The following is a 144,179-nucleotide window of genomic DNA, read 5'->3' on the forward strand; positions in this document are numbered from 1 at the left end:
TAACAGTATTTCATTGAAGTTCATTAAAATGTTTTACCTTTAACGAGGGTTATTATAGTGTTTTACTAGAGATTATCATACAGATTGTCATAGTGTTTGAGTGAGGGTTATCATAATGTTTTACTAAGGGTATATACAGTGTTTTACTGAGAGCTATCATAGAATTCAACTGAGAGTCAGTATAGCATTTTACTGGCAGTTATGATAGTGTTTACTGAGTGTCATTATAGTGTTTTACTGACGGCTTTTATAATGTTTTACTGAAAGTCTTCATAGTTTTGAACTGAGGGTCATTAAAGCGTTTTACTTAAAATCTGTGTTTGACAGTTAGTCATTACAGTGTTTTTCTGAGGGTAGTTATTGTGTTTAACGGAGGGCCGAGACAGTGTTTTACTAAGGGTCATCATAGTGTTTATGTGAGGGTCATCATTTTTGTTTTATTGTGGGCTATTTAAGTGGTTTCTTAGGGCCATTATAGTGTTTAACTAAGAACTAAGGATTATTTCAGTGTTTCTTCTGAGGGATATCATAGTGTTATACTGAGGGTAATTGTCATGATTTATTGAAAGTTATCATAGCGTTTACTGATCGTCATAATTGTGTTTTACTGAGGATTATTATTGTGTTTTAAAAGGGTTATTATATTGTTTACTGAGGGTAATTATTGTGTTTTACTGAGGGTTATATATTGTGCTTGATTGAGGATTATCATAGTCTTTTACTGTTAGTTTTTATAGTGTTTTAATTAGGGTCATTTAGTGTTTTGCTGACGGTTATAATAGTGTTTTATTGAGGGTTATCATTACGTTAAACTGAGATTTATAATGGTGTTTGACTTTCTATCTTATGCTATTTTATTGAAAGTCATTATAGTGTTTCACAAAGAGATTATTATAGTGATTATTGAGGGGAGCAATTGTGTTTTACTGAGGGTCATTATAGTGTTCTTTGAGGGCAATCATGCTGTTTTACTGAGGGTTATCTTAGTCTTTTTACTAAGGGATATTATAGTCTTTTACTGAGGGAGATTATAGTGTTTTACAAGTGATTATCATAGTATTTTACTGAAGGCTGTTATATTGTTCTACTGCGGGTTAATATAGTGTTTATTTAGGGTTATCTTAACGTTTTCCTGATGTTCATTACTGTTAGGGATTATCATAGTGTTCTACTTACGGGTGCTATTGTGTTTTACTGATGATTATTATAGTGTTTTACTACAGGTTATCATGGTGTTTTACTTAGGGTTATCTTGTTTTTCTGAGAGTTATCATAGAGTTTTACTGAGGGACATTACAGTGTTTTACTAGGGATTTTCATAGTCTTTTACTGAATACTATTAAAGTGTTTTACTGATGCTCATTATGGCATTTTACTGATGGATACCATACTATTTTACTGAAGGTGTTCATAGCGTTTTACTTGGGAACATTATAGTGTTTTTCTATGGGTTATCAGAGTGTTTATTGAGGGCTGTTATAGTGTTTTACTGAGGGTTATCATGATGATTTACTGAGGTTAATCTTAATGTTTTACGTGGTTTTTTAAGAGTTATAATAATGTTTTACTGAGGATTATTATAGATTTTCACTGAGGGTCATCATAGTGTTGTACTGAACGTTATCCAGGTGTTTTACTTAAGGTTTTTAGACTATTTACTGAAAGTCATTTTTGTGTTTTACGGAGGGTTGTTATAGTGTTTTTGCTGATGGTTATCATAGTGTTTCGCTGAGGGCTATTAAGGTGTTTTACTGAGGGTCATTATAGTGTTTCCTGAGGGCTGTCATTGTGTTTTACTGAGGGTCATTAAAGACTTTCACTAAGACTTTCTTAGAGCTGTTACAGTGCTATATTGAGGGCCATTACAGTGTTTTACTGAGGGTCTTATAGCATTTTACTGAGGATTATTATACGTTTTATGTATGGTCATTATAGTGTTTTACTGCATCTATGAACGTAAAGTTTAAAGCTCACAACTTGACATAAATGATTGCTAACCGGATGTATGTAGTTATGAATGAAAAGTATACTTGTGAAGTGATTCAAGTGAGTTTTCAATTGATAGATAATGTGACAAACGACAATAATTTACGCTTACTTGTAGAAGATATTTTACAGAGAAACTCACGTCTATCGAAAATTGTTTTCCATGGTATTGGATCTACATTTTAGTTCCGATATCTTAGTCCAGACTTTATCAAATTATTATAGTCCTAATATAGTCTTAATATATACAGCTTATTAAATTAAATGCTTGTTTAACCGGCTCAATAGCCCCGCTTCGGTTTCAGGAGTACGAGTGCAATATACCGAAACAAAGAAATATGGTACCAGCAGCTCCCTTGCTTGATGCTGAGCATTAAAAGGGAGACTGGCCTGTCTTCTCTTATATCCTCGTGGCGATGGATTTCATCAGAAATGAGGTTTCGATAGTGATTATTATTTGCTTCACAATCGACCTTAAGATATATTAGTATAGACTAAATGCAATTATCTCATGATATTAATAGAGATACATCCTGTTCGACGTAGACAAGATACCATCAATTAACAATTTAAACGCCTTTCATACAGTTTGTAATCGTTTTAAACTTCTCGCTCGATATATACGGAAATGACAATTAACAAATTTCTTGTTTATCTACTCACACTCAACAATTATTGTGGCAAGACGTACAAAGTGACCTTTATATAGATCAAATTGACCCTCATATGACCTTCACTCTCAAACTTAAAATCTAAATAAAAATATTTTTGGTTCTACAACCCATTTAAATGACACAGGTTTGTTCATACCTACACTCAGATGCATTAATTTATTTGTTTTACAAACCTTAAATAAAACATAGTAAAAATTTTAATTTAATTTGGGTTTTACAAGTTCGTCAATATAAAACGATATTGCGGCACATATTATATATCTTTTTAATTAATAGCCATATCGCTTTTTAATAAGTTTTTACCATGTGAACTGATCTGATACATTCTATAATATACATTCATCTAAGTGTGTCTAACCTTGCAGATAATAAAATGGAGAGGGCTGTAAAATAGGGGCCGTTGGGGATAAGGAAAGTAACACCACCAACATACAAGACAAACTACATGTCCGTTTCATAATTTAACTATATAGCGATTTGTCTCAATTTTTACGCCCCCGGGTATATATCGATTTAACTGTCCGTCTGTCCGTCAATACGAACCAAATGAACCGTATTAGTTTATACTCACACTCAACAATTCTTGTGGCAAGACCTACAAAGTGACCTATATATAGATGACATTGACCCTTATATGACCTTAACTTTCAAACTTAAATAAACAAGAACTTTGGTCCAACAGCTTATGTAGATGACACATTATAGTTAATACTCACAACCAACAATCCTTGTGTCAAGACCTACAAACTTACCTACATACAGATGACCTTGGCCCACATATGACCTTCATCTTGAAACATTAAACCTTTATAAACAATATCTTGGTCCTACAGTCCACAAAAAATGACACAATTAAGTTCATACTCCCGCTCGACAAATCTTGTGGCAAGACCTAAAAACTAACCTTTATATATTTGACATTGATCCTCATATGGCCTTCACTTTCAAACTGGTCCAGTTTGTTCATATACAAACTCAAAAAGCCTGATGACAAGACCTACAAACTGACTATATATAGATGACATTGGCCTAAATCCGTCCGTACGCCCAGATTGCATACAACCCACATTAATGAACGATTTAGCTCATGAACACTCCTTTTTTGCAAGACCTACAAACTGACATATATATAAAGAACATAGTGATCAAAATTTCTACTAGTTAGGATTAAAATTAAACTACCAAGATGATCATGACCTTCATCTGTCCGTACAAACTAACCTACATATAAATAACCTTGACATTCATATGATCTACACCTTAAACTTAAAACCTCTAAAGACATCATCTTTGGTCATACATCCAGTGGCATGATTTTGCGTTTTGAAAACGAAGCTCTCTTTCGACCAAGGGCAGAACTAGAGGTACATTTCAGTAATCTCAGTTATTTAGTGAGCAGTATTTTTATCATTTCAAGTTTGTCTGATTTGTGTTAGAATGTTGTCCCATTTTGTACCTGGAAAATTTGATTTTCTTGGTTAAATTTTTATTTAGGTCCATTATTTCCCCCCAAAAAAATCTTGAAATGCCACAGCTTTGAAACTTTGCACACTTGTTTATCATTATATGTAGAACAAGCACCAAATGTCTGATATGCATTTTGTCAGAATAATGGCCCTTTATGTACTTAGAATATTTGAATTACTTTTTATTAAGGTTCACTTATCTTGAATTTTATAGGACCTATAGCTTTGAAACTTTGTACACTTGTTTATTATCATTAGATTAGTAAGTATGTAAAGAATCCTAACCCTCTTTTGCATTTTGTTATGGCACTTTTTAACTTAGAAAATCGGCATATCTGTATTTGTTTGTTTAAGTTCACTTTTCCTGAATACTTACTATAGCTTTGAAACTTCATATATTTTTGTCATCAATTAAGATGAGTAAGAAAGCCAAGAACCATAACTCTTTTCGTGCATATTGCCAGCACTTACAAACGAGCGATGGCACACGCAGGCGGTGTTCATTTTAATTTTCAGTGTTGCTGATAAAGACAAACTATTCTCAGTCACTTTTAAACTGTTTGGCATCAACCTTTCTGTTGTCTGAATTATTTGTAAACTACAATTCTCAGTGTTAGGGTATCGCTTTAATGCGGTAGGTGGGGAGCAAGAAGGACGTAATTATAGATGATTTGATGGTCAGAATACTATAGAAGGATCAAACAAATGATCAAACTAGGCGTAAGAAACTACAAACAAAGCAGTTTAATGTAACAAACTTGAATAATACGAAAACGTATTCTATTTTTCATATTAATGTAAACCGTAATATAAACATTTTTATGACAAAAAAGTATTTTGATTAGCACCGAAAAGATTATAAACATATAAAGTTTCGTCTATTTACAGATACCAAATACAATTTTTAACGCTGCCTATTTTCATGGTCAACGTGTTATTATTTTATTACACACAAAACATAGTTTAATGAAGCAGAATAACTTTAAAATCAGTAATTATCGACTAAATTCTTATCAGTTAAAAGAAAGGGAAAATGGATGTTTAATCGAACTAAATCTTGCTGTATGACCATTGTGCGATCGATTATCTGACAATGAAACTCTAAGTATTGTCTTGCTTTGTTCATGGCAAAAGTAAAATTGCGTACTTTCCTAACCTGGCATAAATAGGAAATAGTGATAATTGCGCACGTAAGAAATAATCCCTATAATTTAACTAAATATGTTAGGAAAACATAAGAAACACTGATTCCATTAGCATTAATAGGATGTTTTCATCCACTTTTCCGCCTGTGTTTCCCTTTAAAAAGGCCAACTGAGTTCGATTCAGAGCTTGTAAAGTTTAGTTTTTGCCTTTCACACACACACACACACACACACACACACACACACGCGCGCATACACACACATGAATTAAAACATTTATACAAATTCTAATGATATCGAAAACATTAAATTGGTAAATATTTCTAAACAAAGTGTTGATTCCCTAAGTGAAACACAGGTACTTTATTTTGGGCATATTATCAGTGAAACGCAAATGTGAAATAATATGAGAAACTATTTTGTAGTATGTTTAGGAGCGAACATGTACATTACATATAATATGAATAGGACAAAAAACAAGTTGAAAATAGTGGCACCGCCTTGGAACGGTTAGTAACCTATATAAAGGAAATGTGGTTTAAACTCGTTTTGGGGGTTGCCAACCTTACACATACCCTAATCTCAACAAGTACGAGAAGACAGTGTAAATAAAATAACTCCTCGCTGATAAAGGACAGAACAGCTGCTTGTATAAAGTTAAAATATACATAGGGTCATTCTGGGATATCAGTATACCAAAGTAAACATCAACTTGCCTGAACTCAGAGTACCAAGAGCCTGACTGTTAAGGGCACGACTAAGCAAGTTGCAAGACAAAATTCCACTCTATCCGTCCGTTTTGTTTATGTAGGATTTAGGAGAAAAAGAATCACAGAGTCGTACACTTTATGAGTCATCACACCATCAAATAGGAAAGGGTAGCGACTAAATGAAGTGGGGCCGATTACCAAACATGCACTGCTCTGTACAAGTTTCGTATTTTATCCTTTTTTATTTATTTTTTTCTTATATCTTACAACTGTTTGATTAATAATAAGCAATATTTCCGTTGTTTATAAATTACGTACCCGTGGTTTAGTAGATGGATAGGATTGTTATTCTGCATATAAAGCTGTACACGAAGGATTTTGTTAGAATTCACTTGGTAAGAACAGGGCCCTTTTCTTGGTCAAAAATATGCATATTGGTTCTCAAGGTTTGTGTCAAGAATTTTACGTCATGAATGTGTTGAATAATAAGTTAGTTCTTTCCACCTCACACAATGATTAGCATTATTTTTTATCATACATTAATTGAAAATCCAGCAAATCGGGCAGTAATTCAAAACCGAAGACAATATAACAATGAACAGAGAAAAACAAACTGAACACTGCGTGTTGATCGTAAGGTAAAGTTTTTTTCATTATAAAATAATACACATATCTGATAGCAAAACGATAGTCGGGCACCTGTACTATCCTCAAATGATTGGTAAAGCCAGGTCATAAGATTCCATTTTCAATTACTGGACGTTCATTCACAATGGTATACCAATCCCAATTTTATCGGAAGAATTTTCGTGTGTTCCATGTTTTGGTATATCCCTTTAACAGGAAATTTAGAAGTAACATTTTATTGTATTTAATGAAATAAATTCAAATAGTTTGTAACGCATGGTTACTGTTTAACTCATAGCTAAATCTATAAAAGCAAAAAAGCATAAAAGTATTCATCAATTTAAGAAATTAGGTCTATTCTTTTCATCAATAAGTATACACACGTGACGCACGAAGAAGGCACAATGTAAGTTAAAACAAGTCAAAACGATGAATGTTGAATCTCATATTGCTACTTATTCTTTTAAACTGACGGCGAAGGCACAATTTTACCAAATTGAATACCATATATACAGACAGGGACATGTAAGAAAACAATGCAAAATGTATTTTCAATTGTTAAAATCAAGATGTCACCTGTAAGAGGTGATGGTTTGCCTTATAACTGTTCTATACATCAAGGTACAGATGCGAAGGAGTTGTTTAATGATTTTTTTCTCAACAGCGCCAATTAGCAAAGAAGCGGCAAAGATGCTGTATACTGTAATGTGCACACGTGTAAGTTAGTACTTTCGTAGGTGATAAGTTATAAATGGGTACGTAATAAGTATTACGTTTGCATGTATCAACTGATACTCACGCACATAATAACTATAATGTGCACACGTTACAAATGAGATGTGCGCAGGTAATATCTGATACAGAACAGAGGTTATATCTTTGCGTGCGCGCATAAGAGTTAATACGTGCGCACCCACTACAATATTAAGCTGCTAGACTTGTATGGCACTAATTTACTGATAACATGTTTGTCCAATTTCATCATTGAGACATTCAGGTTTTGTTAGGTCAGTATATTCATGGAGTAGTTTCAACAGTTCTGAAGTTAACTCGCATTCAACCTATTTTATAGATAGTGTCGATTATTGTCCTCTTCCAGACTTCACATTTTCCATTGTTACATGCATAGATCACACAGACATAGAATATATATTGAAATTTGGCGCCCAGTAGTTTATCTTAAGGACTGCTGCCCCTATATGTCATCTTGAACTCGTGTCATGTCAGTGTATTTGTTTTTTTTCCTCGAAGCTTTCCATAGACAGTAATGATAAATATGTAAAAGCTGGTAAATAGTTAGATGTCTTAAATTTCAGTAAGTTTCCTTTCGCTAGAGACATTAGAATGCTTCTCATTCTGGTTTTACAAAAATACTTTTGAAATGATATTGAATTCACAACCGCTGTACATGGGCGTAGGAGCGAGTGGGGGGGGGGTGCAAACCTTTTCGACCGGTGGTTTGTGGGGGTGGGGGGGCGGTGTGGGGGTAGCGGCAAGGTATCCTCGGTGCATTATTCGTGACAAAGCCTCAAAGCCTTGTACAGGGATTAATTGGGCCATAGGCCCCTCAAAGCTTTATGTTTTATCAATCATTGAGTTATTCTGAAGATACACATACGACTAGGCACTGAACAGTTTTAATCAGTCATATTATGTATTGTTCTAATTAAGTGTGCCATTTTATTACATTCTTCTGTTGAAGCCCTGGACATACAGTCAATTAGCATTGCATTTGTCCAATTGTGGTATAAAGTTGTGGAAATATCATTTCTCTTGAATGGACAATGAAAAAAAAAATACATAACGTTTACATGCGTAAACAGGCTTAATAGTTAGGCTTACATTGATTTTGCAGACGCTCAAACCGGAACTGTAGTGATTGCGCTCAATGATATATTATTTTTATAAAATGTAAACAATTCCTGGCGTGGCGCGTACAGATTTCAGTACTCACACTACGGAAAGAGACAATTCAGAATACAAGGGAAGGCCAATAGCAAATCAGAAATCAGGTTGAAAAGAATTATATGATGCTAAGTAAATGTTATATTAGACTGCAATTTATATCTCTTTTCCAAAATATTCGGCGGGCCAAACTATACTTTGCCCCCCCCCCCCTCCTAGCTTTGGAGAGGCCTGGCCCCCGCTGCCCCCCCCCCCCCCACTCCCCTGCTCCTAAGCCTATGCTGTAATGTTATAGTTATTTCAAATATTACATAAAACTTGAAAAACTATTTTAATATGCTGTATTGTATGCCTGCACATTTAAAGGCTTTCAACATGAAAAGTATAAATTATAAACATCCAAAAAGCACTTATAACAGTGAATGGATTGGAGTATCACTTCCTTCAAGTTTGAAGTGTCCTTATGCAGTAACGTACGTCATACATATTACATAAATTATGCATTGATTTTACTTAACAGACTAACGAACGCAACTTCTGTTTGTCTACGGAAATGACTTGTTTGTGTTGGAAATATTTTAATTTACAATGAATGCAAATTTTCTGTACTGAATCGATGCACTCAGGTATGTGCTTTGCTTCTTTATGATTATCAAATGAAACAATCGTTCAAAGAAAACACAATTAACGGTATATTACACAACTTATATTTTTCAACTGCGAATGTAAGCATTTTAAAAAGGTATACTAATTGTATGACAAAAAATCAGATAGAGTGCCAATATGATTTTTTCTATCATAAAATTAGTATACATTTTTACAGTGCGTCATAGTAATTAGGATAATGCAATTGATTTAGGTATGGATATCAATTTTTCTAAGGTTTTGCAGATTTTTCTAAGGTTTTTGCCTATAATGCCTAACTTCTAAATATAGCTATATTGGTAAATATATTACAATTTTCCGCATATCTTTGTGTCAGTTAGATTATAATGAACAGTTTGATTATATATTGAAATGCATAAATTATTATCTAAACAAACCAGATCAGCTTATAGTGAATTATATAACTCATTTTGGGTGTGACCGATACATTTCTGATCAAAACAAAAAGAACGATTTTATTCATGAATCGCATTAGGTAGAACCTGTTTTAAGCTATAATTTGGTATACATTTGTACATATGGTGCTGAAACACATTTATACAAAAGAATAAAATTTTATTAATTAAAGCTGTTACCTCATATTTCGAAGCGACACTTTTGGACGTACATTTATCAGTTGTGCATAGTAATGTAGAAACAGACATAAACAAATTATAAAAAGAGACGATTTCACGTGCATGCGTGCGTGCGTGCGTGCGTGCGTGCGTGCGTGTGTTGGTCTTCTACGCGTTCATGTTAACACTGCAGGGGTTTGCGGTCTAGGTAGAATGTGTTTTAGTATTCAGCTGTGCCTTTTACGTCTTGATATGACACCCCTATACCCATTTTCTGAATCTTGGATGTAATGAAAATGTACTTAACTATGTTTCATGTGCTCTCTACTTCACAAACGTACTGTAAAGGCACCAAACTGTTAGAATTATCTAGTATTTTTAAATTTTCTCATACCCTATTTCACGTCAGTTGCCAGAACTCTGTTTAATATTGTGATATTAATGAGCAAAGTACTTACATTGTTCTGGACAAACCTAGCGAGCTCTTTGATCTAACTTGCTGACAAATGCATTTATTTGATATCAAAACTTTATTAACCACAAACACATATATAGTTTCTGCTATTTACTCCTTTATTTTTTAAGGTTTCCATTTATACATTAGCATCCCTTAGGCTAGAGAATACTGTTTAGCAAAGACAGTGCAAGCCCTTTAATGCGAAATTAAATATGAAATAGCCGACACAGAGTTTTGCGAAAATGTATGAGAAATGTACACATGTAGTAAAATATCTAAATTAACCTGCAGTTGTACTTGTTTATTAAAAAAATTAGAATCAACATTACTTCATGAAATATGCGGGTGAAATGTTTCAATCTTAAAAGTGCTCAACTTTTCTATATTTGTGTCACATTTTTGTTTCAGATGTCGTAATGATGAGTGTGTTAATGAGGCTGGTGATCTTAGTTTGCTGTGCTTGGTCTGTAAAATACTTTCACAGTGAACTTGAGTCCTGGTCCCCTGATGATCACGACACATTACACAGTATGTTGCTGACCAGTTATGAACGGCGCTTGGTCATAACAGGACAGTATGATGTATATAATGTAAATGCTGTAAAGTTCAAACTTCTTTGGAAATATAGGTTGGGTAGGTTCTCAAGTATATTAATACGTGAAAGAACAGAAACGAGTGATTACGTAACCGTTTGCTCTGATCATGTATGCATTACTTTAGATCCCCTAGATAATTATGGAAAAGGCTCAGTCCAGTCTAGGCACCCAATAACAATTGATGGAGTGGCAGCATTTATGGCAACGAATACTAAATGGGCCGAAAGAAATAAAGATGAGATTTTTCTATTTGTTGGGTGTCCCCATGTTCAAGGTCAAGAAAAGCTTTTTGGTAGATGTACAGAACCTGGTATATCGTGGTACCTGAATAGTGGAGGAACTAAAAGTTATCCATGGTATGGGTTTAAATCGTACAAGGACACTCCAGTTCTGACGGACAAATACATTGATGCGTTTAGCGTGAACAAGTACAGAGTGTTTTTCAGTTTACAAAGAGTCGTAACAACGGGAACGAAAAGAAGTCGAATTGCTCAAGTGTGTCAAAACAACAATCAAAAAGATGGAAAGGATTCGACGCCATACACGTATGCTGATATGCCAATTCAATGTGGACAACTTAGGGAAATTCGGGCGGTAAAGAAAGTGGTATTTCAGACAGAAACGACTTTTGTGGCTGTGTTTTCTGAGTCTAGTAAATCTGCTGTTTGTGTTTTCACAATGAACAACATAACAGAAATGTAAGTACCAATGATAAATATTTACAACATAAAAGGTTTCGGTAATTTTCTGTTTCTCTGAGAGACTAAGTATAAAACAAGCGTTTAATTTCAGGTTAAATGTGTTAAGACGTGTTTTTCAGTGGATTATTAAAAATATTATTTAAAAGCCAGTTTAGGCCTCATATCAAATGTGGTCAAGTTAACAACAGTGAATAAAATACAATTGCCTATTTTCAATCGAAAACAAATCTTTTACAAATATTGTAGAAACGGGTTTAGCTTATACTAATTTGTTTTAGCTCGATTGTGATGAAAGCTTTAAGCTTATTGTACCCACACTCGAGTCTGCTTCCTGGAAAAACCAGTACTGGTGTCCTATGAGAAGTCATAGTCGTGACCCCAGTGGAAGGAGTGTTGGTTATATTGTGTTTTATTTTCTTCTTTTTTCATGGGGTGGGAGGATGTGTTGTTGTTTCAACCTTTCTAGACATAAACATAAAAGGTTTGAAAAGGCCTTCTCATAATTAACTTAAAACTAACTAGAACTTCTTTTAACATAGCACATTAATCCATAAAACATGAAGTTTTGATTAAAATCTATTACATTGACCAAACAACATTATTTGAGCCACGCCATGAGAAAACCAACATAGTGGGTTTGCGACCTGCATGGATCCAGACCAGCCTGCGCATCCGCGCAATCTGGTCAGGATCCATATTGTTCGCTGTTAAAGCCTATTGCAATTAGAGAAACCATTAGCGAACAACATGGATCCTGACCAGACTGCGCGGATGCTTAGTCTGGTCTGGATCCATGCTGGTCGCAAACCCACTATGTTGGTTTTCTCATGGTGCGGCTCATTTGTCTACAAGACTGAGCTGCTTGAATATCAGTTATGTTCATCAATGAACACGTGTTCAGGACTAAATTTATTGTAACCAGTGATTGTACTTCCCGATATGTACCGGCACTGTACATAGAACTGTACATAGAGCTCAAACTAATCAACCATGTACCCTGTATTAGAAACATATTTGAAACTGTCAGATAAATACAATCATGTTTATTATTTTATTGGCACAGCAGACAGTTCCAAGGAAACAGGTTTTTAAATGCGGAATTATTTTCAATACATAATAAACTTTACATTTCAAAAATGTATATATTATTACAATTTATTTATTTCGTTATATTTTGAATTGAAGTTATATTAAGATGAATAAAGTAGTACCATGTTCAGTCAGGCAAATTAAATTAATGATGGTGTGCAATGGTGCTAGAAAGAATTAGCGTCATTGGCATTTCCTACTTACTCGAAACAGAAACGGACTCAGATTTACACACTCATATAGGGGTTTTCACAATGTTTTTCCACTTTTTCTATTTTATTGATAAATACCATGATTAATATCATAAGTAAATCCAAGAGCGTATGTACATACATATATAAAGCACTGGTTTGTTTTATTTCATTCCGACAATACAATGATCTTTAATTAATTCATTCATTTTACAGAATAAGTTTTAATCATTTTTGTCTGTAAGCAAGCGCAGCACATGTATATTCAATCCATGGTGGCAACTGTCTTGGATGCCGCCATAACCTTTTTTTTTTTTAACTCGGCTTCTACACAAACTTTGTATTTTTGCATACGTTGGCTAAGTTTGACACATTTTCATGACGACATGACATCTCTCCCTCGCTAGCTATTTAGCCTTATATAGTGTTATCAGAGGAAAATCTGGCAAATCTATCGCATGAGCCTATTTTAATGTCTGCTGTAACTACATATGCGATACTTTATTGATATATTACAGGTTTGCTGAAAACATCAAAGACTGTTACAGGGGAATTCGAATACCTAAAAATGAGGATTATGCCGACTACCAGGACTCCGATATCCCATGTAGTCAAGCAATTGTAAGTTGGCTTTACATTGATTTTTTTTTACTTTCAGACATCGTTGGGGAAGATGAAAGAAATGATAATAAAATTGCCTCTTTCCAAATACTTAAATATGAAACATATACTGGTGGAAACCTTTATAGAAAACGTTTTGTCGCCTTATATCAGAACTACTACATTCGCATTATATCTAAAGACATTCACAAATTTGCTTTTTGCTTCACACAAATGGAAGGATCAGTCTCTATCTATGAATTATTTGTCGTTCAGCACACTTAATTTCATTTTTGTAAATTATTGAGTCAATAATTCCGCAACTTGAAAGGTACTAAGCTGCCTATATGTTACAATAAAAACAGGATAAGAGCAAAGAATAGATTACATAAAATGGGTTGAAGTTTTGAATAGAATAATGATATAATTGAAGAGAGTCAGTGGCACAGTGGTTAGCAGGTTGGACTACAAAGCCAGCGGTCCGGGTTCGATTCCCGGTCGCGACTGATATCCCGACTAGTGTTCAGTGTTGGGTGATTTACTTAAATTGGTACTGTTTCCAGCAGTATCGGCCTAGACTGGATACTGGGGAGGTAAATATGACGCCTGCCGTGGGCTCGGCTGGAAATAAGTTGTTCCATCCATTCCATCCTTTCGTCGACTACCCTCGTTAAACAAGAAACTTTACCTTTACCTTTTTATAAGTTATAGTATTACTAAGTCGATGCTTAATCTCTTACTCTATATAATGAATTTGTGAATAAAAACGAGTCAAGAACTATCATTTAAGTGATTTATACCCTCCACTTTTCCGCTGTCAGAGGAAACAATTCCTTCCATGCGTGGAATTTCTTTAACGATAACATACGTACGTTCAAATTAGTGGAAAAAGTTTCTCAGAAATATGGAGAAAAATAGTTTAACTCAAGTGACCACGACTTTAATTAATTTAATGAGTAAAGGCAGACGTATAAGTGCCCCGAACCTGTACGTTTCACTTCATGATAGATTATATCAAGGGGTACGACATGTAGAGTTCCTAACAGTGGTTCAAGCGAGAAGAATGTGTTTTTCGGTGCAAAATGGCGAAAATATGTTAATGTATTTCAAAGATACTTAACATTTCTTCAAAGTATATATCTTTTTATTTACCTATTGTATAAAATAAATATACCCATGTTGTGTCAAGATCAAATATGTAGTACCAATTTAAACCAGGGGTCAATGGTTGGTCAAGTTAAATAATTTATAAAGGGACAGTGGAGAAACACAACTATATGAGACTTTCTCATTTCACTTTTTGTTTGCTTTTCTTTATACAAATCATACAGCTTTGGTCTAAATTACGCTTTGGATCGTTGTCTTCATTCGATATGCTTAAAAAGAGTCCAAAAACACATTTCGACAGTTTATATTACGTGTAATGCAATATTGATGTGTGTCGGGTTCGTATCTATTCAGGTACGTCCTAAGGTACATAATTTGACAAACATATGGTCATTACATTAATAACTTGCCTCCAGTCAAAATGCTTAAACACAACAATCAAACTCTGAAAACAAGCTACCAGAAACAGTTCCTAATTCAATTTTAAATAGCAGTACTTTCATGCATCATAATAGTAATCCTCCATTTCTATTATGCATATTTATACAGATAAAAGCTTTTTATAGCCTACATGTAACGTAGAATGTCAGATGTTGTCCAGGCCAAACTTTTGACATGCTTAAAGGTATCTTATTTATATTTCGCATGAATGCTACCTTCCAGGAGATTGAGATTTGCGCGCAAACCCCAGGTGCCTATCTGAAATGTGAAGGTCAAAATTTGGGGTCAAATGTCATGTTATAGCTTGTCCGGACCATAACTTTGATACGTACAAGACCATCTCATTTTTTTCATTAATTTTCATCTCCATGAGATAAAGTATCGGGCGCAAACCCCAGGTGCCCATCTCAAAGGTCATGGTTCCATCTAGGGGTCAAAGGTCATTTTAGAGCTTGTCCGGGCCATAACTTTGCCATGCATAGAGCAATCTTTTTTTATTCGGCATAAATGTTTGCCTCTGTGAGACAGAGTGTTGCGCGCAACTTTCAGACCTCTACATCAAAGGTCAAGGTCACACGTAGGAGTCAATGGTCATTTTAAGAGTTTGCCCGTGTCATAAACTTAGACATGAATTGAAAATCTTATTTTTACTTCGCATAAATGTTTGCCTTAAGGTAATTCTGCACGTTTGATAAACCGGAAGTGATGGCGTTACGTCATTTATCCGGAAAACGTAGAATAAAGCCTGGATTCGGCGTACGGAAATGAAAATAATTTTATGAATTAATGGCAACCTGTGAGTAAATCTATTACAACGGCACTGTTACTACCTTTCTAATGTTAAAATATTATATTAAAACATCTGACACGTTAAACAATTCAAAATAATGTCTCAAAATTAGCGTGAAATGTGCGGTTCACTTTAATCATGGTGAAATATCTCAAAAATAAGCACACGGACCTATACATTTTATTCCACCAAATTATTGGCCATATGTGCATTTACAACTGTGAGAAGTATCATTTAAATCTACATTGTAAAAAAAAATCTATTCGCATAAATGTTATGAAGGTTATGATTTTCCCATAGACTTCCATTATGAAAAAATGAGGGAGGCCCAAATTTTTCAAATCAGTCTACCAAAAAACCAAGCACACGACCCTACCTTTTTTAATTACTGTATTTTCTAAATATATTGTGAAGTTTAAAAAAATCAGAGTTTAATCAAATTCTACATTGTAGAAAAAATTCCGATCCAAACGTGCAGAACTACCTTAATGAGATTGAGTGTCACGTTCGAATCCAAGTCCCCTATTCCAAAGGTCAACGCCACATTTAGGGGGTCAAAGGTCATATAAGATTTTAGGCCATAACTTTGAAATGCATTGATTGATCTTTGTTGTTACTATACAAGGTTTTATTGGCCGTAGGGAAAAACCGTAAAACATGGATTGATTATACTTCAAAGTTTTGGGTGTATTTTGACATATCTGTACCTGGTAAAGAATTTTTGAGGACTAAGAAATACTTTTTGTGGTCTCAGCGGTCAAAGTTCGCATAATATTTTAGGCCATAACTTTGACACGCATTGATCGATCTAATATTTTTTTTTCATTTAGCAGATCCCTTTTCTATTGACAAATATTTTTTTTCAATTTTGTAACTTTTTTTATTATTGGCCATACTGAAAAAAAAAACACAATTTTTCTGTGGTATAAAATGGATTTTACATCATTTTAGGCGTATTTTGACCTATCTTTGTCTAGTAAATATTTTGTTGTAGACTTAGAATTATTCATTTTGTGTTGATGATGGCCGTTTCTGTTAAATAAATTTAGTTTGGCTCAAGATATTGAGATAAAACTTGTATTAATTAGCTGGAATGTTTGAGTCGCCCAGACGGTATGACAGCACAATGGGCTCAACATTGTTGCCCTTTGGGCTTCAACAGACTAGTTATGTATATTTTTGACTAAGTCATAGGCTATAACTCTGGTATGATTATGTGAAATCCTATTTTAAACACCAGGTGTACATATTCTCATGCTGAATGACAATTCTGAGAGGTTTGATGACCCTCGGACATACGCTTTATGAGATATGCACGACACAAATTCAGACGAACGGACAGTATAGTAATGGTGAAAATATAAATGTAAAGACATTTGCATATATTCAGTGTTGTGTTGCGTTTAACTGCAATTCCTAAATTATGAGTCTTTGGTGTTCTTCTTTTTTTTCAAAGCCCCACCTTTTGTATATAATCTTGTCTTCCTGCCATTCTACACCAATGCTATAAATTGTAAAAAGACACATTTACAAGCATAAAAATGAAGTGGGAAACTTTCATCTTCGTGAGACTGTTTTAGTTATTTATTGGTTAAATATTATTTGTGTGTGTAAAATGGCGGGAAAGTGCGAATATATGTATAAATGGTGGAATTGTAAACATTGAGAAAAGAAGTCACATGATTCAGAAATTCCCGTGAAACGTTACAAGCTAGAACAAATAATTTTCCTAGGCAATTCGCTGCTTAAAAGATTGTTTGATAAAACCTAGTTATTTTCACATATCTTTATAGGTTACTAATAATTCTCATCAGAAATCGCCTGTCCATTCTTTATTTCACAAGATTGATTCTTGGGAGATTCGTTTCCAAATTTGTTACTTTTTTTCGAATCGACAAAAAAAAAATGTCGCTTAAACAACAATAACAAAACAACATCCTCTAAACACTCTGACTTCGGGACTGAAAACGTTGTCTGCTCAATAAGTAAGGAATGTTTGGGCCCATAATTATCTGTCTTGATAGGATGATTGCCTGTGTTCAGCAAAAAATCTCAATTTTTTTAAGATGCAGTAGGTAAAAGGTTAATGTCACTTTGGAATTGAGCCTGAAAACGGTTTCCGCCCAATAAATTAGTCGTTAGACATAATAAGATGCTTGCTTGTGTTCAGTAGATGACCTCTATTGTTTCGGGTCAGTAGGTCGAAGTCAAAGTGACCTCGAGATTGAGAACGATTTCCGCTCAGTTAGTAAGAACGCTTTTTCCTGGATTCGTCAAACATCATACTAGGCAGATTGTCTGAGATCTGTAGATGACCCCCAAAAGTAAACAAAGTTTTGGCCGCAGCTATCAATCTTTGTAGCATGATTGCCTATTTGGTTAATCGTTCAGTTTTTTATAGGTAAAGGTCACAATGGACTTGGGTGTGCGTTCAGTAGTCAAAATTGTAGAATGACTGTCTGTGGTCAGTAGATGGCCCTTCAAACGAAACAACTTAGAACGCTTTTAAATTTTATAAGATGATTGTCTGTGGCGAGTAGTTGACCTCTAATGTTTGGGGGTTCAGAAGGTCAAAAGTCACTGTGACCTCTAGACTGAAAACGGGTTTTGCTTGACAACTGAAGAACGTTTTCACTGTCAGTCATCATAGGGTCGCTTCTTGTTGTAAGTAGATAGCATCTTGTTTCCATGATCATTTAGTTAAAGATAACAGCATACAAAATAACATATCAACTTGCCTCCAGTAGGCCATAATGGGGCGGGCATATGTGTTTTAAAGTCATGTCTTATTTATAATTTGCACGATATCGTTTTAAAGACATATCGGACAGTTTTCTATATGTATATACTATATTAAGCAAAAATTTTCCTACGGACAAAATTTCTTTAAACCTTGTGTACTGACTAAAGTCAAGTTTAAAACGGAAATATTTATTACAAATCATACCTTTCCTCTATCATAATATTTAGACAAACTGCTGCGTTGTTTTTGTAACATTTTAATCAAAATCTAAGAAAATCTAAGCAAGCTTGTAAAGTCATTTCATACATACATATAAGGAGCATGCATATTTCACAACAAGTCCACTAACTCAAAAGCTGTTTTATATAAACTCCCATATTGTATCAGTACTTCGAACTGGCTAAGCATTTGCATATATAATCAAATCTCTTTTTATCATGTGTCACAAATCAGCGGTGAAATTTTAGATTTTTTTAACTCATTGGGATCGGAAGAGTTATCAATTTTATTCAACGAGTTTAATAAATTCAGTGTGGAAAGACGCACATGTAATATTCCTTTTATCGCATATAAGCTTTTTTCTGCTGAAAACTTTCGTCTTTTACTATTATAGACCAAGTCAATTCGACCAACGTCTCCTCTACTTAAAACGACGTCAACGTCGAACAACATTTATGGCTTTATTTCCCTCCCACAACGTCAAACATGTTATGCGCACGCTTATAGCATTCAAGTAGCAATTCAGTTATTTGATGTTAGTTTGTTATTCTTACATAGAAGTTCTTTACTATTTCAAACTATTTGTAATATTAAAAGATACCCGTGCGACTATTTTGTTCGGCCTTTAAGTCAAAATTAAGTATAAAACTGAGGAAAACTAAGAGCAGGTCTTACTTCTTTCATTTGTGCTCCCCAAAATCATATGTCATCAAAAAATTGTCTAATTAAAAAAAAAATCATAACCAGGAGATCTAATGAAGGAAAGTGGAAAACAAAACTTACATTGTTACAACGGAAGACATATTTTGTGTGCTTTAGTAATTGTAATTTATAACATTCAGGCCGACAATGACACCTTCGAAAAGTCAGACGATTACTTCTTGTGTAACGAGGGAAACCTTCCAGTATATCGCCAGGTTATTGGAAAAAATACCCTGTCCTCAAAGCCTGTCGTTGAATATGATGACGCTCAATTAACAGCTGTTGCAGTGTCAGTTATAGACTCCAAAATTATTGCAAGCTTCGGCACAGCAAACGGTGCAGTTTTACAGGTAAATTTCGTTAGAATCTATGACACAAATTTTATGAAAAGATGACACTTAAATCATATACATTGTATAAATCTGTACAATAATACATTAATTTCATAGTTCATATCTGACAAATCTACCGATTGCTGTTATATATACATGTTTTTTTCTTGTTTGTGTGTCTTGTTTCTGTTTACTGTTTAATTTAATATCATGAATGATATATTCACAAATGTTATTAAAAGAAAAATTTATACGAATGTTTTTCTGATTATGTTGCCAATGGAAATAATTATTTATGTTTTGTTTGATCAGTTTTCGTTCATAGCGATAAATCATCCAAGTCGAAAGCTAGGTGTAAGTTCTGACGAATTTATCAAAAAGAGTTAAGTGTTGAATTAAAAGATTTTCTCATTTTTTTTTATTCAACATAAATTCATTATTAAGGCGTATCGCAAAAAATGTGGTGTACGAATGCATAAAAGTTAGATAAAATAAATGTACGCGCAAATGGTAGGTTTAACATTAACTGTGTGCATGTATCTTACACTTTTGGGGTTATCTTTCGTGTTGAGCATATATTTGACTTAGAGGATTTCAAATGACTGAAAATTTATTGCTAGCAAAGTAAATTTATTTTGTGTCAGCTTCAGAGATTCTACGGATAACAATATCCTTTGTAATGGATATTCCATTTTTCTTAATTTTGACTTTACTGTATTTCTCATTTTATTTTTTTTATTTATTTTCAGTTTTTTACAAGAATTACCTAAACTAAAGCTGTTCATTTGAAAGGCCGACGTAAACAAAAATACTTCGAAAATTATCCACAAACAAATCAATTAAAGCAACCAAACGCCTGAGCTAAAACAATATCTTCTAAAGACAGTTCATCGTCTGTTTTAAATTCTCAATATATATATTTCGTATTGTATCTAGCGAATCAGTTTAATAGAATAATTCCTTCTAGCATTATTTTTCACTTTTTTTTCAACGAGTTTCATAGATTTAATGTAGAAAAACATAATGTAATTTTCTTCTTATCGCGTGTTAGCTATTTTGCTGAAACCTCAAAATTTCTGTTTTGTTATCCTCAGATAAAGCTAATTCGACCAACGCAATACATAAACATAATACACAAAACAGCGCAAACGTCAAAATAGTAATAATGGGGTAATATAAAAAATATACATTCTATACGTCAAACAGTAGATAAATATATCAATATAAGATACATATATTCAAAAGAATGTGACTAGTACAAACTAACACATGCTGATTTGTGTACTTGCAAACACATTGATAAGCATGGGACTAGTAGTGATGTAACGAACTGAGCATTTTAATGGCTACAGCCTGACACTAAATGAACGATAAAATGTTACATAAACTTACTTTATTACGTTTTCTAAATTCACAAATAAAGTTTTTTAAAACTCTATTGTTGCCAGAAGCATGATAATATATGCGCATAACAATCCAGTCAGACAGAAGTCTCGTACGAAATGTCGCCTTATTTTTGTAATAAGCTATTTCTTTTTTTCCCAATTTCGGGAAAGAACTCATAACATTGAATATTAGTTTTTACTGTCATAGACATTTAGAAAACTAAAACAATCAAGTGTTCGTAACAATATTTTGATATTTCCTATATTGAGTCGTCATGTTATGAACGAGATGTTTTAATTGATTTTGAGATTAAAGCTCAAAGATGAAAAACAAAATCACCTTTGTTCGCTTTAGATATAGTGCCTTCGCTAGAACTTGTTAGCACTTGCGTTTAGACATAACTTAAGTATAATGTTCAAACTAAACACTAGTAAATTCACTTTATGTTAAAACGAAAAGGAGTCGGCTCAGTATAAGTGATGAAACAAAAATTAAAAATTATTAATTCAAACATTATACCATATTAACACCTTGACATATAAAAATACCACAGTATTAGTTTCAGACATATCTGAGAAAGATGTGGAGATAACGCGAAACATGACTGAGTTTGTAACAGGGCTTGCAATCTTAAGTTCAAATACACCAAGACATAGCTCTGTCGGAGACAAATTCAGCAGTATGCATTCCAAAAATGTACGCGGCGTACTGATACTTATATGTAGCATTAAATAGCAAAACCTTTTACAGCGTCTCAGTATGAGAAAGCATTGTGACAGTCAAATATAAATTAAGTTTGCGAAGGCTATCGTAGTAAATGGAAACAAATACCAAATGTCCGCTTTACAGTATTCTTTATGTTGGATTACATCATGTTACATTATGTAACAAGACCGAATGATACATTCTTTACGTTGTGCCGTTATAAATTTTTGTGAGTCCACATGACAGACAGTAACGTCATTAAATTACCATTTCTAAAACACTTTTTGCTGGAACAAAATACGCATTCATCTGCGTTCTAAGGAGATAAGGATAGTTTTCTAATAAGTGTTTACGTCGCTTAAGTGATGATTCGTGATGTGTTTCAGTGATATCTTAAAGGCGACTATGGTATTATATGTCGTTGTCAGGCAGAATGATTATGACATCGAAATCAAGTGGTAGATGAGCGGAACAAATGATTTTTGTTGTTAAGTTTAAATTATGCTATTTTATTTTAGCTCAGTTATGGTAAAAACTTAAAAACACAATCAAGGAGAAAGAAACTTTCCACGTTACGTCGGAAAATAGCAATATTGATCTTGCTTTATCCGAAATGATGAAAGATATTAGTCAACTGTCAGGGAATATAAGTACTTCAAACGAAATTGCACCTACTGAAAATAACAACAAAGGAACCCTCATTGCCGAAGAAGAAGCTATTCGCATAAAAGCATAAAATCTATTTTATCACAAACATGGGAATCTAAGATTCAGAAACGCAAGAAAGCCTTTTGGGGTATATAAAAAACAATATATATACTCGTTGGATTAATGGAGAACCAATTGTGATACCCAAATATCTTCAAAAACGAAATTTCGAAATAAACATACAGATCAAATAACTGCTAGAGAAAATGCCCCATTGAATGATTTTAAAACAGAAATTCAACTACAAGAATTAAGAGCTCAACAATATGAGAACAGATTCAAAAAGCTGGATCATGAAATGGAAGAAATCATCAAATTAAAAAGTAATTGCTCAGTCCGTCGAATTCTTACAGAAAAGTGGAAAGATACAACTGCATACAATAGGAAGGTTTTTTTTAAAAAACAGATGAAAGACAAAAGAACGCTTGCTTAGTGGTACGAACAAAATTTTAAAGAAACTTACATAAGGATAACCTTATTTTAAACAAATGTTTAAACACAAGTCGTAAATTACAGCTAACATATGGCCAAGCTGCAAAGTCTTAATCTGTTAGAGAAAATTATAACAAATTTCAAAATATTCCAAGAAACAGAGGAAATAATAGAGCAGAGAACAGAGAAAATAACGTGGAATTCATCTTGAACGACATCAAAACAATTGTGAAAAATATCAATTTCTCATTTAATAGAACATTTTACAATCAAATCATGGGAACAGCTATGGGAACATAATTTGTACCTAAATATTCAACATTGGTATTAGGTTACCTGGAAGAAAAACTTTACACAATCTTAGAGCATGCAACAGACAAAGATAACTGGAAACAATTCCCAGATGATGTATACAATATATTACGCTTAAAAAAGCTTAAGTCATCGCTTCTTAACAGAAATTATCCTATATCTATCATCCAAATGGAATCAGCAAAGTACTTAATATTCTGAGAGAGACACTACTTAAATCACAAATCAAACCACATAAAGGCACAATACCTTACGTGTCTACATTCAACCCTAAAAACCCTGAACTGTATACAATTATTACAAATAATTTACCTGTAAAAATGTCAGACACTAAAATGAAAGAAGTAATTTATCAAAAGCAAACGGCAACCACCAACCCTTAAAAACTATTGAAAAAGCTAAATTTACAAATTTAAAGTCTGATAAAAACGTAAATTTTACCGTTACAAAATGCAAAAGACCAAACTGTAGTTTATGCAAAACATATAAAAGAAAACAATTGCTACAAGTTTAACGGCAAAACATTTTATGTAAATGAAACCATGTCCTGTGATGTAAAAAGGTTCTGTATGTAATCACCTGCAACGGATATGGAGAATATTACATTGGCCAAAATGGCGATAAATTAAGAAGAAGAAGAACAATTCACACACAACAAATAAGAGACCATTCAACTAGACAGTTTCCACTACGTAACCATATAAATATTTACAGTAATAAAGATCAAAAGTTCCAAATGATCCCATTTTTTTTTTCGGCGACGCCGTCTAAATTCGTTTTCGTTGCCTATGCCACGTGACTTTAGTTTGCAAATCAAACTACTTGATAACGCATTATAGATAATTTATCAAAATGGAAGATTTATGCAACACTCTGCCTGATTGTACGAGAGTGTCAATTTCTTTCACTCTGTTGATTGTGCTACGCTGAGTGAAATGTAGACAAAGCGTTTATCCTAAACGACGCTGTTCACAGTTTTAAAGCTAACTTTGGCTCAGTATATTTAGCAAGAATATTGGTATACCTCAAAATGATAAGTAAGTTTAATAAATATGATAAAAACCTGTTCAAATACCAACATATATCAAATTAAAGAAAGAGCTGAATACGGTCTGCGTATCACATGAATAAGGGTGTGATAAGAGTGTTTTATGTAGAGAAGTGCTTTTTAAAAGATTTTCCTTGTTACAATTGTCGTCTGTGTATGAAAATGTTTCTTGCTTTTGTGACTTATTCAGATTGCATATTAAAATGAGTACTTGTTTGCTTTGATATATTTGTTATAAGTTATTTAACTGATTTATTATATATGAATATTTTTCTTTAGTATGGTATGCAAATATTGAACTCAGTTGAAATCTGTTTTATTATATATATGCTATATAATGACTGAATCTCATTACACTGAAATGAAGGTACGCTGCATACAGTTTATCTATGTGATATGACTACGGTCAAACTTTGCTTATGAAACAGATATATTGAAATAATTACAATTGTAAGTTTTGCTTGACCTTCACTTTTTTATAGGTGTGACGTCATTGTCCAAAGATTCATGAATAGCGAATATGCTATTTGTTAAAGCGGGATCAGTTGGCCTATTTTAGAAATAAATAAAAATAATAAATAAAAAAATTCTTTGATTTTTTTCTCATGTATTCTAATCAAACTTGATTTGTAGCATCTTTATTAGGCGCGCAACTTTGTTCAGCTGGGACATTTGACCCCTTTTAGGGGCTGCTAGAGCTAAAACTAGAAATGCCTTTATACAGCGTCTCATGAACAGCTTGGTGGATCTTTGTCATACTTGGTCTGGAGCATCATTATAAGGTCCTCTTCCAAATTTATTTATATAGGCATTTGTGCCCTATTAGGGACCACTATAGCTAAAAGTAGAGATGCCTTTCTTCGCATTAACCACTAAAATGTAATGGATTTTTATCAAACTCGATGTGTAACAATATCGTATGGTCTCATGCTATTTTGTTACAAATGGGGATAGGGACCAATTTAGCTAAAAATATAAACACGTTTAATGACCTCTTCTCATGAACCGCTTCATGAATCTTCATCAAACTACTGCTGTAATTATTCGTCTAAGGATAAACGAAACAAAATTGCAAACCTACGAAACCATTGCGAAAAATTAAAAGAGAACCATTTTAATTATTAAAGTGCGGTGTTTAGTTTTGCAGTTTGAAAAATGTTAGATGAAAGATGAATGTTAGATGAAAAACTCATAAACTTCTTTCCTTATTACAATTCGCCGACTATCATTTTTAAAGATATTTCTTGTTTAAATTGAAATAAGATACTTCTTCAGCTAGGTTAGTGAAAGAATCTTTTTCATAAAAAGCTTTTAACCAAAACGTATTAGACTACAGTGACAGTTACATTCTAAATAATCAAATAACAATATTAACTACGCCCCTTTGAGACAAATAAGGTCAGAGTTACGTACCTTTATGTTGACGTCGCGCCGATAGGAGAAACTAGTTTGTATTTTTGTAATTATATACTGTTGAAAAGGCATGCGAAGTCATTTCATTTATTTTATTTATAGACTTCCATCTTGTGCCGAGTCTTTTCATTGTCAAGTATGTATATTTTTGATATATATGCTTGTTGAATTAACTTCTAATTTTCATCGTTATAGAGCTATATTCTTTAGAAAAGGTCGGCCGTTTATATCCTTAAATGTTTTATTGCACCTTTATATCTGTCTTCAAATGAATGTTATGTTCTTATATTCCTCCTATCTTTGCAGCAATTGAGGGATATTTACCTTTACACATCAAATCACATCTTTAAACATCTGTGACACTAAATCCTAAAGCTGGAAATAATGCACAAAAATGCAATAAAATGTATAGGGGTTTACTTCAAGCTATAAGTCTTGTTAAATGACTGATAGGGTATAAGACATTTTATCTAGATCCGTCGTCAGATTTGTTCTAAATGTTTGGACATTTAAAACTTCTTGACAAAAATATATAGGTTTATATATTTTCTGCATATTATACATTTTTTACCGTAGTACAAGTCTGTAAGATTTTATAATATAAGATGTCATAAAGCGTTATACACTACTTAAATGTTTAATTGTATTTACACAGGACTTTAAAGTTTTTTTTTTATAATATCGGTTGTTTTGGAATTTATGTTTAAAAATAACCGTTTTTAAATGATTTATGTTTACAGGCAGTTATATATCCAAATGCTTCAGCTGTTAAAATCTGGCAACCTAGTGTACATAATTTCGGCCGAGATATCCTACATGACATGTATTCTTCGGATGACATGCACTTATATGTGCTTACTAGGAAACAGGTATAAACGCACTATTTCTGGCTACAATCCTAATCAGTCTGATTTTTGTGTAATGTATCACGTTTTTTACTGCATGAAGATGTATTCTTTACGCCTAAATCTGTATCAGTCACTAAAAGATTTTACTGCAAATGATGCCTTTTAAAGCACCATCAAGCTTCTTTTCCACACACACGTTTCAGTATGTATCGTTTGTAATTTGACTTCAAATTTGTATAATTTACTTTGGAATCGAGTGGAATAAAGGTAATCTTTAATATGACCACAATATCTATATTCCTTCGAATTTTCTTTAAAATGATGTGTGAAACACATTGAGTGACAGAAACATATATGAGGCATTGGCTCTTGAGAAAGGCGAAAAAATGGGGTTATTTAATGCTATTTTACTGAGCACCTTCAATAGATTCAACAGATATTTCAATAGTTCATAAATTGTGACAAAAACGGCAGTGTGTTTTGCAGAACATAGAGCAAACCACCATTTTTAACTTGGGAGACTTGTATTTATAACACAGTTAAGTACTAAGCCTAAGCATTATGACAAGAAGAAAACTTCTCTAAAGCGGAAACCAAAAACAATATTCAATATATGTAAACCTTGATTTTTCATTAATGAGATATTAACATTTTTTACACCTCGAAACTTCTATTTATGTACAACGCAATCGTAAGTTGTTTTCCATAGAGAAAAAAAGCATGATTACGTTTGTAACATGTGTAGGAATAGTAACGTAGCAGAAAATGTTTGCAGCTGTGCATACTAACATATTTTTGGGATTTTTGTGACAATCATGTGTACAAATTCTTATGTGTATATGATAGAAACATGTTCATTGTACAAAACCTGTAAATAAAATTACGTTAAATGATTACGGATACATGTTTCGTATTTCATTAAATATTTCCTTGTCTACTTATTTTAATATTCATTTGAACGAGATGACAATAGAGGTACCTTATCTATTTGGCCATCGAAGCTCGGTATATAATAGAAGAGGTAGCTGCTTATGTTAAAGAATAATCAAAACTTTGATGGACGTGACCCTCCCGAATTTATGATACTTAAAACAATAGCATTTTAGACAACATTTACAGTATTCGAAATTTAAAGAATTTAAAACTGGGTCTTAATGTGACGGATTCTTTAAGATATTAGAAGTGCAAGAAACATGGGGCCTTTTTGCTCAGAAATTCATTATAATATGGCATAAACCAGGGCTTGCCTGCCCATACGCACATAACATTTTTATAGCAACGATTTTATTGCTAAATTTAATCCTAACGTATTGATATTCTATGATAGGTATATTTCTTCCTTTTTGTATGCCTGACTAATTCTAGAATTATACCTTTACGGTTTCTAACAATTGACTAATGTATAAAAGTGTGTACCTGGTAAATTTCGAAAAAAGTGATATAATGTAGATTTGATTCATTCATCGCTGAATTTTATACATACATGTAGCTGCATTAAATAATATGCATTAGATGTTTCTAACAGTCTCTTGTCGGGAATATTTAATACTAGTATTCTGATAACTAATAATTATGACCGGTTATTTCCGTTCTTCAAATTAAAGGATTTGGCATGAAGGAAAACAGTTCTAACAAAACATATCAGCATTTTTTGTTTTACTACATATACGAAGTCCGTGCAACAGCTATTTTAACATCGCATTTTTTTCTTAATTCACAACTTCTAACGATTGAAACAGCCTTTTTTATCGAACGCAATGAACATGGTGATACATTCAAAATCATCACTGTTAAAACAGCTAAATAAATGATCAGCTTATTAAATCACTTCACAAGTGATTTGTCCAAATCTGGTAAATGAGGCAAATTCAGAATATATCAACATCCGCAAGTAACTACTTATACATGGTATACAAGGGCTATTCATTATAAATGCATGTATACTCACTGTAAGTGTTCAAAAGTGTTGGCTGTAAGTGTTCAAAAGTGTTGGGTGATACATTCAAAATCATCATTACATAATAAATCAGCTTAACAAATGATCAGCTTAGTTAATTAAATCACTTGCATTAGTGATTTGTTCAAATCAGGTAAATGAGCACAATTGAGAATATATCAACATCCGGAAGTAACTACTTATATGGTATACAAGGGCTATTCATTATAAATACATGCATACTCACTGTTAAAAGTGTTCAAAAGTGTTTGGTGATACATTCAAAATCACCACTATTAACTCAGCTAAATAAATGATCAGCTAATAGTTGATTAAATCACTTGCACAAGTGATTTGTCCAAATCAGGTAAATGAGCCCAGTTGAGAATATTTCAACATCCGAAAGTAACGACTTATATGGTATACAAGGGCTATTCATGATAGATACATGTATACTCACTGTTAAAAGTGTTCAAAAGTGTTTGGTGATACATTCAAAATCATCAGTATTAAATCAGCTAAATTTTATTTGTTTGTTTTGGGTTTAACAGCATTTTTCAACAGCATTGCAGTTATGTTAGGCACAGCAGACAGTTAACCTAATCGGTGTTTCTGGAGTCTGTACCAGTACAAACCTGTTCACCGCAAGTAACTGCCAACTTCTCCACATGAATTAGAGGTGGAGGACGAATGATTTTAGACACAACAGGGTTCAAATTTAGACAAGCATACAAGCTAAATGCTAGTGGAATTTTAAAATAGCTAGTGGGTTTGAAATGTACTAGCTAATTTCAGCTAGTCAATAATATAACAAGCAAATGTCTTCAGAGCTGTAATAAAGTTTAATTGTTTTGAAGGTACACATTTCTCCTCATGAAAGGAATGTTATCATATATGTTTATGACATTTTATTGTTCAACAAAAATGGCACAAGCTATTTTATAAAAAATATTTTTGTTTGAGACTGGCTACTAACAGAGACCAATCAATAAGTTTTGGCCAGTAAAATATTAATAGAGTAATTAAATATTATTAACTTTAGCCGGTAGCTTTTCATTTTAGCTAGTGATCAAAAAGGGCACTAGCTAATTTCAGCTAGTACAAACTATTGTTAAATTTGACCCCTGCACAACATCATTTATCAAATCGTTACGGAAAACATACGCCTCGCACAGGGCTCGAACTCACGACCCCGAGATCCATTGATCTGTGCTCTCCCTACTGAGCTAAGCGGGCAGGCTAAATCAGCTAAATAAATGATCAGCTTATTAAATCACTTGCACAAGTGATTTGTCCAAATCTGTTAAATGAGCCAAGTTTAGAATATATCAACATCCGAAAGTAACGGCTTATATGGTATACAATGGCTATTCATTATAAATACATGTATACTCACTGTTAAAAGTGTTCAAAGGTGTTTGGTGATACATTCAAAATCATCATTATTTAATAAATCAGCTAAATAAATGATCAGCTTAGTTGATTACATCACTTGTGCAAAATCATCATTATTTAATAAATCAGCTAAATAAATGATCAGCTTAGTTGATTACATCACTTGCACAAGTGATTTGTCCACATCAGATAAATGAGACGAGTTGAGAATATTTCAACATCCGGAAATAATGCCTTATATGTCATACAACGGCATTCATGATAAAACACGACTTTGTGTACTCACTGTTAAAAGTGTTCAGTTAATACGCTGGAATTAATAAGCATCAACTGCAATCACATAAATTGGTGATTCATTTAAATTCATCACTATTAAATCAGCTAAATAAATGATCAGCTTAGTTGATTTAATCTCTTAAACACGTGATTTGTCCAAATCAGGTAAATGAGCCAAGTCGAGAATTTCTCAACATCTCAAAGAAATGGTCATTATTAAATCAGCTAAATAACTGTGATCAGCTTAGCTGATTAAAACACTTGCACAAGTGATTTGTCCAAATCAGATAAATGAGACGAGTTCAGAATATTTCAACATCAGAAAGTAACTACTAAAAAATACTATTATGGTAAAATTGGTCATTATCAATACATGTATACTCACTTTTAAAATTGTTCAGTTTATATGAAGGAATAAGTATCAACTGCAATCACTTAAATAGGTGATACATTCAAAATCATTATATTAAATCAGCTAAATAAATGATCAGCTTAGTTGATTTAATCACTTACACAAGTGATTTGTCCAAATCTGGTAAATGGGCCAAGTATTTCAATATCCTCAAATAACTTCTTATATAAAGTATACAACGGTTATTTATTAGAAATACGTGTATCCTTATTAAAAGTGCTCAGTTAATATATAAGAATAAGTATGAACTGTAATCACTTAAATAGATGATTTATTCGTTATCATCAAAATTAAATCAGCTAAATAGATGATCAACTTAGTTGACTTAATCAGTTAAATGAGTGATATAATGAGTTGGTGGCAATATGCTGAAAAGCTTTATATGAACTCTATATATTTTAGAAAAACAAGAGCTGTCAGTTGACAGCGCGCTAGACTATTCTCAGTGCTTGATAGTATAATATAAGCTATGAGTAAAACTTTAACATTACAATAAGCATATTTTACCTCGAAAAAGGAGCCATAATTCAGTCAAAATGCTTGATAGAGTTGTCTGTTCCTGTTTACAGACTGGGGTCATGATGGTTAACAAGTATGCAAAATATCAAAGCAATATCTCAATGGACTTTGAAAATATTTGGGGTGGTATTCAAACTTTAACATTTATTCTAAGTCGAAAAGGGGCCAAAATATAGTCAAAATGATTGATAGAGTTGCCTCCTCCTTTTTACAGACTTGGGTCATGATGGTAAACAAATATGCAAAATATGAAAGCAATATTTCAATGGACTTTGAAAATATTTGGAGTGGTACGCAAACTTTAACATTTATTCTAAGTCGAAAAGGGGCCATAATTCAGTCAAAATGCTTAATAGAGTTGCCTTCTCCTTTTTACAGACTGGGGTCATGATGGTAAACAAGTATGCAAAATATCAAAGCAATATCTCAATGGACTTTGAAAATATTTGGAGTGGTACGCAAACTTTAACATCTCGCCGGGGCGAGTAAGATAGCTCCCCTATTCTTCGAATAGTCGAGCTAAAAAACAACAGCAGTTATCATGGTTTATGTTATCTGTCCAACATTATTTTTTCTTGCCGAATACAAAATGCAAGAAAGAATTCTTACAACCTCTGCATTTGCACATTTAATGAATCTTTGTAGAGCAACACAACTTGCAAAATAACTAGTCACATATTTCATCAAGCTTAAATTACTAGTCAACTATTGTATCAAACTTATATAATTTACTTTATACATTTAACTGAAACACATTTCAATTCCACTCACATTTAATTTTTAGATGGCTGATTCTTTTTTTTTTTACTAACCAGTACCTACCAGCCATTACTTGCATTTTCTGCTTAAGGTTTGAGAAAATCCTCTTTGATTTCACCCCAACTGGGGCTTAAACTAATTTTCAGGACGCGATGTCCACTCAACAAGGATTACAGATTATAACAAACAATTGCAGATGAACTCGAAACCTCAGCTTAAAATGAAATATTTCAAAAATTGTATAGATAATTTGATTACTTTAATCTTTTCATATTTTCAAATAATTCAAAGTCATCAATATTCCGTATTGGCTGAAAATCAAAAACCAACTTCATCTGAGCATGCAATATATCACATAAATTTTTATGCATCAGTTTTAACTTAAATTGAAATTTCAACAGATTTAATTCATATACTGAAAATCTTTCAATTCATGATTTGTCTGTCTATTTACAGAATGCCCTGAAAATAAATTTTCTTTTATGTTCCACAACCATACTAGCTATAATACTGATCAAAGAGCTATAAAATATTATTTTATTTTTATAGCTCTTTGTAGATCTACTGAATAACTGATTGCACATTCGATAATGAAAACTTAATATTACACAAAATTTCTACTAAGTTTCAATGAGCAACAAAAGCTGAAGCCAACATCTTTATATTGAACTATATCACAATTTCATATTTAAAAAAAAATAATCAGGTAACTTATGCTTATGGGCAAAGTTCGATCACCCAAACCCTTCAACGGAGATGACAGCAAGCTATCTGTAGTCATCTCCCTTATATATTTTTTATTTTAAAATAAATCACTCACATGCGTTATCGAGATCAATTCTGACGATAAAATCACTCGAACACGTATTTTTTCCAAACTGACCCTAAGATTTTCAAGCCACTGCGCGTAAGGGTTTTTACCCCGCGCGCAGTGAATTTTCTTTCCAGTTTTGCAAAGTTAAAACATTGAACTTACTGGGAAAACCTCTACCAGCTGGCTCAAAACGTCAGAAGCATTTGAAAAATGTCAATGAGAATCGCTAAAAATACCGAAATATACTCACTTTTTGCTATGTTTTCCTTCGAGTTCTCCGACGTGCCACTTCTCTCCGCCATGTTCTTTCTATACGGTAACTCTCGTTAATTCTCACGATACTTTGATGACGCAAAATAGCGCGGAATTCAAAAATAGTCACGTTTGAAGAGCGAATTTGGGATGACTTGAGATATAGTTATCAGTCGCAAATAATCACTTGGTTAAGTGATTTTTGTGATCACTTGTTTAAGTAACTCCCCTGACTGATGAATACGAAGTTCGTTCGATAAAAAGTATCGTACGAAGTTCTGTGAAACAGGTCCCTGATCACAACTTCACAGTGTGTTTTTGATAAATTTACGGTTAAAAAATGTTCCTGTTTCTTTACATGCCGTATAATTACGTTTTGTCAAGTTTCGCAATTTGTTTCTCAATTAAAATCACCAGGTTTTTCTTTTATGGGATTATGTGGTAAATTAGTATAAAGAGTAGAAAAATCATATTAAGTACTTATAGTCAAACATCTGTAGTGTCTGTAGTGTATGTCTAGTAGCTTTTCAATTACCTCTTCAGAATTATTGATTGACCAAAACAATTTAACGCCCAAAGTCTCTTGAACCTTTGAGCAAGTTATCATTGACGTGGTCTTTTATTGCAGTTTGACAGGAAGTCAACAGAAGAAAATTTTCGTTTTTTAGTATATAAGGTCAATGGCGCTTTATATGGGGTTGTTTGTAGTTCAGTGGCCCAATAATAAAGGGTTCGGAGCATCATCTGACTGTCGTCAAGTTACATTATACCAAGTAAATCAATAAACTCTGTTCCTTTTAACTTATTAAGAAACATTATTTGAGAAGTTGTGTTCATGATTAGATTCAAATTTAAAAAAGATATAATATTTTGACGTGCTCTAACACAAGACAAATAAAAGAATGAACAAAGCTGACTAGATTAAAACAGGAAAAGAAATGAATCGATACATTAAGGTGAAAACAAGAAACAAGATCTGCTTGATTTTAAAGGGAGAAAAAATGTTCTCAATAATTAACCGATTTCAAAAACATCCAATAAAATCGCTTAAATTTCAGTTGCATCGGCAAGCTGAGAACCAGCTGTTGCCATAGACTACGGTGTTCCGATGCATTGACGCAAAAACACGATGTGATAAAGCGAAAACACGATGCGATAAAGCGAAAGCACGATACCAAATATATCGCGTTTTCGCACTATTAATATCGTGTTTTCGCCCTCGATCTCCTGACGTGCTCTAACACAAGACAAATAACAAAATGAACAAAGCTGACTAGATTAAAACAGGAATAAAAGAAATGAATCGATACATTAAGGCGAAAACAAGAAACGAGATCTGCTTGATTTTAAAGAGAGAAAAATTGTTCTCAATAATTAACCGATTTCAAAAACACCCAATAAAATCGCTTAAATTTCAGTTGCATCGGCAAGCTGAGAACCATCTGTTGCCATAGACTACGGTGTTCCGACGCATTGACGCAAAAACATGATGTGATAAAGCGAAAACACGATGCGATAAAGCGAAAACACGATACCAAATATATCGCGATTGCTCACTATTAATATCGTGTTTTCGCCCTCGATCTCCCATCGTATTTTCGTGTTTTCTCTTTGGCGGTTAGTAGGGCTAAAACGCGAAAACAACATCAATGGCGTGAAATCGCGATATTTTTGTATCGTGTTTTCACCCTACTGATCGCAAAGGCGAAAACACGAAAACACGACATTTTAATATTTGACGGTTGGACATGCGTAAACATTGAAGACGAATTAGACTCGCGTATCAGGGAGTATTTTTTCAGCCATTTTTTTCGTGTTCTGTTCAAGAGATCTTGAGATATTTTGCTTACCGATTTATATAAGGTGTAAAGACGTTTAAATGATGAAGTATTTGGAACATATAAAAAGTATATACATACATTAAAACACTGACGCACATGTATGGATTTAGCAGAACAATGATATTTTAATTAGGAAATTTTAGTTCATTAAATCTGCAAACCAGATCCTGTTTGTCTTCTGTCTAAGAATTTCACCTGATTAAGGGCAAGCATCAAGTATTCATCAAATATCAAGTATACTCCTATATTTGACTTGACTTAATTACAAGATGTGAGATCACGCGTTTAAAATGCACAGATACAAATACTGAAATACACAGAGGTAAAAGTCGAATTTTTGTTGCTGGGCCTTTTTCTTCTCTTTCAGACATGTCCCAGTCTGAAGCATTTTTATGCTGTTTCTGATTTCGGCTGAAACTTCCTACTTCGTTCAAACACTTCAAAAAATGAACATTATAGTTATCGCCCCTACATTATTTGAGGTGTCTGGAAGTTTAAGCTAAAAAGCGATGTATCTCAAGAAACAGTAAAAACAGTTCCATACTTCGATTTATCTCAGACTGAAAGAACAACCACCAATCAATAAATAAACAAGGGGAACAACTGGTCCTGCACTCACCTGAGTAAATGCAGCTTACTGCATTTAAACAATAAGAAGACAAGTTTTTCTAATATAAGCCTATGCAGCACTTAGTGACTCCTGGGATGGGGCCAATTTGACCCTGAGGTCATGAATTGAATATCGTTCGTAATTGTCTAGTAAACAATTATGCACACTCTCAAGTGAGCTTTAAAACTCGAGTTTTCAGCTTAGTGTATTTCGTATCAGTACATCTGTATCCATGTATGGTATCCAATTTTTGTCATTACATAATCACGTGATACCATACCCTAAATCATTCGCATATCAAGGGCTGAGTGGTGCAATGTGCCAAATGATATATATCAAGAGAAGGTATGTACCTTTTAACTATGGATTGACAATACGCGATTCCGATTATCATACTCAAGCATAAAATAAGACTTACACTATAGGTTGAAGACAATGAGCCATAATTCTTACTACCTACGATAAATCGGCAATCACTCTGCATAATTTAAAAGTTAATAGCAAAATGTTGTCTCTATCGTTTTCACAATCGAAAAATAGCCATTTTGGCCCTTGAAGGGGTCATAACTCTAGAATCCATGAAGGAATCTGGCCAGTTTTCGAAAAGAACCGAAATATGATGCAAATACAAGTTGTGCAGAAGTTTGATTAAAATTGATTGCAAAATGTGGTCTCTATCGTGTTCACAAGAAATTGTGGACGGACGGACGGACGAATGGCGATCACAAAAGCTCCCTCTGTCACTACGTGACAGGTGAGCTAAAAAGAAACAGAAGTTTAATGTCTTCATAAAGAAACCTTTAAAATGAATGAAGACTTTAATAAAGAAACTCCCTAAAACACAGATATCAAATTCACAGATTTTCAATCTAACGGACAGTGCATTCATGATTTAGAATGCAAATTTGATATAGAATAAACTTAACTTGGTAAATATAATACCATATCGTTTTTCTAAAAATAAAATGGCTTCATGTTGCCGGCATTGCAACGGTGTACTTGTAACTATTAACCAAAATGATGGATAATCTTCACATTTGGGTATTTGATAACTTACACTGTCTCATTGTGGCTCTCTCCGTAACTAACAACAGTTCTCGAAGCAAATATACTGACAATGATGAAAACTGAGGCCCCTTTCGGTAGCATGACTTTTTGTTCGATATTCAATATCTACAATACAAGAGAAAAGATGTAGTTCGTGTAATAAAATTTTATGTAAAACGGCAATTGGTAGAAAAAAATACTCAAAAAAATATTGATAAATCATACTTAAATTTGGTCAAAGTAAAATAAATACCTTACAAAATTAAACCATTGGAAACAAAAATACTGGAAAAAAGCCCTGTCAGATGTGGATTTAAATTTGATACAATTATGTATGGAAAAAAATGCAAATAGCAAATCAGAATAAAAGAATAAAGCAAACTCATATTTTATTTTATAAAGTTCATTTCCATTAAACAATAAGTAGAAAAATTAAATTGTTGTAAATAATATTCCTAGTCAAGGCGAAATTCGTTATATACACATACTGATCCAAAGAGCTAATCCACCTTTCTAACATTTGCATTTTTCTGGTCAAACATAAGACAAATTTTTGCATGTATCCCAAAAGATTAACTGTCCGTTTGATGAAATAATGTGTTATGGAGAAAGAACACTAAGTCTTATAATAACAACTATAGTACCAAATATGTATGTCCAAGGGGATCTTGCAAGCAGTGTAATACACATATTATTGAGAGCAAAGTAAATCTCATTTTTCACTGCCATATGTACGAAAACTTACCCTCTGTGATCTGTGATGCTCTCGTACATTGTTGCAAATACATCAAAACGAAGACATGACATAGCATTTTAGAAGTGGTGAGTTTTTATAGGCGCTGTACTGTCCAGAAGTGTGGCCCTTCATGCAGTCCCTTTCCGGAATTCAATACATGTATGAGTAAATTGACAATAGTCTTGTAGAATAATATCAATGTTTTATATGCTGTTAAATTTTTATGTCAAACAATACTTTCTTTCTATGATTTGATGATGTTCGAACGTTTTTTTCTCCGAAACATGGACCTAACTTTTAACAATTCATAAACATAGAAAAGCTTGTAAAAATAAAGACGAAAAGTAAAAAAAAATATTCAATATTGATAAATTCCATGTTAAGCTGTACCAAATTTAAGTTGTCACAAAATGATACTGGAATATTTTCAGAACTCTAAACTGAACTGAATTCCTTCGAAACATTTATTACCTAAAGGGCTGATCACATGCATTTTGCAAATTATATATATGAAGGTCAATTTTCATCAAAAATTATATATAAATAATTTAAAGGCACTGACCTCCAGATTTTGGCTACACATAATCATTCTTTGAAACTGAAATTTGTCTGAGTTTTTGTTCCTAAACTACCTTAAAAATGCCAAATCAAAAAATGAATAAATTTAAAAATAAAATTAAAAAAAGAACGCGTCGGGTATCGAACCCAAGCCACACCGGCAACAAACACTTTTCCGCTGCTTTTATCTATACTGCTACGGGGATTAAATACAAGACAGTTTACCTCGAGTGAAGCGTTACAAACGCTTTTCGATTTCAATTGTAAAATGAGTAAAACCAACTAGTTATCATTTGTTTCCATTTATATAGTCTTGCAGTAATTAAGTTTATTTTTTTTTAGAAATATAGCATTAATTTCATGAATCCTGTTTTTTTAAATTTCTTTTTTGTTTTGTTTTTGTCGAACGATCTGGAGGCCAGTGCTTTTACACAGATATCAAATATAAATATAATTCAGAAGACACAACATATTCGTAAATTGTAAATAAACCCAAAGTTTAACATGTTACATCCAATCTTGTACACAACAGTATCTTTTTTATATCACCTCATGTAGGAGAAACGTTAACTTATTTTTCTACCCTGAATTACTACGACATTATCCTCATATAGTTACTTATATGCTGTCATTAAGTACCCAATCTGTTTATTTTAGACGGATCGATTTTCGTTTCTGTTAAATTTCATAATTATAACAATAGCTTTTTATCAGCCACTTCCAATTCCTAAAAGCAAAATTAAATTAATTTATTAAAACATGGCAGATGAAGTGGAAGTAAAGTCCCTTGGATGCAGGTCAATTTTATTTGATCGCGTATCTTTAAGTCAGGTGTCTTTGCTTTTAAGATCGTAGTGATTAATTGGAAAGAAAAATAATTGCTTCATATATTTCCTTAATTGCAAATCATGTACATTATACAAATTAAACATGATACGACAAAAAACTTACACATGGATAACCAGATTTTCAGAGTTGATAAGGTTGCTGACATTGAATTGCTTGCCCCTAGCCGATGTATGTACATGTACAAAACCTTCCTTTCTTGAAGTGTAGAATGCTTCATATTTAGAAACCATCCAGGTGTCTCACTGAAGGTCGGTGGCCGACCGTGATACAATAATGACGAAGGGGGCTGGGGGCGCCGGGGGTATTTCTCGACCATTAAAAGATAGACACACCGTCAAATGACTTAAATTATGTCGTCGCCCCTCTAAATAAAACAGACAATAATCATAATATCACGTTTGAAACAGCTTTATCACCATGGTACGATTTAACGATGGTCATGGTTTTGAAATGCATGTGCATTACTTGTAAAAAGTAAAATATTGCATTTAGACTCAACGATTTAATCTCTGTGTTTCGCTAAGGAATGATAAAAGCACCTTCAGCGTCCAACATTTTTGTGCTAACGTAATACCGGGTAGTATTCAATCAGTGCATTTTCAAATTTCTTACTGTTATTTTGATAAAAGAATTCTGTGACGGGAGCCTAGCTCTGTATCGATTACATGTATCCGTATGTCATAATAACAATAAACATACTATATTTAGTAAAATATTGAACAAGTGGTTTTTGCTCCTAAATAAAATTTTAAGGAAGATTCCTTTGGAACAAAGAATGCGAACAAGGAAATAAAAGCAAATAAACCAAACTGATTCAGTCATATTATGAGAAAGAAATTAAATCGAAAAACACCGCCTTAAGAAATAGAAGTTTGTAATAAAACATTGCTTAAACTGCAAGTTCCCAATGTATCAGACTAAATACCAAATTAGTGTGCCACATCCATCACCCGCTTAAGCAGAACTCATTCAAAGTTACTGTAACAAACGGAGGCTGATGTTGTGATAGTTAAATAAATATAGCATAAGATCCTTTGCATACATAAAACATAAAATTCAGACTCGTTTTTTTAGATAGACAAATGAAACTACAATGCCCACATCCCTCCCCCATTAATAACGTCTTGGATTATTATATTCGCAACGAAAGTAGTTAATTATAATTCTCCATGAGACAAAATGGTGTTTGTGTGTGTATTTTTTAATGCAGGCAAGTACAGCTACATTTTCAATTAGACATGAGAACAGCCTTGTCGGATGTCTGTATACCTTCCTATATACCGATGGTCAATAAAAATGACTACTACATGACTCTTTATAAAAATTGCCGGTACATAGTTTGTGCTTAATTACTTACTGAAGGTCTTATCGGTCAATAGTCAGAACTAGTTTTGACTATTTGACTGGCATGCAATTCAATAACTGTATACTTGATATGATAATTCGAAACAATAAATCTTAATTAAAGAAAATGTGAGTTATAATATAAATACGTTTAAAACTGACAACAAGAGTGTTACATAAAACGGGAAAAACGTATTACATTTCTTTTATTTATTGCGTTCACTGTAACACCAAGATATTAACACAATATTGAATGAAAGAAGTAAAAGCATGCTTTATCTATTAAATGCCTTGCTTTACCTCAAAGTTCCAAAAGAACATTTCTCTACTTCTGTTGTTATCTAAATTGACACATTAACCTTAATAGTTTAGTCTAGTCATTTGTACTTATTGAGCAATCTAAATAAACATCTGGACTCACTGGAACTGGATATGATATCAACACCATTAGTGTAGAGCACAATCCACATGTCTTTTCTTTTGTCGGCTGTTCGCTAGTCTTTCATTTTTTCTCTAAAATTCATAGTTCTTCAGAGCAGTTATTAAGAATATGATATAAATGAAGTACCTTAGTTGTTTCGGTTCCGTGCAATATTATCTTTTCATTTGCGTATAGAAGTCATACAAACACAATGAACAACTTTCTAACGTAGCAATTACAATTAGACACTTCACTCTTCGTGTTAGTTTCAAATATCCAAAATTTAATTTCATTAAGCTTTCGGTTATTTACAAAGTTTTCAACAGTACATGTATAACCAGTCTCCGTTTCTTAGCATATTGATTTAGATAAGTATTGATCGCTTGTAAAAAGACATTTCAAAGCACGTTTCATATCTAATCTTTAAATCTTAATGCAAGTTGAACGAGACTTTTACATGCGTTTAGGTGTTCTTGGTAGGTCATTCGGTTTCTTATATTTATAAAAATATTTGTATGTATCTGCAAAATATTTACCTGGAAAATGACAATTAACACGCCCGTTATTGATTTAGACTTGCAATTAATTACGAAAGCCGCGTTAAATTAAACAATTAAATGTCCTGTTCCGCCGGCAGATCAATCAAATTGCCCATTAAATATTTACACATCCGTGCATATACTACGGTAATGTTTTGGGGTAAGGGTTCTGTGTTCCTACAATGTGGCTTGTCGTCAGGTCACTAAGGAAAATAAGCGATACTCTCTCTTTCAACAATTGATAGCGCGAGTGGCTTCCCTTCCCGTAACTACACTTCGAGTTCACATGATAGTTTTATGCCTTATCCTTCTTTATGACGCTCCTTATTGAATGGACGATACATGTAGGTAAAAAATTATACCTTGTCGATGCAATTGTCTAGATAATTACATTTTTGCATGTAATTATGTTAAAAAAGTAATGACACTGAAAGTGGTCACTTTTTACATAATTTGACCCAGAAAAATGAAATACAACTTTCTGCATCATCCCAATTTTTCAAAATGGTCTTGAAAGTTTTACAAAACTGAAATAAACTATACCCATGATACTGTTAAGAGGATTTTCCTAGTAAAATTGACCGTGTTTTGATTTTATTTAATTCAGATAGTTAAGGATGCATGTAAAGATATTAATTCGTGTATAATACTGAAATTTAATAAGTCAAAGTAAACCGTTTGGACGACGGCTAATGGGAGGCACTTTTAAGGTTTGTAAATATGTATATCCAGGATCATTTTGTTGATATTTGGTTTGTAAAAAGTATACCAAATTTGTTGCAACATAACTAAGACATTCACTTATTTTTTTACTTTTTGTCATAATTTTGTTTTGAAATGCTGTTTACAACCAATTTGATCTGGAATAATTCGTATGTAAATCTAATTGAACAGAAGTAGAATCGTTTATGTTACAATCGTAGGGTGTATCAGCCAATCATTCAAAGATAGGTTGTTTGCTATATCTTAATGCGAGTGGTGTTAGAATTAAATATAAAAATAATATTGTAAAAATATAATTGCGAAACAACAGTGAAAGAACCTACAGCAGGTTGTTTCAATATTGATATTTTTTATTGCCCCTGGATCCGAACATAGGTATGGTTTAGACATCAGATGAAAATATGCTATTTAAGAGGCTTTAAAATTTAACTATTAAATGTTTGCAGTATTTGTAAAGAAAATAACCATGCTGCCAGCGAGCCAGACTAGCGCTAATATGACATACCAATTCTCCATTTTGATTAACTTTAGTTATAACAGGTTGTGGTTCCTATATAAAAAGAGTTTGAGCAATTAAAGCATGATGATCTCCCTTCAATGAAACTATACTCAAACTTCAAAATCAGACCCTGTTTATATTTTTCTTCTCACATGGCCTGGATTGATAGTAGTTTCTACGAAAGCTCGTTGACAATAGACCTTTGGAAGAACCCAAGTAAAATTGTCTATCTTTTGATTTACCTATTTCTGTCTTTATGTAGTCACAGAATGTTTGCATTTGAATCTGCTGCCTTAACTGTTAAAGCCACAATAAAGGTCCCAAATGGTAATTTAATTCACTTAAAAAGTGTTGTAAACTTGTATAAGTGATGATTGTACATGCTATTTGTGCTTGTTAGTCGTGTAAGTTTTGTATTGAGGCCCGGGTGGTTTTTTTTTTCATAAAATAGGTAGATGTTTTTTTAAAGGCATTTATATATACAACTGGTTATATATTGGAGAGGTCTATTAAGACCTCTCCATAGTGTTGGCTTTCAAACTAGGAGGATTTAGACTAATCTACCAATTTTACGGCGTTAGATTTCACTTTCTAGCGCAAATTACGGTGAGCCAGTCTGAAATGGCCCAATGCGCTTGCGCACAAGTAAGTTTTGAAATCCTCTAAGACGAAAATAATTGTTCGTTTAAAATAAAGAAATATAGTGTAATACTATTGTTACAAGTGTTGAAAACGGTTCAGTTATTAACACAAAAAAATATATATATATAGATATATATTTGCTATTCTTTGTTCGCAATATTTAAAGATATGCATATAAATTGAATAACGTTAAAATGTATTTCGTTTGATTAAATGAATTTATTGTTTAACTGGCGGATTCGTTTGCCCCGTTCGGAAGATCTGCCGGAATAAGAAGAGTTCTTCCGAGCTTCGATAGTCGGAGATGTTAATCACGTGATCTAAACAAGGCGGCAATTCGACATATAAACCTTACAAACTGACTAATAAACTAGAACAAACAAAATGTTTAGAATTTCTTTTTCAAATAGCACATTAACAAAAAAAATCTCTAAAAAAATACATTTGAAAATAGAATGATATATTTTTTCACTTCCGGCAGACGTCCGTTCGATTGGGATTTTCTTCTAAGCTTTTCTAAAGCTTCTCGGAAGCTATTATCTTGGGCCCAAACGAACGGGGCAGTTGACAAACAAGCCTGTCAGGTGAGGTTCTCACAGAAATGGTAAGATGCTAATATGGCAGTTTCCACCAGGGCCAATTTCAATGTACAGTTATTGCCGTAGTAGCTTTTGAACATTTTTAAATGAAATTCAGTAACTAGGAAATGCTTGGGCATACAGTCCTCGGATTGCCGTAGGTTGATCATAACCTGAAGATGACTTATCGCTTTTGAGGTCATTAGGTCATGGTCACAGTGACTATAACCCCTAATAGGTCACAGTGACCTGTAACAGTGAAACTGTTTTTCGTCTATAGCACAACCTATCATTTAACCAGAGACATAGATAACAATTGTTATCTTTGTCTCCGATATAAATTTAAAAGGAGCAATGGACCTCTCCAATGTTTCTTTTTTAAAAGAAGCCTACTTGTCATGTTTATAGAACTAAGGAGTCCTGCAGACGAGTAATTGTAGTGAAAGATAAATAAATGCTTAAATCGATTTTCCTAGCTCAGTGTAGACGACCGGGTTTAAAATCTTACCTCAGATAAAGTAGGTCAGACGAAATAGATACGGGTCATCCATCCATCTAGATTCAGCTCAATAATTGTAATAATGGTAACTTTAATTAACTATGATAACATAGTTGGCCAAAGGCATTTTAACAACTGGTCGTTCAAAATATAATGCTCCGTCTGAAATATCTCCAATTTACGATATAAAGGATGTAAAATATATTCGTTTTTTTATCATTTTCTTTCATAATTTAACGTATCATCAGGAATGATATAAGGACAAGTTTGCATCATTTTGTGAAAATCCCCTGTTTGCCTATTTCATGGGGTCCTCGCCGTCCAAATATCACCAAGATTGACGGAATGCATAGCTGGTGGGCTAAATATGCGCTACGTGGGTTAAAACACTGTTTATGGTGATAGAAATTTAAAAAGTCGTGTGTGTGTGTATATTGACTTTCATGCCTTGATGTGTTCTCACCGTATATTTCTGAGCTCTACCGTCAGTTATAGCGTTTTAAGGCACCGAAAGTTTAAAATGCCAAACAAGAGGTTCTAAATTATGTAATACCACGCATGGTGAAGATTTTTTTTCGCAATTTAATTTTGACCGATTTCACAAATGGGGACAATGGACAGTAAATTTGAAAATTCAGACGAAATTGAAACTGTCATCCATTCATCTAGTTTCAGCTCCAATTTGCGGAAAAAGTAAACGATTATATGAGACACTTTCCTAACTACAATTAATTTCGTCTGGTCACATGCTATGAAAATATAAATATGTTTTAGGTCAGTCATTTGCAGATAATACGGTACATGTCGCGCAAGGTGTTCATTTTGGACCGTGTTTGCTCCAAAACTTAGTGTCCTGAATCCAGAGTTTTACTTTTTTATAATAGAAGCAACGGAATCGGCAAGCTGAAAATGTCACATGATGAATTGCTAAGTAATTCATCTGTGGCCGTATTCATAAAGCATCTTAAGTATAAGTTTTGACTTAAGTTGAAGATTTTACTTAAGTTTGTGGTGATTTCAGCTTAAGACTAAGTAAAAAAGTTAAGTCCTGTTCATAAAACAGCTTAAACTTAAGATACAGACGAAATGACTTAAGTCAGGAAACAAAATAGCGTCGTGAATACGATTAAAGTGTTGTTTTTCAGATAAAAGCACTTTAAACATAATTGTGCATGTTGTATCTGTCTGAAATTAATTATTTTTATTTTAATGTTTTCGTCCACAATACAAGCCAAGCATTACTTATTAAGTTCTTTTATGAATAACAAATATACTTAAGTAAAATAAATTTCTTACTTCAGTAATACTTGAGTAAATAATCAATTTCTTATACTTATACTTAAGATGCTTTATGAATACGGCCCCTGCTCTACATTTATCTTGCGTTTCACAATGTTTGACTTTTTATGATTTTTATTGTCGCACTGGTATCGACGCAAAATTGTGGAATTTTCAAATTTACTATCCCTTGCCCGCATAATATTACTGCAGAATGTGTACTATCGTGCTGTGGCATCACCGATATTTTGCGCTTCCAAGTTTTATCGAAGACAATCGGAAAACTTCCGTAAGGCGGGTCGTTCAAAACATTGTAAAGAAACACAACAAATTGACGGGTCGTGAAATCTTTGTTGTAGCAGCAAACTTCTCCTGGAAATTGTTAGAGTGTAAAAACACTTGTCATTGGCAATGTTCTGTATTATATATCAAGCATATGTTTTTATAGAATCAGTACAAAATAAAACACCTTTACTCATTGACAGCGGTGTTTTAACAATGCTTTTTTTATATCCGTCTTGTTTGATGTTTTGAGATAGAATTAGACAATCCATCTTGATTATATATTGTGCCAGATGGTATATCTTCTTCTCCAGACGGAACTGTGTAAGGGAAGTGAAGTGAGAAATTGACAATAGAAAGTATGTAACATTAGGGTTTTGAGAGATAGAAAATATTTCTAGGCCACTAGACATTTACAGTATCGACCAATTTACAACGCTGTTGGTTACCCTGATGTTTTACCGGATGTGCTCTTTACATGTGGAAAAAGATCGCTCAACAAGAAAATCATCATTATATTACGAATAGTTTTTCCACTATCAAAAAAAAAAAGAGAAACAGATTTTGATCACACGAGTTTTTGTACAGAATGCCTTGATTGAAAATAGATATGTTATAAATCATATCTTACCTGTGAAAAGAGCAAGCATTTGGAAGTCTAGGACCACACATAAAACAAACATAAAACTTGTTCCTTACATTCGAAAATAGTTTCCTTCATTTTGACTGTCAAAGGAGTTTTCTCTCTTCATATAGCTGTTATATTTTTCTCCAACTTGAAAAGATATTATAAATTTTGAAGGGAAACGACTCTTTGTCACGGAATTTGCTGTTTTAAGTAATATACGGGAAATCATAACGTAACTGTTATGCAACTAGCAGGATAAAGCGTAGGTTACTTGGTGATCAAGATCATAACATTGGACATGTTGCCTGTTCGTTATGAATCCCTTATTATCAGCTATAGTGCGCTTTGGTCGAAGAGCAAGGCAGTTGTTGATGTGAAAAGATTTACATATATTTTACTTTGTCATGCAGTGGTAATTAATTATAATACAGATTCATATTGACAAAACATATTGAATTGTGATATAACTTTATACCACAGTCACACATACGGCGCAAATAGCTACGTCTAGCTACGGATAGAAACGTAGTTACCCGTATCGATACGTACCTGAGCCGTAAGGATTGGTACGAATTGATACGGATTACTACTTTTAGGTACGTCTCAGGTACGTATCAATACGAATAGATACGGATTACTACGTTTTTATCCGTGGCTAGACGTAGCTTTCCGCGCCGTATGTGTGACTGGGGTATTAACGTTGTTTATATTGTGCGATCATATCTTTTTCGCATGACGTTGTGCGAAATTTTACTTCCATTGCTAAAGATCGCGATTAGTGTACAAATTCGTCTATAGTTTGCAGAAGGTGTGCTTAAAATAGGTTGTATGTTTCTTGCATGTCCCTATAAGTATGACACTCATTTAATTGTTTAATATCTTACTTGATAAGTCTTCATAATATGTGTATGCTATAACAACATGCTGAGTACGTTGTGAAGATTGCTTGTGAAAATTTTGTCAAAATACGGTCAAGATTGTAATAATTTGGCAGGTTTTTCGGTATATGGCGAGGGGTTCCGGTTTTGCTGAATGCCAATAGGGCATTTTCCAATTTGTATTAATCTATTTGGAGGTTCTGAGGGGAGAGAAGGGTAAAGGCTTCACCTTTTCTAACTTTTCTTCAGAACTTTCAGAACAGAAAAATGTAAGTAGGTTGTCCGTTTATTTTGGTCTTGTAAGATCAGGTGTTATTGAATTAATTATTGACATACGTTCTGAAACATGTAAACCCAATGCCGGCTATCTACATGTTTATCAGTTGTATTACTACTTTAATATTGACCTAAGGAAATGTGCACTGCACTCTTCGGTATAAAAATGAATTTTCCTGAAAATTGTAACTTTTAAAAAGGAAATGTCAAAAAAAAAATCTGCATGGAGCTGAAGAAAACAAGTTTTTAAGTCCATTCTCATAAACAATTCAGAGAAGAACAATATTAAAGCCCGACATAAATGCAGCCGTATTTATACATGCACGACAAACTGCAGATATTTCAGACGGAGCATTATATCTTGAAGGAACATATGTCAAAATGGCTTAAGCCATCTTTGTTTTCATCGTTAGATAAACGATAAAAAGTATTGGTAGATTTTCCGGAAGCACAGAGCATCCCAAACACAGCCATCATTATTAAAATTAATAGTATTATTGTAATAATTATCATAATCATCTTTTATAATTATTACATGTATTATTATTATCATTATTCTGCCATATTTATGCCAGTCGGTGAAATCTGGATTTATTGATGTTTTGTTCATTTGTATCATAACCGTATCTGTTAAAATATGAGCATTTAATCGGTTTCAGAACATTGCTGAAATAATCTTAATAAAGCTTCCAGTTTCTTGACCTTTGTGCTATAAAAAGCCTTTATTGGGAGTAGTTGAATGGTTTCGCTTTGGCAACTGAAATGTTTCCTTTGATGGCTCATGATTGGTATACCAGAATATGGTGGAGAGAGCTGAGTACGACTGGAGAATTTTTTATGGTAACTTTCAGTGTTTGAAAACAGAAGCCAGCAAAATTGGACTGTTCTACTTTCAACATCATGCAGCAATGTCTTGCTAAAATCAGTTAACTGTTGCAAAAGAGCTTGTGGAATTATATAAGGTATCCAAGCAAAATAGTAGCATTGGTTTTATTAATGCCTCTCATATTTAGATTTCTGTTCCTCTTAGACCAATTAGCTCCATATTAAGCGGAACTCTATAATCGAATTAAATTCGAGTGGACCCGAAGGACAATAAATATGTCATAGAAATAACTCAGTCATTTAAGAAAATGCTTATATACACGTAAGCAACGCAAATGTGAAGTATATAACAGAACTTTTTTTTTCAATAGGGAACTCAAGTTGGACGAGAAGATGTCATAATTTTTCTTGGGGTGGCCGCAGATGTGTATTATAAGGCTTTATTTTTGATATCTGGTAGAACAGGTGTAAAAGACAATGTTGTATGTGGTGAAAAAAAAACAGTTTTAGTATGAGTAGTAATACCAGGCCACAGCAGTTTAAATTTAATGTGATTTTGCATTAAGCAAATGTAACAGAAAAAAATCGCTCTTTTAATTACCATTTACTTTTCTCTTCTATTGTAGAAGAGCTTTCTGACTGGTACTGTTAATATATGTCATTTCTGATTGGTCTAAATTAGTCAATATTATTTCTTCATAACGTTAAAACCCAACTTACTCACTCACTATTAATACATCGAAAAATAATCCAACAATTCTGGCAGTTCAATCGAATTCCGAATTTGAAAGAAAATGATTCGTCTGAGCAGAACTACCATAAGCAGGGTATGGCTTAATTGTATGTCTGGTTACTTGTCACAAGTATGTTTTTCTTATCTGAAAATGATCCGTCTGAGCAGAACTACCATAAGCAGGGTATGGCTTAATTGTATGTCTGGTTACTTGTCACAAGTATGTTTTTCTTATATATATGTGTTTATTCTATAATGCAAGATACTTCATGTTTGTAAGTCTTAAATCCCTCTTAATCTACAGTTGTGACAATAATAAAAATAGGTCAGAATAATACCTGACAGAATTACATCTCTAAGGACATTCGAATTCGTTCAAATCGAGGAATTGTTAAGTTGCGAAATGTAGCTTAATGTATTAAAATAGAAAAAAGTGGAAACTCCACAGGTCACTCATCACGACAAAAACGAAAATGTTGCAGGCTCGGTTTGATTGAGCCTGTTCATGGACAGTAGTGGAACACTTCAATAGTCTGCTACAGTTTGTAAGGATTCAGCATTTGCGTAGATTATTGCTTGAAATATTAGAAAAGAACAAAAAACAATTATTACCGGCAATACCGGAGAGACGTGTCACTCATTTTTCTTTTTTAACCGAAAATAACGTTCAGTCTTTCAAAACAAAAGCCTTTTAAATATTACGTTTTGTAAATAGACACTTATCCCGGTTAATACAAATACAGCAGAACAGCTAATAAAACGCTCATTAAAGGCCGTATAAATGATATTATCTAGTCTGTGTTAGGACCCTATAACTACTGAGGCTATTCAAATTTTGTATAATAATGTCCATTTTTTCCTCAAAAACATAAGAAAGATCGATCGGAATATATAGATGAAATGAATCTTTAAAAAAAAAATAAAGAAAAATACATATCTATTCTGTAGCCAGACTGGGTATTACCGCAGAATTGATTTAGAAAATATTGTACGTTGTAAATTATTACGTAACATTAGTTTATTTATATATCACCAAAGGCAAGTTGTGTTGAAGTTCTTGTAAAACTGGAATAAAATAAGAAATCAGTTAATACATATCAATGATATATTCTAAAAGTCATAACTAGTTAACTAATGATTTTCAAAGTACATGTAATTCCTTTCTTTTGTAATAGCATTTAACACCAACCATTTCAGTGATGTGAAATCGCAAGAGCACAACAGAGTTTATCTCCCATAATTTGTATATGCAAGGTAATATTAATACGTACTTAAACGTTGTAAAACAATTAGAGTAACTATACATACATTTGATAAATATTGATTGGGGTAATACCTTTCAGTTACCGTTTTATTACAATTTACAAGGAGTCTAGACTGTCTAGAATATTTGTACTTAATGTGGAGTAGAATCATAATGGGCACAGGTGTGTTCAGAAGAGTTTTGACAAACGAACACAAAACTTCCACTGATTTAAACCTAGGTAAAGCATGTCATGTTTCCCTAGTTGAAGTTGTCACGTGATGACAAAATAACTACGTGGTAAGAACTTCGATTGGCGTCATTAGTTTCTTCCTAGAGAGTTAATGGACAAATCTTGCGGGTTGCCACTGGTGAGATTAAAAAATGGGGTTAATCCACCACTAAATGGATGCGACCAGCAGAAAATAAAAATAACGTCTGTCAGTAAAAAATATAGGAGCAAGGACTACATTTATATAGCAGTGCAACATTTTCATTCATGACAATTCTCTCGTATGACATGTTTACGCTATCTTTGAAAAAACAACCCAATCCTTAATTCAGAAACATTTTCCGTCTAACATTTCTAAAAATAGATTCCTCGGATTTAAGTAGCATCCTAAGCTCTCATCGTGTGTACTCATAAATGAATATCTGAAGCATTCATGCATTGTACTCTTACAAGTCTATTTGCATAATCTTTGACTTATATTGTAAAAGAACCTATTAGTTTAATTGACATTAAATGATAAAAAAGATGTCATACTGGCTTAACAATATCAGCGTCAGAGATGTTTACGGATCTCTGCGCTGAAACGAACCACGTATTGAAACTTTGCCGGATATCATGCGAGAAATCGGTCACCCTAAAATTTCATTATAATAATTTCAAACGGACATATTTTTTTTTATCTATGTTGCTTTTACTTTGACATGAATCAAGAAACATATTTCAAAGAATATATATTTACACAAATTTCAAATCATATGTTGCCCTCCATTGAAATTATCACGTGATCAAAAAATAACTACGAGTAACTATAAGTAACAGTAATAAATGTTTTGAGTTGAAATAGTCCTGATATTTTAACATGGCAGCTGCTGATTAATGGACGTACGGCTTTTCCCACGTTAGACCGCACGTCAGTGTCCGTTCGTGCGTTACAAAAGAAGAGCATTCTATAACATACATGAAGGGCAATATGGAAAGCATGTATGTCCTCTTATTTTTTTGTGAAATCAAAGAAATTAGTTTGGTATGTACAAGTCGTTGTAAAGTACCATAAAAAGTGATCATATGGTGATCTCGAAGGATTTAGTACATTTTTTCGTAAAACACACAGTCAGAAATAAAGTAAAAAGAATTCGTTTCTTTAGGGACATGAAGGGTTATCTGCTGGTAGACATGAATTAATCTTCCCAGTGTTCGTTGTTGTTACAATTTGTCACAAAGCTTAGACGCGAAGCTGTTGCTTTCCTCAGAAGAAATGAACTCTACACACACGATTCTGACTTATATAATGCAAAGGAGTCTTGTGTTCTTCATTTAGTACATTTCTGTCAAGATAGATTAATGTGTTTTCTATCATACATTTAAAAGATTTTCCCCTAATGTACTTACGTCTAATAATGCAGAAATGATAAACCGTTTTATATAAACATCACATGTTTGCACGAAACGACGTTGATGGCTTTGTGATTGGGGATATTTATGAGATTGGAAAGACACCATCCTATATTTCTCTGGCACATGAAGCTTTATTTGTATCTGTCGAAGTAGTTCAATAAAATGTATATCAAGACCCTTTGGAAGCGTAAATGGCGACCAAGCAAAATAATCAAATAATACCAGACCCGGTTATCTTGTGTCTATTAGTAAGTCTGGCTGTTACACATAGTTGTCTTTAAGTGTGCTGATCCTTTTTCTCCGTAGCAAGGTGAAGTTTGTTTAATTTTGAATTGATTACATCATATTTCCGAGCGTATATTTTTTTACAGATGCTGTGAAATGATTCTATATTAGCAAATTTAAGTGCGGCTGCAATCATATTTTTATTTGTCATTCAACTGACACGTTTGTACATTAGTGTGAAAAATGTGTAATGCGTATTAAACATTATGTATCGACAGTATCATTTCTGAGAATAGGTAAATTTGCAATTATTATTGCACAATCCAATGTCGAAAAGCGAAAATGAATTTATTATAATTGTGTTCTTAAAGTCAGTCTAATTTTCATTTTAGATTTACGCTATAATTTTAATTGTTTTAATTAATCTATGAAAAAAAATGAAATATTTTATAAAAGATCTGAAAGCTATTATTACAATATTTATTGTTAAACTTATCAAGGAAATCTCTGGCTAAAATTTCTTGACCAAACACAGGAAAGAAATGGCTATAGCTTAAAAGGGTCTCTAAATCGCCATATAATGGTACAAAACGACAATTGTGATGTGTCAACTGTGAAATAAAAACTGTGAAGCACTAAGTGTAAATTGTGATGTATGAAGTATGAGCTGTAACATATAAATTGTGAAGTGTGTAGTATGAACTGAGCAGTCATAATCGGGCGTTCGTAACATTGTCTTAACGCTACTAAATTTTGAGGTACGACTAAAGTTGACATTTTTACATTTTAATATATCACTACAAATCTATATTGATGGTATCTTTATTGGTCTAAACAGAACCAGATGATATGTGATAACTTTTCATCGACTTAAGGGCTGAGCCAAAAAACGTGACGACGTTACTTTGTAACAAACTGTTTTGCAACTGCTTGCAACCGTTTCCACAAGTTACCTTTGCTACTACTTATGTCCAGTTCGAAGCTGCTATATGAAACTATATGTAGGGTTCCGCTTTTTCCTTATTCAGAAGTTATTTATGGTTATAAATTCCTAGCGAGACAGGAAGTTCATTCACTAGCAACACGAACTTTTAATCAAACACTGTAATAAAACCAATATGAAAGCCTCTTATCGGCTCGACAATAATTAGCAACTGAACAAAACAGGAATTGGAGCAGCGTGCTATAAATGCCATTCCCTGGAAGAATTCGAACGGAATCAGTTATACAACTTTTAATTATTTCCTTAAGATGTTTTATAAATTCAATGCCGGAAAGTGGTGGAGGAAGCTCAATCCTATTGTGTATTTTCTTATTTATAAGCATTGAATGAGATTTCAATGTTTCAAAATAGATACCTTAAAATTACATAGTTCTGCTTCCAAAGCCGGGAAACAAAGTTTTACATGAGAATTAACAGATTTAAATTAAATTTAGACGAAGATCCTTGGGAACTCTAGAACGCCACGCACGGTTTGAACATAGGCGTAATAGGCAATAGCACGTGCAAAACTCATCGTGCACACAATTGCAGTCTTACAGTCAGTTCAAAATGCCTTGTTTATATTTTGTTTTTTGTTGCCATGGAAACAAAATGGCCGTCATTTTGATCAAATATTTAAATGCTCATAACTTTCTCAATTTTAAGCCGATTTTGAAAATTCTTTAAATTCTTTAAATTATCTAAGACATCCTAGCAGACGGGATTAAAATAAGAAAAACCTTGCCTTTCCTTTTAATAAATTGACGGTGGTATTTCCATTTTTTACGCAAAATATTTCTATATGGTCTATTCTGTTTTTGTTTGTGAATTGACTGCAATTAAATGTGTAAAATATATAAATTTGTATTTACTTATTAATGACTTTTGAAAATGTAAAAATTAATTTCTTTCAACGTTATGATTGGACTGTAAAAATGTGTAAAATATATAGCACATGCATTTACATATTAATGACTTTTGAAAATGTATGAATGAATGTGTTTAGACCAATAGAAATACCATAAATATAGGTTAAATTTCTTTCAACGTTGTGGTTTTGCTATTTCTTTAACACTGGGAAAATACATGTATTTTAGCGATAAAATTGACGTTACTTTAGATATTCAAAATTTAAAAAAGTTCATACTATCTCCTCGGATACCTTCAGAATCATAATATGAGCCGCGCCATGAGAAAAACCAACATAGTGGCTTTGCGACCAGCATGGATCCAGACCAGCCTGCGCATCCGCGCAGTCTGGTCAGGATCCATGCTGTTCGCTTTCAAAGCCTGTTGCAATTAGAGAAACCGTTAGCGACCAGCATAGATCCTGACCAGACTGCGCGGACGCGCAGGCTGGTCTGGATCCATGCTGATCGCAAAGCCACTATGTTGGTTTTCTCATGGCGCAGCTCACAAATGTCTGGATCTTGAAATAAAAACAGCAACACATCTCACGAACTAAACTGCTTATATGTATTGGGTAAATAAAACGTTAGGACTTAATCGTTAAGTTAAATGTAGTTTAAATTATTATCCTATATTCTGTGTGTTACTAGAACCACAGAACTATTTCACATTGATGATAATATTTGACATTCTAAACAAAACGAGACTGTATGACTATTCACCTATGTGTACTAAAGTTTGTAAATCATAACGGCCCTATTTTAAGCAAATTACAAAAGCTAAGCAAATACGCATCATTTGCATGCGTATACATGTGTATGGATCGCGATTTTTCGTTGTTACATATCAGTACTAATGGTAGAGTGTCCGCTTTGAGTGCGGGAGTCGTGGGTTCGATTCCCGGCCGCGTTTTACCAAAGACGTAAAAATGGTACTGGTACCTTCTTTCTTCGTTTGGCGCTCAGCATTAGGAGGATAGTGCTAGGACTGGTCAGCACGGTGTAATGAGATTGGGTGGGATATCATGCCACGTGTCTACAGCGTAATTTTCTAGTGAGGCAGCACTTTAAAGTTGGGCATTTTGCTCACAACTATAAGTAGACACTGTCGTTTATATGACTGAAAAAAATGTTGAAAAAGACGTTAAACCCGAACACACACGCACGCACACGCACAAACGCGCGCACGCACACACAGACATATATATAATATATAAGTTAGCAAGTTATTTCATTGCATATGGCAAAATCACCACAAAAGCCGATAATAAGTTTGGCAAGGTAAATCTGCTGTCGAGACTGTTCGCTAGGTTTCGGTCTACTCCGTATTTTAGGCCGATGTCTAGCCCTTCTTCGCCAATGTACCGTTACATTAATAGTTTTGATCATATGGATTTAAGGAATATTGTCAAGTCTAATTTACAGTGATTTACAAACATATATTAGAAAATTAATTGAAACTAATCAGAACGTAAATGGTATTTGTTGGATTAATCATAATACCTTTATAGCGGTAGTCTAAACATTATTATAAAACCGAACAATCACTTTGCAAAAATAATTTCTACTATCTTACAATCAGATGGAAGCTCGCTTTTATAATACTTTGTTTGATGATAATGATTATGAAATAAAGATTTTAAATAGTTTTTTGTCTGTAATCAAATAACTGCACGTTTATTATTATGTCGTGAGCGGTGTCCAACTAGCTTAGGATCTTATGCCAACCCGAAGATCGAAATTCAACTTCATAACTTGTCGAATTTTTATCCCAAGCTACCCCTGATGATCGGAAAACGTCAAATTTCAACATAGCTTTTAATTTCAGACCAGCGCAATGATTGAAATTCATAATATTCAAAAAGCCCAATTTGAATCTTGTAATGAATAAACAGCCTGTTCAAAGATTGATATTGATTTTTTTAAAGTCAAATATCGAGCAAGCAATTAGTGTCGAGCCAGCTCGAAAATCGTACTTCAAATTTTGAAAAGCTGAATTTCAATATAATACTGACACAACGATCTGCTCAAGATCATAATTCAAAGATTAAAAATCGTGCAAGATCGGATATATCGAAATTCAAGTTCTTTTTTAAAATCCCGGTATTATATTTCAAGCCTGTTTGAATTTTCAAAGCAATCGAATTAAAACTGGGATTGAATGTAAAACTAACTTTTGATACAGCTGAATTTCGGACATACATTAATTTCATTTGCGAGGTCGAGGAATCTACCACTGCATGTCGAACAAATTCGAAAATCAAAGCCAAATTTTCAATCTGAATATAGAGCAGGTATTGAATTAAAAGCCAGTTTTAAGATCGCATGTTTTTTTAAATGCCGATTAACTAGAAGTTCATGCTAGCTCAAAATATTTGAATTTCGATATTCTTGCTGGCTCTAATTTCAATTCTGCCTCGAAATTTGATGATTTCTTTTGATTTTAATTCCGATTTTCGAGTTTGTACGAAATTCAATGTAAGCGAAATTCAACGTCATCCTTTCGAAAATTTGACATTCGATCTTCTACTCCTAACTTGCCCAAAATATGCTGCCTCAGATTTCAACATTTTGAAGCTCGAAATCAGTTCCTTAAGATTTCCATTTTCGACAGACTCGATGTTCAATGCTGGCTCTAATGAAACACTGAACATTTCAGTTTCGAGCTTCGAGCAAGATCCAAAATCGATGCAAACTCGAAATTCTTCTTTTTGAAATTTTGAATTCTGATCCTCAAGCTGTTTAAAATTGACTATTGGCTGTAAACAAAATCATATCATGGAGCGTCCACTAATTTATAAATCCGTACATGTGTGCAGTTAAGCGGGTGAGAAGAAATCGGTCTTTACCGATAAGGAGCTTAAATTCCGTAAGAATTGACGGAAATATAAGAGAATATTCTAGTCTTTCTGGTAACGAAAAATAACCTAAACTCATCTTCAAAATGCTTAAAAAAAGACCATTTTCTTCTTCATTCAGAAAATTGAAGTTAATATGAAACAATAGCTAAATTAATACAGATTACAAGTCGTTTGCAATCGTCTTCAAGGGCAAATAAGAATCTATTTGTTCCTTGTTAAACAGAAGAAATTTCAGCAAATTATCCATATTTTACTATGTATCTAATTGTAGATAGACAGACATAAAGTATACGCAAAAAGACCATTTTCTTTTAAATTCATTTCAAAAATAAAATATTCTTAAAAAAGACAATGCATTGAATATTATCATATCATTTGAAAAGCTAAACTACTTATAATACTTTTTCACTAAATTTAAATAAAGTAAAGGGTTCCTTCTTTGCGCTATATAAATTATTTTCACTCGTGTGAAAAATCGATGGGTCTACTTTTCCCATATGGTCACTTTGTTTTCATTGGTTTGTACATGGTGGGGGTAAGAGTGAGGTTAGGTACGCACCATAAACCGGTTTAAGCTCCCCAGTGGTGTTTTTGCCACTGACCGTTCCAAGGCGGTGCCCCACTGTGTTCCTTTGTTTGTACGTTTTGTCCTCGTGTGTTGACTTTGTGTGTGTGCGTGTGTGTGTGTGTTTGTGGTGTGCACGTCTGCGTGCTGTAGGTTTCGTTTAAGGGAGGCTGCGATTTTGGTACGTGGCATTCCCTGTTTGATATTTGTCTTTTTTTTTTGTAGTACTTCCGTTGGAAAGAAAACAAAAACACTAAATAGCACGTAGCCTGCCCGCTTAGCGCAGTAGGGAGAGCGTTGGTCTATCGCGGGGTCGCGAGTTTGATCCCCGGCCGGGCGTATGTTCTCAGTGACGATTTGATAAAAGACATTGTGTCACATCATTCGTCCTCCACCTCTGATAATTCATGTGGGGAAGTTGGCAGTTACTTGCGGAGAACAGGTCTGTACTTGTACAGAATCCAGGAATACTACGTGCATTTTGTGGTTTAAGCATTTCCATTCATGACGTTGGTCTCACAAGAGATGTGTTTTACAATTTGTATAAACATAATCCGAACCTTGATTGAGAGATGCTTTTAGTCATAGATTTCTCGGATTTAAGTGCAATCCTAAGCTCTAATCGTGCGTACTCATGCAGAAATGAACATCGGAAGCGTTCATACAAATATTTCTTAAAAGCATGACTATACAACCTTTAAATAATCTTGTTAAAAACCCACAACTTGGATTGACATCAACTGATCAACAAAGAAGATAAAAAAGATTCTTAATATTAATCATTTTCAGCGTCAGAGGTTTTATACACTGTTACGGATCATCGCTGAAACGAATCCCGTATTAAACCATTATCAGGAATCATGTCTGAAATTCGCATTTGGCACGTTAAAAACGGGCATGCTTGTTATTGTACTATATTCTAATCTAGTTTTTAATAATGACATAAAATAAATCAAGCAACACAATTTAAAGACGAGCTATCCACACAAATTTCAAATTGGTACCGCGGACTGCAATAATTTGCCTGCCATTGCAGTTGTCACGCCATCGAGGTATTCAAAACATGGAAAACAATTTGGTGGTATAGAGTCCTTTTTTTGTGGGGCGGGTGGTGGTGGGGGGGGGGGGGTAATTTTTACTTTCTACGATATGCTTTTATAATCTTGAAAACACTAATTAAATTTTAATCAAATTAGATTAATACATGTTAAAACATCAGTTTCTTTCAAAAGTTAGTTTGCACACTTTGTGGTCGATTCTGCTGAGGTAAAACAGGGCGTTTAACCACAACTTAATTAATGCCTCAGTCAAAGTATGCAAGAAGTAAATTTTATACAGCAGTGTTCAAACAGTTCATTCTGTACAAACGACCACCCTGTCAGAAACCACTGTTACATTACCAGCCAGGCAACTTAATAATTTCCTCTTTCAGTTTACGCCAACTTAACACTCCGAAACGTTTGAGACTTGAAAAGATATAACTCTGCAAAAACAGTAACATATTTTTTCTTATGATTTGCCCTGACTAATTCTGTAAATGTCCCGCAGTTTCAGACCGATTAACGCTTTTAGCATGGTTACTAAGATTATCGAGCTGTAAATAATTTGCAATAAGATTCTTGTTTATTTGTCAAAATCGTTAGTCCATATAGGTTTTTAATCAGACAACTCCCGACTAATCTCCATAGGGGACATTTGGCCTTTTGCACTTGTCGGTGTCCATTCATTCGTTACAGAAAGTACATCATTTTAGGTACATAGAGGGCAATATGGCAAACATGCACGTCGTGTTACTTTAGTTTAGTTTATACATAATTTATTTTAGGTCGATTGTGAAGGAAGTTCTATAACTTATATTAATCACTCTAGACACCTCATTCCTGATGGAATCCATCGCAACGAGGGTATGAGAGAAGAGGCCAGTTTCCCTTTTAATGCGGAGTGCCAAGCAAGGGAGCTACTGGTACCATCTTTCACGTCTTTGGTATGACGCGGCCGGGGATCGAACTCACGACCTCCCGCACTCGAAGCGGACGCTCTACCACTAGGGTATCGAGGCTTTATCGTGTTACCTTGTTCTACCATCAAAGAAATGAGCCACTTTGTATAAGAGAGATATCACCAGATACATGTGATCGTAGGATAAACTCGAAAATGCATTTGCTCGGAAAAAAAGAAGAACTAATCTGAAATGAATTTGTTTCTTTAGGGACATGAAGGGTTATTAGCTGACAGACATGATTTAACCTTCCTAGTGGTCGTTTTTGTGACACTTTGTCACAATGAATGGTCGCAGTCTGTATGAACTCTGCATAAACGATGATGACTTGTATATAAAACAAAGGAGTATCGTTTTTTTGTCATAAAAGACACTACTGTCAACGCTTCTGTCAATACTAATCAATGCGTTTTCCATCTCAGATTTAAGAGTGTCGTAGAATAGATCATTCCATTTTATAAACAATAAAACATCACATGTTCACACGAAACGACGCGGATCTATTGATAAATCTTATGAGATTGGAAAGTCACCATCCTATATTTCTCTGACACAGTATTTCTCGAATTATTTCACGAATAAAATTAAACCCTTTGGAAGCAAAGAATGCGGCCTAGCAAAATAAAAGTAGATCAGGTTAGATTGTGGCTGTTGCAGGGAGGTATGTCATGATATTTCCTTAAGTAGTCTGCAATTGGATCCTTCTGCGTTTCTCCGTGATTTGTCTTCATGTGTGCAACCATAGCAATCACATTATACTCCCTTATCATGTTCCCTTGTCAGTCATGTAGGATACAAACAAGTTTTAAAATTTAGATTAGTGGGTTTACTTGTTGATGGATTTATAAAAAGTTTCATATTATTATGGTTGGCTTATAAGCAACATTTATCAACTTTTGATTTTTTTTAAATATTTCTGTTTTATACAGGGGGAAACAGTTGGCCATACAATTGAATGTAGATAATTGGATATACTTTAAATGCTATCACTCCTGGAGACCTTTCAGCTTCAGTTTTTAAAGCTTTATCTTGATTGTGCAAAAAGAAGTCGATATTCACGAAACATCCCGAAACAGATGTGGTGGATCAAGCGCTAGTAGCATTTTAGGATTGTTTGCTTTTAATTTGTTCAATTGCTTTCCCTGTTTATTCTGTGTCTGTAAGGTATAGATATTGATTTTGAAAATTATTACTGTTTATGGAGTTTGATTGAACCTGTTTACATAAAAATACAATTTAATAAGTTCTATAAGGCTTTATGAAGCTACTTTTGATAAGTTGCAATGTGCATTTTGCATGACTTACCCGCTGCTTATTATTTAGACGTTTTGTCATCAAAAAATAAACTGCAATCTAGCATTTATGCATACATGTATGCAAATACGATACGTATACATATTATCATCATTATAAATGTTGGTTAAATTAAATTATGATATTTGCTTACTGTTATCAGTTATTTTTCAGTCATTCAAACGACGGTGTCTACTTGTAGCAGTGAGCACAACTAACTTTATATCACTGGAATATCACGCCGTAGACACGTGACATGGTACCCCACCCAGTCATATTATACTGACACCGGGCTGACCAGTCCTAGCACTATCCTCTTAGTGCAGAGCGCCAAGCGAGGAAGCTACTAGTATCATTTTTACGTCTTTGGTATGACGCAACCAGGGATCGAACCCACGGCCTCCCGCACTTGAAGTGGGCGCTCTGCCGTAATAAAAGTACTTCGTGAATTCGATATCCAATGAGCTCACGACCACATTTTTTATAGTATGACAGCAGCACTGGTTTACTACTGAGTAATTCGAATAAGCTTTAAACTCTCATCACAATCGTTCTCAAATAAATTGCCATAAACTTAATTCGTTAAAAACAAACCTTGCGGATATTATACATGTATTTTTAGCGTGATTGGAACGAGCTTGTTTACATGCAGCTATTTCATGCTATCTGATAGTCTGTTCTTAGTTGTTTCTTTAGTTGAACTTGAGCTGAAATGATGTCATTGCCATATTATTGACGTCGGGGAGTCGAATAAGGCCATTACAACATTTTGGTATTATACAAATGTAAAAACACTTTGACGTCATTTTAAAGCTTAAAGACGTTGGCCGAATTGACTTATTCTTTGTCTGTAATAGGTAAAGAACTGTTGATGTTTCAGTAGCAGAAGATAACATGTGATAAAAGAATATTTATGATTGCCGTTCGATATGGAAGTTATTAAATTTGCTAAAAACAATAGATAAAATGCTCGCATTATATGGGCTTTTTCTTTGCAACTCGTTACATAAGTTCACACATCTAATATCCTCTGTTTATCATTCGATTTGTTAACGACCCTATCAGACATGACAGACTAATAAATCCCCCTCCTGGAGGTTCTAGGAAATCGATTATTGCAATAAAGTGATTTTGATAAAATTGACGTCATAATGTTATTGTTTATCGCAGAATATACAACATTTCGTTTCCTTCTTTTTAACTGGTCAAAGATCGAGTCATATTAGAATATTTATTTATTTCGCTGTACTGCCACACTATATCATTATATTTATGCTAACTGAATCTTGTGTTTTCACAAACCAATAAACACGCATTCAGATAACCTGGCAGGATATCTACAAGTACTCGGTATATACTAATAGTAAGGAGTTTCTGCAAAACTGTAATGGTGTGTACAAGTAAAATGGAATATTTATTACTAAATTTGTAGCCAGACAACTAACAAAATTCAACTCTTACCATCATCATTTTTAAATTACATTTATATTGAAAACGGGGCCTCACTGACAGTTCATGAAAATGCAAAAGCTGTATTAAATGAGAAAGCATACCCAATGCTATTTAGCTATGTTAACCTTATAACCAGGCCGACAAAAAATGTTTTGACACCGATGCCAAATGTGTCTTCTACCACACCTTATTCATGTTTATACATTTATACTTTATCTTTGCCAAGCAAAGTAGATAAATATACTTAGACTAGTACAGATTTAACGAAAATTACTTGATAGCATTCAGGGGATCTCCATGGGGAGCATCGCTGAATTACCACCTGAGCATTAGGCTGACCCTCACAAGTACTAGACGACATTCATGTAAGAAAAGCAGTCCAGCTGGTTTACGGAAGTTTGGTGATTTCACTCAGAAGCCGGAGTTTGGTTGAATAAAGTCCATGTGGAAAATGTGCTTATTCTTTATCATGAATACAATAGAATCGTCATACTCTAGTATTATTAAAAGTCAAAAGTAAACAGCAAATATTAGGGAATAATTTCATATATTACGACAATTTGGAATTTATATATCCTTTCTTTCAATGACATTTTTATGCATTGGTTTATCTTGGTATACAGAAGGAAAATACTTAGCTTGGTGCATGCATCTGAACCCGGTGACAGCTAAACATACTTTCGTCACATGAATAAAAACTTATTCATATTTGAGACTCCAATTTTCTCTACATTTAACTTTTTTTCGTCCAAATCAACGGAAACCAAAGAGTAAGTCTACAAGTCATTTGAAGTCTTTTTAAGAGATAATTATCATAGTATTAATGTCTAAGTTGTTTACGTAACATTATATTTTACAATATTACATTAGCTTTCCCGTATTGTTCTTGCTTTTGAAAGTAGGTCACAGATTGTTTTTAAGAAAATTATGAGAAATGAAAGGTTTCATCTGTACAACTAATTATTTGCAAAACATGGTGAAATAATCAACGACATTCAAGTAAAGCGTGTATTGTCAAGGAAAAAGTAGTTCTCGTTCATAACTTTTTTGTATTGTTTCAAAACAGAAACCTGTAAAATATGATTGCTCTTTACCAATCTCGTTGGATGATTAGCACAACTAACTTTATATCACTGAAATATCACGCCGTAGACACGTGACATGGTACCCCACCCAGTCATATTATACTGACACCGGGCTGACCAGTCCTAGCACTTTCCTCTTAATGCAGAGCACCAAGCGAGGAAGCTACTAGTATCATTTTTACGTCTTTGGTATGACGCGACCAGGGATCGAACCCACGGCCTCCCGCACTTGACGGGCGCTCTACCGTAATAAAAGTACTTCGTGAATTCAATATCCAATGAGCTCACGACCACATCTTTTATAGTATGACAGCAGCTTTGGTTTACTACAGAGTAATTCAAATAAGCTTTAAACTCTCATCACAATCGTTCTTTACTAACAAAATTCAACTCTTACCATCATCATTTTACATTTATATTGAAAACGGGGCCTCACTGACAGCTCATGAAAATGCAGAAGCTGTATTAAATGAGAAAGCATACCCAATGCTATTTAGCTATGTTAACCTTATAACCAGGCCGACCAAAAATGTTTTGACACCGATGCCAAATGTGTCTTCTACCACACCTTATTCATGTTTATACATTTATACTTTATCTTTGCCAAGCAAAGTAGATAAATATACTTAGATTAGTATAGATTTAACGAAAATTACTTGTTAGCATTCAGGGGCTCTCCGTGGGGAGCATGGATGAATTACCACCTGAGCATTAGGCTGACCTTCACTAGTACTAGACGACATTCATGTAAGAAAAGCAGTCCAGCTGGTTTACGGAAGTTTGGTGATTTCACTCAAACTGGAGTTTGGTTGAATAAAGTCCATGTGGAAAATGTGCTTATTCTCTATCATGAATACAATAGAATCGTCATACTCTAGTATTATTAAAAGTCAAAAGTAAACAGCAAATATTAGGTAATAATTTCATATATTACGACAATTTGGAATTTATATATCCTTTCTTTCAATGACATTTTTATGCATTGGTTTATCTTGGTATACAGAAGGAAAATACTCAGCTTGGTACATGCATCACAACCATGTGACAGCTACACATACTTTCATCACATGAATAAAAACCTATTCATATTTGAGACTCCAATTTTCTCTACATTTAACTTTTTTTCGTCCAAATCAACGGAAACCAAAGAGTAAGTCTACAAGTCATTTGAAGTCTTTTTAAGAGATAATTATCATAGTATTAATGTCTAAGTTGTTTACGTAACATTATATTTTACAATATTACATTAGCTTTCCCGTATTGTTCTTGCTTTTGAAAGTAGGTCACAGATTGTTTTTAAGAAAATTATGAGAAATGAAAGGTTTCATCTGTACAACTAATTATTTGCAAAACATGGTGGAATAATCAACGACATTCAAGTAAAGCGTGTATTGTCAAGGACAAAACAGTATTCGTTCATAACTTTTTCTATTGTTTCAAAACAGAAACCTGTAAAATATAATTGCTCTTTACCAATCTCGTTGGATGTTTATCGAAAGCACGTGTTCATTTGCTGATTGTAAAATGGTCCTCTGGGATTGCGAAGCCAATTGAGCAATATTTATAACAGAGTTCCTCTTAATCCGGTGGGATGTTGCAAATTTCATTTTCTGTCAAATGCAGATTCAGTCAAATCGTGCCTACTTGCAGCTGTGCTAAGTTGAGTTCTATGCTGACTTAGAATCTCTATCTGGATTTGATTGACCTTCACAACGGCAGTATTTAAGTGTGATGTCTTTCATGGACACTTGGTATGCTGTTATTTGTTGCGTTTGTGCGTTTTTTTATTTTTTGTTTTTGTTTTTAATATTATTTTCGAAGCATGAATTCCAGTTAATACATATCACAATAAAGTTATGTTTATGTAGTAAGAGGCGTAAGATATGCAGCTCATTCATTACTTCCTAAGCATATGTTATTTTCCACTCAGAAAATAATGGTTCAAGCTAGTACGAAGAAAATAATTTAAGTTGGGCAATTCTCTTTTAAATGCAAATATAATTATCTCAAAGTTATGTCAGTTCTGTTCAATTATGGATCATAGATAATAATCTTCTGTAGATCCATTGATTGTCTTGTTTCTTTTGTTTGTTTTGGGTTTAATTATCGTCGTTTTTCAACTGTATTTCAGTTATGTATCGGCGGGCAGTTAACCTAAACAGTGTTCCTGGATTCCGTATCAGTACGAACCTGTTCGCCGCAAGTAACTGTCAACTTCTCGAGATGAATAAGAGGTGGAGAACGAATGATTTCAGACACAATGTCTTTTATCAAATCGTCACGGAGACCATACGGCTCGCCCGGGGATAGAACTCGCGACCCCGCGATCCGTCTATCTGCGCTCTCCTTATTGAGCTGAGCGGGCGGGTATATCTTGTTTCTGGTTATATGATAAAACTGTAAGTTTGTAAAAGTACAACATCAAACGTTACCTTTTTCTGGTTTGAACAAACGCTATTAGTTTTTTTCATATGATGTCTAGACAAAGGAAAGCAAATGAGCCGTGCCATGAGAAAACCAACATAGTGGTCAACTTTACACATGCAAAATTTCAAGGCTCTAGCTGTAAGGAAATTTTTATATTTTAAATAAGAAACTATAATCATGTACTCTTAGTTCACAAAGATGGTAATGGCGACGACGATGATGATGATGATAATGCTAATAATAATAACACTATAACACATAATAATAATTTTATGTGTACGTTTAGTGTGTTTTAAAACAAAACAAAAATAGACATATGTGCGTTATCACAGTCAGCAACAAACATAGCAAAATTTTCTCTTATTTTTTTCTCGGATTCGTTGCAATGTATTCATTTTGTTCCAAATGGTACCAATTGCCAACCTGCTTGAACCATGCAAACAACACAGTTTTGAAGATTTTTTTAAAACTACCTTCAGCGATATTGGGTTTCTTTTTATTTGTTTAAACTATAAAATATTATTTCAGAGACATTTTAGGGGGCCATTTCACAAAGCTTATCATATTCCGCCAAAACTGTCCACAGTTATGATGTCTTGGACTAAAAGCAGGCGGTCAGGCAATGAAAAAGTGGTAGCCCAGAGGAAAGCGGTCACTCGCCCTCCAAAGCTGGGATCATGAATAACAATATACCTGCCTTACCAATGTATGTAATATTCCATGTTCTTTTTGTTCGGATTTCTGATTTTTAAAACCGCCTTTAGACCTGCATAAAAAGAAAATGGACTATAAGGACTTCGCTTTAGAAGAAAGACATGTCTACCTTATTGTTACCATAGCGTCTGATAGGTACTCACCTGGCTTTGGTAACTTGGTAATTGCTCTATCATATGAATTTTGAACATGATGGGGATTACGTGTAAAGTTTGGTGTGCACCATTAAAGTATCTAAAACTCACAAACATTGTTTCCTGGCATTGACGATTCCTTTGGGGTGTCCCATTGTTTATTTCTTTGTTTCTCATGTTTTTATTATAGTATCGATTTTTGTTCAGTTGTCAATCATTTATTTGTCCATACATTTACTGTTGTCGTGTTTCATTTTGAGGTGTCTGCAGTTCTCGAACTTAGCTACTCTTATTTGATCTTTGCTCTTACTGTTTTATTCGAATGTATGGTTATAATTTGCAGAATGCGGTTATTCTTTTTCTCTTTGAAATAAGTCTGAATACCAAAAGTGCCGAAAATATGTTGTTGTTTTCATTATGTTTTGTCAACAATACTATTTTGCAAACATTTTAGAATGAACTGCACTGAACATTCAAAGATATTACTAACATGGCTTTGATTTCCGAATTTGGTGTTATTCAGTGTCGTTATATTTTCTGAACCTTTTGGATCACGGAGTCTATTTAACATATGTGTAATAGAGTTCCGCTTAAGCCGATGCTAGGGGTCGTGAGAGGTGTTACACATTACCTCTCATGAACATACTCAGTCAAACCGTGTCTGCTATTATATTTCTTGGTTGCATTCTTTGCTTCCAAAGGATCTTTTTACAGATTTTATTGGTATTGCAAAAGTCATATTTCACGTTTTCATAGTCTCTCGTAAACTAGATTATTTACTTACCTTAAGCAATTACATAGAACCGATTGATTTCACTGTCTGGGAAATCTATTCTATGCTAGTTATATTAGCTTTTATGATGATAGCGAAGTAAAGCACTGTATGTTTTTGTTCGGTATGTTGAAGTGTACCATTGTATTTGTGCATTTAGTTTAATTTAACTACATCCTACAGTTAACCAAGGTAGGATAGTGTCCGTATTCTTATCGTGCTTAATGCAATTATTCTATACTTAGCGTTACACAGACATCATAATTCTAGAGTAACTGCAGAAAAAAATAATTCGGTATGATTACTGAGATTAATCCAGAGATAAAATTATATCTTGACATCCAATTAAAGTTAATTATGAGTTTTATTTGATTTTAGAATAAACAATCAAGTTATTATGCAATTACATTATATAATAATTATGTAACAGCAGACAATTAAAGTTACATCGCGTGCAATTTTAACTAGTGGAGAGTATTTCGTAAAATTGGGGTAATTTCTTGAAACCGTATATCAAATGTTACATTCTTTGAAAGTCATTTGTTAGTACTCCGTTGTTTTAACTTCATTATTTTAAGTTTTTGCAAAAACTGCATTCTGGTTTCTTCAATGTCTGGCTACACTAATAGAAGGAAACAACCATCCATCTTGGGTTCAAAGAGCATCGGTCAACCAATAATTTTCAGAAATTTTCAAAACGACAGGAATTTACAGATTTTTCAGAAGAAATAGACGGGAATATCACAACTTGTATGTATAAAGTAAAAAAAAAAACAACGGTTTTACAAATTTTAACTGCATAACGATTTTCTTTTTTAAAACATTTTTTCAAGTATTATAAAGCACCATTTTACTTTGCATTTAATTTATTTTACTTTGCATTTAATTTAATTTTCGACAAATGTTTATCAATTTCAAACGAAGCTTTAATAAGCGAAAAAAATATTAATGACGTAATGACATATCTAGTCCACATTAGTTGGAATACATGTACAAGACAAATGGCTGATTACAACAGCGTGTATAACAATTAAAGAAAATAAATGAGCAAAACATACATAAAATACACAAACAAAAGTCCAACAGGAAAGCCACGAACGCACTCCAATGGAAATATTGTGGTCCTTTCAATCTAACCTTAAAAAAACTCATCAAACTCGTACGTTCCCCATCTCCATTCCAGACCTCATAAAATCAGTTCGATGAGTGAGAAACACCTTCTGAAATAAGACTGAACCCTTTTGCCTAAAATAGATAGATTCATCCTGGTCATAGACAATTCTTTCAAAAATGATTGACTCTGTTAAAGTTCAATAAGACTTAAAGTGTTATGTTAAAATAGTTGAAAGAGCGATCGAAATAGATGTTATGCATAATCACATAAATCTCTAAAAATCTGATAAACTTCTTACCTCGTTTCGGAAAAAAGTTTACTGAAATAGCGGAGTAACCTGTATAGAGGAGGTAGTTTCATCACCGCCGCTTTTGTGGCGTAAAGGTAAAATTCTATCGATTTATAAAAAGGCGAACGGCCAATTTGATATGCAAACAGTATGAACTTTTATCGTGGCTGCGTTCTCTTAATGTACTTTAATGGCTTTTGTTTTTGAAAGTTTGTCCTTTTGTATCAGTTGTCTTGGTAAGAAATATGAAGGTACATTTAGAGATACAAACTCTGACAAATTTTAAGAAAATCTGGGACAATTAACTGCACCAATGACACATTGATAATATGGGTTAGAGGTGGTGTAATTACAGAAGCACCACTTTTTGTAACGCACTATGGTACCGGTATATCATATCTAAACTTATTGCTTTATATATGAGCATTTTGATTGGTTAAATATTGAAGTACTTCATATTTCAGAACAAGTGAAAAACAATAACTGTTTGTGAAGAAACATTTACTGTATAAACTTTAGGTACATACGTTTTACCAAATCTTTGTAATCTTGTTATAATAGAAACTAACAGTAAGGTGACAACACGGTGGAACTTTTCACACCTTCCTCGTTCAAAAAAAACATGCAATAGTCACTTAAAGAACAGACAATTACACCTTACTATCACGTATTGTAATCAAATCAATAGTAGAGCATATGTTGCTATCCAATAATCACGTATCTGTTGCTTAAATCAAACAAGTCAATAAAATATGCAAAAGTGTAAGAAGAAAATGCATTGATGAGAAGTCGAACTCAAAATGTTGAAAAGTTGAAATGTTGAAACTACAATGGTAAAATGTGGAAAACTTTATGCTACAGTGTCAAAATCGCGATGAAGTAAAGTCAAAACTACGATCTTAAAAAGTCGTTGTTACGACGATGAAGTCGTAAATATGATAATGCGGTGTCAGAACAACGACACCACGATGGATTATGATATTACGAAAATATTTCGCGTTTCTGCAATCGTAGTTTCGTTGTCTCAACTTCGTTTCATTTTTCTCCCGAGTAGAAACGTGTCAGCTTTTTATGAGGCGATAGTACTACCTAAATAATTAAAGCAAATCGTTATATATGAATGTAAAAAATATCGGGCTAGTGTTATGAATTTGTAAAATTAATCAACCAATTTATTCGATTTATTTTAGTAACACTATACAATGTACCATATTTTGTTTACTCGGGGAAGATCGATAAATTGCTTAATATTTATGACTCTATAACAGAAGGTAATACGACGAGTTCAAATAGAAATTATAGTGGAAAATCTACAGGTCTCCCAACACGTCAAAAATGAAAATACTGCAGCTCGATTTGACTGAGCTTTCTCATGGACGGTAGTGGAAAAGCATACTTTTGTCCACGCAACAGCTACATTACAACAGCCCCGGGATGAGCGCAACTCAACATTTGAAGATGTTGTAGGCTTGGAGAGACTTAGCCAGCTAAACTGTCTCTACTATTTGATAAAATATTTCATTGTGTTATATAAAATTATAACGAATCTAAAATTTACATTTAAATAAATTCTTTTTGCTGAACAAAAAATTGACACAGAACTAGTTGCAGAAATACCCAAGAGCGCTCTTTTTTCTGTATTATTAGCTACGTGACTGCTGCGAAGAAGGCCATTCCATTATTCTTACATTTAAAAGAAAAAATACAGCAGAATCATCTATATGTGTAGGTAATCTAAATTCTGTTCATTTATGTTTGGTTTGGGTTTAACACAGTTTTTTAACAATATTTCGGTTATGTAACGAAGGGCAGTTAAAAGAATCAGTGTCCCTTGATTTTGTACCAGTATTAACCTGTCCTTCGCAAGTAACTGCACATTTCTCCTTATGAATCAAAGGCGGAGGACAAAAGTACTTGAGACACAATTATCAAATCGTCATTGAGAAAATACGCCTCGCCTGGGGATCGAAATCAGGAATCGATACTGAACACTAATGCGTCGTCGATCTTTTTTATCTCCCATAACTATTTTGACAAGTGTTACTAGTGCATTACATTTGATGTGATTGGGTCTCCCACGGGTTAATGTCTAGTCATACCTTCTTTTGTTGTAAGCGTATTCACCGGTCTCTTCAATTAAAATACATTGCCGAACACTTGTTATGTACATATTAAATTGCTAAGTGACACCGATTCTACTTAACTTAATCGTAGGGAATCTCGAACGCTGCAGAAGTTTCAAAATTCCATTACCCGTATACAAACCAGCTTATTACATTTGACTTTTCTAATTCTATTCCCGTTAAAATACCTTTAATTCCCGTTGAATAGCCTGTTACAGTTACGTAGGACCACATTCGTAACAAATCGCATTTGTAACAGATTTCGTACGTATGCGATCGCATTCGTAACAGGTAAAATGTGTTACGAATGTGTTTGTCCAACATGGGGGTTGACATGAGAAGCACATATATATCATGTTGAGTTTTATACTGCAAATGTTCAATCAGTTTGTTGTCATTGCAACATCATTAAATGACTGCCATAAGCACCATCACAAGTTAGCGTCGTCGTCGTCGTCGACGTCAATGAAATCTTACAAACCAAAACCGATATGGGAAATTTATAAGTGACATGTACATGTAGTACCATGCTACTATGAATAGACCAGTCATGATAATGTTATTCTTGCCAAGTTTAATTGCCAGATAACAAACCAGTACCAAGATATTAACCTGACCGGAAATATCCCTCTTATTAACAAGAGGGCCGTCATGGCCCACTATCGTTCATATGAGTAATATTACACTAAACATGTTATTAAATCTGCGATTTTTGCCATTTAAGGGGCCATAACTCTAAGACAAATAACGTGATATTGCTACTTTTCGAGGAAAAAAAGCAAGATCTTAATGATATATAACTTCAAAGCAAGGTTGGTCAAAATCAAATAATAAATGTGATCTCTGTCATGTTCACAATGCTAAAATCAGCAAATTTTGTCATTTTAGGGGCCATAACTCCAGGACAAATGGTGCTATATAGCTGGTTTTCGCAAGGAACCGTTATGTTATAGATATATAACTTCTACACAAGTTTGGTCAAATTGAAATCATAGATATGGTCTCTATTGTGTTCACAAGACCAAAATAAGCAAGTTTGCCATTTCAGCCATAACTCCGAGACAAATGGCGCGATATGGCTGTTTTAAAAGGAAGTGAGATCCTATATAAGTTAAATAAAAATCAAATAATAAATGTAGTCTCCATTGTGTTGACAAGGATAAAATCAGCATTTTTTGGCCAATTCAGGGGCCGTAACTCCAAGTCAAATGGTGCAAAACGGTTGTTTTTGAAAGGAACTGAGATCTTATAGATATATAAGTTGTGTGCAAGTTTATTCAAAATAAACACAAAATGTGGTTTCTATCGCGTTCACAAGGCTAAAATCAGTAATTATTGCCATCTCAGGGGCCATAACTCCAAGACGAATAAGGTGATATGGCTGGTTTGCGAAAGGAACCGAGATATCATAGATATATATACGTTCTGTGCAAGTTTTGTCAAAATCAAATAATAAATGTTGTCTCTATCGTATTCACAAGAAAAATGTGAACGGACGGACTGTCGGACGACGGACGACGTACAAAGGTGATCACAATAGCTTACTTTGTCACTTCGTACAAGTGAGCTAAAACATGTTACAAATGTGTTTCAGATGTAAAAATGCACTTTTTGTTCATTTTTTCCGATCGAAAATGACATGTGACAAATGTGATCAGATGTCACATCAAAAATCGGCATCTATCACATTCGTCTCAAAAATCGTTACATGTGTGCTTGATTTCTGTTACATATGCGACCTCATTTGTAACAGCTGTTACATATGCGATCGCATTTGTAACACCTGTTACAATTGCGATCTGATACGAATGTGGTCCTACACAGCTTTGTATTACATTGATATGAGTTTAGCTTTCGTGCTTACTTTATAAATAATTTAACGCAGCAAAAATGTTCAGTTTATTTTTAAGAATATGTTTTGCCTCAATTGCTAATCAAATGTAGTCGTTGACCTCTCAACGATATCAGGTTGGCGACGTATATTGATTTAAAGTTACGTTTGCTATTTGTTGTTGTGTTGATGTATCTAATATTTATTTATATGTAAATTATTTAATATGAAAACGTTTCAATATAAACACGTTTGTAATTTGTAATCGATATTATCCAGGAACATTGGTAAGGTTAACTGCCCGCCGTTGCCTAACTGAAATCCTTTCGAAAAAACAACAACTAAACCCAAAACAAACAAGCAATTATTAACCGGTAAATGTAAATGCTTCAAACTGGGCTTGTGCTTTGATAATGGTAGTCATTTGGTTTAGAAAAGAACCTGTGTTATATGGCAGTCGTCCTGCTGTAATAAAAGTGGAACACATCTATCGTTCCTACAAGGATCAGTCAGTAAAAAGAATGCTAATATACTCCTGATAAGTATCTTTAAAAAAACGTTTAACTGCCATGTTTTCCTAAATGATCAGTATTTTTATCGATTACTTTGTTTTATCAACTTCTTATACTTTTTATACTATGTATAGTTAATATATTGTTACCCTATGTTAACCCTATATGTTGGATTTCTTATTTTTCATTCACCACATCTTTCTTGTTACAATCAACCGGATCTGTTACGGACTAATTTTTATCTCAAAGCTAGTGTTTTTGCCAAATTTTGGGCAACAGTTTCGCTGAAAGTCTAATGTGAGACGCAATTCGTAGGTTTGACTTAAATCTGTTTGATTCACCGGAGGATTATCATCGCACAAATTATGGCATACTTTATACTATAACTTAAAGGATGGGAGAAACAGATCCAGTGAATTCGATGCTCTAAAGGCGGTGCTCGGTGACATGCCACGAGCTGTCAAAAAATACTTTGAGGTCAATAGTAATGCACTTAACACGCCGCACGTTCCAGTCTAGCTTAAAGTGTTCGATGACAACTGAAGAGTCACGACTTTTTTCACTTTTCGCAGAATTATTCTCATAATATACTGCCGATTTGTCGTGTCTTCATGTGGTAGAGCGTTATTTTGTCTAAAATTTACCGAAACACAATACGTTATCTCAGTTTTCATTCTGGGAATTGCAATCAATTCCATTCAAAATACCATAAAACATATTAACATGCATTATTAATACAAACCTGTTCACAAACATGCACTGAACAGCGCAATAATTCTAACTGACATGTTTTATTTAATGTAATATTGTAATATATTGAGAGATAACATTTGCCGGTTTTGTTTAAAATTTTATAAATTCGGCGGTATTGTTTAACTCTTTCATACATGAAAGACAGGTATCTGTTCATTCTAACGTAACATTAGGAAAAATGACTGTAAAACCATCAACAAAAGTCTAAGATATGAATAATGTATCAACAAATTGAATACACGTATTTGTTTGCTTAAAATGCATATTTAAGCTTTTGATAATTTGTGAAAACTGAAACAAATGAAACTACTGTTTGTAACGTTTGAGGCATTTATCAATTCGAATTTTGTTTCACCAAAATTTTACAAGTTTAACAATTTCGGCATTAGGAAGTAAAGTACACACGTATGCGAAGAAAATCCGTTTACAACGTAGTAAGCGTCTACTGAGAGCTAGATGTTAACATATGTGTATGCTTTCTATGTAGAATAAAGAAATAGGTTTTTATTAAAATCAAGACACGTGTAGCGACTTTTTGTACGTAGATATTTCCATCTTCTTATAATTTCTTAAAAAATATCAATCGAGTTGCTCGATATGCATAAATGTTCTAAACTTCATAATTATATTATGTAGGTTGGGCAAGTAATTTTGAATGTGGCCAAATAATGTGAAAAATGCTGAAACCTCAGTAAAGAATGAAGTCCTACACGTAAAAGCGCAAAATCTCAGTCCTTTAGTTCGAAAATATCTGTCCAATTGAAAATTCTGTATTCGTACGTCATTATTCGTACGTCCTACCTTGATCGATGAAACGAATCTAATTCGTTTCCACATGTGCAGTTACAGTCATATGAATGCATGCATTTCACTACACTGAACAATTGTTGACGAATTTAAACAGGGTAAGTCCCAATTAACTGTATCTTACCGTTCACATGATAAAATTATTTAGCAGACTTTTGATATATTCTGGGACCTCTGGCCGCTTGATTAAGGTTTCTGATTTCAGTTCAGTTTCCCACACAGGACTTGTTTGTTTTAACCACAGTATTTTTGTGACTTACAATATTATAGATTTTGTTCAACTTATACCAGTAACAGCGAAGTAACGGACCTTGTATCAAATACATTCAGATCAAATGGGTTGGGTCTAAAGTTATGCCATCATTATCCACAAACATGTAATTTTGAGTTTAATCATATATTCTATTTTATATATGCATGCATCACATTATTACAGGTGTTGAAAGAAATACATACAAATGGGTAATATTTTAAGTGTATAGTCCAACACTTCATATTTCCAACGGGGTGGGGGGTGTAAAATTTGCATAGTTTATGCCAGGTGGTCAATATATATGCTTATCTAAAGAAACAAACACAGTTAAATGAAATGTTTTATAGCTGAAATGTATACATACGATTTTTTTCAAGTTTGATCACCTTTCAATAGGATGTAAGATTTTCGTGGAAAAAAAAAAACAACAACAAAGCATCGTATAAGACATTAAAGCATGATAAAAATGTTGTTACGAAATATACCAACCCGACAGTAGAATAATAAGCCGATGCGCATGTGTTGAACTGCCTGCATTTCTTTCAGAGCAAAATCATCGGATGCAACTGTTGTTAGAAAAATTATTTTAAAGGCAATCTCCGTTGAAAAAAAACTTTAGATTAGATTATGAATTTAAAAAAAAAATAAATGTCTAAATAGATTTTGATGTGATGCAGAAATGAATGTTTTAAGCCTTAAAGCGTTTGTTCTAACTGTGTGTGCTCTGACGAAAATAACGTTTGGATTTAGAGTTAAACACGCTGACGCCGAATTTGAATATCGGGTAACGGATATAAAACAGTGTTCGGTGTCCGGCACCATAATAGGACAATTCATCAGCATAGCGTTAGACCAATGCGTGTATCACTGTGTTAAAAAATCAAACTGTGAAGCCGTTAATTACCAACGGCGCTACCCATTATGCGAACTTCGTTCCCAAGGTAACGACGTAGGAGAGGCGGATAAAATAAAGGGATGTGTAACTGTGCTACGATCAGATATCACAGTCCTCAAGGTATAGACCTCGGTTTGAGCGACAAACCAGATTTTGAAATAGATATTGCAATCATTACCTGACACTAATTCATTTTAAGTCGACCGGAAAAAATCATTATGCTATTTCATTAACGTAAATGTTAAATTGAGATATTTAAAAGTAATTTTATCAATCAAAAATAATTTCATCAATTTTATTCGTATAGTATATAATAATTTCCAAATATGCCTTTATTGATTGTTCATTTTAGAGGAACGTTGCACCCGAACATGCGTATATTTTATCACTGGTCCAAATTATTTATGAGAAAATAAAAGATATACATTATTTGTAGTTCATAAAAGCAACAAAACCGTTTAAGATAAGTATTATTTCTTGACTTGCTTCAAAAGAATTAAGAGATTCAGAGGGCACACTGTTATGCTTATAACATAGGCAGATGCAGATATCAGCGGTGTATTAAATTTAAGCTTGTTTTTTGTAAGCTTATCTCCTGCAGACGAGAATTTAGTAATTCTTGTGGGATGATAGTGCAAGATTAGAAGCCGCTCCGATTCCAAAAGCTTTCCTGGTCCTTTAGCGTCTTAGGTTTAAAGTCCCTATACACGGTACTCTTATTCTAATGTTAGTTATTATTAGTTCAAGAGCGGGGTATCGAACTGGTGACCCTTCGTTTCGTAGCCATACGGTGTTGCCACTGGACCAATGCATCCGCTCTTCTAAATATATGTGAGTTTTGTTTGTTTGTTTGTTTTGGGTTTAACGCCGTTTTTCAACAGTATTTCAGTCATGTAACGGTGGGCAGTTAACCTAACCAGTGTTCCTGGATTCTGTACCAGTACAAACCTGTTCTCCGCAAGTAACTGCCAACTTCCCCACATGAATCAGAGGTGGAGGACTAATGATTTCAGAAACAATGTCGTTTATCAAATAGTCACGGAGAACATACGCCCCGCCCGAGGATCGAACTCACGACCCCGCGGTCCGTAGACCAACGCTCTTACCTACTGAGAAAAGTTACTTAAATAGGTGAATCAAACGGTATACTTTTAGTCATACATGTTAGAAAATAGTACTAAAATTTACCTTGGATATAATACATATATTTACCATGCCTCTCTGATTGTTTTAGCTTGACACAAATACAGAGGCGGAAAGTCCCTATTCTTCTCAAGGTAAATATACATATTCTACATTATTCGTATTATACATAAAGTATTTGCATAAAAACAGAAACATGTCTTGGACAGAAAATAATGTATTAAATGGTTCCGGGAAAAGTTAAAAAAGATACAAACAAGAAAAGGCAGCGTATCTTTAGCAATTTATTTAGGACCATACTTACGGTAGATATGACAATTGCAATGTATCGCAGGGTCATGCTAAAGGAAGATATGAAAATTGCAGCAATATGAAAGTTGCAAGATATCTTAGGGCCATGGTAACGGAAGATATGAAAATTGCAACGTATCTTACGGATATGCCAGCGGAAGATATAAAAACATGACATAGTTATGTACAGGACGTCAAGGAGCATTGTTCGAAGTTTTATAGCTGTGGTATTTAGAAGTTCCACTGCACGCAGTATATGCTGCAAAACTTGCGTCATATGAACTAAAATAAATCCCTCGCAAAATCTGCAAAGGTTATATTTTTGCATCAAGTAGATTGAATTTGTGCGTACGAATTTTTGTATAGGCTGTATTTTAGCTACATGAACAAGCAATATATTGGTAATGCAATTATATTCTTAGAAAGAATGTTGAACATTACAAAGTGAAAATGTAAATTTTACAATCAAACATGTTAGCATGATATTGTTTAGCATCCAATTTTGAAAAAAAAAACTATGGTAATAAGTTTGATGCCGAGTTTCACACGTACCATGGGATAACCAGTTTTTGATCATTAAGAAAAATGTGTAGATAACATGTACGTGTTATTATTGAATTTTGCAGTATATCATAACATTGTTATCAAGTAGTGTGATGAGTTTTAAATGAAATAATCAAGTAACACATCTTCAGAAAAAGATTAAAAATTTCTAACACATTTATTTTCAACATGGCGTCATATTCATCCCCCGTTTTCAATCCACTTGTCAAAATAATTATCATTGTAATTATTATATAAGAAGTATTAAAAGGGGTCTTTAGAATTTCTAAACTTGCTTGATAAAGGTTGCTCCTGAAAATTACATTTAATTGTTGTTTTTTTTCTCAAAGCTGGATAAAATACATTTATGTAATGGCATGTCATAGAATGATTAGTGTTACATAATATCTGATAAGAAAAGCTGAAATGCAGAAATTTAGAAAAATAGAGAAAAGTGAAAACTTCACAGGTCGCTCAACACGACAAAAATGAAAATGTTGCAGGCTCGGTTTGATTGAGCCTGTTCATGGACGGTAGTGGAAATGCATGCTACCGTCCACGCACTCTAGCCCCGGGATGAGCAGAACTCAACATTTACACATGCTAAAGGTACAAAAAAAAAACAATTTAGAGACATCCGCAGATGTATTCAAACGGCAATGAACATGGAACCTTCAATGATACACGTGTTGAGGCGTGTAATTCCATGAAGAGCGGCATTTGGTCCCCAGATAAAGTAAAGGGTTTGCCCCAAACGAGAAAACAATGGACAGGAATAAACAAACTGGAATTTAGAAAGGAGAAGACTGCAATTTCCATGGTTGTAAACCTACACAAAATCCCTTGTAAACTAGAGACTTACCTTAAAGCCTTCTTTACACAAGGGAAACAATCTGTTTATATAGTAAAATTGTTGAGTGAACACCGTTTGTCAATCCCAATCCTGTCCAGGGTACATGTATATCAGTCTAAAGGAAAAGTAACCTATCTATATTAAATGTTATGCATCTAACAGTCCTGAAACTGATTTCTTTGATTTTCTCATATTCCTAGATATTTTTCCCATACTTTGACGCATATATATGGGTAGTAGAGATTGTTCTCTTTCCAGCAGGAGCTTTTTTAGCATATTTTACCTTGTGAAATTCTTTGGGTTTTGACCTTTTCAAAAGAAATCGTCTGTTTGTTGACAAATTTCACCTCCGAAAATGTCAAATGTTTTAAAACTTTCCTCAGGGCATTAACTTATTTGGTCTTTACATAATTTTCTATTCAGATTGCTAATCCGTGTGGCAATTATGCATGCTTTTCCCTATCTAGAGGTAAAAAGTGCAAAGTTTGCACGAGGTCCTAGGTCAATAGCCACTTAAGCCTACAATAAAGTCTAAGTGGAGTTGTCTCAATTTTTTCCCAGATATTTTACTCGGGATATTTTTTTTTCAGTTCAAATACCTCTTTTTCAGTTAACTACACATATATATAAAATAGGCTGTTCCTACTTGAAGTTTTTATTTTTAGTTTCACTGCCTATGTGAACGCCTAATTGTTTTCCTGCACATTTAGTGAACGTCTAAGACCGAGACTCTCCCGCTCAAGACATAATGTTTTGTGGCTGTATATATAAGGGTTGTTGGACCTATAAACCGCGTGCAGCATTTTCCGTGTAAGTCAACACTACAGTCAACACTACAGTCTGTCATGCTCATTAGCAGCCGAGCTCGGCTTTATACGGACATGGTAGAAATATCATTTTCGCTACAAACCTGTTCCAATATCACGAAAAATGATAACACATAATTATTCATGTGTATGTCAAAATAACGCTGAATGAATGTCTATTTTTGAGACTTATCAAAAATGGACGGCGGTCATAATTCTATGATTTTGAGTTTTGAGATGTAAATCAATTTGACCTGTCGGTAACGACATATATTTCTAAACCTATGACGAATTTCAAAACTGTATTGTCACTCGTTGTTAAGACATTTGTAATTTATCAAGCGTTGCATTAGAACGTTGAATTATTGATAAGTGCATAGAAGCTGAATTACCATGTTCCAATTAAAATGTACAAAATCAATTCAGTTTTGATCAATCATATAACTTGTTTGCATATTTGAAGAGCAGATACCAAATAATTATGCCTATGAACTTATTGTATTTTATTAAGCAGTAAAGATATCCTATGGACATATGTGAAACATGGTAAATTTGAAAGTAATAGTGGAAAAAACAACAACACTATTTTAGCACTTATAATCCAGAAAAAAAATTAAATAAAAGGTACCTATTTTTCAAACTTTTGACAACTATAGCATATGTATGTACTTTGTATACCAGTCATCTGCAAGCGTCAATGATGATGTTTTTGATGGCCGAAAAGTAAAATGAATAGAAAAATTATTCTGGGTTTGAAAACAGGTAGTGTTTGAAAACTGGTGGTGTTTAAAAAATGGTCAGTTGACGAAGGGACATAATGAAAACAATTAAACTGATATCAATATTATTTTAATTGTTAACTCGTATAAAATATTCAATTGATCCATCACGCATGAACTTGATAAGTAAATTTATTTGCCCCAGAACCCTTTAAGCCATGTGAACAAAATCTTGATATATATTTGCGCCCATGCAAATATTGCATCGACGCACATTTTAAACCCTGTGTAAAGATGTCGCCTTGTGAAAAGGATATTTTCACATATACGTTGCGATACGAGTTACTCGTATTAACCAGTTGAGCAGGTAGTGCATATCACATGTCTAATTTCTTAGAGATGCCTGAACGTTAAAATGTATTCAATGTATAGACTCCTCATCAACGTGCTGTCGTACCATCTTTCCATCGTCATCGTTGTATGGCGTCTTCGTCATCGTGCTTCGATCCATCACAATCATATCATTGTTCCATCATCATCGTATTGACGTGGCATCATCATCTTGCTATCGTATTGGCTTATCATCATCATCATCATCATTATCATCGTGTTATCGTACTGTCGTGTCATCATCATCGTAACACCGTAATGTCGTGCCATAATGCTGTCGTGGCATCATCATCGCACCATCGTCATGTAATCATCATCATTGCGCTATCGTACTGCCGTATCATCATCAACCGGCATCGTACTGTCGTGTCTTCATTATCCTGCCATCGGACTGTAGTGTCATATTACTCTCGTGTCTTCATCACCGTGCTATCGTACTGCCGTGTGAATACTAACTTCAGGTTTTGCTTCCAGAGTGCTCAAAATTTCAACTTGAGAATGGACACGTCAAAGGAAACATGTATGAGGTCGGATCAAAACTTGAAATAGAATGTGATGCTGACTACCAAGAAGCCTCAAACATATCTCAAATCACGTGTTTGCCGAACGGTTCTTGGTCACATGATCCCATCTGTGAAAAAGGGAAAATTAACTTCAATTACGACTAAGGGATTAAATCGTCATGATCTTATCAGCTTAATCGGCCATTTTAACTCCATGCTTATTCTAACTACAGATTATAACAATAAAGCTTATACAAGAAACATTCAAAACAGGAACAAAAATGATAGTCTTAGATTCTTTGATATGCCCGATATTTCTATTTACAATATACCTATGAATTTTCTTTCTGAAATACAGCTTCTAGTTCACAAACGAATACAATTTCAAGTAACTTGCCATAGTCATGACGTCAAATATTACATTAGAAATGATGTAAGGCCAATGATGGCATTTCGACATTCCATGATTCAAATCATTCGAAGTTTCAATCAAGTATTTAGCTTTATTTGCCTAACATTGTAGTGACTTTTGGCTAATTTATCTCTAGAAATAGGCAGAAGTATATAAAGAGTGATTAATTAATTTTCGGAATTTATTGTAGATTTTCATATAAATTTCCTATCGTAATATCGTCCCGCCGAGGATGGCAAAACGAATTAGCCTATTATAAAACCGCGCATGCAGTTCAAAAATCACTCAAGGCCACCGCTTATGGTCGAATATTCAAAATTTAAAATATGGATGGCAGCTTGGTGAATGTCTGTGTTCAAGTTTATTCTGCTGGTCTATAAACAACCTATATCAATACACACTTTCAATTTGTAGCTATTGTTTGTTCGGAGCCGCCTGAACAAGAGAATTCGGTTTTGTCAGATGGGGGTACAACACTCAATTCGAAGCGAACATATACATGTAAAGAGGGCTACAGTAATGGAAACGAAACTGTCACCATGGTAACCAGTTGTAACGACCAAGGTCAATGGACCCCAACAAACTTTACCTGTTACAAAGGTATGGAATTTAATTCGTTCATAAACGTTTTGAACAATTGTCAGTATCCAAAAATTAATCTGAGTCTTTGTGGGATGAAAATACCTCGTACACTTTCAGAAATTATCTCTTGCACAAGCGGTCTCCAGTTTCCATTTTGTCCTCATTATTAACGTAACCCCCAAACAATCCCTGATATCCGCTATCAGTTTCCTTTGTTTGTTTCTTAGCTTAAACTAGAATTTTTAAGGAGTGTCGTAGGTAGAAATTTCCGAACATAGCTCATTTAAGAATGAAAAGGATATTTCTACAGATACAGTGCGATACGAATAATAAACCTCTTGACCAGGTAGGGCATATCTTACATCTCGTGTCGTTTTTTTTTAGAAAGGCCTGGCCTCTAAAATACTTTTCATATAAACACCTTATTATAGGGAAAATGACCATTGACCCCTTGCCATCGTGCTGTCGTACATGAACCATCGTTCAATTGTCATTGTTGTACCGCATCTCCGTCATCGTGCTTCTACCCATCACAACCATGTCACTGTTCCATCACCATCGTTTTGTCGTGTCATCATCATCGTGCTATCGTGTTGGCTTATCATCATAATCATCATTATAATCGTGCTTTCATACTGCTTTGTCATCATAATCGTAACACCGTAATGACCTGTCATAATGCTGTCGTGACATCATCATCGCGTCATCTGCAGGTGATCATCATCATCGTTTTATCATACTGCCGTATCATCGGGCATCGTACTGTTGTGTCATCATTATCGAGCCATTGGACTGTTGTGTCATCACCATCGTGTTTAGGGCAATGCTACCGGGAGATAGGAAAACTGCAACGTATCTTACGGCCATGCTAGCGGAAGATATGAAAATTGCAACAATATGTAAGTTGTAACATATGTGAGGGCCATTATAAAGGAAGTTATAAAAATTAAAACGTATCTAATGGATATATTAACGGAATATTTAAAACCAAAATATAGCTATGCACAGCACGTATATACATTGCGATACGAATAATAAACCAGCTGAACAGGTAGTGCATATGGCATATCACATGTCTTTTAATTTAGAAATGCATGAAATCTATATTGCTCTTGATATGAACATTATAGGTGTGCCATCAAACTGTCATGTTATCACCATCGTGTCAACGTACTGTCGTGTTATCGTCATCGTTCAATTGTACTGTCGTGTTATTATCATCGTGTCACCGACTGTAGTGTTATCGTCATCCTGTTATTGAGCTGTCGTGGTGTCACCATATTGCCATCGTACCGTCGTGTTATCATCATCTGGCAATTGTACTGTCGTGTTATCATCATCGGGCCATTGTGCTGTCGTGTCGTCATCATCGCGCCATCGTAATGCCGTGTCAAAATAATCATGCCATCGAACTATCATTTCATCATCATCATACCATCGTACTGTCAAGTTATCATCATTAGGCTATCGTGCTGTCGTGTCGTCATCATCGGGCCATCGTGCTGTCGTGTCGTCATCATCGTGCCATCATAATGTCATGCCATCTTCATCATGCTATCGTACTGCCGTGTGAATAATAACTTGATATTTTGCTTCAAGAGTGCTCAAAATTTCAACTTGAGAATGGACACGTCAAAGGAAACATGTATGAGGTCGGATCAAAACTTGAAATAGAATGCGATGCTGACTACCAAGAAGCCACAAACATGTATCAAATCACGTGTTTGCCGAATGGTTCTTGGTCACATGACCCCATCTGTGAAAAAGGTAAAATTAACTTTAATTAGGGATTGAAAAGTTATGATCTTATAGGAGATAATAGGTAAGGGTAGATTTCTCGGAAGCATAGAGTACCAAAAACACGGCATTTGTACAGTATAGATTACTTGACCACTTTAATACCATTTTTATTTCATGCTTATTCCAACTGCAGATAATAACAATAAATTTAGAGAAAAACATTCAGTTACTAAAATGAAGCTCTTATAGATTCTTCCATATCCCCGATATTGCTGATTATAATATACTTGCGAATTTTCAGTCTTAAATAGATCTACAGTTTCTAATTCAAAAACGAATAATATTAAGTAACTTGCCACAGTCATACGTCAACTATTACGTCAGAAAGATGAAATTCTAATGATGGCGTCTGGATATTCCAAGCTTAAAAAGTTTCAAACAAGTATTTAGCTTTATTTGCCTAAAACTGTAGTCACGTTTGGTTGATATAACTTTAGAAATAGGCAGATATTAATTAATTAAAGAGTTTATCGTATCGCCGAGCTGGGCTCAATTAATAGGCCTATAATAAAACCACGTATCCACTTCAAAAATGACGACTCAGAGCGAATATTCGGCATTTAAGGATATGGATTGCAGCTTGGTGAATGTCTGTGTTCCAGTTTATTCTGCTGGTCTGTTAACAACCTTTATATGTACACACTTTCAATCTGTAGCTATTGTTTGTTCGAATCCGCCTGAAATAGAGAATTCAGTTTTGTCACACGGAGGAACAACACTCAATTCGAAGCGAACATATACATGTGAAGAAGGCTACAGTACCGGAAACGAAACTGTCACCATGGTAACCAGTTGTAACGACCAAGGTCAATGGACGTCAACAAACTTTACCTGTTACAAAGGTACGCAATTTAATTCGTTCATAAACGTTCTGAACAACTTTCAGAATTCAAAATTTAATCTGAGTCTTTGGGTGTGGATGAAAATACCTCGTACACTTTCAGAAATTATCTTTGGCACGAGCGGGCTCCAGTTTCCATTGTGTCGTCTTCATTACCGTTATCAATAACCAATCCCCGATATCCGTCATCAGTTTTCCTTATTCAGCTATTTAATTTATACTAGAATTTCTAAGGAGTGTCGCAGATAGAAACTTTGGACCATAGCTCGTTTAAGAATGTTATAAGTTTATTTAAAAGGTAATCGCTTTGTAGGGACACTAGAACTGGTGTCATTATTATGAGAAGGTGCAGTCGTGTCGCAAGTGGGGCCAAGCCCACGACCTTCTGATTGAACGGCCGACACTTTAAACGCTGGAACACCGCTCCTGCTTTAATTTGTTGCTGTTTAAAGCTCCTAGAAACTCATTAAAGCAAGTATGGACAGCTTAGTAGTAGCAAAGAAATTCAGCACGCTGGCCGAATGACTCTAACTCGTCCTCTAGTAAAACTCGGACTTACAGAGAAAAGGGAAAGGATTTTCAACAATTAACGAGCATTAAAACTTGGCCAGGTAATCCCATGACTACGGCCGTCATGTTTTCCTTCAATATACATACACATTTGCCAGCTTAAAAGTAAAAGCCCGAGGGTATTAAACAATTCTAATATATTATTCATAAATGAGAACAATATATATTTTATTCGCTTCTTGAAACGAAATCAGTTATTAATTGATATATGAAATAATTCAACAATAATCGAATAGATAAAATACGGAGAGATCCTAAATATTACATGTTTGATTACTTCTGCTTAAACATAGCCCCAGAGACGAGGTCAATTCAACTAAGTTTAACATCTTCTATATTCGCGGCGACTCCAAACCTCAAAATGTTATTAAACCAACGAAGTGCGAAAAATATGATATAGCTTTATTTCACTCCCACGACGTTTGTCCAATATTAGTCGTGTAAATTTTGTTTTCAACACTCTATTATCTATTTACCCTTGTAAATTTTAACACATAGAAAGTTTCTTTCTACACGCTTAAATAAAAAGAACATAATCACTTTACCCATGCCATGAATTAAAATAAATCCAGTTTTTTTGTTTCTAAAATGTCACAAAATTTCTTTCCTCCCGCCGCCACATGTGAGAATACTACTGCTTATTCCGTGCATGTGTAAACACAATTAATAGACATGTGTGACGGAGGTCGGAGGACGGAAAGCGGACATCGGAGTACGGAGTAAATATAGGGGTTGTCTCAAAGTAATGTTGACATACCACTGTAAAGTATAAAAAAGGATTTGCTCTCTTAGTTAACTTCATTTATACAATTAAGTGATATATAGTATGATTTTTCCTCATGAGTTTATAGAGTGACTTCTTAATTCTATCTACGCTTCTGCTCGTTGTTAGTCTGCTCTGGTTGTGCAAGTTCATTATCATTTTGGTTGAAAATCATTGCAGTTTGCACCCGCAAATGGCAAATTTGAATTTGTGGCTGCAGCGTGGGCGGTATATCCGTCACGAGACCGTTCTGCAAAACAACATCCCTCACAAGGCCGATATGCAGAACGGCTATATAAGTTACAAGACTGATCTGCAGAACGGCTACATCCCTCACAAGGCCGATCTGCAGAACGGCTACATCTCTCATAAGGCCGATCTGCAGAACGGCTACATCCCTCACAAGGCCGATCTGCAGAACGGCTACATCTCTCACAAGGCCGAGCTGCAGAACGGCTACATCTCTCACAAGGCCGATCTGCAGAACGGCTACATCCCTCACAAGGCCGATCTGCAGGCCGATCTGCAGAACGGCTACATCCCTCACAAGGCCGATCTGCAGAACGGCTACATCTCTCATAAGGCCGATCTGCAGAACGGCTACATCCCTCACAAGGCCGATCTGCAGAACGGCTACATCCCTCACAAGGCCGATCTGCAGAACGGCTACATCTCTCATAAGGCCGATCTGCAGAACGGCTACATCCCTCACAAGACCGATCTACAGAAAGGCTATCGATTGGAAGATGCTAAGCGTGACTGTACATGCATAAAAAAAATTCTGATCATACGGACACAGTCGTTAGGCTGAATAAAAGACACTTTTGATAACAGCTTTTCTGAATGAATAATCTTAATTTGTCTATTATCTGTTCGAACATTTGACATCGGAAGTTTAGAGTGGGGATATCACCAATTCATTCTAAAATCTTGATACTCTACATTCATACTAAATATGTCATATCACGGTTATCTAGACTATTCGAAAAATATGTATAGAGCTGTTGCACTTGCTGTCATGCGTCGGCGTCCGCGTACGTGTCCGATGAAAGTTTTATAAATTCTACTGCTTTTTCGTCTAATATTGGAGAATAAAACACATCTGCTCGGAATCTAAAAGCCAAAACATGTTTGGTGGTGTATGTTTTTAAGTTATTATTGTTTTAAGTTAAAAAGGAGTAAGTTGTGAATCTCGAAAAAACTATGTTGAAATAGTGAATATTCTGCATGATGCAGAAAGCAAAACCTGTGTGAAAAGGAATATAAAATGGTCTTTGCTTTATGTGTAAACAAATAAACTTCAATAAATTAATGTTGTCGTAAACAAATGACATGCCTTAATTATGTTCAATGAAAATAAGCAGTTTGAAAGCTTTAAAATGTGAAAAATGTAATAGTTTTGATTTTGTAGGCTTAAATACACAGAGCCTCGAGTGCGAAAAGTTTGCGTCTCCTTTTTTCATTTCATTAGGAGGTTATTACCGTTTTGCAATCGACCCCCGATATATTTTTCAATAGAATTATAAACACATTATTTACAACTATCGTGTACTGATTATGAGAACCCTGAAGAGCACTAACAGTTGCCCACAGGGATCCTTACCCGAATATAATTCACCTGTGTTCGAACAATCCCCAAACACACAGACACGCCACAATCATCATCACTACCCCCAGCAGTAGCACCAGACAGGCTGAAGGGGCCGTTATGTCGAATATATAAACTTACAAATAGCTGTTGTAATGTTATTACAACAGTTGTATTGAAAATGTTAATATCCTTGAGAAAACCTCTTTATTTACTCCGCTTTCCGATGTCCGCTCTCTGATCTCCGACCTCCGTCGCACATGTCTATTAGCATCACGAGAATCTCGGGCTAACATAAGTCCAACATTACGAAGGCGAGAAACCCGAGAAAATGCAGACGTTCATTATGAGTAAAACGTGCGTAAAATAGTCATGAGGATCTACAGAGTATTTTATAATCATATAGCAACTGTTATTAAATGCGGTAAAGTGAATAAATGCAGAATTAATTTAAGAATATTTTACGTAAACGGTTTATACGTAATTTTTTTTATTGGTTATGTCATAAATACAATGTTTTAAGTAAGCTAACGCGCTTCGGACAGTCCGGTATTTTACATATTGGATCGTTTAAGGCTTATATCCTATACATATAACCAAAAAACGGTACATTTTATAGTACTTGCTAGTAGGACTATCACGACATTCCTTTTCAGTGTGATATTGTTCTCTCAACTGTTTCGATTTAACCGCCCGTTTATTGCAGACAAAGATTCTGCGTAAGACTGAAGTGTGCACAGGTCAGGTGTAGCCTAAAGTTTACCTCTAATGAATTTTGCAATTAAAATATACCGAAAGCAATTAAAAGACAACAACAAATAAACATGTTAACTATTTTACTGGTTTATCTTCAGACTGCGGGGAACCTGAGAAGAAAGACAACGCTCACGTGTTGCCAGTGTCTACACACGAAGGCTCGGTGAGAAAATATGAATGTGATACAGGCTTTGACGTTAAAAACGAATCTGACGAATCCTACATGTCTACTCAATGTTATTCACACGGATGGTCCTGGTCACATTTTGAATGTGTAGTTGGTAAGTCACGCGTTTTACATATATATGTATATATAATTAAAAACTAGGTTATGTGTTATAATCTCTGACAACCCTGTTCTGTTTCATTCTTAAGACTCTAGCTAAAGTTTCAAGGCTCTTGCTAAAGTAAAAAATAGCTTATTTCTTCGATAATGTTAAAGCATTATTAATGTAAGAATACAAACAAAATTATAGCTTTCCTTGTTCTTACAACTACCTTAATTGTAACATTTATAATAAGGTTGTTACGGTTCGAATATGACAAAGCGAAAAGTACAGAAAGCGATAATCAAACTACAGGCAGACATTTTCTCCCCTGGAGCTACATAATCAATGCTGTCACAAATACCACGTGACTACGAGAATATCGTGACCATTGTATTACAGTTGCTTACGCATAGCTCATAAGTTTAAAACCAATCTCTGACAATTGCATAATGTAGTCGACTACTTGGCTCAGTGGTTAAAGCTATTGGACATCCGTCCATGCGACCCGGGTTCGAATCCCACCTTAGGTATTTGGGATTTGTCATCATAAAATTTTATCTTTTTTAATTCTGTTACGGTCTAATGTCGATAGATGGAGCTAGTTCGCGGAATTGACTTCATCTCGTGCTGAAAATGGCATTTACTCTGCCTAAATGGCTTACAAGTAATCATAAATGATGACACCTTAAATTGTGAAGAGGGGAAATGTTACAGTCGCTTACGCATAGCTTATTTGTTTAAAACTGTTTCAAGGGGTGGACTCTTGCTCAGTGGTTAGAGCACTGGATTTTCATCCGTGCGACCCGGGTTCGAATCCAACCAGGAACTATGATTTTTCATCATACAATTCCATCCTCATTTCTTTAATTTCAGTTACGCTTTTAAGTCGTAAGATGGGAGCTCGTACATGATTTGATTTTTTTTAAATTTAATCATACACATAAGCTTTAAATCTCTTTAAATACTCAAAACAAGTCTCATCAAGTTACGAAATAAACGATTTATCCAAATCTTCATTAAAATGTAGGTGATGGCAAATGTCTCTTCGCTGGAAGGGGAGATCACTGCGTAGGATTCCAGATTTTATTCAAGAACTAGGCCCATATGGGCATCAGCCTTGTAAAGGCAACATTTAAATGCAAAATTCATGTACATAGAAAAAATAAAAATAAAATAAAAACGTGTACATTATGTAAGAAATACATAGCAGATACTATAAGATCTTACTGCAGTTATTTAGTTATTTAACGGAAGATACATGCATATTTGACATAAATCAATGATTTTTGACTATGAATAGATTAACAGAATATATTTTACCGAGTAACAATCATATCTTTTTGTGTAAATAATGCCAATTTTAGGAGAAATTAAAAATTAAAATTATCAAAAATATCAAGTACTTTACCATTAAAATAAACGACTGGCTTTATTACGACTTTACCTCGAGAAAAAAACACTTTAATTTTACTAGAGTTAATAGACAGTTTCCACATATCACAGTATTCTGACATTGCATTTAAAGATGTTTGTAATTCATCTAGTTTCTCGGCAAAAAGTCAATGTCATCTGCATAGAGTAGTAAAAATAATTTGAAAAACATTTCAGTAGTATCATCACTTAGGAACTCTTTAACATCATTTGATAGAGTTGTTAGCCCTTTGTAAAAATGTGTCATAAAAGACACTTAATCATTCAGAAAAAAACAACAAAAATAAACAGTATTGGTGATAAATTTTCACCCTGTCGAACACCAGATGCACTAATGAACCTTCACTGCTTTTAACACAACATTTTGCTATCATAAATTGAATAAATGACTTTAAAATTTTTTCCGTCAAATTATGTTGTAGTAACTTCTTCCATAAACAAATTCGAGTAACAAAATCGAAAGGTTTTTAATGCGCCCGAAGGTAGGCATATTAAAATCGCACTGTCCGTCCATCCGTGCATTCGTGCGTCCATGTGTTCGTCCGGTTAATTCTTGTCCGGGCTGTAACTCTTCCGTCCATGATTTTGAAATCACTTGGCATAAATATTTACCATAATGAGACGACGTGTCATGTGCAAGACTCAAATCCCTAGCTCAAAGATCAAGGTCACGCTTGGAGGTCAAAAGTTATTATTGTCTGTTTCGTGTCCGTTACATAACTCTGCCATCCATGAAGGGATTTTCAAATAACTAGGCACAAATGTTAACCATAATGAGACGATGTGTCATACGCAAGATTCAGACCCCTAGCTCTAAGGTCAAAGTCACACTTAGAAGTCAAAGGTTAACAGGGTCTGTTTAATGTCCGGTCCGTAACTCGGCCATTCATTAAGGGATTTTGAAATTACCTCGCGTGAATGTTCTTCATAATGAGACGACGTGTCGTTTGCAAGATCCATACCTCTAGCTCTAAGGTCATTGTCACACCTAGAGGTTAAAGATTAACATGGTATGTTTCTTGTCTGGTCCATAACTCATCCATTGATGAAGGGATTTTAAAATTACTTAGCATAAAATTTCCCTATAATGAGATGAGGTGTAATGCACAAGACTCAGACCCCTAGCTCCAAGGTCAAGGTCATACTGAGAAGTCAACGGTTTTTCTTGTTTGGTCCCTCACTCTGCCATTTATCACGAGATTTGAAAATAATTTGAAACAAATGTTAACCATATGTGTGTCTTGCTCATGACCTGGGCCTCTTGGGTCAAGGTCAAGGTCACGAAATGATGTGTGATTCATTTATGCATACATCTTTAGCATTGTTGGCACGCTTCTGGGGCATTTGTCACCAAAACTGACAGCTCTTGTTATAATCTATAAAAGCACAATTAAGGCGGGAAATTTTTTACTTACTAGATAGAAATCAATTAATAATTTCAGGGAAAAATATGATCAATAGTGCCATAATATTTTCCGAAACCTGCGACATGCGCTTACTATCATTGCGTATTCTTTTAGACTGCGGAAAGATTCCAAATATTACAAATACAGTTGTACACTATACAACGCGGACGGTTCTAGGTTCGAGTGTCTACTACTATTGCAGGGAAGGTTATGAGCTTGTTGGAGCTTTCCATAAAGAATATGTTCGAATAGAATGCTTGGAAAACGGAACCTGGTCCTATACAAACAACTGGTCATGCGGTAAGTCACGTGATGTTTCGCTTGTTTTTGGGATCCATTTGTCCCTTTGTTATTCTTGGGAACAGTTTTGCTTCGGCTGTTTTTTTTTTTGTTTTTTTTTTTTTTGCATACCCAAAAAGAAATTGTAGTACTCTTTTATTTAGTTTAATATTATTCTATTAAAAGATGCATATAAAAGCTACATCAACATATAATAATATGGCTTGGACCACAAATTGTCTTCAACATCAGTAAACGGTGCACTCCAGATAACGACATATACAAAATGAGAAAAACTGTGTGTAGAGCATTTTATGTTCTAGTTATAAAGAGAAAAAGAAGAGAATAATAGAATTAAAATGATGTAGACTACAAAAAAAACAACAAATAAACAGCCCCATAGCTGACAAATTTTCCGTCATGTTTTATAGTCATTTTTTCATTGAGCATTTGTTAAATCCCGACACATACGTTTATTCCCCGGTTAGGTAAATTGTATTTATTGTTTGACTTTGCATAAATACATGGATTCGATAACTTACATTGATTTAAGTCTTGGGCCATAGGGTACGTTTATATATAATGTACTTGGTATGATGACCTGTATTGCAATCCAAAGAAAATTTGATGCACGACGACAAGAATAATTGACAAACGGGAAGGTGACAGAATGGATGCTTAAAACACATAATTTTGATTACAAAACTAGAAGGGGTGTTTAAAAGGTGAAGATCTTTTAAACAGTAGGTTTATCTTAAAATTCTGTTTTGGGCATTTTATTTTTCGAAGAGGTTCGTTAGAACTAACTTGAGTACAATATGTAGAGAGATTCTTCAAGAACCTTATGCTATCTGGTTTGCGATGGCATTGTTCAATTTTCTTGAATGTAGCATTAACTATGATTTGGACTTTCATATTTGTCATGAGATTTAAAAAAAATACATAGGAAACACCTACTAAGAAGTATATAAATTTATTTTCGCGATAAAAGAAGTTTTCATGTTTTATTGAAATCAATCCAGAGTACGCTTTGTAGAAAAAAAAACATCATATGACTGATATCATATTGAGGTGTTTCGTGCCTCAAGCAGTAAAATGTCAATGATTGTTGATGCAGAAAAGAGAATACAAGGTTACAAAGCAGGAATATCATCCATATGACCGAGGGGAACTCATTCTGTGGAGTTATTCTTTATTACTTATTATTCATGTTCCTTCCTGCATACTCGATATAGATTCGCTTTATTATTTACTATGTATAAAATGCTAAGAAATAAGTTAAGCTTGTAATTGTTTTAATACAAACCGCAGAAAAGAAACGGACAATTGGTGAGGAATGTGGGTCAACCGACTGTATGGAAACCGGTGCAGTGTGTGTGAAAGCTAGCCATGAATCTACATGTTTCTGCGATTCGCTCTCCAAGTACAACGAAACACGGAGGGACTGCGTTAAAGGTATTTGTACTAATATTTCTGCATTAATATATTATATCGTTGAAAACACCATGTGCCATATATGGATTACTACTCTTTATATTTCCCTCTTTCATAATTATTCAGTGACACGATACATATGTTTTCGTAAGACTTTTTAGTAATACATGCTTTATTAGAAAAAAAAACAAAAAAACATTTGATCGCCTTTTTAACAACTACAAAAAAATAGCGTACGCATCGTTGGGGTCGAACATAAAACACGTTAAGTTTTTTTTTTTTTGGTCAATAAATGGTCAAGTAGGACGCAAGTGGTCTAGTTTATATCAATAAAGAGAATGTTGTTGACATTATCAATAATTTATTTTTGTTATTTGTTGATGGATTCGATATGGGATGCCGTTTAACTTTTTGATATTCATTATTTTGTTAGTTCCTTAATTCTATTTATCAGAATGAATAATCACAAATTCATAAAAGATTTCATTTATCTGACAATGAAAATATTCACTAAGCATTATTCATAATCGTGGATGACTTCTGCCATTTCTCCAAGAGCGCCAACACACAAACACGTCATAACGACAAGCAGCGCGCCGATACGTCAAGCGGGTATTTTTCGCAATGTATGTCGTACTTTTTCTGGGTGTTGACATGTTGGCACTCTTGAAACACATCATCACGCCAGCACGAAATGGCAGAAATAAGCCAGCATAGTTTATACCCTTGTTCAAAATCACATGCGATGCACGCTAATTTTCTTTTGAAAATGTGTTCCAGTATGCGACAGCCTTACAGAGGATTTCATCGAAGTGCCTTCAAGCAACCAGTATTGGCGCTTTATGGAGATAAAGCTCAGTGCTAGTGGCGAGCCAGAATGCAAGGACCTGTGTGGATTGGACGACATATGCGTGGCATACATGCTTTGGCATAATCATTATTGCTATCATTCACAGGTCACGTACGACATGATACAAGATGCGTTTCCTGAACAGGGCGTACTTGAAGACTCTATCACCTATTCACGAAGATGCATGTAGTATTTGTGTCTATGATTTCACTTGTTTCGTTTCTAGGACTTGTTACAATGATTTTTCTTCCCGTTTTTCAACCGTAGTCTGGTTGTTTGTAATTTTGTTTGCCATTTTCCACACAATGTAAATCAGTTACATGTATGTATAAACATACAGTAATTATGCACCAATACTTCCTGACAGTGTTATTATTGTTGCTCATTTTTTATTTCTCTACCACGGTAAACGTGACGTTATCTACGAGAGTAAAATAAGTGATGTTACTTATTAGAATGAAATACTCGTGTATTTTTCTAAGGAAGTGCGGGATGAAATTTGTACGAGGGGTGTTCAATAAATACCCGGAAAAGTGCTCTCATTTCTTTATTTCTAGTCTCATTTTGCTAAAATTTGAAAATATGACGGATATGAACATACTGAATTCAAATACCTAAATTACAGATTTCATAACATGCACAATATTTATTTGTCGTCTCCTAGGCAACGTCATCACCTCAAAAGCGGCCCAACGTCATTATGATGCTGTCATATCACACTCAATTAATCAATACTACTCATGATTACCATTGATTCAATGTTTATCACCATTAAATGCATTTTACACTTTCCTAAGAATAAATAAATACTGTAATGTTTTAGCGCATGTAAAATAGAAAAAGAGACAAAATTGGGCCGGATGACGTCACATGACGTTGCCATGGGGACTCGCATTTACTTATTATTTATCCAAAGACAATCTAATTTTGACATATCAACTCAGTATTCCCTAGTCTACATTTTGTAGCATATTCATTTATTTTTGATGATACATGAAGAATTGAGAGCACTTTTCCGGGTATTTATTGAACGCCCGTCGTATAAGTCTTTAAGATTCTTTATTCCATAATTATAAAGCTTAAAACAACACACATCGTTTTTAAACACATTTATAAATTATCACGCCATTGTATCCATGCATTTTCTCAAACCACTGTCTGACTACAAAAGAAAAATATAGAAAATAGTTGTCGAATAGTATGCAGTGAAATGCCGGCAGACTGAATATCCGCTGATCCTGTTTACATAATATTCTACCGCAAAATTCCAAGAAAACCTACTGTCACTTTTGCATTTCCTGTTTAGAAAAAAATCACAAATCTATACAAAACTAAGCAATTCCTGTGGGTAAGACTATGCCCAAAAAGAAGTTATTTTTATATTAGAACACCACGTAAGCTGTACTATCGACTAAATGCTATATTACATATATTATGAGGTATAATATCCTTCAGTTGAAACCTTCATACTTGCATATTGTTAGGACGGTTTGGCCAATAAGATATGGCAAACTTTTTGTATTGGTTTTATTTTTTAATAGTAACATTGTCTCATAAGACGTTTTAAAACCACATACAGCTTTAGATGGTCCACATATGGATGAATGTCACACTGCACGACTTCATTCTAGGCGCATTTGGAATGATTCGTTTCATTTCAGTTTTGCAAATGTTGGATGTTATCAAGCAGAATTTCGTTCTTGGCGAATGTCATAAATAAATGTAGTAGCGGTATGTTTCATCTTGCTGAACAAAAGAGCCACATATACAGTGCATGTGCTACATGTATACTAAAAGGTTTGTAAAAGGTTCGACTGTTTTAAATACAGTCACCATACATGTGTACATGTAATTGGCCGCGCTGCATAAGTAATTATACACAGTCTCAGCTATGTTAGGATCACGCTGAAATTTGCACACAAAGCACGATTTTGCTGTAAGGCAAATAGTAATTCATATTATAATTGCGAGTATGTTTCCTAAATTCCTGAGTTTAGAAGGTACTAAATGCCTCGCGCTTCTATGTAAAATTAACCATTCTAATATGCTTGCCTCTGTTAAAACACTCTTACGCTAGAATGACGTCACGTTTACGTGCTCTGACGTCAAAGTTTTTGTTGCGACCAAGAAAGAGCGCTTCTATATTCTACCTAATGTTTGAGATTAAGGGCATATTAGAATCGAAATGATTTATAGCACAAGCGATCTTTAACACTATTTATACACTCGTGAAATTATTACGCCCGACGTATAACCACCCATCGTGCATAAATAGTGTTAAAGAACTCTTTTGCTATAAATTATTTCTTAATTCAAATCATGTTTTTATCAGCGTTTCTTGTCTTTCACTTCTTACGAGACTATCCTTGTCTTGAAGGTCTGTTTTGAGGCAATCAAAAAATACCAAAAGTATGTTTTTGACCACAGTGTAATGAAACCATGGTCAAGTTTGAAAACGCTAATATTGCGTAAGTAGACAACAGGAAATATGTACTTTCTTCACAGTCAGTTTACCCAACAGCTTCGACACAAATTTTGAAGCATATAACATAGCTTAGCGTCATCCGTAGACATTCTTTTTACAATCAATCATCAAAAAGAAGTGAGTGAGTGAGTTAGATTTTACGGCGAACCGACACAAAAAGGCCATATATCGCCGAAAACAAGCACTTCGAAAACGTAAATTTTAAAGCATCTCTAAAAACAATTATGTAAAAATGTATAAACATATAAAATGTAAAGTAAATTGTAAAGCATGTCCAAAAACATTCATGCAAAAACGTATATAAAGGGTTAAAATATTAGTGACAAACAACAATACCGCAAAATGTGTAAAGAAAAATATATGATTTCAGATTTTGCGATAAATGCCTATCTGCTTTAAAAAGGACAAGACATTGCCGACTGAAACGTTCTCAAACACCTCTTTCAAAGACTGAACGTCATAGTATGTACTGCGCTGTGGAACGAAGTCCACACAGTCGACTAAAATAGTAAGCGGTGTCTGACATGGTACACATTCAGGTTGTTCTTCCTTGTTCAGAAGATAAGAATGAGTCAAACGGGAATGACCAATTCGACAACGAGAAAGAACAACTTCTTCCATGCGAACAGAGCTGTTTCACCTAAAGTAGGTTTAACATCATGAAGTTTATTGAACGAAGCATTGTTCCATGACGATTGCCATTTAGATAAAATATATTTCTTGACGTTTGGCCTAAAATCAGTATACGACAATTTCATATTAGATTGTGATAATAAAAGGGATTTCTTTGCTGCAGTATCAGCATCCTCGTTTCCATGCAATACCGACATGTATAGGAATCCAACAGAATATGACAGACTTTTTGAAAGATAGTGCATGAACCCTGAGAAGAATATTTTGAATGAAAGAATTTTCCATGTTTCAGTTGTGAATTGACTGTAAAACAGAAAGCGAGTCGGAAAAATAATAAACTTTTCTTCACTGTATTTTGATATAAAATTTAGGGCCAAATCAATAGCTTTTGCCTCGGCTGAAAATATTGTTGCGTTATTTGGTAAACGTAATTTTGACTGATGAAGATGGCTGATGGCCGCACAGCCAACCCCCGAATCATCTTTCGAACCATCAGTGTAAATTGGAAAATAATCCTTGTGAAGTGACTTGATCTCATTATATTTGGATTTAAATATTTCAGGATTTGTTTCTGACTTTTTAAAGGCGGTTTTCAAATATAAAAAACTGTAGGGGAAGCAAGGTTCCATGGTGGCGTATCCGGAATTGAATTTTCTTTGAAATCTTCGAATTCAAAGTCAGTTTCATTCATAGAAGATTTTATGCGAAATCCAAACGGTTTGATTTGTTTTGGTTTATTCTCATATGAATTAAAGCATCGAAACGAAAGCTATATCTAGCATGAAAATGGTCTTTATGCGAAAAATGGCACTATATATTGATATAATAGACTACATTTGAGTGGATCACAGAGTCATATCCGGCGAATTACGACGTTCTTACCTATGAGAAATGTCAGAGTTTTCAAATTCCTTCTGTCACAATCAATTATTGTACATTAAGTTAATTGTGAACAATTTGCCAATTTCCAGTTTGATAGACTGGCTATTGTCGGAGTTACGACCCTTTAAGATAGTCCATCTATACTTAAAAGAATGCGGTTCAAATGCAAAAGACAGTTAAAAGTATCTAAAACATCATGAATTTCTGCCATTCTTACCAAAAATGATGACCTTGATGCGAAACCAAGGTTTGGGGAATCATCTTAAATTCTGGAATTTGCCTTCTTTCTGAAAAAAATATCAATGTTGCCCAATTGCAAAATATGCAAGAGATATACAAAGTTTGTTTTAGAATGGTGTTATAATTACTCAATTCTGATCAGAATATACCAATTCCACATTGGTTTAAACAATTTTCCCGAAGTGCGAATTCCATAAAGAAATGTCAATTTTTTCTAAATCCTTCTTTCGCAATTATTTATTGTACCTAAATTAATCGTGAACAATTTTTCCAACTTTCAGTTTGATTTAATAGCTATTATCGGAATTATGTCTCTTTAAGTTAGACCAACGTGACAAATGCAGAAGTTGCCAAGTTTTCATTAAATTAAGTATCATACGGCCTTACTTTTCTTATTTCTATGATTCGTTTGCCAGAAACAGGTAAAAGTACCCGAAAATACATCACGTTTTGTCATTCTTACCTACAATGATGTCCCTGATGCGGAACCAAGATGTGGGAATTGCCTTAAAATCTGGTTTTTGTCTACTTCCCGAAAAAATCTCAACTTTGCCCAAAACATGGAAGAGACATACCAAGTTTGTCTGAGAATGGTATTTATTACTCAGTTCTGATCAGAAAATACCTACCAGTTTTGCAAAGGTTGAAGCAATTTTTAACAGCGTTTTAACAAGTCACCATTAAAATTTACTCATTACTTCTTACAAATTTTCATGACCATAGTTTTAATGCCCTATATTAAAAAGGCATGAAATAAGTATATTAAAACCCTGGTAAATATACCTTGTTAAAATGACTTTGATGGCCATGAGAAGCTGCTTATAATAAACCATTAAAACAATTTAATTGGTTCCTTAAAACACCATGAAAAATTTTAATTGGCATAAAATTAATGTGCCATTAAAAATGTACCCCTTAATTCCACATTAATTAGTAAATACTAATGGGGCCATTAACCTTTTTAATACTCTGTTAATGGCCGTTAATAATTAAAAATTGATCAATGGTCTCATTAAATATGTCAGATTCAATTTTAATGAGTTCGTTATATTTTAATGGTATATCAAATTAAGGGCCATGAACATTTGCCATCAGAATTAGACATCTTAAGATAATCATCTTCATATTGATATTTGCCTTATTGATTTAAACTACGTATTACTACACACGTAATAGTATCTATACATATGTACTGTTTTGTAAAATGCTAGAAGAATATTTGACTCTTCTTTTTTCTCTCAATATTTTGTAATGTTAACACATGTAACAGCCTCGTACAAAAGTTTGTCATATTGTATCCTCCTTCTGTTATATGTTCATATGAAATGAGAAAATAAATGGATATTGTATTGTATTGTGTTGTACTGAGAAGGATTTACAGGTACCGGTTTAATAGATCAAGTGACCATGTGGGTAATTTTATCTATTCAACATTTTTATATTGAAAAACATTCTGACTAAGTTTTTATTGGTACAGAAATTAGGTGTCAGGTGTATCACAATTTAGCTCTCTTTCAGTACTTTGTGCTCAGGTGCATGCACTTAAAAAGCTAAGAGCAAATGTTTGAGGGATTGCATCACAAGTAGCTGCATCACTAGTAGCTCCCCCAGTCTGGGGTACCACACTCTTTGATTCATTGAAACGAAGAAATCATTGATCTGCCTATGCCCCAAATGAATTTAAATCAGAGTGTAAATCTTCACAATCATGTGTACTGTTCAAATTTGAAAATCTAAATTGGTCTGAACACATTTTATAATGTAAATTCCTTACCCACCCACTTTCTTATACAAATGCTGATTATTTGGACAGGAAAAACAAAACAAAACAAAAAACAAAACAAAACAAAAATACAAAAAATGTAAAAAAAGAAAAGGTGGCCTGCATCAATACGTATTTACCTTTACCAAAATAATGTAGATTGATGTTATCAAGTAAATTAATATGTTTTCATCCGACTTTCATTGAAATAAATCCGATTTTCCTAGGAACACAATTTGGCAAACATTTGAAAAAAAATGGCGTAACTGCATCAAGGGGAAATAACTTATATGCAACTAAATATAACATCATGATATATCATAGACGATGTGTGCGTAGTATGTATTTATTGTGATTAAAGTCCATTTTAGAACAATATGGGACTGGAATTATAAGCATTCAATGGGACGAGAGCAAGCCAAAAACTAAACAAGATATTTTTGTGCTTCTGACAATATACGAATCACATTTTATAGAATGTAGGATTTAATGGGCATCACATTGCTGTTAAGGGCGATTAAATTTACTCGTAAATGATATTGTTCAGAACCTGAACATTTAATGGGCATTAAATCAAATTTAAGGGCCATGAATAATGGCGTCTTGAATGTATATGAGAAATATACGCGGCTAAAAATTCCAAACATTCTTACACCAAATTCATGGCTAAAGTTTCAAACTAATTTAAAGAAAGTCTTAATCTAAAACGTTATTGGTAAAGTTTTGGTTACTGAACAGTATTTGTATGAAACACAAACGCTAGGTATTCAAAGATTCGCATATAAATAGTGCAAAAGGAGCCTCATCAGAGTTTTTTCTTTGTCACTTTGGCGACAAGACTAATATTATAGCTTGCGTTATAAAAATAAAACCCGCTCCTACACATCACCGGACACGTTACCAAAAATGGTATGATCATTCAAATCCATCCGAGACCCTTTCCCTCCACGTCCTTATTGAAACTGAGATATCTTAACCATCATCAGTGGAATTTACTAACTAAAATACAGAAAATGGAATATACGGCTAATAAATAAGTTTTCTAAATACTAATAAAACAAATTTTACATTATTTTTTTATCTGATTACTAACAATTGAGAGTATTACAATAAGTAAAATGCTATGTTGATGAACATATTCTCTAATTACTAACAATTGAGAGTGTTACAAGAGGTAAAATGTCTTGTTGATGAACACAAATGCTCCCAATGATCAGACAACATGACTTTCGCAATACCCAGACCCTAGCTCAAAGACAGTCGCAAATGAAGTTCCAGTATGTTAACATGGTATGTTTCGCGTCCAGTCAATAACTTTACTTTTCATCAAGGAATTTCAAAATCTCTTGGCGCAAATGTTCCCAGTAATGAGACAATGTGTCATGTGCATGACCCCGACCCCTGTCTCAAAGGTCAAGCTCAGACTTAGGTCAAAGATAAGATGTCATATTCAACTGAGTTGTCACAAACAGTCATCATAACAAAATAATTTATTGTATGTCAGCTTTGGAGATAACACCGGTTTTGGTTACTTTGTTTTGTCTGTATTGTTTATGCCAAGATATATATTTAAATAACTTTGTTTTATCACCATTACAAGACAATGTGTCAAGATAAACATTCTGGCCCAGTTTCATGAAGATAGGATCATAAATGTGGCATCAAGGGTGTTAACAGGCTTTTCCTTTGATTTAACCGGGTGATCTAGTTTTTGACCCCATATGTATCCCAGTTTTAAACCTGGCATTGGAATCCTCAAGATAAACATTCTGACTAAGTTTCATGAAAGTTAAGTCAAAACGGCGGCTTCTAGTGTAGTTAAAATCAAATGTAAAATGTTACTTGTATCATGTTTACAAGGTAAACATTAACACATTTTGGCTCTTTCAGGGGTCAATTAGAGAACGTAACTCTGGAACCTATGACTGGATCTGGCGGATTCATCATGGAATCCAAGATCTATTATTGTTAAAGATATTTTGCAAGTTTGTATCAAATCAAACCATAAATGAAGTCTCTATATGGCTACAAAATCCAAAAATAGCACATGTTGGCCCTTTAAGGGACCATAACTCTATTTATTATATTATTATACCAGATTTATATAGCGCTCTTTTCATGATAAACACATTCAAAGGCGCTTTACATATAGCAATTGCAGCCACACAGGGCGCGAAATCATCCTCTACTAGTACAGTCACAGAGTGATCTGACCAGAGGGACAGAGTGAGATAAAGCCCCCAGAATAGATAGAGAGAACTTTTCAGATACAGACGTGCACGGCTAACTTAGCCTACCTCTAGAATCTATGATGGCATCTGGCCAGTTTTCAAACTCGATTGCAAAATGTGTCACAAAAAAGTGTGGACGGACGACTGTCGACGACGGACGAAAGACGGTCACAAAAGCTCATTTTGTGTGAGCTAATAAAAGTAACAAATTCATTTTTACTTTTACATCAATTTTCACATAATGCCCGTCCGTTCCTACCTTCATGCCTGAAAGTAAATAAAAGTCTATCTTCCACACTCGTTAGGTTCCTGTCATTTATTTTCTATCCCATATACTTATCAACCATTTACCAGCCACTTCTCATCCGACCCACGCTACCAAAAGTTATACCCTTCACATCACATCACCATAGTTTTTACAGTTTGTTTCGTTCTTCCCTTTCGATTTCCTTCCTCTTTCAGTATCAGTTTTTATTTTGTGTTCGAACTCCCCGTTTTCCTAAGTACCCGCTTCCTTCTATTACAACCTACTAAAATATCTTTCACTCTTCGTCTTCCTTATTTTACTTTGTTACCTTCTTAACCTTCCCGTTTATATTTTAACGAACTTCTTCTTTCTTTAAATGCCTTGTCTTTCTCCATAATGTTTCTTAGTACCGCCCCACCTCACACACAAATATATGTTTACATTTTATTACATCATCTGTTTTTACTGTCGTTTCAATTTCTACATTATCAAACATTTTCAAATAGTCTTTTTGACAATTGTTTTAACATTTTATGTTTCTACACGTTGACAAGTTTGTGTTATCATTTAATCAGTTCCCCAGTTGCAGTATGTTGATTTTCTTCATTACTTTAAATGCTGTACTCGTTTAGCATTTTTACATTAGTAATTGGTCATGCCAAACTCACACTTTTCATACCAAAATTTGAACAAATCACTGTAAGTAAAATCATGATTCAAATATCTTCTCAAATTTAATATGGAGGAAATTAGTATCAGTGGAGACAACTGCTATATAATTAATGCCTGGGAAATTATGCTATTCACTTTTATTATTTGTGGTAATGCAACTGACATTTTTGGCCATCGGATTTAAAATGTATCGAAATGAAGATTAACTGCCCTTGTATCAAAATCGAAATCAAGACTTACATGATGGAATACCTGATAATGTCTATGTCACTAGAAATTATTTGAAGTCTGACTCCTGATGTAAAAGAGACAAAATAAAAGAAAGTGAGCAATGCATATACTATTTATAGGATATCGAACAACAAAGCATGATGTCAGAAACAGTCACTGCTGAAGACATACTCAGCGGACAGGTATACACGTACTCACCGTACTGTATTCTTGAACGAACAGCATAAGTACCACCCTTTTGCGGTAAAAGTAAGTACTTCAAGCCTGGTAAACTACAGAGCTACCTGTTTGAGGTATACAGTTAACTGCTCTGTCGCAACTTCCGAGGTAGTGCACGTCGCGATAAAAGAACATAAACAAAGGTGAGTGTCGTCATATTTTTTGCATTTTTACAAGTAGCGTATCGAATATAAAAAATAATTAGATAGCTCTGTGTTGCATGAACAGAATTCTGTGTTCATAATTTAAACGTTTAAATATTTACTTCGGTTTGTCCTCATTTGAAACAATATTAAGTTATAATTGTTCCATTTGATGTACATATATATGAATTTTCCAAGTATTGTTTTGATAAAGGTTTTCATGAGATTATAATTGTAATTTTTGAATAGTTGTATATTCTGTTAACCTTTTTGCTCAGGTGAGTAATTATGATCGCTCGATGTCCGACGTCAGTCGTCTGTCTGTCTCTCCGTCAACATTTAGCTTGTGTACGCAATTGAGGCTGTATTTTTCAGTTGATCTTCATTTTATTTAGTTAAAATAGTTCTCTTGTTTAAATCTAAGTCAAGTAAAAAAATGTATTACCTGGGGTCAAAAACTAGGTCACTAGGTCAAATTAAAGAAATACTTTATCTATGCAATAAGAACTGCATTTTTCACTCTATGAAATTTGATGATAATGTTTGTCTGGATAAAATCGAGGATAAATTTGAATATGGATAACTGGAATAAAAAAACTAGGTCACCTGGTTAAATCAAAGGAAAGCTTTGAATATGTGATAAAGGCTAAAGTTTTTTCAATTGATTTTCATGGAATTTGGTCAGAATGATTGTCTTGATGAAATCTAGGTTAAGTTTTAATATGAGTTATCTTGGATAAAAAATTAGGCCTCTAGGAAATATAAAAGAAACAAATTGTGTTTTCAACTGGAACAATATTTTATACCGGATCTTCATGAATTTTGATAAGAATGTTTGTCTGGATGAAGTCTACTAGTAGGTAAAATTGAAATATGGGTCATCTTATATAAAAAACTAGGTCACTCGGTGATTTGATAGAAAAACCTTGTGTACGCAATAGGGGCTGCATGTTACACTGGATATTCATAAAATTTAGATTGATAAAATCTAGGTCAGGTCCGAATATTTGTAATCTTGGATCAGAACAGAGGTCGCTAGGTCAAAACCAAGAAATGCAGGGACTGCATTTTACAATGGACGATATATAAAATTCAATATATTTGTTTTGATGAAATCTAAACCAAGATTAAATAGGGGTCATCTTGGTCAAGAAATAGGTCTTCTAGTAAAATAGAAAAAAAAAACTCTTTGGAGTCAATAGGGGCTGCATTTTTGAAAGGATGTTTATTAGATTTGATAAAATGTTTGCTTTGATGAAATTTAATTTCAAGTATGGGTCATGTTTGATCAAAATAGATCAATGGTCAAATAAAATAACCTTGTGTATGAAATAGGGGCTGAATTTAATATAGTGTAATAGGCAGTGTAAATAAGTATCAGAGCCACTTCCACTAAAGTTACAGGCAACCCTTGCTTTTCACAAGATAATTTCACGCCTTAATTTTCTCTAACTGAATTTATCATTTTTGTAGAAAAAGTAGCATATGCCGATTGTAAGAAAATATAGCCCGCTCGCTTAGATTAATAGCGAAGTTCAGATCTATTGATCATTGACTTTGAGTTTGAACCCACTGACTATTTTACATTGTGTCTGTAGGAGGACTTAATAGTTAGTTGCTGAGAATAAGTTAGTACTGGTGCTGAATCCAGAAGTACTTGTTAAAACGGCACTAAATAAAAAACAAGCAAAATAATTACATTTGTATAAGAAAATATTCAATATCTATTATGCAAATGATGTATAAATATAAAAATGCGATAATTGAATTGTATACCGTATGTGTACATAACAACTATCTGGATACATTCAACACTGCGCAAAACTGTTAATGCAACACAGAGCTTTCTCCTTAGCGACATGACTATCTCCTTCACGACAGAGCTATCTCTCACAATAAAAAGTGTATAATTTTACTCCCGAACCATTTTTGGAACATATTTTATTTCCAAATGCATTGTATATTTTAAAGCTATCTCACGCCTACTAGGTTTGCTTCTTAATATTAGTTAAAATGTAACTATTTGACAATGAAAGTGTTTTCATGACGAAATGGCCAGATTTACTGAAAATCCTCTTGTTGGTAATCATCACCACGACCACAAATTAAGAATGAATTAGCAAACTTTAAGTTCTCTGTAAAGTTAAATCATATCTACAACGCCTACCATTCTCCGATTTTTGATATTCGAAAACTACTTGTAAAAATGCAAAAAATATGATGACACTCACCTTTGTTGATGTTCTTTTATCGCGACGTGCACTACCTCGGAAGTTGCGACAGAGCAGTTTACCGTATACCTCTTAAAGAGGTAGCTCTGTAGTTTACCAGGCGTGTACTTGTTCCATAAAAGAATAGCCAACTTGCTTGTATAATAGAACTTACAATGCGTGTGTTTGCAAAAGAATTTTCTTCATTCTTACATATAAACAGGTTTGTTACTAAGACTGACTTAATTTATAAATTATAGATTTAAGAATATACCTACATTCATAGATCACCGCACATATTTATGCCTCCAGATTGTGATCATACTGTTCGAAAAATTACCATAGAAAGCGATTTGAGTTGGAAATTGATTAAGAAAAAAGTGAAAACAAAAGGTCAGTCAATGAATTCTAGGCTGTACATAGTTTTAAAGTTACTCGATTGATCTGTAGAATATGTAAAAATGTTGTTGTTTTTTTTTCAACAAGATATCGAAACCTACGAGCAAGACTTATACCAAATTTGCTTCTATTTTGCTTGAATCTGCATCCCTTGACTTTGACACGAAATTCACAGATCTTATTTTTCATTGGTCAATTTTAAGACTGTACATAAGAGATGGAGTTTTGATTCTGACAGATGTTAGTTATCGCATTTAATGCAGCAGACAGCTGAGACAGTAATAGAAGAAACATATCATACCAGTGCAGCAAAAGTAGTAGCATAAGTAAGATAGTAAGTAAGTAACGACTTTATTTAACGAGGCTAAACATGGGGTGTCTCCATCTGACATCAAACATGTACGTTCCGGTGGTTTCAGTTATTTTCGCCTCGAACTGTCCGTCAATAAATATCACTCAAAGAAGGTGAATCGGAAGTCAGTGCTACGGTATAGGTAGGATCAACAGCATGTGTCACAGCCACTGGAAAATTGTAGATATTCATAATTTTAACATGTCTGAGACATTACGGAATGATACTAAATTCACTTGGGTAATGACTGCATTTTACCCGAACTTTATCATAGACTCCTTATGTAAAATATCAAACTTTAAACTAAAATCAAGCCATTAAATCCATAAAATATTTCGATGAAACTTCGAGGTTTTGTAGTCTGTAGCATCACCTGAGGTATGTGGAGTCAAGAATCTAATTTGACTTCTGAAATAGTGTGGAATCTACTTCTAAAGTCACTATATGTTCATTGTATAAATACCTCGTGTTACCTAAGTGGACATTTGCAGTTACTTGAAAATGCAGTGCTCTGATTGGTCAATTAAAACTCCAGATTTCATGATAAAGTCATGAATACAAACACTTGTTTCATACCAAGTACTTCTTTAATTGTTGTTTGATTTTACTTTTTTCTTTATTAATCAAACTCTGCTTTACAAACCACAGTACGCGCCGTAACAGCATTTCTAGCATAACAGACATAAACAGCATAAAAGCTCATTGCAAAAAAATGTATAAAGGTCTTATTTGCGTGAATGGACGTATTATTTGACCGTCTGTTAGCATTTGTGTCCATCTGTAAGCAATTTCGTTTCAGCTGAATAACTTCAGAATATTTTGTCCTATGATCCTCAAACTTGATTTAATATTCTTCATGGGCAATGAATGACGTTTATTTATTTTTTAGGTCAATGTGACAAGGTCAATGTAATGGTGTCTGTTAGACTTAGTGCACAATATGCCGCTTATAATATTTAGAACGATTTAATCTACGACCCTCAACTTTGCAGGAACATTTTCAATGGGCTGTAAATAATACCTGTAAACTTTCGGGTCATTGGGTCAAGGGTCAAGGTCAATGTGACTGTTAGTACAAAACCGTTCAAGCTCAATATTTTGAGAATGACTGTTACCTTAAAGTTTATACCTGGCAGACATATTGTCCATTGGCAGTGAATGAAAACTAAACGCTCTGTCAATCAGAGGTCAAAGTCCCATTGACTGTTAGTACAGAAACTGTTCCCGTCATAATTGTTAGAATGACCTGACCTATGGCCCACAAACTTGGCAAACACATTGCTCATGGGCAATGAATGACTCGTAATGATTTTAAGTGATGTGGTCAGAAATTAAGATCAGATTGACCTTTAGTACCAAACAAATATCCACCAAGGACCCCTTCTAAATTTGAGGTTTTCTTAAGTATAACACGGTTTCGTTATATCATTTCGATTTTCAAATGTATTTTTTATCATATCGTACATCAAATATTGTAGGATAAACATTTTTCCCCTATACTTTATTATGCCAAATAATATAACGACATGATATGAATATTGCATTGTTTTATGAAAATGAACATATTTTTTCATATCAGATTTTTTATTTATTAATCATACATTTACATTTCATTTATTTAACAAGTTCATATAGAAATGAAAACATAGATAACCTGTAAATGTTTTCAAAGTGGTCCATATTGCAAATGATTGGCTGCATTTGTGGGCCAGTCCTAAGAAGGGACTCTACGCTTTTTCATAGGATCAAACTAAAATTAGTCTTTCGGAAAATTTCCTTTCTTTTTCTATACAAATCGTCACGATGATCAATCGCTTTGTTCGAGAATAGAATTCTCTGCCTTTAAAATGTGATATTCCCTGTGAGGTGAAAAGGCAGCAATCTTAAGAACTGACTTTTGTTGCACGTAACATACACGCGTCGGTATGTACACACAATTCTAATATATGTACTAATAAAACATAAATTCTGTTGCACTGTTTTTGTACTTAACATGACTATTTTGTGACAAAAACGTTTATCCAAACTTTTCTACAAAACGTCACTGTCATTAAGTACAATTCGAACACAAACGTTTGAGAGACATTCCCACAAAAACGATGAATTGCTTTAACACACCGTACAATAATTGTGACTATTGGAAACATTGGATTAGGTATAAGCCACTAATGAATACGAAAATAGTCCCTTAGAGATGGCATTTCTGGTATTTATGGAACGTTAATCGGTCTATAATATCTTCTTAAGACATCCAATAAGCTGTTTGATGTATCAAGAAAAGCCATTTCAGGCAACGAATAACAATTCATAATTTAAAGAATAAAGAACTAGTTCAAATGGAGGATATATATACTATTAATAAGTTTATATATAACTTCCATGACTGGACCACTTATAATGTCTTTAAATTTTACTTTAATTTTACTAAATATTTTATTTTTAAACGCGCCCATCTATTTACATAATTCTTGCTATGCTCACAAAGAAGTAAGTTAAACTGTCAATTGCGTGAGCACACTTTTTCACAATTTGTTGTCGATTCTTTTTGTCTGCTCGATACATTGTGCCTTAATTAATGAATAGATTTTCATTACTGTAAATTCTTGAAGTAAACAAATTGGAAGGAGTTTTCTTCTGAAATGGATTAAGTAATTGTAAATATAGTGATTCCGGCTTCATTTGAAATGTGATTTAATTAATATAAAACTTTTCAAAAAGAATATGTCCAAAGTTTAGCGTGCATGGATCTCTTTTTGAGACTGCAATCATAAAAAAAAAATACATTGCGTCAGTATAAGGTTGACATTTTACGACCATAGAACGGTGTTTAGGAGTTTGTGCCCCCTGTCTTATTTGAAGAAGAAAGGGGAACATAATAATGGACTGCGTCCTTCCGTTAGTCCGTCCTTCCGTCACAATTCGTGTCCGGTCCCTCTCTCTGCAATCCATGAAGTGATTTTGAAATAACTTACACATATGTTCTCCGTAATGAGACAACGTGTCAAGCACAAACCCAGACCCCTAGCTCCAAGGTCAAGGTCACACTTAAGAGGTCAAATGCTAGTAGGGTCTGTTTGGTGTTTGAACAATAACTCAAATAACTTTTTTATCAGAGATTCCAAAAGCACTTGTCTGCTTCAATATGCTTCCAATAATGAATTGTTTCCGGTCCATAACTCATCCTTTCATGGAAGGATTTTAAAATTATTTGGCACCCATAATGAGACAATGCGTCATGCGTAACACCAAGGTCAAAGTTTAACATTGTCTGTTTCTTGTCTGGTCCATAACTCAATTTACATTCAAGAGCATTTGGAATTACTAAGCACAAATGTTCCACATAATGAAACAACTTGTCTTGCGCAAGACCCAGACCCCTAGCTTCAAGGTCACGTCACACTTTGAGGTCAAAGGTAAACATGGTCTGTTTCTTGTCAAGGTCATACTTAGGTAAAAGATAAGATGTCATTTTACAGTACCTTGCATTGATAGATATTCAAGTAAGTTGACACAAACAGTTATCAAAACAAAATGATTTAATTTGTTGCATGCAAGACTCAGACCTCTAGCTCAAGGCCAATGTCACCTTTGGAGATAAACATTTTTGGTATTTTTGTCTGGTCTGAGTGTATTTTTTATACAAAGATGTATATTTATACAACTTGGTCATATCACCATTACAAGGCAATGTGTTATGTGCATAAGTCCAGGTCACAAGCACAAGTTTCATTTTTTGTTTTTGTTGGTACATGAAATTACTTGAGATACAATACATGTGTTTTATATCAGTTTTCCCACTATTTTAAAAATGAAATTATGTTGAAGGTACTAAGATGATTGGTATTGATAGATATAAAAAGCTATTAACAGTAACTTCCAGAATGCAAACCCAGTCACAAGTTATAACTTAATGGGTATGTATAGGTAAATACAGCATTGTTATGATTGCAATACATTAGGTTGATATGTAGTTCAGCTATGCATTGACCAACACTGGTATTAACTTTCCCTGATGTGTAGTTTAAAAACAAATTTCATTAGTATTATATAAATGTCAAACATTTCATTTGCTTATTGATAACCGCCCTTTAAATGATATTTTTTTATTAAAGTTATATTCATTGTTTCCTACCAATTTAAAACACATTTTTAGAATACAGACATTGACATTTAAAACCATAAACCAGTTCTATATGTCCAGACATTTTCAAACTACATAACTTCTTTATGAATTTTATGATAAATAGTTATGTTTCACATAAATTGTAAGTGTGTTGTTCCCCCAACCCCTTCCCCACTTAGAAGAGATGTTGTATTGACATGCAATGTGTTTTGTGAAAATGTTCCTAAGCGGGGGACGCTGGTAACTCTGTTACAGGTCCTGGTTTAAATTCATTACATGATCAATAAGAAGTAACTTATACAACCAAGCAAAATATAGAAGACTCGGTTTGGTTGAGCCCGTTCGTGAGAAGCAATAAATCTGCAGGTTCGGGTAATAATGGACACTTAAGTCTATTCTGGTGCAGTGGAGTTATGTTTCCTTCTCAACGACATTGAACTCCGTTATCGCCTTTGGTATTTAGTGGACAACAACGCTAAAAACACAAGCGTTATCAATATGTGAGATGAAATGTCGGTCATGATATTGGTGGCAGTTAGTGAACAGGTCGGGTATTAATGGACATCTAGGAGGGTATAAGTGAACACATTTTGTTTTAAAAGACACAAATAACCCTTTAAACTGCAAGAAGTAATTGTTAGACTAACATATACAATTCATTTCAAATCGATCGTATACAATCGATCAGTAACGCGAGAAAAGGTACCTTCCGCCATCATGTTGATCTCGAGCATCATAAAAACGCGTTATTTCGGGATAACCGATTAATCGTGCTAATAGTGGAACATTAATTTTATATTAAATTTTACAATTTAAAAATAAATGAAATAAATATATTTCTCCAGAAATGACGACGTTTCCTGAAGTTTTCGATTTGGTATCTGAATTATAACTTTCTCTTCTTTGAGAAAATAGTGAATATCAAACATATCTTGTAAGTTGAACTCAGCAAAGTTACTCAAGACCTCACGGCCAGAGTCTATGGTAATATAACATATCCACATTTACTGTATGGCTACATGTCATCCTCAGTAGGAAAAAAAACTTTACAAAACTGAATTAGCAACATATGCTTCTGAGCCATGTAACTTTCTTTTTAAGCATTTGCATTCAACTGCTATAACCATGACTTTTATACGAGTAACCGACTGCTAACAAGTCCTTTAGAGGAATATTTTGGGCAATATTATCATACGATGAGCAGTAGTTTTCACAGACACAGCAATTCATTATTTAAAGACCCTACTGGAGATCACACCTGTTTCATTATTCAACTTGTTGACAGTACGCATTTTGGTATTTGAAATAGCAATGACGCCTGCCTCAAAGACATGGAACCGCTATGGAGTATATCTATAGCATGTTGCAATGTAGTGTTAACGTGTTCACGGTACGTAATAAGAAAGTAGCTAAAAGATAAAGCAATGGGCAGTTTTAAACTAAAAATACTTCCGAGTTGTAAATACTTCTGAGCGAATTTCTACAGCCACGGAGAAAAAGTTTTCTGTTTGAACCTGTACAATTAGTTTAATATACTAGTATTTCATCTTAACCAGTTTCTGTAAATTTAACTTACATTGTTCATAGAAATACTCAAGTATGAAAAGATTACACATGCATGTTCGAATGCACATTTTTTTCCTTTTAAAAGCATTTTGATTGTTTCTTGTTATCATAAGGGCAATATGGTTCACTACCAAACACATCAAAAATGTTGTCGGGTATTAGTTAATCATTCACAGTTAAAAAATGAACACAGCTACAGCTTCCTCGTGCATGTTTCAAAACGTACGGATATTTGTGTCTAATTTTTTGTGGTAATCCCCGATTTTTAGAGAATATTGGTGATGACAAAGCTTACACCACCAATCATGATTTCTTAGCTGTAGTGCTTATTTCAATTCGAAAAAAAAATTGGTAAAAATACACTCAACTTTCCCACAGCAGACGTTTTATTTTGACGGTAAATGTGAAAAGCCTATTTGATTATTTTTTCGTGCAGGAATAAGTAGGAATCAAACAAGCATTTAAATGAGACCTGGCGTGTTCACTATTTGCCAACGGTTCACGAATACCCGAACCTGCTCTACTCCCTAGTAACGACATTTAAGTCATTATTAGAAATATCTAGTCAAATATGTATTAAAAAACATATAAAAATCCCTTTTGAAAGTAAAGATGTGACGGAAACAAAGCAAATTAATAGCAAACTCGGTTTGAATGAGTTTGTTCATAAGAGGTAAAAAAAGTGTGCAACACCTATCTCGAAATAATTTATTACTTGAATAGTCTAACGAGATATATGATTTTAAAGCTTCGGTGAAAAAGAGAGTTTTCAACAAATAATTGATTTATTCCTAGCAGGGCGGGAACACTTCGGACAAAACAGTACTCGAGATGAATTTTCGGAGATTGTTTTTTCTTTCATTTTTTATTTTGTATTGAAAGTCGTATTTAAGACAGTAGTGATCTAAGATATTGATATTCTTCATATTGTGTGATCAATAGGAGAACGAAATGTTTCTATAGTTTGGACAATTTTGACATGGTTAATAGTTGACCTAATTGGACACCCGTACGAAATTGGACGTACTAAAATTCGTCACCTCTTCGAAATTTAACGTATCAAAATTCGTCATCCCTACGGAATTGAACGTACCAATATTATCTACTCGTATGAAATTGGACGTACCAACTATGAAACAGAACATATCAAACATGTCGCTCCCTCGAAATAGAATGCATCGAAATTCGGTATCACTAAGGCAAATATGAAGATCCAGCAGAAAAAAAGTTAGCCAAGATATTGAATTAGACTAGACACATACATCTGAAACAGGGAGATGGTAATTGTTATACAGACAGTTATAATTCCTTTTGTTATATAATAATGTTACTTGAATGTTAACATAAATAATATATAGCAGAACCCGTACTTGGATTTAGTGTTGTTATATTTTCTGGTCCTTTGGGATCATGGAGTTCATTCAACATATTAATACGTATAAAATTTTACCAGCACTTGTAATGAATTTCAAATAGGACAAACTACTTCTTAAGTAAATGACCCTTGGTATACAAACGATTATATCACACTGTATGTGACTTAAAACAGTATTACGTAGAATCTTGATGGATCACGTCCCCCGCATAACAATAACAAAAAGAACTTTATAACATCATTCGCAAAGACTTCATTTCTCAAGTAACTGCTTTGGACTCTCTGAACTAGCTTAGTTTGATATTAGATTCTAATAATAGATTCCGTGGGAATGTTGGACATGGGGAAATGTCACAATGTAATGCGACGTGTAAATGTCTTTTCGCATTGGGTAGTGGACGTCAACGACTTCTTATTTCCTTCGTGTTTTCATGACAAATTTTGACTTTCATCATTTCTTATTCACAACAATAAAAGTGTTCCATGACGCAAATGATATTCTGACTTTTTAATATTGTTTTACAAACTAAACTGATGTAAATGTAGCAATATGCTAAAAGGTACTAATATCTCGGTAAGAGATTATTGAGTTTTATTTTATCATATATAAATGCATTCAACATACTTCTGCTGGTAAAAAAAAGATACCTTGTAAGCAGAAAAGACAGAAAATAATTGAAGCAGAACAAAAAAGAAGGAAACAAAAATGTTCCCTATCAAAAAATAATTATTTATTTTGCGGTGAAAACGCATATTGTTTTTGTGTCGTGTGATAACATCTTCAAACTCCTCGAGGATTGGTTGGTGCTAACGTATCCCGTGGGATTCTATAGATGTTATAACACGAAATATAAACTACAATGGTAGTATTCTAGCACAGAACGTGTTAAAAACTTACTAATAGTTAAATGAATATTACGTCGATAAGTGTTCATTTCCTCACATACTTGTTTTAGTTATGCGCTATAGGATCGAAGAGCAGATATAGAAATATGTCTTGTAACCATACCTTTAGCCGATTGATAAACACCCTTTGAAAGGGGCATCAACAGTTTTCTGTTACACCATTAGTTACCACTTCCAAATTTCAGTGCAAAACTGTTAAACAATTGCATAACAATAGATAGAATACGAAACGCTTTTCACCTGAAACACATCAATTATAATCACAAGCATCATTTCGCTACCTAAAGTAGTTCGTGTTGACTCTTTTGAAATATATATGCATATCTATATTCAGATTAAGACACGTTATATCATAAAGAGTTATCCTATTTGACTTACCATTCAATAACCTCTACAAGTATTCAGTGTTAATAATCATTCCCGCTTGTCATTTCCGCAACAACATCGACAAGAAAGGAGTGTGTTCAAAAATACCTAATACAATATTCTGTTGCGGACAACTTAATAATTGAAACTTATCAATTAGTGCCAAAAGCTGCTGACGAAAACATGCAACGATGGTCGTTAGCTCGTACAATTTCCTTAATCCAAACAGGCTATTCTTAGAAAGACGAAGCGACGTGTGTTGAATCTAAAATCGGATCATCTTTCTGAGTAAAACATTGAGACTTTTTGACGTAAATGCCCGTAGTTAAGTGATCATATGTAAGTGCTCATTATTTCATTTACATCTGCATGATCACTTAATAATACATACGACCGTTAAAGCAAATTTAATGTACCTAAACAAGGGCAAACCTCACCCCCCCCCCCCCACCCCCCATCCCCGCCGTCACAAAGAAATAAACGAAAATCCGAAAGCACCGTTTGACATATCAATCACAAAGCATTTATTTCTCTACTTATTGCCTTGTTCGCCTTGGACTCCTTGAACTGGATTAGTTACGATATTTTAGTCAGAGTGTTGATTTACAATGTCTCACTAGATATCTAACGGTACAAGCAAATATCGTAAGCGTTACTTGGGATCATCGATTTCAATGATGGTATTAAGAAAAATTATGTATACTACACAAGTAATATCTCTTATTTTTCGTTTTATCGCTAATACAATCAGCATTTTAGGTGCATGTTCATTGTGTAAGAAGACATTCCTTAGGCTAAGATGTCCTGTGTAATACACGCTGGAAGTCGAGCATATGGTACCAGCACCACACATGTACGTAGCTACATATTTATGAATTAGTTTTAGATTAAATATGTTTGTTTATATGTTCAGAAAAAATGACAAAATGACATGCAAAGTTTTCCGTCACGAAGTGTAACTATGTAGATAACCCTTAGCATGCTGGACTCGATTGGTTCTGCCTTTGCAACCAGTGAAGATCATGATCAAGATCTGCACTGTTCGCCATTCAGTCAGTATCGTTTTGGCAATCACCCTTTTAACAGGTAAAGGTGCTGTCCAAATTGAAAGATGGAAAAGTTTAATATAGAAATTCAGCATGGTAAGGCTTAAATCGTTACTTTGTTATAAAGAAACTACAACAATAATCGTTGAATTTTAAAATATCATTGTTCCTTTATTTCTTGCAAACAACACATTTCGTTAATTTTGATTACACAGCGACCTGTGCGTATGTAGCAGCATTATCCCAAAATACGAATATGTCCTTTGTCTTATATCCATCAAATTGCGAAATATTTGTGATGCGAAAACTAAAGTTAAACAGTATACTAGTCCTATGTCAGAATGTTTCAATAATAACAATTAATATGAATTAGTACTAACCCGTTTGGTTAGCATTTAAACGTGACAAATCGCTCATGAAGAGACTCAATCAAACTATGTTATTCTGTCACTGGTTGCTTCAAAGATATCTTATATTTTATTAACGATCACAACAGCAGTCTTTAAGTGCTAGCTGTAAAATGTTTTCCAGTACTTTGACTCTGTGTTGTTATATTTTCCGAATCCATTTAATTTAACTGTCGTAGTATTCCGCTTTTTTTCTGCTTGATTTTTCTTTCGTGTCAAGCTGATGACAAATTAAGATGTCGTTACTACCCATATCACTTTAGACTCTAATACACTATATAACAGTGAAGTCCCTCCTACACCACTGTATTAGATAAAAGTGCTAATGATCACGGGTTGTCCGTATTACCGCATCAATGACAATTATCCTACTACTCCTAACAGTATTTTAATAGGATTGCATATGCGGGAAATGTTTAATAACTTTCATTGACCATAGGTAATATAGAGAAGATATTCCAGAGGACAATAATGTGTGTAGTGAAGACACACATGACATAAAAACGTAATCCCACAAAACACGAATAACATAATCACATATGATATAAATAACGTAATCACATATGACAATAATAACGTAATCACATATGACATTAATATAATAATTGCACATGAAATTAACAATACAAGAGGGTCATGGTGACCATGGATCGCTCACCTGAGTAATTGGGCTACAGCCTCTAGAGTGTTAAAAATCTTTTCCTTTGATTTGAGCGGGTGACCTAGTTTTTGACCTCACATGACCCATATTCAAATATGGCGTAGAGATCATCAAGATAAACATTCTGACAGAGTTTCATGAAGATAGGGTCAGAAATGTAGTCTCTAAAGTGTTAACAAGCTTTTCCTTTAATTTGACGGGTGACCTAGTTTTTTAAGTTTCATAAAGATTGGGTCACAACTGTGGTCTCTAGATTGTTAACAAGGCAAATTTTGACGGACGACGGACGACCACGGACGCCGAACAATGACCGATCACAATAGCTCATTTTGAGCACTTTATGCTCAGGTGAGCTAATATCACTTACGACATAAATAACGTATTCACATGTGACATTAGTTATGTCATCACATATGACATTAATAACATAATCATATATGACATTAATAACGTTCTCACATATGAGATTAATAACGTTACGTTGATAGCTTTAACATGAAGTAGTAAAACACTGTCTTTCTGAATTATCAAAGTAAACAAGAAATACATGATCAGAATCGTTTACGCTTAATCAACTGTCACAAGAAGGGAGTTAAAACTCCAATTTTTATTGGCACGTCGATATTGATTGGCACTAGATTACATATTGGGTAATTTCCACAAATTCATATGGTGTCTATAGCTCTATTATCTTTATTGTGTCACATCGAGGAAGGGTAATATATATTCACATTTTTATATTGCTTGCTTATAGTCTATGTAGCACTCAGACATTGTGGTTTCATTCAGAAGAACAATAAAACGGCACCTTGCACACCCCTAGTGCGATGTGTTGTCTATTTGGTACTTACGTAGGATCAAATACCTTTACTGTTATGGTCAATGAAGCACTAACACATGATTTTCCTGTTTAGCATAGTTTCCGTTGAAAGTTATCAACTAAATATTTTTCGAAACCCCGTCTGAGAAGTAAGTAAGTAAGTTTTACTACTTAGAGATATCTATAGATCTGTTGATGTAATATAATAAAGTGGTGCTTCTACACTTTGTTTTGTACAGTTATTATTCTTATTCACACCAGAAAAATGTGTGACAAACTGATTGTCCCTTGCATTCTTTTTTATCAAATGACATTTGCTGTGCTGATACAAAATTATAACCTTATCAACGACGACAAAATAACAAACAAAAAAGAGACGACATAAAAGTTTCAAGTCAATTGTTATGAAATAGCGAAATATAAATATTTCAGGCTTATCAATGTTTAAAGTGCATTATTTAATGCCGATGCTTCTATATTCCAATCGCACAAAAAAGTAAACGCTATCTTATTGAAATCTATTTTTATCAGGTACATGTGGTTGATTATAAATTTAGAGTAATTATTATAGCTTCCCGGAGAAATATATGTCCTGATTGTTACAAACACGGGCAAGATACAATAGGAACGCTTCGTTCCCTATGGATAATACAATGAACAAATGAGTTATAAAAGTTCAATAATGTTATTACAGTTCTTCCCTTAGAAATAAATGTCAGGATTGGTTCAAGTGAATCAGTACTTTCGGATATTACAATACAGCTGATGGGCCTGTTTACTGGAACGACAATAAAGCTTATCAAGCATCATCGGATGAAGCACGAACTGTATGCCATTTAGAAAATTAATCATTTTGCTGCAAACACTCTTGTTTGTTTTATTCATGGACACAGATAGGGGATCAAAGCAGGAAAATGACCCATTTGCTGATGCACTATAAGAGGACGGACACAATTGCTGTACATACAATATACACTTGTATCTGTACAAAGAATCTGTTACCTAAAATAACTATCTTCTTTTTGAGAGGAAACTCATTTCCACGAAAAGGTTTACTTGGCTTTTTTGTCAAGAGAAACGTAATGAAACTTATTGTACATACCTGTCTGATATTCAGTTTGAGTAGGAAGTTTACAAACAGATTTAACACAAAGTAATATGTCATAGGGTATCATTAGAAGGATTTAATTGTGTTAACTGTGAAATCGCGTGTGCTTATACAAGCCTTAGTCTTACTGGTGTGCCGACAAAAGACATGACTGACTTGCAACATTTTCAGAATGATTATAACAAGAGTTGTCGGAGAACAGCAACGCTCGACTATTCAACAGTCTTGAATAAATATAAACGTTGTAAGAGGGGCACAATTTTGTAAAAGTGCAAAACAGGGTTATGGAAGCGGTTAAGTCCATATCAGGTAATGACAGTGGACACATGTGTGAAGTTTCAATCAATTCACATTAGTGGGAACTGATATACCAGCTAATATACAAAATTTAACCAAAAAACTGCTAGTTCGAAAAAGGGGCATACTGAAAAAAATGCAGATTAGAGTTACGGAACCTGTACAGTGCATATCAGCTCATGACAGTGGACAAGTGTGTGAAGTTTCAATCAATTTTCATTGGTGGGTACTGAGATACCAGCTTACAAACAAAATCTGAACCAAAAATTTCTAACTCGACAAAGGGGCATAATTTTTTTAAGTAAAGTAAGGTTACGACACCTGTGCAGTGTAAGTCAGTTAATCACAGTAAATACGTGTATGAAGTTTCAGTCCATTCCCACAAGAGGTTACCGAGATACTAGCTTACATACAAAAACTTAACCAAAAACTGCTAATAAAAAAAGCGGCATAAATTTGTAAGAATGCATAGTAGAGTTATGAAACCTATGCAATGCAAGCCAGATCTTTACAGTGAACGAGAGTGTAAAGTTTCAATCCATTCCCATCGGTGGGTACTGAGATACCAGCTTAACAAAAACTTTTGAAGTCGAAAAAAGGCATACTTTTAATAGGTAAGACAAATCAAACATATTCTTTTTGTAAAAAAGAGTTACGGAACTTATGCACTGTAAGTCAGTTTATCACTTTGAATAGTCGAGTTAATAAAATCTAGGAATATTCTGAAAAAATGTAGTATATTTTACTTTACAAAGATATATTCATGTGATATGAGTTAGTCAAATAAAGATTAAGATGTAAAACTCGTCTCCTCGTATTTCACTTCCTGCCCATCAGAACAAGGAACCATGGTATATCAGAGTACATACATGTGTATATAGCCGCGCAAAGTTTTTGCTTATCTCATAATTTACAAAACTTTCAAATTTATTCTTATGTCTCATTAAATCCGTTTTTGAATCTTAATTCAAAGCAGATATAAAATTCATCCTTAAGGTATTGAACCCCTAATAGTAATGTTTAAAAAATGGCATATGCTTAGTATATTCTTAAAGTTGAACATGTTTCGCACTGTGTTGCAAATTTTAAACAATTTTTACCGTGCCGCTTTTTGTAAATTCTGTATAATTTATTGTATTTCCTCAAGCTCAAGTAGAGACTAATTTCAATATGATTGCCACTATCTAAAACGTTTGTCGAGAATTCATTACAGCATTAGCATTAATTTTGATAAAAGAGACATCAAACTGTAAGTAAACAATTATAAAATACAAAATAAAACTGTAAATTAAACAAATTTAATGAGACAGAATTCTAACTCCAACATTGAAACATTAAGGTCATATCCTGTGGGTCTTTTTTGAATTTTGCTCACTTCATTCAAAAATAACCCTGGGGCAGAAGTAAAACTTACCTACATTTCTTCCACGATATGTAATCTAAAGAATGAAGGCAAAATATAGAACTTTTACCGCATGTAACTCAGTATTTTTAAAGATGTCTAACTCTACCCCTTCTGATTCAGAGGTAAATTCACTTTGAACAGCAAGAAATCGCTAAAGCCTTATAAAATGAAAAGTTTCCACTTTTGTACAATACATCCATAATAAGTCTTGAAAGAAGTAAAATCTTGCTAGTAAAAAAGGGAAAAAATATGGAAAAATATTTTGCTCCCAGTGGGGCTTGAACCTACCCCCCCCCCCCCCCCCCCCCCCCCCCCCCCCCCCCCCCCGAAAATTGCAGTCAAAGTAGGTTTATGGTAGGAATTGAATACTCTTCAAAAAGGAGGTACTCCATTACGGGTCCAATACCTAAAGCTGAGACCAAAAGTTACTTGCAAGTTTATGTCATTATTTTTTCTTCAAAACGGCAACTAGTTATTCTTTATTTCAATCTGTTTTCATGCTACAAGTATAATGTACTTGTATTTTTTTTTTACACTTTTTACAAAACGCGATGGGCGTTTCTATAAATATTCTTTGACAAATTGAAGGGAAATATTTTATGATAAACAAGTTTTACAAAAAAATGAGCGAATTCTTTAACATATGTCTATAGAAGTAAAAACATACATTTGCATGGTGTTTTATTTCAATGTTAAAAAATTTTAAAACAGTTGAAAATAATAGTGTCGTAAATTACATGGTTAGAAACATACTAGATTTACTGTTGAACATTATACAATTATTGACCCTTGAGCCGAGGTCATTACTGCCCTCTTCCGGTAAATATTATACAGTTATTGACTTATGTTTCGGTCAGTGGGTGTGTTTACGAACCTGTACAAATGATATTGACCTCGGACGCACGGACCTATAAAAATGATATTGACGCAGTCCGAGGTCAATATCATTTTTACAGGTCCGTAAAAATGCATATTGACCGAAAGTTTATAATTGTTATATTGTATGCCCTTCTCAAATACAATGTACATTCATTTGACTGGCTCAATTTTCATACATATAAGAAAAAAAGTGATAATACAAGAGTCATTATCACTTTTGCAGGTCAATATCGCTTTTTGCGGACCCGCGTGTGCACTCATTTCGACCAATCAAATGAACGCATTTGAAAAGGGTATATAATTATTTATTATATCCATTATATCCAATGACCCAAGAGTCAAAATAACTGTTTGATTGTATGAACAAAATCTTTGTTGCAACACTTTCATTCTATTTTTAGAAAGTCACGTTTAATGGGGGAAACCCCATTAACCATTAAGCATGAAATATATTTTGAATGATGATGAGCGGTTTCGGCCAATGACATTTAGGTTATTTCTAGAAGACGAATACCGTCGGAGCCGTTAAAGAATGTAGTTCTATAATGATTTCATCTATGGTAATCAAATATTCAAACCTGTGATAGATATATGACTTATTTTAAATGGAGACATTACGCCGCTTTTCATGGAATTACACGCTAGTGTATCGTTGAAGTTTTCATGTGCACCGACACGGGTGTCTGAAGGTTTTTTTTGTATTTGTAGCATATGTAAATATTGAGTTCTGCTCAACCCGGGACTAGATGGCGTGGACGGTAGCATTTATTTCCACTACCATCCATGAACAGGTTGAATCAAACCGAGCCTGAAACTTTTCGTTTTTGTCGTGTTGAGCGACCTGTGGAGTTTCCACTTTTTTCTATTTTATCAATTACCGAAATAGGCGAAAAAGGAAGAATTTATGTTCATAACAAAAATATTGCAGCCATCTAACAACGAAAGACACTATGTCCTTTTAAGAATATGTTGAATACATCATTGCATTGTTATGATACATGCATATACAAAATTAATACAACTGTTTGGAATTTAGCAATTTTACAAACATGTTATTTTAATATGCAATAATTGATGAATAAAAGTAAAAACAAAGCGATTGGTCTAGGTAATATGTTTTGTTTAAGAAGTCTATTTAATGACGCACTTCTAATTCTTCCAAATAGTAGTCATTTCAACTTCATTTTAGTCTCTTTTGCCTGAAAAAAGTTACTTAGACGTGTCATTAGGTCCTTTTCTATAACTGTGCTAAATATAAATGTCATAAAATTATAGGTGGTAAAATGGATACGATAAATATATTTATTACATGGGCACAAAGAAATCGGAGGTGTATCGATAATGCAAGGAAGTATTTTTAGGACTTTTAACGGACTGACAATTCAATGACGTCGCATTTTTAAATCAAGCTATTGCTCCATGCACCGAGCACTATTACAATGTATGTTAGCTGTTGGTGGAAATATGTTGCCATCTAGCACATTCGTGTAAATTTTAGCTTGTGTAAGGCAAACAAGATAAATAAAATAAGTATTGATACTGTGTATTAATTGGTTTTGCACTGTTTCTTTCATTGTTAATTTAGGGATCAGACGTGATACAGATGGCGGGTTTTTAATCTTGACTAATCCCGTCGCCTGCAATACAATATTCGATTCTTCTCAAAAATAGATAGATGAAAAGCTTATTACTTGATTTTGATGTCATGATAAATAAATAAATTGCGTATATCAAGAAATGACAATTAATTATGAACAAGATAATGCAATATCTTTCAAAAAGTATACCCGGTAGTAATGACTTTAATTGTTTATACATGCTTATCTATTCACTAAAGATGATATTATATGCCTGAGTAAATCAAACACAGCTCTAAACAAACTTTGTATGTATTTATCAAAATCTGACATTTAATATAGGGAGGTAATAATTAAGAAATTGATTCCGCATATGGCATACGAGTTATACTCCTCCATATATTGTAATTTTGTTTTGAACCCTTTAATCTGGCTTATTGTGACATCAGATTCAGTTCAATGTGCAATCAGATATCTAAAGCCCTGGTATATGCAAATGTACGAGCACGTATTACGTATGTAGATGTAAACGAGAGAATGTAAACCTGTAGTTCGGCTCCATGAAGTTTCATTCGAAAGAGATCGACGATTTCAGCACAAAGATGAGCTGATTACGGGTACGTCATGATACCATCTTTCTTAAAACATTGTGTTACTATATAAAAAATCAGACGACCAACTTAAAGCAGTTGTAGTAATATATATACTCTCAAAAATCTTTAGTTTTGGCACAGATTGAAAAGTATGAAGTTTTCTTCATAAAATGATGTAATTTATATTTTGCAGACATACCGTACTTTTCTTGTTGATGATATTACACAGAGGGACAGATTAGTGTGAAGGAATATGTTTGATTTGTCTAAACTATTAAGTTACTGGCTACTAATGTATCAAAAGCTTCCAATTTCTGTATATTTCCAGGGCAATAAGATTTTGTCTCCGTTTGTATGAAATTTCCGGTTTTGGATCATGTGAGGAGTATTTAAGGGCTGAGTTTGCTTTCTGTTAGTCTGTGTTCAGACCATGTGTTTTGTTCACAGGAGACAATTTGTACAATTATGTTCCTTTTCTTCTCAAAACACTGCTAGATAATCAGAGCCAAGACTGATGAAGTCAGAATATATATTAACAGAATTATTTTTTCAAAAAAGAAGAAGAGATTATCTAGTCGGTAGCCAGACTAACTTGCCTTTTGTCTGATGTTTGTTTTTACGTGCTGACATGCAAAATTAGCTTTTACAGATACGGTGATCTCAGTGGATTTTCAGTAACAACGGATTGAGCTTTTATTCTGAATTAGCAAATTGTACAGTTTTTAGCCTTCTTTAAAATGATACAAATTAGTATGTAAAAAAGGAAAACGTGATACTGCGTACAAAGCGCAAAACGATGACATAGTTCTTAAAGCTTGATCACTGGCCTAATGTAGTTATGTATGACTTGTATACCTTCATATTGTAAAGAAAAGAACTGATTATGTTATTAAATGGATATAATATATCTAAATACGATATATACTAAAATACTAAAGCCTTAATCGTCACTTAATCATTATCAGTACAAAAATGTATTGCCAAAATTTTAAATCGGGTTTAAGGTGACGTATAATGCTTTATAAAACTTTGTTGCTATAGGTTTGCATGTTTTGGATTACATTTAGAAAGTATATATATCTCTAAATCATTAAAAATGTATTTTCAATCTCGGCACGGATGAAGCAAAAATCGCAACTAACTGATAATGTGCTGAAGTCTTCTTTGTTTTGTGTTTTTGTATGAAATCGTTTTTTTTTTAATTCAGTCAAATTGGAAAACAGGATATATATCCGACAGGAAAGGCAACACCCTAAGAATATAAAATATATATTTTGGTTAGTATTTTGTTTTATTTTATTACTGAAGGTAAAGAATTGAACTTGTATGCTAAATATAAGTTGTCTAAATATATTGTTATTATCTGGCATTTACGTTTCCTTCTAAGTCACGTTTTCGCATTTTCTACATGACAGAAGACTAATCATAGAGACTATATGTAATTTGTGTAATAAAACCAATGTTTGAAATCGTGACATGATAACAATTCATTCTTTTCTTTTGCTTATAAGTGTTGCTAAATGTTTTAATTATAATGGAATCAAATAAGGTTTTCTTCGAAAAATGGAAGCAAGTACTTATGTACATGTACATGTAAAACAAAGAGATTTTAACGCAAAAAGGAGCGTTCTGCTATTAATAGGTTCAAGTGTTAATTAGCAATAGAAACATTAAACATTAACGGGTAATGACATGGTATTTGTCTTTAATTGAAGTATGTGCTTTTTCTGTAAAACATTTTCCCATTAAAGCTGGACGCCAACTTATATGATTGTCATTTTATAAGACTACCGGGAATACAGAATAATATTACAATGTGTGGTTTGATTTATAGCAATTTGCTTAATGGATGCCACAAAAGCAGTAAAATGTTGGAGGCTGTAATCACCACATTGAACAGTTGATTTTTGTAGAAGTTGTCTACCATACATTTATACTTATAACATGAAATTTAGATTGAAATGAAATGGTTATGGCAATACTTAAATTGTCTCACTTAAATAGTATATAACAATCTGATTTTTTTTTCAGTCATAAAATGATCCTTTGTGATTCTGTGGCGGATGTTTATTTATAATTCAGCTTCGCTAATGCCGGTCCAACAGATTTTATTAGATATACTTTAACTGTCCCATTGTGTTCTTAGAAAGTCTTTCTGTACATATACGCAGTCTTGTGATATTTTCTGGCCGTTTGGGATCATAAGGTGCATTAAATGTGTTTAAATATAAGAGTTTTACTTAATCTTCTGAGAGATTTTACTGGTATAAGTACAAGTGTTTTTAGAGCTTGCTTGTCCTCTTTTAATGCTCTCTAGTAATTTTCTTGCATATCCAAAAAGCGTAAATGATCAGTGTTTTGATAAAAACCGTTTTTTAAAAACCCTAAGCAAAACTGAACAAAGAACTATTTGGGTCTGTAAGAAGAGGCCAGTTCCCGTAGATAATAAGCCATTTTCATTTGTTTGTACGACATCCCATGTCTTTGCGTTTATGTGCATTTAGTGCAGCAGCATTAAGTACATTTTACTGTTTATTTCATTTACGATTATTATAGGATGTACACAAGGGCACATTTTTGACAGTCCATCTGATCTCCATTGTCATTCAAATTAAAAATCGCATCAGCTGTATTTCAATATATGAAGAGACTGAATGACCTGAAGCAATCAGAATATTTATTGCCTAGTAAAAGTAAATTATTACTTTGAACTCATTGAGAAATATTTGAATTATATATTTATCAACTATGTATAAAACAACAAGATTTTGTATTAACTTTTGTGTTATTAGAGATATTGCGGCACTGATAATTGCTTTATAACAGAAAGGCACTGTGGTCATAGACAACCTAGATTTAGGTCTAGTCTCCTGTTTGATGAACGCTACACGATCTGATTTGTTTTCTTATTAAACAAGAAAAACTCGTGAGGCGCCATAAAGATAGAATCATTGTTTGTAGGTCAGAGTAAAGTAAATAAGTCAAAACATTGATCGTCATAGCGGCGCGATGAAAATGAAAACAAAACAAAACAGGCAATGTTTTAGATGATGTCGTTAAGGATGTAAATAGTAATCATTGACGTCGCGCTTGAATCGAAATAATGTGTCTGACTGGTGATGACTTCTTGACAAAAAATCAAATGATTCAGTATACAATATTCTTATATACCTTTGGCTTTTACAAGATTGGTGGGTATTTAAACGCTTCTCTTGATTGGTATAAAATACTGAATTCTTCACAGTCCTAAGCATTTTGTTAAGAAGGTATTAGAAAATTAACACGAAGATACTTAGCATGTTTAGCATAGATGAACGTTAAAATATTTTACTGAAAGATGGTTAAATGTTAACAATTTTGTTAAGCCCAATGGTGATACAAGATTAACAGATTAATCACACAAATAAAGTAAATCGTTAAGCGTTTTAGAAACATACTTAAATGTATTTTGTTTCATAAGATAAATGAAGCATGAGAAATAAAATCTGCTATAGTAACTTTACGTAATATTTGATTTTTGTATACATTCATGAAATTATTTTAAATATATTTAGTAAAAATCCTGATATATTTTGGTATGAATCACTACGTGTCTCCGATTTATAAAAAAGGGTAACTCGGACATCGATTTTTAGAAAAACTGACCAGTTTTAATTAGCACTATGCTTTTAAAACTGTATGACTTTCTTGTTATTGTCAGTGTTTTAATTTCCAGTTTTTTACACCATGAGGTCCATTCAATGTCACTGTTTTAAACAGATCAGGACAGGGTGGAGTTGAGGTGGCGGAGGCGTGAGGAGTGTAGCACTTTTCATTAGACTCAGTCTGCTGTACTCAGTGCCGTAACTACGTTGAGGCACATAGAGGCAGCTGCCTAGCAAACTGCATTTTATACATCTATAAAAATCATTGATACAAATACCTTATCTGTCTCCTACTTTTTTCTACGTTTTCATGAAAGTGCACTCCAAGATCTAGTACTAATATTTTTATATAGAAATGAATAAATCGATGTAGAACATTTATTTTGTAAATTGTTTATTCAAATCTTTGCAGTTGTACTTTTGTAATTTATTTTTCTTTGCCAGTTTCAGGATGTCTGTGTTCTTGAAACTCGTTGAGTCCCATTAAGAAATACCAAAATCATACATATTTCCAGGAAAATGTTATGTGGGCTTCATTTGTTTCGCTGACTTAGGATAGAAACAAACTGAGCGTTGATTGTTGTGTGATGATAAAGTCAACGGTAACTCCCACAAACAATCACACATTAGTTTTTCCCCAAGCACTTCCTATTGTTAACAATAATATGACTCAACTGCCTAAAAAACTTACTATTTGTCTAGAATTTCACATGTCTGCCCACATTATTTGTCGAACATACATCAGTTAGTCTTGTATAATTTCAAATCTTTTCGGTGAAGACCCTTAAACCTCATGTCTACTTGTGTCTTAATTATGCACGAGGTAAGACTGCTAACATTTAGCTCTTTTTCTGAAATGGCAAAAATACAGTCTTGTATGATTTCAAAATTTCTCGGAGAGTACGGCTCAGAGCCTCCCTCTTGTCATGAATTTTGGTATGTATACAGTTGTCATAAATAGAGAGATGTAAATCTTAAAATGAAGCAGTAGTGTCCGAATTGTTAGTTTTACTTAACTGGAGCTACCTGGGATAAATAGTATCCACCAACTGAGCAAAAAACAAGTATCCATATTCAGAATATCATCAAGATAGCGTTATGTATTATTAAATGAAGAATATATCCTGTATATCTGGATAAAGGTCCAACATGAAATCTCTTTCAAAACAATATAAAACAAATCTGCGACAAGGGCTGCAAAATTTGTTCCAGCGGGAATACCAATTACTTGTCTGAAAACTGAAAAGGAAAGGGCTTTACAAACTTCGACAAAGGTCCACATAGTATAATCTAAGGCTTAAAAACCGGCACCGTAATAAAACTGGTGTTGTAAATTTTCACTGAGTTACCCGCATTATATCACACTAAAGACTTTAGGAGTAATCTCTCGCCATTTCTGTCAAGTATAATGGTATATGTGATAATACCACTCACATTATTGTCTTTCCCTGTCGAATGTCACACAAACCTTGCCTACGGTCAATTTATTTATTTTGTAAAACCGCTGGGAATGCAATCCACTTGAATAAACTGACTAGCAGGAACAGTAGGATTGTTTCTATAATTGATAAATGTCACAGACGTCATAATACAGCCATAAAGACATCCAAGTGCGTTTCAATGATTTTGATCACATACTGATGTCGAAAAACCATTGCCCCGCCCCCTTATTGATTTAAGACATATACATTAAAACAGTTTGACAGAAACTAATAAATAAGGGCATTAACGTATGTAGAAGATGTAAAAGAAACTCTTCAATCATACAATTATTTCTGTAAATTTCTATTAATTTTGACATTGGATAAAAATGTTTGAAAATATTTAATTTGACCCAAACGAATTTATTTTAGCAAATTTTACACTTCCTCCGACATACTAAACTGATTTAGAGTTTTGACATGGCAAACATGCTTACTTCATTTAAATATTTAGCAAGTGAAATAGAAAACTGCATATCTACATCACGTTCTATTGTTTAACATTTTCTATAGCTTAAATGAATTGGACAGCCTAATGATAAAAGTAGATAAAATAATAGCTTTAAAAGTTAAAATGATTAAACCGACATACAATAAAAATTCAGATTGTTTTTGTCACATGTAAAATAAAAAAAAAATAAATCACTTGTAGATATCTTGTTTCATATTTCCACCCGTGGCTAAACTGACAGAAACAAACATCTTTGATACCATCGTTTTTCTGTTCATTATTTCAGAATATTCTCTTTATTTTAATTACGTTCCAGGAAACTAAAATAACAATTGGTTTATCAGGTGGCAAAGACTAATGGATATCTATAAAATGAATGTACAAAATTATATAATTTTCTTGACATGTGCACTTTGCTCCTCTTTTACTTTCTTTGGAAGAAGGTATCTATTAAAGTGGATTGTTCATATTTGTATACAATTACGTGCAATATTAAAAATAATACGCCAAGTCAGTCCCTGTAGGACATGTTTTGTTCTGCTAGTAACGTAACGTAATTAACGTACCGTACTGGGATATGTACGACACTGTCTGTGACAATTGAGTTATTTTATAATCACACATATTTTATTTTCTTATATATCTAACATATATAACCAACATGTGACGCCATGTTTCACGGAACAGAACAGAACAGAACATATACTTTATTCGATTTGTATAGAGTACATCATCAGTCTATTAACAAATAACGATTTAGCTAATATATTTATTACGTGATGCATTACATCTGACATGTGATTTAGTTGTGTTGCTTTTTTTCAATATCATGTACAGCATAATTAAGAAAATTAACAATAAGGATACACAAGATAAATCTAAACAAATATATGTTTACAAGAGTGTCATCAGTTACATACATTTAACAAATGTATCTTTACGTAAAACTTCCACTGTAACATACTTTACGGTTAACAAATACTTTACATACATACACAGATACACGTATTTGTATAATCATTTATCTATTTCCAAAGAGGCCAGTAGACCTTTAGGAATACCAACAAATTACGGAAATTGATTGACAGACGCAGTAGCCTAAGGAATGTTTCAATAATTGATACATGTCACGGATGCTCGACCACATCGTGATATTTTTAGAGTCTGTTTTGTTGAATGACACCTGTATTGAACAATGTTCTGACATGAAAAACTATTTGGGACACGATATATGCTGGGATCTTGTTTTCGTTCTGCTTCATGTATCACCCAATATACTTTTGAATTTTGTTCAGGTTTGTTTGTGTGTAGGAACCTCAAGTTTCATATAGCAGAGGATGTTGTTAGTACAAATTGAAGGTATTGTACTATTTATTTGAACTGTCAAAACATGTTTCTGATTTTCATGTAAATCTTATATAGGTGTGAACAGTATATAATGAAAGCCTGGAACATGTTTTGACAGTTCAAATAAATTGTACAATATAATTAGTGAATACCATCTGAGAAGTTGCAAGAAAACAAAATTGATTTAAAATACATTTATTAATCAATTGTTTTCATGTTCAAGCCTGTTACTATTAGGATTTGCAGTGTTTTCTGCTTCCAAGAAATCTTTTGAAAAAAACTTTATAACTATTAAAACCAACGCATATGAGTACCGAACGGCGACCGTTTTAAATCGCCTTGCACTGAACTCGAAGTTGTTATATTTTCAGGTTCTTTTAATGCATATGTAGTTCAGCTTTAAGGCCTATCTTAAGCACAAATAAAGGCTTATGACTTTCATAAAATTGTTCCAATCGACATAAGTCATTGTTACTGCAACTGTATCAGTAAGTGGTTTTACATATATGATAGAGGAAATGGCTTATTTCATTATAGAACGTTTGTCAAGTACATGATACCATACAGTAATAGCCTTAATAGTTATATTTTAATCATGGAAATTCTTTATGAAAACAACAAATTAATGTTTGTTTTCAATAAATTAAAAGAAAAGTTAAATAGGATTTTAAAACAAATTGTACCACGGATGCTTTTAGGAAGTAAAGGACATTTTTAATTTTCTAATTTTCCTAGTACTTTTTTTGGTTAAAGTTAAAAACTTCAAGCTTATAGAGTGAAAGAAAAGTCATTCCAGTCCTGTTAACTTTATTCAGCTTGACTTTGAATTATGATATGCGGCACATTTGTTTTAGATGCGCTCAAATTCAAACAGTTCAACGCCTTAAAGTTTACAATCTCACCATTTTTAAAAAACTGTCACATGTCTTCGTTTTGATGCATTTGCAACAATGTCCCAGTGCTTAAACCTTACATTACTAGGTTAAACATTGTTTCTAACAAATATTTAATTTTAATTCTTTGCAAATGGCATTCTGTTATAAAGGGGGGCAACTCTTACAGAATATTTTAAGTATTTAATTCTACGGGACAGAACGGTAAAACTGTATTGGACAATTATGTTGTTTGTAAAGATGTTGTTCGTTTACTAAATATTTCTATGGTTTTGTGATATACCTTAAGAACATTTGAAAGAGGCAATGTGCATTTCAATGTTTTAAAAGACGCATGAAATGCATTATAAGCAACGATTTTATAAACTTAAAATTCAATAACTGGTTTATTATTATTTTCTATTATTATCGTTATTATACATACACTGGAGGAATATTAATATCTTTCAAGTCCAGTTTACACATTTTGCAAACTTTCCTTCCGTTAACAGCTTCAAAGTTATAGCCTAAAGTTGTATATTAGATTCTGGGCATTGGATCTAGGCCTATAAGCTGGCACAAAAAGGCGTCAGGAGTTTTGCAAATTCCATGGCAATTGCAAATTCCATGGCAGTTGCAAATTCCATGGCAGTCTCAAGCACAGACCCGATCACACCGAGTCTGCTTTCATTCTATTTTGTTGCGGTCTGTGATTCTAAAGGTTTTCCTAATATATTTTTAAAATCAAAAGAGCTTTACGTTTTCATCGTTTCCATCAAATGTACTACCAATTTACGATGTATTTCAATTATTTTAAGGTTACCATTACAATGATTTCTTGTGAATTCAACCGATTAATCCCTTAATTACCAAAGAACGAGGTTTGATTTCTTTTGTTTCTAGATAAGTATTAATAGAGCAGAACAATAAATGGTTAAATATAGACAGTATGTTTCCTTCAGGATAATGTATTATTTATGATTAGTACAGATTTCAATATGTTTCTTATTAGAAGAATACTATAAAATTAATGTGATAATTACTGTATGTTTACATTGTTATTTTAATACACTGCTTATAACTGTTATGACTCAATTATAATGAAAATAAACAAAAAACAATCACTACAGTACTTTATTGTTGGTTCTTTATATTTATGTGTAAATGCCAAACCCAAATAAACTTTGAGAGAGGACTGGAACTCCTCATGAACAACACACTATAATTTTTACAATAAACAATAAATCGACTGTAAAATAATGAAGGTAAAGCAAAGTTATATGTATTTCATATCTGTTTATATCCATATTTTTCTTTGGTTTTTAGAATATTACTTCATGTCCTTTCTGGTAAACTCGTACGGTTATTTATAATGAAAAAGGTTGGCTTAGAATATGGTCATTATTTTTTTTGCAAGAAAAGATTATTGAAATAAGTTCAACTGCTGGAACGCGAAAGGAATTTAAGACGGCAACAGTAGTTACAGAAACAATATCAATACAAGTTTATATATTATTCTTCACCTACAGCTAAATGGCTTATCAAGGGAAGTTTCAAGCTGTACAGATACTCTTCCTTAAATAGATTTTTCTTCTGAAATGTTTTACGTAAGATTCCTTTATTTGGTCTCAACAATTTTAAGAAGGATAAAGTGAACGCCGTGTGAAAAAGGAGAACAAAAGAGAAAAAAATAAATAAAAAGCAAAAACAAGTTGACGTAACAACTACTGAAATATGTCATTTGCAGCGTAAAGATATTGACATTCGCTTTACACAACAATATTTTACGACTAGAAGAGGAGCTGATTTGATTTGTTATTATCCTATTCAGAAACAAACGTTTCTGAAATTAAAAAAAAAATCGGTTTGTTCAGCAAAAATTCTCTACTGAGGTTTTTATTTGTGGAATATATGTTTTTCGGTCAACTTTTTTAAATCATCAAATGAATGTTCGTTAAATAAAAAATATGCAAAAACAATAAACAGTGATATGATAAGATATTTTTAAAAAAAGAAATAGAATATGTTTGTTTACACAGCAATATTCATACAAAAACTCTTACTTGTTCGGGTAGAGTCAGTACATACTTTTTCAAGACTATAGCTTTCAGGTATCGAATTCTGAAAACAAAAAGTACTTGAACAATTTCTTAAACCAATTTAATAGGTTTACTTCAAAAAGGCTTTTTTCACGTTCTGAGAGAAGTTTTCTAGATTAGTGTGTTAATAGACCGGAGCAATAAACAATTAAGAAATACGAGCACTTTGTTCCTTAATAATAGTTATACTGTTAATAATAGATTTTATTTATGTGAAAATAGCATGTTTCTTGTCAGAGAGAACGGGGTTAATGTGTATATTATTTTCTGTTTACATTGTTCTTTTAATTAGCTGCTTTTTGATTATTGTAAACGACACTTATTAACAATCAAAAACAAAATTATTTATATTTAGTATGATTTCCAATGATTAACAGCATAACGGACGATTCATTACTACTTGGATTAATATAGTACAGTTAAAATTTCACCATAATATTTTCATGAATATTTTAGATTAACAATATATGGAGTGTTCCAGTAGTTTAATATAACTCAATTTACCATTGTCCAACATTTAGGTCTTTAATCCTTTCGCCCTCGTGGTTAATCTTCAGTGCATCTGAAATCGGAATCGTGATAAATTAGACTATAAACAAAGCGACGTCCTTGATTTTTGATAAACAGACACAGTAGATATTAAGGAAGTAGTACATGCCTTTTTTTAAATTTCTTTATGTGTACGTTCCAGCAAAGAGGATGTGGGTTTTTTGTACGTACTTACTAGCTTTCTACATTTTCAAAGTATCTTTTATTACAGCAGTTCTAAAGTTTTCAAATTTTATGATGAAAATACATAATTTTTTAAGTCTATGAAAAGTTTTGATATATTGTGTTCTCAGGTACGTTAATTATGTTTGCAAAGAGCTTTCCAAAAGTTTTATTCTAGTAAATAACATATTTATATTTATATTTGATTCATAATGAATAGAGAGTTGTTTATTTTATGTTTTTCGGTGGTTTATCGAAATATAACGGTGAATTATATCCTGATAAACTCACTGGCCACTCAGTGAAAATTATCAAATCTGATACCCGGATTAACGTCAAAAAGTTTACCGAGCGTACTGAAAGCCGGAAACAATATGACGATGACGTTGTTAAAATGACGTCATCTTTGCGATGCTTCCTGATAAAATTTCCCGCAAATTTCGACATTTTATTGAAATAAACACAACAAAAGTAGAGTTTTAGACATAAAATAAACAGAAAAATTGTTGGTATCGATGTAATATCACGGTAATTTCACTCGTGAACACCAAAAGTTGTTATTTTCACTCGTGGCTGCGCCACTCGTGAAAATATCACTTTTGGTGCCCACTCGGTGAAATTATAACGTGATATTACACCGAAACCAACAATTATCCTCTATATAATATAATAGAGAAACTTACAATTTTATTCAATAAACTCTTCAAAAGTTCAATAAATAGATAAGTATTCCCCACGTCATGCCATCGACCTTTTATATTTATTATGAACTAATGCGAGTTGACGTTTAAAATGTCTAGACTATCTGTGTATACCAGAGTTGACATAAAGACTGATCTTGTTGTATATATGAGTAATATGTAATTGCCCAGTTATAAATGTATAACTGTTGACTAATTAATCTTTCAATGAATAATTATTGTAAAAAAGCAAATCAATTAAACTGAGCCCAGATTCGCATAAACGTAAAAATGTGAGAAAATAATACAACTGCACTAATTGTACTCTGTCGGAAAAAAATGGTTAATACATAAAGACGCACCAAATGATTTATAAATTTCATTTCTCTGCTACATTCTTCAAATTAAATATAATTTACGTCTTTCTTAGTTTGCTGCGTTTGTATCACAGTTTTACTAGAAAAATATAACGAATACAGTCATCGGCTAGATCAACAATCATCCAGGTTAGTTTATATTAATTCATTTTAGGTCGATTGTGAAACACGTTCTACAGCTTATATTGATCACTCTCGACACCTCATTCCTGATGCAATTCATCGCCACGAGGGTATGAGCGAAGAGGCCAGTTTCCCTTTTAATGCTGAGCGCCAAGCATAGGGAGCTACTGGTACCATTTTTCACGTCTTTGGTATGACGCGGCCGGGGATCGAAACCACGACCTCCCGCACTCGAAGCGGACGCTCTACCACTAGGTAATCGTTGCGGTTCATCATCCAGGTTGCCGACTGACACATCAAAAACACCTAATTATAGAAAGAAATAATTGCGTTTATAATGAAAATTACATTGTTTTTAATTGTCATTACCGTACTTAATCACATCCTAATGCATAACTTCAAATCACCTAGGTTGATGAAATCTCAGGAAGAACTAATCTTATGTTATCCATTTTATAGGGAAAATGTAGCCATTAAAATGTGACCGCACCTATCTTTTTATGGAAAAAGGTAATGTGACTGTGTGCCTTTTCGATATTTCTCAAGTTCATATTTATTTGTTTCAACTTAGGGTCATTTGGTAAAACTGGTTTCATAAATTGCTTTGGCCTCCGTGGCCGAGTGGTTAAGGTCGCTGATTTCAAATCACTTGCCCCTCGATGATATGGGTTCGAGCATCGCTCGGGGCGTTGAATTCTTCACGTAAGGCAGCCATATAGCTGGCTTGTGGTAGGTTGGTGGTTCTACCCAGGTGCCCGCGCGTGATAAAATAATGCACGGAGAGGTACCTGGTGTCTTCCTCCACCATACAAGGCTGGAAAGTCGCCGTATGACCAAAAATTGTGTCGATGTGACGATAAATCAAACAAATCAAAACATTATTTATTCATAAATTACTCACCAACAACCCGGCTTTATCAATTAATGGATGTGTTATATCAAGACTTTATGAATAAAAGAGTGTTTACAACCAAGGTTTTTTCAAAGGAGAGGGCGTTAGAAGTGTTGCACATTTCATTGCCTCTAATGAACAGCCTCAATCAAACAGAGTCTGCTATTATTTTACTTGGTAGTGTTGTTCTGTGCTTCCAAAGGATCTTCTCACATATTTTGTTTTTTTTACTAAGTTGAATTACTAAATTGTGCTATTCAAAAAAACAACGTTTGTAAATTTCTGTGTCTAATCATAAAAAAGTAAATTATGTTATTTTGTGTTAGTGTTTGTTGAATGGAAATGTCGACCTATTTGGATCTTCTTTATTTAATAACATATTTCACGTCACTTAATATTCTAAAAGTATTATAGCGTCCAATAACAGAAGTCAGAAATTGTAAAATTTAAGAAATGTATGGCAAAATGTCTGAATTTAACATTTCCAAATTACCCGTTCACTGCAATAACGTAATTAAGGTATTTTCTGTTACCAATTTTGTACTTATCTACGATAGCGAATTGTATAATATTCATGGAAAGTCTATCATTAAATCATAATTAAAATCAGATAACTAAAACATTTGAATGCAACTGAGACACTTGAACCAGAACATGTAAAATAGAAAAAGTTGAACACAGGTCACCCGAAACGACATAAACGAAAATGTTGCAGGCTCGCTTGGTTGAACTTGTTCACGGGCGGTAGTGGAAATGCAAGCTACCGTCCACACCCGCTATCCCCGGGTTAAGCTGAACTCAACATTTTTACATGTTATAAGTACCAGAATATAATTTAGAAACATCTGCAGATGTATTCATACGGCGGCGCACATGGAACCTTCAATGATGCACAGAGTACAATTCCATGAAAAGCGGCGTATGGTCCCCAGTTAAAATAATGATAATGGCTAGAAAACAAATGAGCAGAACTAAACAAACTAGAATTTAGAGAGGGGATCTGAGGTTATGGAACCTGCATATGACAGAAGCTGCCAAATGACACAAATAAAAAGCAGGCACCATAACAAAAAGGGTGATTAAACGATACCCAAAGCATATGTATATAATTCCAATGGCTGAAGGTAAGAAATTTCAATTATGCAGCTGACGATAAAAGAAGAATATAACTGAATCACCTAGATAAGATAATAGGTAAGGGTAGATTTCTCGGAAGCACAGAGCACAACAAACACAGCCACTTGACATGTAAATCAAGCATACATTTGTGTATGTTTACAAATACAATATATGAAGATGAAAATATCCGCTATGGAGCAGATTGGGCTTTCCAATATTTGTTTTAAAAATACTTTACCACTCAAATAGTCCATATATAAAATATAACTGTTACAAGTGTCAAAAATATTTCTAGTTATCACTGGAATTTAGATCCCGATAAAGGCCATTAGACTGTCAGAATTTCAATGACATCAGGTAGCTTCTGGTAGAATTGTTGATGACATTTCAATACATTGTGTACAGTTTTAATAGTAACTTGCATATTATATAATACGCAAATGTACGAATGCAATAGAAGGAATTGTTAAAGAAAGTAATGTTTGAATCAAGTATACCGTAAATGTTTCTCATTTATATATTTCTGTTTAAATATTTGAAAAAAAAATCTTTTAATATATCATACTCTGTAATGAAATATTGGTAATTGCTTTTGAAACATAAAGCATATTTTCATTGAACTTGTTTTGCACTGCAGTGAAATATGTTGTCATTGTTTGAATTGGTTTTCATATCATTGTGCAGTGATCTCGGTATCATTTGAAGAGAAAAGTACATGTAAATAGTAAAGTAAGCTATTTCTCTGTCTTGCAAAATTAATAAGAACCTCGACACTCTAATGATATATTTTTCTGGTTTGTATACATGTACCCAGTATTTGACATTACTCAGGACTCTTTATCACTTTCGACAAAATGCTGAAATGATCGGAAACCGTGACTTGTCCCTAACTCGTACAGCTGAAATTCATGTTTAATATCTTTGAAAATGATGTAAAGGTAGTGCTAAAATTCATTTATTTCGAAAACAAGACTAAATCTGACTGTACCAAAAAAGGTTTTTAGTTGTTGTCGCTAGTTCTAAATACAAACAAATGACGTTTTCAGTCATTTCAAAAAAAAAAAAAAAATATAATGAGCAGAAAATTCGTGTTTTGTCATTAATATAGTTATTGATTTCATTGGATGGTATAAAAATCGTATTGTTAAACCTTTCGATGGAAATGAAAATCATATTCTTAAAAACAAAATTGAACATCCTTTTATATACGTCATTCTAATATACTCCTGAGAATACGCTGAGTGGTACTGAATTAACCGTAAATGATTAATTTTGATAAGCAGTGTGGATAAACTTCTCATTTAGAAACCGGTATATTTAATCATTTTAGGCAATGAAAGAATTTTCAAAATCGGCTTAAAATATATCAATTATTTCATATCAATTTATAACTCCAAGATTGTAATGTATCTGTTGTTTCCAACTTGGAGAACAAAATAAATTATAATTCTTTTAAACTTGAGATTTTTTGAAGTTTATATGCTAAAATAATAATTAAACAGTCATAGTGAATAACTGACGTCATGAATACTTAAATAGCTAGGCGTTGTACGCAATTCGTACAGCTAAAAATGTTTAATACTTTAAAATGTAACGGTAGTTTGTTTTATTTTTCTTCGAAAATAATACTTAATTTCGGCTGATTTTGTAGATTTCTCGGATTGTAAATTTGAACTGTGGCCCAATTTTAGATGTTGTTCCAGTGCTATGAATGTCTAGACAATTGCTTTATATGAAACAAATTAAGGATTTCTTTATAATTTAAACATTTTCAGATTTTTGTTTGTTATTTTCTGTTTATGTAGTGTTTAACACCACACTGGTCATATGGCAACTTTTCAACATTTGATGGTAGAAAAAGACCCCCAGTGCCCATCAAAGTATTATTTCATGGAAGGAGCGGGCACTTTGGTAGAACCAACGAACTTTCGTGGGTTTCTTGGATACTTATAAAATTAGTTTATACTTAGAATTGTATCATATGACTGGGCCTTGCATATTAATGCAAATTAAAGCAGCTAATAAACTCATTAATGAAACAGGTTCATTGTAATTTCCCTGTCATATCATCGCTCATCTATTGCCTCTGGTCAGTTGCACTTTGTAAATATCAACAGTATCGAAAATTAATTGTACAAAGTACTAGGATTGTCTCAATAATTGATAAATACCACCTATGGTACAATACAATTATATCAAGAGCATTGTGTTGTTCCGACGGGGACCGTCTGTATTTGTAATTTCGAGATCAAGCATCATATAGGTGACAAATATAAATGGGAGAGAAGACACTTGCGATTCTGATATACGGAATGCATACTATAAGTATGTTATAATCTTTCGAATCCTCCCTTTAACATTATTTCTGACATTAGTTTATTTACCAAATGCATCTATTCAGAAGAATGATTTGTTTACGAAAACTAAACAGAGACAAAGAACTCTTTCATGCAAAACATTTTAAGTCAAAATAAAATTATAACTTCTTTTCCTAAAGAGTAAACACTTTTTGTTTATTTATAACATGTATGATGTGAGTACTTTATGTTCACTTTGAATGGCTGAAATCATTTTCTGCATTTTATTGATTTCGATTAAAACATCACCAACCGTTTAGCTATAAAGAGAATGAATTGAATCGCTGTACATCGATATATGCTTGCCTATCTATTAGAAGGAAACCACAACAACAAGGCAGAATAAAAACTCATTAGACGTAAAATCATGAGAAAATTGCAGACAGCTTTAATCCGAGTATATCACAATCCAGAAAAGTGTTACCATAATGGTATCTACAGCATTCCATTTTTATAAATATGTATTAAATTGTAAGTCTTTTCATCAATTCGAAATCCTTTTTTCCCATAGAAATGTCACTTGTATAATCTGATGATATAAGTGGTAGACAAAATCCTTCATTGACATTTAAAGAAATGCGAATAATACATATTTTATCTTACAGAAAGGGCGCATCTCATCTACGTCTCGTTTAGACTTACCACTTTCACTGCTGTAAGAAACTGTCATCCGGGTATTTAATTTTCGTCAAATATATAAGTTTAGTGTTTAAATCTAGACTCATTTGTAGCCTTACAACTGGCAATTTAATCTGTTAAATAGTAAAACATGACGTAAATGAAAACTTACAAGATGTAAACTAAAAAATGTACAACATACCTTGATCATTACAATTGAAAATATTTCAATAACAATTATTTTTTCACTGAGGCAATACAGCACCTAATTTCCGTGCTATACTTGGCGTTTATATTACAATTTTTATACATTCAAAAATTTCGGAATCTGTACCATGTAATAATTTACTTTTCAATTGTGTACAAATTTAGGTACATTTTAAATTTGCAGCATATATTGTTTACATTGATCTCGGTCGAATATATTTTAACGTGCTGTTAATGATCCTTACGTTAAAAGTCAGTTTTCAAATACCTGTAATGAAAATGCCAAAAACTTGTCATATTGAAATAATGGACTCTGATCAACATCATATACTTGTTCAAAATAACATACTGTATATTCATCAAATTGTCGTGCAAAAACATGGTCATTTTGAAAAAATATGGAGAGGTAAATCAAGTGTTAAATCAGTGGTTCACTGAGAGCATAACATTTCAATATATGCTCTGTTTGTTCCTTTTTCTAATTAAAAAAAGAAACACTTGATTAAGTATTTTAAGGTCATGCCAGTTATTCATTCTATCCTTTATTCACTTTTATTAAACTGTAATCAATTTCAATCTCGCTTTAATGAAAATATAGTGCTTATAAATATATATCTAGCCACTGAACAAGACCATATGCCTTAATTCTTTATAAAGCAGCCAGTAAGAATATTAGTAAAATTGGTAATATTGGATGTTCTCTGTTGTATCGGTTGTTTATTGTCAGAGGTTAATAGACATTTGAGGTCCATACCAGAAAATAAACTAGAAGCAGTTCGAAACGATTCAGTCATTGCGAAATATCACATCAGCCGTGAAACAGCCATTTTAAGAACAGAAAACGATTAGGTGGTGAACAAGTAATGTATTAATAAAGTCTTTAATAATGGTTGGACATTGATGGATGACACAAAACACTGAATCATCAGATACCAATTGCCATATTCATTCTTAACTATCCTAAAGCGGTATGAGTAGACGGTTTTAATTTCAAATGAAATTATTGTAAGAAACTTTGCTGTTTGAAGAATATCTCGAGTATTTATCAGGTATAAGAAAATAACACATTTAATACAAGGCATTAATTTGGTGAAATTCTTCAATTATTATCAGCCGTAAGTTGGATCCGTATACACTTAAGTACAAAAATACTTCCGATTTTTTTCTGACGCCATGCAGTGAGTAATTTGTTTATTGCTTGCTTCAGTACAACGCTTTAATTTGGTGAAAAATAAATAAATATATGCAATGACTAAACAAGTCGCAATTAGCATCCACCAGGACATTTTTGCAAAACAGTGATTTTGGCAAACTTCAGTACCATTTCTAAATGACTTAGAAAGTTCTATTTTAGTTTAATTTGAGGCTTAGGTGTCAATGGGCAATTTATGACACATTTTCTTATTAAGTTTGTTTGTACAAAATTGTCTCTTATAAAATTGTCCAATTGGAATTTTCAAAAGTCCAATTGGATATACGGCGTCCAATTGTCCCGTCTTTGGCGGGGTTTTTTCTCCGTGCGGTAAAGGTTAAAGTTTCAATAGCAAATTTAAAACCATATTCGTTTTTCGTTTGGATTTACTGTTATTCTGTCATGTTTTAAGATCAATTGAATTGTAAATAAAAAATCCCATTTTAAAAACTAGAAAAATGTCCAATTGGACTTTTCTAGAAAAAGATAAACAAATTTATTATATACGCTTAATGTGGGTCCAGTTATAACTCTAGTTACTTATAATAAACAATGAATTAATATATTGTAAAGGCGATATATAGTGTTTTTTAGGGGTTTTTTAATGTAAAATCTACATCTAATCTCGTTCAATTTTAAATATTGGATTTTTTCCAGCTTTTAAGAAATGGATTGTTTCCAGCTTTAAAGATTTAGAAATTAATGCAGTCAGTATGAAATGTTACATGTTCATACTGCTTCTACCTGATAAAATACTTTCATTATAAAACCGAAATTGTTCATACGTTAATACGTTAATCTTCTATCATCCTTTTAGATTAATAACAAACGTTATTTCAAGGTACTTGTTTACAAAGACTTTGACATTTATCTTATTTCAAATCAAATACATTTAAAACATATATTTTTTCTGTTATTCTGTATTCTACGTCCTACTTCGTCTTAGTGGCTTAATGGCCTAGAACTCCCGCTTCGAGTGCAGGAGGACGTTGGTTTGCTCACTTGTCGCTTAATACCAACGAGTGAAAAACGGTACCAGTAACTTCTTCGCTGAGCTCTATGCATTAAGAGGATAGTTTCAGGACTGGTCAGCCCGGTATATCAGTATAATATGATTATATATGGTATCACTTCTCGTGTATACGGGATGATGTTCCAGTAAGGCAGCACTTTATCTCACTTTTAGAGTACTACTCTTGGTAGACACCGTTGTGTAAATTACTGAAAATGTTTGCAAAAGATGCTAAGCACGCACGAACACACACTCTCTCTCGTCCTGATACTGATGATGTTCAGGCATCAAGCATAATTGTTAGGTACATACTTTTACGGGCCCACGGATGTTACTTGGGCCTACCTGTATTTTGCAATGTGTTTCAGTACGACAATTACCCAGAAAGTGTTCTTATATTTCTGTTTCTTTTCCTAATCCGTTAAAATTTCAAAATATGATAGATAAGAACTTATTGAAATTGAATTATCTAACAGGTGCCGGAACTTAAACAGTACCTGTTTACCCTTTCTGAGGCAACATCACGTACACTGAAGAGGTCAAACGTCATTATCGCGCTTTCATATCAAACAAAAATCAATACAACTTTTGATTGGTGGTGTAATGTTTATCACTATTGCACTTTCTATATGTACCTTCGAACAAAGCGAAAACACTTGTTACAGAATGTAACTAGCATTGAATAAAGGTAATTTTTCACATAGGTGTAAACCTCGAAAAATTTAAACTATTCCTATAAAGCAGATGTCGTGCCCGGAAATACAAACTGTATTACCAAGTATTACAGGTGTTATCTGAATAAAAAGCGTCGACAGGCAATATATCCAAAGTGCCAATTTTTTAAACCTGATGAAAACAGTTAGATTCAAAGAATTATACCATCTGCTGTACTTTTTTTATATAAAAGCAGGTGGTTGAAATACTGATTTGAATCAGTGCATTTGTTGCATCACTACATATTCTATCAAGAGGAGGAGAGGGGGGTGGGGCGGGGAGGGGGGGGGGGGGCAAGATGAGCAAATTTGCCTGCTGTTATACCTGCTATACATTTTAAAAACATACCCTCAAATGTATTTTGTGAATCTCATCAACGTACTGCGAAATTAAAAGTAACATTAACACTACCAGAATGTCGAAACAAAATGGCTATTCCATATGTGCGGGAATCACGAATGTATTAATTTCTAGGAGGGTACTTTTAGTAGAAGTATAAAATATATCTTGAATGACATGACGGGTGTAGATGAAATATTGTCGTATTTTTACGATTGTTAATATTTAGCGAGGAAAGTACATACTTAATTCAATAAAAACTATTTGTTCTTCATTAATAAGAAAAAAAAACTTATTTAGGAATTTATTATAAA

At 33.6% G+C, this 144,179-nt stretch overlaps 1 protein-coding gene across 2 annotated transcripts; it reads left to right on the forward strand.

Moving 5' to 3' along the window:
- The first annotated feature begins 8,984 nt into the window (after nt 1-8,984).
- Nucleotides 8,985-99,389, forward strand: LOC123559140 (uncharacterized). Of its 2 annotated transcripts, none has more exons than XM_053544013.1 (12): nt 8,985-9,139; nt 10,599-11,484; nt 13,286-13,388; nt 19,510-19,719; nt 26,446-26,574; nt 76,801-76,843; nt 81,641-81,826; nt 84,265-84,450; nt 88,225-88,407; nt 91,347-91,532; nt 92,823-92,966; nt 93,726-99,389. In XM_053544013.1, the coding sequence occupies exons 1-12, from the start codon at nt 9,106-9,108 to the stop codon at nt 93,983-93,985; spliced, it is 2,550 nt and encodes an 849-aa protein (XP_053399988.1). In that variant the 5' UTR covers nt 8,985-9,105; the 3' UTR covers nt 93,986-99,389. The 2 variants fall into 2 exon arrangements, with proteins under 2 accessions (XP_053399988.1, XP_053399989.1); XM_053544014.1 differs by lacking the exon at nt 81,641-81,826 and adding an exon at nt 83,408-83,575.
- The last annotated feature ends 44,790 nt before the right edge of the window (nt 99,390-144,179 follow it).

Source organism: Mercenaria mercenaria, chromosome 5 (assembly GCF_021730395.1).
Source record: "Mercenaria mercenaria strain notata chromosome 5, MADL_Memer_1, whole genome shotgun sequence".
In the NCBI taxonomy this organism is placed as follows: Eukaryota; Metazoa; Mollusca; class Bivalvia; order Venerida; family Veneridae; genus Mercenaria; species Mercenaria mercenaria.

What these genes read in the sequence shown, in the direction of transcription:
- LOC123559140 (XM_053544013.1), top strand. Translation starts at nt 9,106, where the DNA reads ATGCAAATTTTCTGTACTGAATCGATGCACTCAG. An exon ending in TACTGAATCGATGCACTCAG is followed by an intron (nt 9,140 to 10,598) that starts GTATGTGCTTTG and finishes TTTTTGTTTCAG; the next exon opens with ATGTCGTAATGATGAGTGTG. An exon ending in AAGTCCCTATTCTTCTCAAG is followed by an intron (nt 76,844 to 81,640) that starts GTAAATATACAT and finishes TTCAATTTGTAG; the next exon opens with CTATTGTTTGTTCGGAGCCG.